The sequence below is a fragment of the Sabethes cyaneus genome, chromosome 2 (genome assembly GCF_943734655.1).
Source record: "Sabethes cyaneus chromosome 2, idSabCyanKW18_F2, whole genome shotgun sequence".
Classification (NCBI taxonomy): Eukaryota; Metazoa; Arthropoda; class Insecta; order Diptera; family Culicidae; genus Sabethes; species Sabethes cyaneus.
The window spans coordinates 45984464-46104638 of NC_071354.1; the positions used below are offsets into that span (position 1 = coordinate 45984464).

At 40.8% G+C, this 120175-nt stretch overlaps 3 protein-coding genes and 1 non-coding gene across 4 annotated transcripts; 1 reads left to right on the forward strand and 3 right to left on the reverse strand.

The window, feature by feature from the left end:
• Nucleotides 1-51853: 51853 nt before the first annotated feature.
• Nucleotides 51854-67912, reverse strand: LOC128736935 (GDP-fucose protein O-fucosyltransferase 1). The gene is made up of 2 exons (XM_053831448.1): nt 67807-67912; nt 51854-53633 (listed from the first exon to the last, which is right to left on the reverse strand). The coding sequence occupies exons 1-2, from the start codon at nt 67910-67912 to the stop codon at nt 52534-52536; spliced, it is 1206 nt and encodes a 401-aa protein (XP_053687423.1). The 3' UTR covers nt 51854-52533.
• On the reverse strand, nt 53685-53756 carry Trnae-uuc (transfer RNA glutamic acid (anticodon UUC)). The gene has a single exon. It is a non-coding gene; the product is annotated as a tRNA-Glu (tRNA).
• Nucleotides 67913-68120: 208 nt separating the features above from the next.
• On the forward strand, nt 68121-68865 carry LOC128737578 (UPF0587 protein GA18326). The gene is made up of 2 exons (XM_053832250.1): nt 68121-68480; nt 68545-68865. Exons 1-2 carry the CDS (start codon nt 68228-68230, stop codon nt 68781-68783), a joined length of 492 nt encoding a protein of 163 aa, XP_053688225.1. The 5' UTR covers nt 68121-68227; the 3' UTR covers nt 68784-68865.
• A 229-nt stretch (nt 68866-69094) lies between these two features.
• LOC128738725 (sterol regulatory element-binding protein cleavage-activating protein) lies at nt 69095-105300 on the reverse strand. Its single transcript, XM_053834051.1, has 8 exons — nt 104180-105300; nt 89319-89669; nt 89079-89253; nt 78397-80895; nt 78160-78328; nt 70342-70704; nt 70067-70273; nt 69095-70007 (listed from the first exon to the last, which is right to left on the reverse strand). Exons 1-8 carry the CDS (start codon nt 104623-104625, stop codon nt 69826-69828), a joined length of 4392 nt encoding a protein of 1463 aa, XP_053690026.1. The 5' UTR covers nt 104626-105300; the 3' UTR covers nt 69095-69825.
• Between the last annotated feature and the right edge of the window lie 14875 nt (nt 105301-120175).

Sequence of the window (120175 nt, forward strand, 5' to 3'; positions counted from 1 at the left end):
CGATTACGGCGCTGAGAGGCGGACGGAACGCGCGCGCGAGAATCCGATCGTTCGTCTTTGCACGAGACGAAGAAATCGCAATCGTGTTTTCCGAATGCACTTTTTTACGTTCTCACTCCTCGAAAACAGCTCTGCCGCGCTCATTCACAATTGTGTGTATGTGTGTAAACAAAGCGATAAAACGGCGATGATTAACCCTATACACTTCGAGCGTCTGGTGCGGTCTGTTGCTGTCACAGAAAAATTCCGCTTTGGGTTCTTTTGCCACCGCAGGTCGGTAGTCTCCGGAGTCAAGTCAGGTTTACAAGTTTGGTGCGAGAGCTGGTGGTAAGGACGAAAAAAATTACACTTTTTTGTTTTCGTGGGTCGAGCTAATGCGTAAAACTCTGTATTGAATACTTTTTCTATCTAAAAAAAATTAAGTCTCTTATTGTCCCACAAATAAGGAAACTATCCGATTTGCTCATGCATCGCTAATTTTAAATTTCATAGCTCGTGAACCATGCATCGTAGAACAAACACTTGTTTATGAAAATGCAAAAAAATCTCAACAATCGAGAAAAACTATTTTTCAAAGCTTTTCCCCAATTTTCCATGGTAATGGAAAACTCCAAAAAAGCCAAAAAATATGTTCTTAGGCGACGATTCAAAATATATTTATTTTATTCGCCTTATTTGAATACGTTCAGTTTAGTCAAATTTGTTACAAAACTTTACTGAAATATTCGTACATATTTCCCAACAAACAACCGGCACCGGCTCTCGGTCTAACGGCACCTCGCTGATCGGATGTCGTGCACTTATTATGAGGCAAGTATCAACAAAGTGAGTGTTTTTTTCCTTCATCTGTTCAGCTTCGTCGACCGCTACTATAGGCATGAGATGCTCTTTTACATTGCACACACGCTTGTGTTGGTGGACTCGAGAGAATATTGCTACGTTCCACTTTTCTATGAATGAATAGTCGAATATTTGAGCAAATTATATCGGATTATAACATGCGTTTTGCGTGTACAGTTGTCGTGATTGATGTTTTATAATTGAAGACAAGTGAGTCATAATTGACAGCTTGGTTGCAGAACATGTCATCATTACATTTTCGCTTGGGAGTTACCCTCCTTATTTACGCTCTCATGTAGCTTCCAATGTCATTTATCTGGTGCAATCTGCATACATTCTTACATATTAGCACTGCACTCCTCCTGTAGTCAAGCGCGCGCGTGGCATTGTATGCTGCATTCGGATTTCCCGAACACACTATTAAACGTTTTCTTTCGTGTTCTTCTATGTAGCATTGCACCCTATAAGTTGATTTTTTGCCAACCGTCACGTATGACGAACGCTTGTTTGTGGGAATGAGCATCAAAAAACAGGCGATCGATACTCATGGCGAGCGTGTGAGAAATTGTCGTAAATTGTCCCAACCTCATTTAAATATAAGTGAAAATTCTTGGCCGAAACTAAAAATAGAATTATTCAGTCGGAAAATGACGAGTTAACAGCGACGGAAATCAATCTCATGTTAAATGAGTTCAAATTAACGTCGAATGTAATAAATGCAAAACAAAAAATGCTGGCGCTAAATTTGTCACCTCACTAATTGTTTACAAACAATTAGCTTAGAAGATATTTAAACTTGCTTTCTATCAAGAAAAAGAACGATTTTAAAAAAATATTTGTGGCTAACATATTGAAACATAATTTCGCATAAGGTACCCGTTTTGAATGAGATTTTTTCTTCTGATATTTTCCCTCCAAGCTCTTCCTCCTTATTGTTACCATCGCGTAAATCCCATCACAAACACTATCTTATTATTAGGCGACTATCACTCACCACAAATGGAAGCAGCAAGCGAGTCAACAACGCAACGGGGCTGCGGGTGGATACCCATTCGGTGGCGAGCGCCTTTTGTTCGCTGTATTGATGTGAACCAATGCTTACGCTCAGCTCGCCCGCGTTCCTCCTTTCATCGTCATCGTACCTACCGAGCGGGCACAATCAAGCGAAAATAATTTACAAATAAAGAAACAAAAATTAAATCCATACACAACGAGAAGAGAGACATATTTTTACGGAGAGCTGCTGACGATAGCAAAATAAACAAAAACGTAAAGCGGAAAATACCCACGAAACAAGGCTGTGGCGCACATGACTTGCTCATCGCGTGTGTGAACGTTTGTAGGGAAAGTATTATAGAATAAAAATTGGAAAATTATGGCATAAGAATTCCAGTATTGAGAAAACATGATTCAAGTTTTGTCGTTCACTACGCGATACTAATTATTTGTCTTGTCCAGAAGGCAGATTGAATTTTCTTTATAAAGAATGTAAAGAAAAGCCATCCCTCAATTTGACGATATCAAGCGTCAATCGTCTATTCAAGTTTGCTTTCAGCACAGAAAAATGATTAACTAAAGTGCATGTGAAGATCTGATCATACTTTTTCGCAGCAGCGTCCGTTTACCCCGGTTAAACGATTTCCAATTTTATATACCATTTCGTTAAGATTTTATTTCACCCACGGGAGTATTCCTTTGAGCATAATTTTCATAAGCTTGTGGGATTAAGGCTAAAACTTGTTTTCAAATTATCTGCATGTTTTTGAGCCGACGAAGTATGAAAAATCAGAGGGGTTGTGTACAGGACACGACCGCATATATAGGTGACGCAGGACTACGTAAGTCTCTTTGTAGCGATAGTAGCATGTATTCATGCTTGTAATCATTCGATTCTTCATGTATACATGCTATATGCAACATATATACATGCTGCATGCGTTGTATGTAACATTTATCAAAGTAGTAACATTGCATACGTTTAATTCTCAAAAGATTGTGCATTTGAATACAATTTAACAAAATCAAGAACACAAATTATTGATTTCCTGCTACCGTACTGAAATTAAAGATTGTTTTTATTAATCAATCCTATTTTATCAACAGCACATCTTTTCACTACACTTCTAATGGAACGGCAAGCATGCGTATTCATACGGAGTCGTATTATAACCGAACACTACAGCTGTAGTACATTTTTCCAACACAGATATCAAATTCGCCGATGTTTAATCGTCTCGCAGTAAAGAATTTGCGATCTGTTGGGATAATGAACTTGTCATTTTTTCTGGCACACTTCCCTAACACAGACATCAAATTGGACTAGGTTTAATCGCGTTCGTAAGAAATTTGTTGGTACGTGGGGGCTTTGTCACTCTTTCTGGCATACTTCCCAAGCAAGGACATCAAAATGGTCTAGGTTTAACCGCGGTGTTAAGAAACCTTGTTGAAATGAGGAAACTTTGTCACTTGTTTTGGCTTAGTTCCCAAGCACAGATATCAAATTGGTATAGGTTTAGATCATCGTAAAGAATCTTCCAACCAATCACAAAGCGAGAATTCTGGTACAACATAGGTTCATTATTTTCAATTTTTCAATAGTTCAACATCATGAATCCATAGTTTTCTTCATTTGGGTCAATTCTTAGAAGATTTTCCGATCGATTGGTGTAAGAATATTGAAAATCGATCGGAAAACCGCTGAGCTATTGGCACTCAAAACCTTTCATTTTTCGTGACGCTCTCATTTTTCGATTTTTTGGAATGACACCCTATCTCAAAACTTACCGTAAGACGTAGTCCTACGTCAAAACGTTGCTCTTTCGAAGCTAGAAAACCTAGTCCGGCTGACTACAATGGACAGCAACATTATGAATTACTACAAACGGCACCACTACGAGATGTATCAAGAAAACTCAGCGACTAAAGTTATGCGTGGCAGAGAGAATGGGTCTGAGATTCATTGAAAAGACTAAACAGGCCGAATCCGTGAGACCGATGGTTCCGAAGCTGTATAACGAACTGCTGACGAAAAAATCGAGATGCGTCATTATGGATGACAAAATCTACATAAAACTCGACTATAAAATTCTGCCGGGACTGCACTTTTACGCCTTATCGAAGGAGGAAGATCCTGAATAAGTAAACGCGAACGCGAACAATATTACATTGATACTAAAAGATATGAATTCATCGATTCGTCCTATCGAGTCCTTTTGGGCTTTGACGAAAATGAAGCTGAGGAAACACATGAAACCAGTGAAGCAGCCGACAATGCCGAAAAATTTAAAAAAAATTAGCCCAGTGATAAATAAGGTTGGAGAAATCACTGCAGCTGTTCCTGTGTGCATAGTATAGATTCAGAATTTTCGTGAATACTCAAAGCTATTTTTTTGGGCATTTTAAGCGAATATATCTATGCTGTACTTACCTTCGTTGGTGATTTTCCTGACTGGTGCGAGATGTTGAAGTTTCTTTTTAAATTTTATTTCTATTACTTTGTTAAAATAAGATACTTACCATTTATATTGTCTAATTGCAGATTCCATATTTGTATAATTTCCAAAATGTTGTCCAATGCACGTCTTCTCTGTGAAAACAAATCAGAAAAAACAAACAGTTATTGAATAATAATAAAAACCAAATTTTGTTTTTGTTAAATTTAACTTAAGTTCGTATATAATATTTAGTACAATTCTTTGGATGAAAAACTATAAACTAACAAAAAATGAGACTACAATACTTTTTCGCGGCCGGACCCGTTCACCCATACCCACTTATGTTTCCCTCTAACATGAAGATCTGATATGACACGAAGTCGCATGGGACTTTGTAATGGATTGAAATTGGATGAAGTGCAAAGCGACGACAACGGTGCCGCTCGCTGACGAGATGCACGTAATTTCGGACGATCAGCCACAGCGTCGGAGAGCGAAAACAGGCAAAAAAGAGAATAGTCGCACGCGAGAGAAAGGGAGTGAACGCACGAGGTGTTTACGGTTCTCCTCCGTGTATCGACGTGTGATGGCCTGCTTAGCGGATATCGCGCGGGCATGCCTTTAAACGGTGTGCACGAGTAATAATCAAGCGCCGATCACAAGTTGTATCTTGCCGCTCTGCGGTTGTAAAGGTGAAGCGCAACTGTATTGTATTTAGCTCATTTCGATTGGATATACCGCTTGATTTTCCCTTCCGTTCCATTCCATCGGCCGACGGCAGCGGCAAGTAGTACGATTGTTTGGCCGTGGTGTTGTATGTGTAGAGTTTCATGTTTTCCACCTATTCTTCTTTAATTAGTGAGGGTTCAAGTTATAAATGCCATTTGAGGCGCAAAAAATTTAGTGCCTACGTGCTTTACGACATTTGAACTAATGTTACGACAGACGGCTACGCTCTCGTACGGCGTGGTCAGTCAGCACTTTTTCGATTCAATGACTTTGTGAATTCGAAATCGCTGCCGTCGCGTGACACATTTGCTAATGGCAGGTTTCTGACCTTCTACAATCGAGACGAATGTGACCAAATTAGACATGATATTCAAAATCCATTAAAAGTACAGAGAACATAAAAATTACATGCTCATTTCTTTTCCGATTATATCGTCAGAAAATAGGACGAACATTCCCGCCCTAAGCTGAAAGCAACGACAGCATGTGCTCGATGAACCATTATTCCATTACTATACAAACAAAGCTGATTTCAAAACCTTGATTGTGTGCTGACGACAATGAGAACGGAGAATTACGTCAGCCATACGACGTGTATCACCAAGCGATAACAAGGACGTTCGATCTGCCACTACCGCCCGTTGCCAGCTAGTGTGAGCTGATGACTTATTTATATGATTTAATCGATTTGTCCAAAGTATAGGCGATACCTGGTAGAGTTGAAATTGACAGTTTTCGCATAGCACTGATCAATCAATGGCTGCTATTCATTCATTTGGAAAAAAATAATCATAGATAAGACAATATATTCTAGTTTTTAGTGAACTATATACACAGCTTAATGTATGTTTATAAAAAAAAAGCTTTATCTCAATGCAACTGAGAGTCAATTATCAGGAAATTTCATTTGAATGAAAAACAATCATTTGACATAGCGCAATTCTAATTTCAAATTGATTTCGACGACTGTACGACGAGTCAAAAGCGTGTACAACGCTTCGTATCTGCACTCACACACGTGCGCGACTATAATTACCCCCGTTTTGCTGGTTATTGCCAAGAGTTATACTTGACTACCAATCTCCCACATTTAACAAAACGCATCACCCGAAGAGCGCCGAAGTGATTGTACAAATCGAATGGAGTACACAAAAGAATGCAAAAGAAAACCAGGCAAGGACGGTGCTCTCCGCAAGATACATTGCTTTTACCGGCCACCGTGCCAAGCCAAAGAGCGAGAGAATGAGGAGGAAATTACGAGAAGTCATCAATACACCCTCGGAAGCGTGTTATATTTATGCATATAAAAACCATCAAACAAAAGTATGCTAGTGTGTAAAATATCGAGTGTAAGTTTGTTCAATAAAACTACCCGCTGTTCGATCACCCTATCGAGAAAAGACATCATGGCTAAGTAACACCGTAGAAGTTCCCGTGAGCTAAATGACTAGGGGTGAGGAACGATGTGAGAAAAGAGAGGAGCTCTACAACGCGACCACTACTGATGATAAAGATTTTCATAATTTCAATTCCGAATTTAAATTAAAAATGTTCACCCGAACGTAACTGTCCGTGTTTACAACAAAAAAAAAACTTCCAACTCATCTCGGTACATGAGTAGAAGCATTTACGCGCACGCTTAAAGGTACCGCGTGAAAGAAAAAATAACCATCATTTACAGAAGGCAAATCATCTAGCGAATTACGACAATCGTAACAACTGTGGCATTGGCTTCCAGTGGGCCACAGCACTTTGCAAAGCAATGTTTGTAATTATATGTGTTGTTCACAAGACGAGAGCGCGGAGAACGAGTATGTTAATAAAGTATGCAAGCAGGAGACAAACACAATGATACCGTCACAATTTGCTTTGATGCTGTTCTGAAAAACGGCAGACATTTTGCCCTAAGCGTCTTCTCGTATGATGAATCAGTAAGATAATATAATTGTGATTATTTTCACCCCAATAAAGTTAATTTCTAAATCGGAAAGTAGCCAGCATAACACGTTACTTACACATAAGCCTAGAAAATCATCTCATGAAATGACCTTTCAGTTAGCTTGCCAAGCGGTAATCACTCGACGATAACCGAAGCGAAGTACAGTAATCGAAACTGAAGCAACAGCTTTGAAATAGCACAGCAACTAGCCAGGCAAAAGTGCGGTGTGTGTACACACTACTACCATACCAAAAACAATAAAATAAACTAATATCACAGCCCCGATATAATATGTCATTGAGTAGAACTAAGTGGCGCGTTAACCATTGGAAAACAAGATCATTTATCGCCACGGTTTGCTAATGTCGATGAATATACATACGCACGGTCCCACGCCGTTGTTGTACGTCACTCGACAAACTTCAATAGGGGGAAGTACTTTTACCAAATCGTAAATATTACTCGCAACACAGCAAGCAAAACACGTGGGGTGAGCAAGTTGGTTGAGTTTTAATAAATACATACCATAAAGCGAGGGGCGAGTGCGATTTTAACAAAGTTTTGATGCCCTTATACCGCCATGAGTCACACAAAAACCGACGGCGACAGATGATAATTGTGGAAATCGTATTTCGTCACAGGGGGAAATGCCACATTATATTGATTCATTTGGGTTGACGTGATGAAGCGATGCTACTCTAGACTGAACAAGCTAGGACAAGTTATGACGGCGACTTCTTCCGGTATACGACGCATACGACGTTCGGGAAGTTTTCTAATTGATTATATTTATATGTTCATGTATGTATGTCACTTTGATGAATAACAAGTTATGACAAGATTATTTTAACACACAAGTTGAAGGTTGAAAGGCACAGAAGTAAACCCAAACATCTATACGGTTGATTAACCGTTTTCATTTGAAATCACGTATTAATTTTCATACGCCAGAGCATAATGGCTTAGCTTTTCATAGTTGCACCTAAAATATCCCAGATCTGGCAATATCTAGTATTCGCCATAGGTTGCTTGTTTCCGAGTTTTCAAGCGTTCAACCTGATGGAACGCACTTCTATGCTCAAAAAGATCCTTTCTGAGAACATAACTTCCGCACTGTCGTCCGGAATCTTCATGATGCGTTCAATCAACGTTAACCTTCCCAGTCTCACAGCGTTCAGTGGAAATTTCTCTAACCTCTAATGCCTATGTATAGCTTGTGATTTAAACGTCTACGCCGTCCAATACTTCTTCTGGATACTTCGCGCAAGATAGATCCAAATGTATTCCATTCAATAGCGACTAGTGCATCCTCCGTAAACAGTTTCAAGTTCACAGCATTCAGATAAATTGAGAATTGTTGACAGCGCCAGTTTCACTCCTCACTCGTGTTATTATCAGCAGTTTCAAGTATTCGATTTAAGCTAAGTACACTGGAACACTTATGATTCAAAATAATGCATGTTGCTGTATACTTTTGGCCTTTCTGACAGCTATGAGATACCATTCCGGAAAAACAATGCTTCTTTCGAAGCAATCGGCGATTATGAATCAGTCCACTTTTTAAAAATAGCCGAACCGCTCGCCAGGTACCTCTTGTGCCATTAATTTAAGCAAATATCAGTCGGAAGGCGCGATAGTGGCTAAGAGCTCCGTAATCAGCATTTTCAAGTTGTGTGCTTTTATCGGTTTTGCGACACGTGGCCGAGCTTTGTCATGCTGGAGGATAACTAACTTCGTTGGTAACCGATTCTTCTTCAGCGCTCTGCTCAAACGCATCAATTACGTTCGATAACTGGGTCTTATTGGCGATGTTTTTTGATTAACTCATAAAATAACACACCAAATGGAAAGCGTAATCCTGGCACTGCGAATATTTGGTCTGACCGTCAACGTGGAAACATGTACTGCTAGAATTTCTGCGTCTGTCTGGGGTTTCCGTAGAGGATCCCTTTTTCATCACCGGCCACAGTACTATTAAAAGCCCCCTTTATTTTAAATGCTGTTCAACACATCCCGGTTCTCAGTTCGTTCGTGTTCCATGTTTCTTGCTTCTTGTGGCTGAAAGTGTAAAGCAACAGTTTATCAGAGATTCCGCGTACTACTTTGACAGCTTGAATTCTTGCGTAAGCATTAGTTGTTTACAAAGTATAGTTACTGAGTTAACCCTCTAACGGGCAACATCGTAAAACCGATGCGATCGAGCAAATAATTACTTTATCATCGCCGATATTACCTTATCGTCACTTTACGCTGGCTCGAAATTATTTGAGATCCTCATTGGTGGCTCGCTGCACAGAAGTTTTGCACAATACATCTCAACTGATCAGCATGGCTTTTTTCCTGGTCGCTCGATCAGCACAAATCTGGTGGAGTTCAGCTCATTTTGTCTACAACATATGGAAGGTGGAGCACAAGTCGACACGGTGTATATTGACATCAAAGCTGAATTCGATCGAGTTGATCACACCATACTGCTTGCTAAAATAAAGCATCTCGGTGCCTCTGCTGCTTTTGTCCGGTAGTTGAAAACCCGCTGCCTTTCTGTGAAATTGGGAAGTACTGAGTCTTGCGGCTTCCGGAGTACCTCAGGTGTGCCTCAGGACAGCAACGTCGGACTCTTGCTATTTTCTCCGTATTACAATGATGTCTGCATGATACTCCCTCCAGGATGCAGACTCATGTATGCTGATGACCTCAAAATCTACCTTGCAGTTCGCTTAGTCGCTGATTGCATCGAATGACAGAAGCTAATCGATTTGTTTTATGGTTGGTGTGTATGCAACCGGCTCAGTATCAGAGTCTCCAAGTGCTCTGCAATCAGTTACAGCCGAAAGAAGGCTCCAATCCAATACAGTTATTCCATAAACGGCCAGAATATTGAACGCGTAACTGTCGTCAAGGATCTTGGTGTTCTGTTGGATACCGAGCTTACGTTTCAGGACCACTACAGTAGCATCATTTCCAAGGCAAACAAGAACCTGGGGTTTATAATGAAAATTGCAAAAGAGTTTCGTGATCCATACTGCCTGAGAACCTTGTATTACGCACCTGTACGCTCATCATTGGAGACGGCAGCTGTTGTTTGGAGCCCTTACACCGGCCTTTGGACTGCACGGATCGAATCTGCACAAAAAAGGTTTATCAGATACGCGCTTCGGGATCTGTGCCCTGGACGGATCCAGTCGAACTTCCTCCATATGCGCACAGGTGTAAGCTGCTGGACATGGACACATTGACAAAGAGAAGGGATGATATGCGTGCTGTATTTGTTGGAAAGATTTTATGTGGAAGAATTGATGCCCCTTGGATTCTGGCAAGGGTCAATACGAACGCGCCCTCGAGAGTTCTTCGTGCTATTGACTTCCTCAGAATTCCATTTCATCGGACATTATATGGACAAAATAAACCTTGGTCCGCTATGTGTGCAGTTTTTAACTCTGTGTTCTACTTGTTTGATGTTAATATTAGCAGTGAAACGTTCAAGTGTCGTTTACGTAATCGTAGTTCATTTTAATTTGTTAGTTATTAGTTTTTTTTATTTCATGTAGACCTTGTCAGATGATCCGAAGAATAAATAATAATAATAATAATCATGAAAGTACACTCAAAAGAAGCTCGTGTGTCGATTTTCATGGGAAAATATTTATCTGGAGGACCGCAACGTATGAAATGGTCCAATTTCTCTTTTTAGTTTTTCATGCCTAACGCTCTACCCAAATATTTTTTCAGTTCAAATATATCACAAAATTGAAAAAAAGCATGTAAGCTACTCATAGGAAAAAATTGAGATCGAACATTTTGTTCTAGATGTCCTTTTTCTTCAAACGTAAAAAATGAAATATTCGCACTATAATTTTTTTCGGAATTCTTGTTTTTGAAAGATGATAACTTTTGAACGCATGGTCAGAATGTTGTAATATTAGTATCAACATGTCAGGAAATCTGATTTTTCCATTATTCTGGCCACGAAATGAGCATTTTGAAAAATTTTCAAGCAAATCAAAAATTTGGGCACTAGAGGGTTAAGTGGAAATGTTTAGTTAGTACGGTTACACTCAAACCGTATTTCGAAATACTGCAAGTACGACATCAACAGGAGGATATTACTTGACGAAACTTTTTAGTAGCGTTTCACATTATTCAAGATGATTCTTTTGAAAACATGGTACCGTTCTGATTCAAACTTCGAACACTTAAGCTATGCTGAAACTTTCTTCAACGAAAAATGTTCAAAAACAACTTTATTCTACCCCCAAAAATGATTTAATAGCATAACAATTTAATTATTTTCGTGTGAAAATTTAAAAAATGCGGATAAAATGTTAATTTACACCGAAAAACACTATAAAACTGCAGTTCGGGTTTGATTCAAACTTCGAACACTTTCATGGTCGGCATTCAAAGCTCGAATATTTTAGTCTCAGACATCGAATAGGCGGAACGGAATCAGAAATATTTCAAGAAGAAACTGGGGTACCGCAAGGGTCAGTATTAGCCGTCACACTTTTTCTTATAGCCATGAACGACGTATTCAAGAGTCTGCCCTCAGACATACTGGTGTACGCAGATGATATTGTACTCGTGGCCACCAGGAACAACGCTAAGCGAGTCCGCAGAAAAATTCAAACTGCAATTCGGCGAATAGCTAAATGGGCTGGCGACTCAGGTTTTGGAATGGCAACAGAGAAATGTGCAGTAACACATGTATGTCATCACCGACACCACCCCTGGAACATACCAGTAACTGTCGATGGAACCAAGGTTCCATACCATAAAACAATCAAAATTATCGGAGTTACCATCGACCGCCAACTAACCTTCCTGCCACATTTCGCTTCGGTCAAGTCAGATATGAAATCTAGGAGTCGACTCATTAAGACCATAGCTCGCAGGCACAATAATGGAAACCGGAGATCGTTACTGCAAGTCGGAGATAGTATTATAACTAGCATACTATTATACGCGTCAGAGCTAACAACAAGACGCTATGATACTTTAATCAAAACATTAGCAACAGTTTACAACAAAATGGTACGATGCTGTTCTGGGCTGCTTCCCAGCAGCCCAGCCATTAGTAGCTGTATAGGAGGAATACTCCCTTCCGACATGGCCGTCGCCAACACAGTCATTCGTCGCGCTGTAAGCTACTTGGAAAAAACAATAGGATCCAATGACCCAACTGAAGCTGCTCTTCAACCTATTTTAAGCAAATTCTCGTCCATAAAAATACCACAAATATACGAACTACACAGTGTTTTAGATCGCCGCTGGGACATCGAACCACCTCAAATTGACTGGTCCATAAAAAAACTCATCAAAGCTGGCGATCCGTCCAATAAAGTATTAGCCGTATTCAACGAAACCATTACCGAAAATATAGGCACCACACTATTATCTACACTGATGGTTCAAAAAATAACGTAGATGTAGGCATAGGCATTGCTAGTCGTAGTGAAGGCATGTTTTACAGACTACCAAGTGAATGTTTCGTATTCACTGTGGAAGCAGCAGCCATACATACAGCAATCACACAACAAGCGATGAACTCCGACACTCCCGTTCTCATCTGCACTGACTCGGCAAGCGCATTAGCGGCCTTAGAAAAAGGATCTAGAAAACATCCATGGGTTCAAGCGATAGACAGCACACGAAATCGAAGCATCACCTTTTGTTGGATTCCCGGACATTGTGGAATATTAGGGAACGAGGAAGCAGATCGCCTAGCGGCCACCGGTCGAAGAGGTAAAATGTTGGTGGAAAAAGTTCCGGGAACAGATATTAAAAACTCCATAAGGCATCAGTTTCAAATTGAACTCGTAAACGCTTGGGGAAAAGAAAGAACCCTATTCCTGAGGAAAATTAAGAACTTCCCTGACAGATGGAACGACCGTACATCCAGAAGAGAGCAGCAAGTACTCTCCAAAATCCGCACTGGTCATACACTCTTAACACACCAAGAACTATACACTAACGGCAGCAGGCCAAACTGTCATGTTTGTACCGTACCCTCACAATGGAACACATCCTAACAAGCTGCCCTATATATCAACATCTACGAGACCAACACGAAATGTCCTACTCCATTCGGGATACTCTATCCAACGACTCGGCACGCGAAGAACAACTTCTTTGCTTCCTTCGCAAACCTATTTGATAAAATTTAACACAAATTGTAATTATAATTCAGAGTGGCGAATGAACTTCCAGGTTTAAAACCACTCTCTAATAAAAATCAATACCAATACCAATACCCCCACAAATGGTTTAATAGCATAACAATTTAATTATTTTCGTGTGAAAATTTAAAAAATGCGGATAAAATGTTAATTTACACCGAAAACACTAAAAAACTGTAGTTCGGGTTTGATTCAAACTTCGAACACTTTCATGGTCGGCATTCAAAGCTCGAATATTTCAGTCTCAGACATCGAACACTTGTATTACATTGACAAGTAGTAATATTTTTAGTGCCATTTAACCTAAAAAAGTGAAATTTTACCCTTTTCCTAAACACTGTGTTTTTAAATCCACCTAAAAGTATAGTATAGATTTTTCACACTTAACTAGTTTCAATCCATACCTCTGTAGTCAATTGCTAATATTTTCGGATTCACACCTCAAAACGAGATTCAAACTTCGAACACTTTAATTTATCTCATATCTTTGATATAATGCATGAAATATTGTATTTTAACTATGCTTTAGTACATACATATCTTGCACTTACCTAATAATCGCGAAGTGGGAAGGTAAACGTTCTAAAATTGGTAAAATAATGCAAACGAAAAAACAGCTACTTTTGCACGAAACCCTAAAAGTATGCGGACCAAGTTAAAATCTGAGTTCTCACTTTTTTCCAGCGCCTGCTGATTTCTTACAAGAAATCCTACAACTCAATGTCATACCTCACCGGATAAAGGACATTCTAACGAACATGGTGGTGTACAATAAGCATGACATTTAATCATATTAGTGATACTAACGAACATTTTATTCTGAAGTGTTCTAAGTTTGAATCAGAACGGTAGGAAAAATATTTCTATTTCCCACGATTTGATCAACCGCCAAGCGCCAAGCGAAGCGAAAGTGCGATTCATGGGCCAGGTAAAAGTTCGTAGATAATCATACGCAGTTTTATGCGCTATTTTACCGGAACTAGAAATGCAGAGCTGCAGAAGACTGTGTACTGTACAGATACTAAAACAAGCGAAACAGTCCCTAACCGTTGGCGAAAGGAAAAATTGGTCGTAACAAGGCTGCAGTACAGCAGAGATAAATAGGAATTCATGAATTCAAGCTTCGCACTTCAGCTAACTATTGGGACAGAAGCGCGTTTTGGAAATTGTTCAGAAAAATGATCAATTTATATTTTGGGACTTGTTCAGAAAAATTATCAATTTATATTTTGAAACTTGTTCAGAAAAATGATCAATTTATATTGATCATTGAATAAATTTTGTTTTGTTTCTTTAACCTCAGGAAAATTAAAGAAAACTTTAAACGTCGCCTCTCCTCACTCTACTGTGAACAGTTCTCTTAAGGATATTTGATGAACACTAGCGAAAGTTTTTGCAAATAAAAAATAAACAAAACTTCCTGCAAATTACGAAAATTAATCCTAGGCAAACTAGCATCTTGAATCGATAATGAATTATTGACGTGACATTTCTGAAATAGCCCTACTTAGTTATATTTGTGGTTTTCAGATATTCTTTTCCAAAGTCGCGTTGTCTAACACACATAGGAATGTAGGTATTCGGCCATTTTTTCTCATTTTTCGTGCTCCTCAGCACCCAATAAAAAATGAATGTTATTTGCATGCTTTATGTTCTCTTTGAGCTTTCTGAGTTTCTACTTAATCATGGGCCTCCACTAAGGAGCAATTTGAGTTTTATTGCATTCTAACTCTGGTTTTTATGGGCGATTTCGGACACTAGAATTGTCATAAGACACATTCCACGCACTTGTACACCAAGAAATCGGCATTTAAAACTGCAAATTTCAACTCATATTATACTGGACATGAACCAGTGATTATTGAACTACAAAGAAAACGTAGTTTTTAACACAATCGACATACAGAACGTTTAATGATAATAGCACATTGAAGTGTACACATATTACAACATGGTGGAAAAAGCGAATTTATGCGATGGTGTCCCGTTACGAAATGTAACTTGTTATACCTACCTAAATAACAATCTAAATCAAAAAGTAAATACTACGTTAGAAAGTACATTTAACAGACATAGTATAAAACTTGTTTTATAACTTAGTCACAAACGTATTTTGTGCTAGTGGTAGCAAAAGGTCAATGAAAGTCGGGTCCCCGTCGTAACGGGACACGCTGCAATGTATCATGAGTGTGTATTAAAACTAGCACTGTTACTTGGGCCGTTTCGATTGGAGACAAATTGTCTCATATTGGAGACAACCAGCCTCGTAACATTGCGACACGCTTTTAAAATGATAGCATAGCAACGTAGTCAGGTCAAATTGTGGTTGGCAAAAGGCGTTCTTGGAAGCGTTGTGCCTTATGGATTTCGCTAATAATTGTGTGCTTTATTGATTAGAGAATATAATCCACTTTTCCAGCATGAAATTTGTCCTTATATTTGTTAGAAGTTAGCTTCGATGATTTTATCGTTATCCATCACACAGCAACTGTATCGGGTCAACACATCCGTGTAGAGCTTCCTGGTGGCGGATCTTGTATTCCTATGACTTTATCACCAGGACCCCGATTCAACGTCAGCCGGTCTTTGAATGAATTGAGTACTTTCAAAAGTCCTGGTACTATATTCCGTTATTATTTATTATACAGACTTTGCAGCCAACTGTTAATATATAAGACACCAGCTGTAACGCCCGCGCGTCGCCTCGCGTCTGATTGAGAGCTTAGAGGTACGCTATGTAACGCTAACGCTATGTGACTCTATAAGGTGCAACTACGTTACTTTTGCTCGTCTTGAATGTAATCTGGTGTGATTGGTTTGAGTTTTGCTTAATGTGGGCGATTATTACCACGAAAATACATATCGCGCCCCTCGTTTTGGCGACAGACATAAGCCTCTTATATTTATGATTAATAAGACTTAGCTGGCGCTACGATCTTATTGACTCTAACAATCTCCCCCAGGCGAAATCAGAACAGACGTCTGTTAGATCCCGTGGTCTACTTGTGTTTCATTAGTTTCGTGTTCGTCCTTATTCGAACAGTTTAGAATAAAAGTGTCTGAGATCTTATACATATTGCAGATTACTAGTAGTGATTACTAGCTGAAGTGAATCAGTTGAATTACGTGTGTTACTCAGAAAATTTTCAACCCGCAACAATCCTCAACCCGAAAGAGCCGGCCGAAATCATAGAGCTATGGGAATTACTTATCAGGAAGTCGGTAAAAATTGACAAGATATTTCTTGAAGAAGTCCTACTTCACTTTTCTGGAATTCCTGCACTATTTTCTTTTAAGAGCATTACTGTCGCTACGCTATTCACAGTCCACATTTTCTAAGCAGTTTCTTATACAAATGGGACTGTTATGCGAGTAGCGGTGGATTAGCTCCGATATAAAAAATAATAGCCGTTAGACCTGATACACTCGATTCATCATACATAATACTTATTGATTTTGTCGGTTAACGAAGAGCTACAGAGAGTGAAATCTAGAACAGTTTTTGGATCCGTTTCGACGTCCGTCATTAGAAGTGAGACATTCAAGTAGATACTCACCCCTGTAGTTGAGGTCCATTCTAAAACTTGTGGTTGGCGTTGGTTGGAGTCATAGTCGATTACGAATGGCTTGTTGTCGGTTGCCTTGAAGACTTGCAGTTGCGCCCGAGTACAGCAAAGTCGATCAGCCGTTGGATGAACTCTGAAATTGAAGAAAAAATTTCAATAGAAATGCAGTTCTTGATTTGGATGGTATATAATATTTGATCAACCTTCCATTGTTTTTGGTACGGTCATGTTTCTGTTGTTGAGCTTTTGGATTAGAATAACAGTAAGCTTTCTTGTTAATCTTCTGTAGACCACTGCAACGTGGCTATTGTGGATTCTAGTCGAACCAGCAGTTCGCAGACGTAAAACGAACGACCAGTTATGTGCAGCCGTTAATCGGTTCATTTTCACCACTAAAAGAATAAAAAGAGCCATACCAGAAATTTTTTTTATATGATTTAAAATATATATTTTCCGGCTTTTGTTTGGAGTTTACCATCACCCATCAAGTTTTCGTAAAAAAACTGATTTAATCCCCACCAGGTGCGAGGAACCTTTGTTATACCATCTTACTTATTGTTTAAGAAAAAAATCGACACATCTTTGGAACACATTTCAACTGTTGGTTAACTCTGTGTTAGTATCATAGGTTCATGTCACTTCTATTAACAGATTACATCCATTATCAGAATTATAAAACTTTTTATTTGATATCAACAAAATGAAAATCGGTTCAGCCGTAAAAATAAAAATCGATGAAACTTCCCAAAAATTTTTATGACAGAACGAGCTATCATTTGAAAGTAAAATCGTTGGAATCGGTAATGTGGTTCCAGAGAAAATCTTGTCACTTAGTTTTCACATATTTGTTCATAACTTTTAACCGAAACAATTCAATAGTGATATACTTGGCAATAATACCTTTCAAACAAAAGTAATAGCGGACCAATCGATTCCGCCATCTCCGAGAAACAAACGATAGAGAATAAACTGCACACACAGGCACATGTACACAATACACACATACATACATACATTCACACACAGACATTGCTCATTTCGTCGAGTTCTGTCGATTGGTATATGTGACTCGGCCCTCCGGGCTTTGTATCAATTTCGTGTTCTTCGATTCGACCAATTTCTAATTCTTTGTTATAGTAAACCAAAGGTAAAAACTTGTGTATTGCAACCGTCAAGGCACAAAAATTAATTCGCAGCAGCCAGTCCGTATACGTATGTGATGTGCATGTTTTTTTGCAAAGTTGAATAAAATAACTTCGAACCCTTTAGAAAAAAATTAAAATAAAACTTCAAAAAAAAATAGAACTCAATATTTAGCGTTTGATTGTCCGTACTGACAGTTATTAAAAAGCAATATCGGCATTTTGATGTTATCGAATTTTATTCCGTTCCGTTTGAACGTGCTATGTTTGTTTTGTTGAGACAAAGCGGTAACCGTGACCGAGAAGGAAAGATGTTGTGGACTATTTTTGACGGAACACCAACGGAAAGCAGAGAGTTGCGCAGGTGTTAGAACCACGAATTGCAGGTACTACTCGGAGAGATTCCCATTGTACATCTGGCGGATGTTGGAAGGCTACGGTGAACTGGACACACCGCAAGGGTGCCAGACGACTGTGTAGTGAAATTTATTTTATTCAACAGGAACTGGCCCTAGGAATAGAGGACTCCAACGTGCTAGATGGCTCGACCAGGTTGATGCCGACTTGCGGGTGTCGAGACGCTAAACCAATTGGCAACGAATAGCCTACACTCTTAAATGAGTTTACCCGTAAATTGGTTGAATTTAGCTAAAACTTGGTTAAAACTACTCAAAATGCCCTTAAAGTGTACAAACTCAGGTTTAGACTAGTTTTTCAACCAAAAAACTGGTAGTAGGAATTTGAAAGTGCGTTATTTGTCACAGAGAATAATTCAATTATCGGTAGCAAGTAGCCAAAATTGGTTGAATTTTTTACTCAAAATTTGAGTTTGTACACTTTAGGGGCATTTTGAGTAGTTTCAACCTAGCTTTAGGTAAATCCGACATATTTACGGGTAGAATCATTTAAGAGTGTAGGACCAACTACACAAGTTCTTAATACAGCAAATGCCATACCGAGACCAAGCTGCTAGACGAGAGGCAGGAGGAACAACTATTGGGCATCCATTAAAAGAAACTATTAAAAGAATGATGGCTGCTAACCTGTAGGCATAAAATAGACCCTACAGTGGTTCATAGACTCTTATTCAGCAACTCCTATTCCTACCTCCTCGTGGTACCAGCCGGGGTACGTGCAACTTTGGTGGAGATCGGGTAACCAACCCAGGTGGAAGCCAAGGTCGTATGCTGACAGGAAAGCAGGGCTCTTTCGAGGTTCGCTGGCCCTCCGGCGAAACAGGCTTTGCAAGCCGTCACCACGAAAAATACTAAAGCACGGAACGAAGAACAAATAAATACTTACTGGAACAATCGGAATAGACCCACGCGACGAAAAAGGACTATGAATTGGAAACTCGGGACGTGGAACTGCCGATCTCTCAACTTCCACTCGAGTGCTCTCCGATGTATTGAAGATTGGGTGGTGGCCAATCAATCCTCGAATGTGCAGGTTGAGAATCAAGGGCCAATTCTTCAATATAAGAATCATCAACGTGCACAGCCCTCACCTCAGAAGTACCGATGACGACAAGGATGAATTCTACGCGCAGTTGGAAAGTGAATACGACCGCTGCCCAAAACATGATATCAAGAACGTCCTCGGGGATTTCAATGCTCAGGTCGGCCAGGAGGAGGAATACAAACCGGTGATTGGAAGGTTCAGTGCACACCAGCGGACCAATGAAATGGGCCTAAGACTTATCGACTTTGCCGCCTCCAAGAATATGGCCGTATGTAGTACCTTTTTCCAGCACATAATCCATCACAAGTACACCTGGAGGTCACCAAATCAGACAGAATCACAGATCGGCCACGTTTTGATCGACAGTCGGCACTTCTCAGACATTATCGACGTCAGATCCTATCGAAGCGCTAACGTTGACTCGGATCACTACCTAGTGATGGTTAAAATGCGCCCAAGACTCTCCGTTGTGAACAACATTCGGTACCGACACCAGCCTCGGTTAGATCTCGCGCGGCTGAAGCAGCCAGACGTCGCCGCAAATTACGCGCATTCACTCGAAGCTGCGCTGCCGGAAGAGGACGAGCTGGACGAAGCTCCTCTCGAGGACTATTTGAACACTATCAAAACAGCCATTAGCAGTGTATCGGAGAGCTCCATCGGGCATGTCGCCCGGAATCAGCGGAACAATTGGTTTGACGATGAATGTAGGAGGGTGATGAATGAGGAGAACGCTGCGTGGGCGGCCAAGTGCCACTCGTCAGAACGTGGAAAGACACAAACAGAAGAAGATGCAGCGGAACCCAATCTTTCGGGAGATAAAGCGCTACCTGAAAGAGCAGGAATATGCAGAGTTGGAGCGGCTGCATCGTTCTCAGGAAACGCGAAAGTTATACCAGAAACTGAACGGATCCCGAAAGGCTTTGGACCGCGAGCCGAAATGTGTCAGGATAAGACTAGCAGTATTCTGACGGACGATCATGAGGTGACCGATAGGTGGAAGCAGCACTTCGACGAACACCTGAATGGCGCCCAGGCGGAAAACCATGGCGGCGGGGAAAGCGATTTCGACGGTGCAGCAAACGGGGAAGAGGTGGCAACCCCAACGATAGGCGAAGTTAAGGAGGCCATCATGCAGCTAAAGAACAACAAGTCAGCTGGAAAAGATGGCATCGGAGCGGAACTTATTGAAATGGGACCAGAAAAGCTGGCCGTTTGTATACACCGACTAATTGTTAGAATTTGGGATACGGAACAGCTACCGGAGGGGTGGAAAGATGGGGTTATCTGCCCGATCTATAAAAAGGGCGACAAGTTGGACTGTGAGAACTATTGAGCGGTCACCGTTCTCAATGCCGCCTATAAAGTGCTGTTGCAAATCATTTTCCGCCGATTATCACCAATTACGAACAGATTTATGGGAACTTATCAAGCCGGCTTCTTCGAAGGTCGGTCTATAACGGATCAAATATTTACACTGCGGCAAATCCTCTAAAAGGGCCGTGAATACAGAGTTCCCATGCATCATTTGTTCGTTGACTTCAAAGCCGCATATGATACCATCGACCGGAAAGAGCTATGGAAAATCATGGACGAGAACAGCTCCCCCGGGAATCTCATCAAACTGATAAAATCTACGATGGATGGTACACAGTGCTGTGTTCGGATTTCGGGTGGATTGTCAAGTTCATACGAATCACGTCAAGGTGATGGTCTTTCATGTCTGCTGTTCAACACAGCGCTACAAGGTGTTATGAACCGAGCGGATATCAATACGCGGGATACGATATTCAACAAATCTAGTCAATTCGTCTGTTTTGCCGATGACATGGATATTATCGGCAGAACATCTGAGGTGGTGGCTGAACAGTACACCAGACTAAAGCGCGAAGCAGAAACGATTGCTTTAAAGATAAATACGTCTAAAAAAAAGTCTAAACGTCTAAACATACGTCTAAAGATAAATACGTCTACATGCTGGCCAGCGGAACCGAGGCCGAACGACACCGCTTGGGCAGTAGTATATTGATCGACGGCGATGAGTTTGAGGTAGTCGATGAATTTGTCTACCTTGGCTCACTGGTAACGGCGGACAATGATACCAGCCGTGAGATTCGGAGTCGTATCATCAGCGGAAGTCGTGCTTACAATGGGCTTCACAAGCAAGTACGGTCGAGCAGACTAAGTCCCCGTACAAAGTGCACCCTGTACAAGACGCTTATTAGATCGGTTGTTCTCTACGGGCATGAAACATGCACAATGCTCGAGGAGGACCTGCGAGTGCTCGGAGTTTTCGAACGACGATCTTCGGCGAACGAAGAACGATCTTCGGCGGCGTACAGGAGAACGCAGTATAGAGGCGGAGGATGAACCATGAACTCCCACAGCTCTATGGCGAACCCAGTATCCAGAAGGTGGCTAAAGCTGGACGGATACGATGGGCAGGGCATGTTGCAAGAATGCCGGACAACTACCCTGCAAAGATGGTGTTCGCCTCAAATCCGGTAGAAACAAGACGATCAGGAGCGCAGCGAGCAAGATGGTTAAACCAGGTAGAGCGAGATCTGGCGGAGAGTACTCGGTCTCCGAGGAATTGAAGAGCGATAGCCCTCAACCGAGTTACATGGAGAAACTCTGTTCAACAGGCTTTGTCTTAGGATGGCAAGCCACCTAAGTAAGTAGTATTAAAAGAATGTTGAAGGTTGGCCAGTAGCAGCGTATGCAATAGACGTTGGCACAAATTGCCAGGTAAATACGCAATTTTATTCGGAGTCTGCTGGGACTATTTATAATTTATTTTCCAAAATGAGGGAAGAAACCCAGAAATTCATAAAACTTAGCATTAATAAACTTATGAACGTAAACAATATTTAAAACATTCAAGGTCTCCAATTTTCCCAAAAACCTAAGAGGAAATTTTCCGATTTTCGTGGACAACGCGTATTTAAAATATTTAAGAATCTTGAACCACGCATCGTAGAACAAAAATCTTGGTAAGAAAAATTGCTTACATTTTCTTAGCCATCCAAGAAAAATGTTTGTAAATATTTTTTTGAATAATTTTTTTGTGTCATTTTCATTAAAAAAAAAGGTTTATGATGCTGGATTAGAGTTATAAATTGTTGAAATGAGCGATGTCTTATCGGAATTAAATCCGAAAATTTTCCGTAACATTTTCTAGCAAAATACAAGACCACAGAAGTTTTGAAAATTGCTTTTCATTAGCAATGCACGCAAACCAAACTTCATGCAATTCTGGGACCCTTTGGCCTATTTTGAACGATAATTCTGAAATATGCCCCGGAATGGCACTGTAATCTTGAAATGGAATGACATTATCGCTGCAACATGATGTATCTATTCAGCGGTTAAACGTACCTTTTGATATCGTCTCTTATCAAATTTGTGATCGAAGAAAAAGGACACGAACTGGTATCAGTAACTGGTACAAAAAATAGATCATTAGCAATACTTTGAAGACAATGGCATATCTAGGAATATTTGGTAAAAATTTCATTTACAATTTGGAGAAACAATACTAAGGTAAAGAGTATATTAACTTAAGCTATTGTGACTGTTTTGTTTTTGCTATACAAAAAAGTAAAAAACTATATAACAGTACATAGTTAACTTCCGTTCATAGAGGATTGAATGTTACACCCACACTTTGATTAATATCGTCGCCCAAAAACATACTAAAATTACATGAACACGGTTTCGCAAATTGTACGAGGGGTATGCTCCTGGATTAACTAATAGATATCAACGCTACCTGGCAGAGAAACAAGCATGATCATGCGACTACACGATACTCAAACGTGTTTTACGAAAAAAGAGCTGCTTGTGCGGTCACAAAGCAGAAAAAAACCGGATGGCCTTCAGCTCGTCGTGTGGATATTTTTCTTTCTTTTTCCTTTTTTTTTTGAAAAGAAATTAATATGTATAACTAGCTATGCCCAATAACCTGTTCTGCTTCTGTATATCGATATAGAAAAAGTGTGCGTCAACAGCAACGCTGAGCTGAAGACACACTTCACCCCAGCTAGCAACTACACAGCGAAGTTCAGGTGTTTTGGTGCGTGCGCACGAAACAAGCTTCGAATTCCACCTGAGCTGGAAGGAAGCAAAAGAAGGACCGACAGAATGCTAATTAAGGTGAGAATCAGATCAATTTCTGGTCCGACGATTAGGGGACGATGAATAATAATCTACTGACGAAGTTGTTCTGCTTAATTGCCGTTTGCTCGGAGTCGTTTTTAGAACACGGATATGGTTTGATTTCGCACAATCTAGCCAAAAGTCTGAGTCATACGTTCATCTATATCAACGTAGCGTGTCACTCAACAGACTCATTCTTTGAGCATGAGCCAGCGTCTGAGCATGTGTAAATATAAATACATAAGGTAACGCTCAGCTTTTGATGCATTCACGGATTCTGTTAATGCTATTTACAATGTCGAATAAAAGAATCGTGAGTCATAACTTATGCAAGCGTTAAAGTCATATCATGATGTATCATTAGCGACGGCAGTAGTTTTCGTAAGGATTTGTATACGTAAGGTTTCCAATGACGCTGATAAGATAAAGAGTACGCAGTGTACTGTGATCTTGAACTCATTCTATAATTACAACATACTACTGTAGGTAGTACAGTAGTTCGTCATAAAATCGTCGTTTTATTCGGCATTGTTAGGTTGCGATCATAATATATTGTAAATATGTTGCATTGTGATACTTCAAGTGACTTTCCAAATCTAAATGGACACAACAACAGCCAGTAGAACCAGCGCAGCGGTGGGGATTGTTTAGTTCACTATGTACGTATCTCCATGACACGAAAGCAAGCCGAACGCTGAAACATTGCCAACAATCAATATAACCGGCGCAGAAATTCCACATCTAAACGATCAGTTAAACTGCTTTCTGCCGGAGGGTTGTTTCGCGCAAAATATCCTTCACCTTTTCGTGCAGCAAAACCAGCCGAGGCAGTTAATTGTGTGCACAACTGCACACATTCGTCATACTCCGTCGCGTCGTCTGCCTAAGGTTTGCTCGCCATCATCAACTCAAGTCACCACATCGATCGTTCGCCATCAACGGCAGCAAAGCCGTCGACAGTCGACCGAAGCGTTTATGATATTATACTAATCCGCAATAACTGGTTCTTGGTTTCCCCGCGCATTCCACAGGCGAACGTTTTTCGTCTGACCCATTGTAGCAAGTCGCACCATTTTAGCCGCACGAGGTGTCTGTTCGCGTCATTATGTTTCTATGAAATTCCATCGACCTACGATGGCTTTGAGCGCTTTTCACACCCCTCCTTCACAAATTTCAAACCCCTCGTCGAAAAACCAAACAGCAAATATTGATAGTGTTTGTAGCCACCGCCGAAGAGCGGATAATTCGACGTGATCGGAAGCTCTTCTATGAAGTCAACAAAGAAACGTAAAGTGACCCCTTTTGAGCCAGCCATAACTTCGCGCGCTTCTCCCTTTCAGAAACTCTGAAACTCCTCAGTTGTAGCCTCATAAACATATCGAATGAGTTCACGCTAGCAGGCTCGGTTTGCGAAGTCAGAATAACCGACCGACGATGCAACAGGCTAACCACCAACACCAACGGCAAAGCCCCAGCCGGTTGTGGTCGTCACACAGCAGAAGCCACCACATCTAAAAATTGGCGCGCCCGTGATCTTTTGTTTGGACTAATCCCATACAAGTGTAAGCACACCGGTGAAACTCCACAGCCGTGGAGTTCGATCCACAACATTGGAGTTTTAAGTGTTCATATAGCAACGAGGACAAACGGTAAGCTGCGCGCACGGTCCCATAACTTGTTGATCCATTTAGAGCACGACAGCACCAGAGCGCTTGTTGTATACACAGATAGATACGAATGTCCGTATGAAAAAGAAGAAAAAAACAGTACCCGATGTTGGGCCACATTTTCTGCCTCTCCTTTATTCGCTCCCACCGAAGATATTGGGCTTACCGTTCAGCCTCCGAGCCAGAGGCCACCACCCCGCATCGCGTCTGACGAAAAGTCAATAAACTTTTGCCACCGTTTTCTAGCCGAGCTTGGACCAGTTATTAGACGCGGTTTTCTAGCCGCCGTGATGCGATGGTGTTGCGTTCCTTTCGAAACGGTGTGCTTTTACATGTAGTGGACATCACTTCGACAACTTACCAGCATTGGGAGGAAGAAGGAAATGTTGATCTGTGAACTGCACATTGATTTCGATTTGAATAACGTTGAACAATTTCGAAGGGTGCTGTGAAAGGGTAAACATTAATGAGTGGTGATTTTGCTACAGTAATAGGAGATGTGCAATTGTACTTACTCGGATTCGTTTGCTTTTGCTAGTGTACTAATAATTAGATGGAATTTGAACTTGCATGGCATGTAAGAAAAGTCCGAAAAATCTCAAATTTAACTGATTTGGTTGACCTTCTACACTTTAATTAAAATTTTGTACGGTTATTTTCTGTAAATAGACAAAAGAAGATCTTACGTAAAATCTCATTAAAAGTTGTTTTCAAAATAAAAATATATAAAGAAATTTACATTTATTTTACAAACAGTACTTCACTGTTTTTTATAAATTGAATATAAATTAATAAAGTTTTTACAAAAAAAGTGAACGCGTCAGTTTAATCTATAACTATCCCAAAGAAAACATCTAAATTCCAAACGTTTACGAGACAAAAAATTCTGAAAAAACTAGCTTTGTTGAGTTTTAATTTTGTAAGCAAGTTTTTTCCAAAAATAAAACGGGATTCAAAACAACTTGTTTAAAAAATAGCAGAACTGGTCACAGACCATAGACTTTATATGGATCCTTGATGTTGTACATCTCTGCAGAGTGATGTTTTTGATGCCATTCGATGAAAGTTGTAAAACAACCATGCGTCCCCTTTATTTTTGGATTCAATGGAGACGCCTTTTGAAACAACGCCTTGTAACGTTGTAGCAATGTTGGAGCACGTTGGAGCGACCGTATGAATGACTATGCTAATATTTAAATTAAAAATGGAAATCTGTAAGGAGCAAGTTTACGGCTGTCATATTCTTTGTGCTCAGATTTTACATAATCAACAGTAGCGGCTCAGTCAAGCAAACGGTCCTCTAAAGCGGTCCTCTCCTATTGGTGCACAAAACACACCAGTGCAGTGCGTTCATTCAAAAGAGCGTATTGCCAATTTGAAACAACATAGTCGATCACATGTCGCATAGTCGCAATTATGTGCAGAATTTTTCGGAAGCCAGCCAGCGGGTGTAAGTACTACACAACTAAGGGTCCACTTTAATTTCGGATTCAATGGAGGCGCCTCATACAGTAACGATCAGCGATGCTGCAACTCAGCCTATCGACTGGGGTTTTTTGAACCGTTTCGAACTTTCTGTCACAGTTTATTGTTGTTTATTTGTTACCAATCAACAGACCCAGATGGTCCTAATGATGCTTAAGTATACTTAAAATATTCACTTTAATTCTAGAACGTGGAATGTGGTAGTCGAATCCAGAAGAAACTCTATTAAAGGTTCGCTGCAGACCGATGACCGTGGATTCCGTAATTAGTACGTCGAACAGGCAATCTGAAGAAGGCACTATCGCGAAGAGCTCGAGAGCGGACGTTGATATTTAATCCGCCGAGAAGCGAAGGGCAATCGATGTGATTGGTTAGCAGATCGGCAATCAGCATAGCACGTGAAAGCTCACGCCTCACTTGCAGTGAGTCAAGTCCCATAAGCTGTGCACGACTTTCGTAACTTGATAGCTGGTGTGGATTATTCCAGGGTAACCGCCGAAGAGCATATCGAACAAATCTTCGTTGGACAGCTTCGATCCTGTGTACTCCATTGAGGTAATGAGGGTTCCAAATTACCGAGCAATATTCAAGAACTGAACGAACGAGTGAACAGTAGAGAGATTTCAGGCAGTGAATGTCCGTAAAATTCCTAGACACTCTCATTATGAATCCCAAGCAACGAGATGATTTCCCGATTACTTATGAAATATGCTGCTGGAACGATAGTTTGCTATCTATTAGATCTTTGATGCAGTATCCAATGCTAGTATCTAAAAGCTTGTAGTCGAAAGAGATAGGTTCTTTTTTTCTTGAGAATGTAATCGCGGCACATTTACTCGGATTAACTTTCATACGGTTTGTGCAACACCAGTCTGCAAAGTTATCTAACTGTTGCTGAAGCACGTGGGCGTCGGCGATAGAGCTGATACGATAGAAGATTTTCAAATCATCGGCGAAGGACAAACGGGGAACTTCGAGTTTAAAATTCATATCATTGGTGTATAGAAGGAATATCAACGGTCCTAGGTGGCTGCCTTGGGGAATTCCAGATGGAGCAGAAAATTCTTCAGAATAATTATCACCAATTTTCACTGCTAGCCGACAGCCAGTGAGATACGAACGCAACCAACTGATAACTCTGCCGCCGAATCCTAGCTTTTCCAGTTTGGCTATGGCAATCTCGTGGTTAATACTATCGAATGCCGCTGTTAGGTCAAAATAAACTGCATCAGTTTGCTCAGAATGATTATAGCTATCTGTTATATAAGAAGTAAACGATAAAAGATTGGTCACAGTTGAGCGCTTTGGCATAAATCCGTGTTGGTCCTCAACAATGTATTGTTGGCAAAATCCAAAAATGCAATCCAATACAACTAGCTCAAAAAGTTTACCAACCGAGCTCAGGGCAGATATACCACGAAAATTTTCAATATGCATTTTCTCCCCTTTTTTATAGACAGGAAACAAAAATGAAGATTTCCAAAAAGTCGGGAATTTGCCTTTAGCCAGAGACATGTTAAAAATACGATGCAGTGGAGTCAGCAAGCTGGCAGTGCACTTTTTCAGCAAAGCAGATGGAATGCCATCAGGGCCAACGGAGTAAGACACTTTGAGTCTAATTATTACTGACTTTATCATCGATTCATCTAACTCGATTTGGGTGAACGAATGACCAAGACAGGGTACAGATTCAGCAGCAGATTCAATTTGTTCCAGGTTCAAAACCTCCTCCGAAAAAACACATCTGAATTTATCGGCAAAAAGATCACTCATGAAGTTGGAGAATGTTTGCACTGCAGTATCAATTTCGTTCGAAATTTTAAATAGTAGCAACTACGTTTCGTTTAAACCTTATGACTTCTATCACTAAATATATTCGATGCTTTTTTCAACATTTATTTCACTCCAAAACTTGTTTTAACTATTTTGCTTATTGCGTCAGGGGCCAAAAAGGGTGGGTATGGAATGGGGAAGGCGAACGAAAAAGCGACCAACATAGCTTTTGCCAGCCCAAGCTCCTACCTAGCGTTTCCACGCGGCCATACCGGTAATACTCGATTGAGTGGCTAAGCTAGGAGATGCGATGCCACGTGGTTCCCGGATGCCTGATCTCAAAGCTGATATTTTGGACAGACGGCTGAACCACAAGGACTTGGTAGTAAGTGAACCTAATATGTTATTTTAATTATTTGTTTCGTTTTGGCTCATCAAGTACCTCCTGCTATACAATGAGGACTTTGTGCGTGACAAGTTTGAATGGTGCACATGGCTATCAGAACGAAGAATTAAATTATTGGATGTTGAATGCACTGCTGGAAACTCAAATGATGCAATTGTATTTCACTCGATTGTTTCTGCTGCGGATTGCTGGTGAGATTGTTCTATTTTTGCCCATATATACTACATATACATACTTTATTATTGAATCCTCATGATCCTTATTGTTTACCTTGCCCTACTAACACGATATCTATGAAAGTAGTACGGGTTCCTTGCACTTTCAAAAGTAGCTGCTATCACTAGCATTCCTACCCACTTCTCCTGCGGTTGTTCAGACGTAGCCAGGTATACAATTATATAGCCATCTACGATGTGTGCAACCTCATATGCTAATGCTAATTGCGTCGGGGGCCAAAAAGGGTTGGGCAGACTCACAAGCAAAAACACTTGTGCGCATTCCGTGGCTAACCTTTGCGAAATCTAGAAGTCGTCGCCACATCACTCGGGAGTATGCTGCCAATTTGTGACTGTCCTGAACACTCGCTGGATGGCTTCATTTGCCCAGTTTTTTAAAAAAGCGGCATCGACTCGAGTGTAAAAACTATCGAGGAATTACATTGCTCAATTCTGCCTACAAGGTGCTTTCGCGTATCCTGTTCTGCAGACTGAAACCGTTAGCGGAGTCCTTCGTCGGCGAGTACCAAGCTGATGGTTCTCGTGAGGGTCGCTCCACCGCGGATCAGATGTTTCCCCTGCGTCAGTTACTAGACAGGTTGCGGGAGTACAACTTGCAGACACATCATCTGTTTGTGGACTTTAAGGTGGCGTTCGATTCAGTCGAACGAAATGAGCTGTGGCAGAAAATGCTAGACCAGGGTTTTTCGACGAAACTAGTTACGCTGATTCGTGCGATGCTGGATGGGTCCAAATCATGCGTTAGGATAGCGGGTGAAACCTCGGCCACTTTCGTGACGTTGGATGGACTGAAGCAAGGGGATGCATTCTCTAACTTACTATTCAACATCGCCTTGGAAGGTGCAATACGAAGAGGAAACGTGGAAAGGAACGGAACTATCATCACGAAATCTCACATTCTTCTTGGCTTTGCGGATGATAACGTCGATATCATCGAAAATAACCGTAGAGCAGTGGAAGAGACCTTCAGGCCTTTTAAAAGGGAAGGGGCGAAATTGGGGCTTTCCATTAACACCGCCAAAACGAAGTACATGATTGCTGGCAGGGATCGTGGGAGACCAAGTGGTGTTGGTGCCGAGGTGGAGTTTGATTGGGAACGATATGTAGTAGTGGAGGAATTTATATACCTTGGTACATTCGTGACATGTGACAACGATGTAAGCCGCGAAGTGAAACGACGAATTGCAGCCGCGAATCGGGCCTTCTACGGATTACGTAGCCAGCTGATGTCCCGTGGTTTGCAAATTCTCACAAAACTGGCGCTCTACAGAACACTAATCTTCCCGGTGGCCCTTTACGGACATGAACCATGGACGTTATAGGAAGCTGATGAACGAGTGCTTGGGGTTTTTCAACGTAAAATTCTGCGATCCATACTAGTGTTGAAAAATTCAAAGCAGCGGAAAACTCAATGAGATTTCAAGCACAAGAAATTTCAACCTTGATCACAATCGCGAAACGCACATATGAATTTCTCTCGCTTTTATACGCGATGTCTCTGTTGCTATGCGATGTGAACCAAATTCGGCTGTGAACATTTTGCTTCATTCTTCCACAGCTGGCGTTCCATACAACGAACCAGAGAGCAAAAGAGAATCCACCGTCAGAGAAAACATCAGCAGCGAAAAACGTAGCTCACAATCATGAATTAAGATGGCATATTGGCGGAATTTACATTTTCCTTCGCGGGAATCGACATTTTCTTAATTAGAAAGTAACAAGCCTAATAAGAATTAGATAAACATGTAATTTAAATGTGCGTTTTAGTTTAACCTTGCGATTTATTTAGAGATTCATTCCCTCACGTTCACTCACAGCTACGTGTCGCACGAGAGAATGCCTATGCGGTTCAACAGGGAATTTGTATGTATAAGTGCATAGCTCCGGGTAGCAGTTGAAGCAAAGCAGAATGTGATCAAGCGGGAAGCAATATGTGTGAGGTTTGTGCTTCTTGCTATGAAAACAGAAAAACTCACGCGTGGTTTTTTCTGTATCAAGCTGACATGATTTTGATTTTTAATGAGTTTTGAGATTTTCAGTTTTTACCATCACTGATCCATACTTGGTGGTAAAATGGAAAATGGAGTATGGCGCAGACGTATGAATCACGAGCTGTACCAAGAATACAAATATACTGATATAGCGAAGGTAGTACAATGTGGCAGGCTGCGGTGGGTTGGGTAATGTGGCCAGAATGCCCGACGAAAGAGTAGCCAAAACTATTTTAAGCAGAGAACCAGGAAGAAGCCGTAGACTTCGAGGCAGAGGCGGCATCCGATGGGTGTGCGCTGTCGAAGACGATGCAAGTTCAGCTGGCGTTCGTGGAGATTGGGGAATGGCAGCCCAGGACCGACAGTACTGAAGGACCATAATTCGCTCGGTACAGGATCGGTAACGGACCGTTGCTACTAAAGTAAAGTAAGTAAGAACACTCACTACTATGGGGTCAGCCCATTCCAACCCGCTGTTTTACTCGTTATCTTCCTCTTTACTTTGCCACTAAAATTATTGTATTTTATCACTAGCGCACCAAGGGAATCAAATTCGTCGACCACTTTGAAAGTATCTCCATCTATCACTAAGTCAATATCATCAGCATTACCTGAGGAACCATCATGCTCCTTGCCAACTACCTCGAATAATACCTTTTCAGTACCTGGGAGAATTATAAATACCTAAAATAGTCTGCCGTTTTATTTTAAAACATCTAACCTCGCAAACGAAACCACCGATATCTCAATCACAATCCTGACGCTTGTTATAAAACATTCAATGGCGGCACGATTGGCCTAACTAGTTTGATTGAAAATTCATGTTCAGTTCAGTCACAGTCCTCCAAAACTAATTTCGTTTCGCTGTTTCGCATGCTACCTCGAATCTATTAACAGAAGTAGGATCTGCAAGGATTTGTTACAAGATAAACAATTGATTAATTGTGGAACGTCTACAGAAACGCTCTATGAAACAAGATGCGAGAGAGAATCTTATATGCCGGGTCGAGAAAAGTTATATCTCGGCCATTGCATAGCAACTTTTGTCTTCAAACCACTTGTAAATTGTCGGAAAAGCTTTTTTTTATTTGGAAAACGAAGAGGTAAACAAAGCCTTTTTCCTGATTCGGATCCATCAGCCTCCCTTGAAAGGGAATACCCCAACTTCAACAACCTGGTAGAGATAAGTAGGTAGGTTTATTGTTAATACAAGAGACCGTTAATGTTATTTGACCACCCAGCTGAAAATATAGATCAGCTGAAATTGCACAAAGAACCATCAGAATGAATGATGCTTGGGTGTAGCAGATCATTCTGGGTGTACATTTTTCGGTGATCTAATTCTTTGTGATGATGTGCATGGCCACGCCCATGCAGGTCAATTTGGGAGGGAAAGGAATGTTAGTCCGACACTTGCTGCTTCTAGAGACCGAGGAATCCTCTGCATCATCCACAAGTGTCACAGGAAGGAGCTGTTGTTAGTGAAAAGGATATGATCTGGATCCACCGAGGCAGATGGTGCGATCACTGTCATTCAAGCTCATGTATGATTTGGGGATGTGTTTGGTTACGTGGCCATTGCGAAACAGGTAGTGAAAATCCGAAATACCAATATAAGAAAAAACCATGAGAAATTAGTTTAGCGCATCTAGAGAAGTAAACATTTTGAATGCTATCTATGTGGTATGATTGGGCTGATGAACTTGCAAGATCTGTAGCTAACTTTTCAGTGGTTTTTGATGTAGAACCTCCTACACGAATTGCGATTTCTAACGATTCCTTGAGGGTCCCCGAGCCTCCACTTGGCAAACGCTGTTACACACAACTGTGACAAACGTGCTTTTTTATGCCAGAAGGGCATTGGGTTAAAAGGTCACTGCGACAGTCTTAATGATCGTCATACCCATTGATGGAGTTGACAAACGTGCTACGCGAGGCACAACGCACAAATGCACCATGCCTTTTTTAAATTTTAACCCGGAGCCTAATTTCCTATACTTTTCGACTAGTTTATTATTAGATTAGCAAGTTCAATGCAAGTTCAATGCATATTGTTAGCCCATTCCCTAAGGTAATTTTGAAAACAAAAAGTCAGGATAGCAAACGGAAAAGACAATTGAACCGAAGCACCCAACATAACTCTTACCATCCTAAGTCGATTGATATCCCAAGGATTGGCTCGGTCTAGCACGACCGGAAGTTGTGATAAACACGGTAGACGAAATGGAACGGTTCAACAGGAAGAAAAATTGTTGAAATAATAAATTACAGACGAAAAGTTAACGCTATAAGGCCTGAAAAGGTGAGATGGTTTATAATAAAATTATAAAGTGAAAACCTTTTACCATATTAAATTCACTGAATACTTTGTGTAAAAGAAGAAAGGGTTGCTTCGGGTATATGTCAGTGAAGCACTGGATGATGGAGTGGATTACCAATAGGATTCCTAAAGACTTGATGCAAATGTGACGCGCTCTTCTGGCAAAAAAGTTATCACGTTGGTTAAACTAATGCAGCAAACTAAGTTTTAAGTGAATTTTCATTACTACAAAATGCGCACAAGTGCGTCTCCTTGCGGGTCCGTTCGATATTAGGGAGAATATTAGTGTGAAACTTGTTAAATAATCAAATTTGGATCTACTGTATATCTACCAACATACATTGACAAGTACTTGAACACTTTTTCGGCCACATTTATTCGCTTGGGTCATTCGTGACTTCTGCAGGGTTGAGATTTGAACCCGAGTCCTCGGCATGAGGGGCGTTAATGCTGATCACTACACCAGGATTGGCTTAAGTTCTGTAAATATGTGTTTCGGGATAGCTAGGTTAGCTCCAAATGGCATTCCATTGTCGTTGGTAGAGAAGCAATGAATCATATCATCCAACACAATAAACCATTAACAAAGGGAACAAACACGTGGCTGGTTCGTAGAGTAATCTTTCAAATAATTGATGCGACGGGAACTAAATTAGTAAGAGGAATAAACCCTTTTGTTTTATAATTTCATCATAATGATATGAAAAATCAGAGGGGTTGTGTACAAGACACGACCGCATATATAGGTGACGCAGGACTACGTAAGTCTCTTTGTAGTGATAGTGGCATGTATTCATGCTTGTAATCATTCGATTCTTCATGTATAGATGCTATATGCAACATATATACATGCTACATGCGTTGTATGTAACATTTATCAAAGTAGTAACATTGCATACGTTCAATTCTCGAAAGATTGTGCATTTGAAAACAATTTAACAAAATCAAGAACACAAACTATTGCTTACCTGCTACCTTACTGAAATTAAAGATTGTTTTTATTATCCATGGTTTCCCACGTTGAAGGGATTTTACCAATTCAATCCTATTTCATCAACAGCACATCTTTTCACTACACTTCTGATGAAACGGCAAGCATGTGTATTCATACAGAGTCGTATTATAACCGAACAGTATAGCTGTAGCACATTTTTCCAACACAGATATCAAGTTCGCCGAGGTTTAATCGTCTCGCAGTAAAGAATTTGCGATCTGTTGGGACGACGAACTTGTGTCATTTTTTCTGGCACACTTCTCTAACACAGACATCAAATTGGACTTGGTTTAATCGCGTTCGTAAGAAATCTGTTGGCACGAGGGGGCTTTGTTACTCTCTCTGGCGTACTTCCCAAGCAAGGACATCAAAATGGTCTAGGTTGAACCGCGGTGTTAAGAAACCTTGTTGAAATGAGGGAACTTTGTCACTTGTTTTGACTGACTTCCCAAGCACAGATATCAAATTGGTATAGGTTTAGATCATCGTAAAGAATCTTCCAACCAATCACGAAGCGAGAATTCTGGTAAAACATAGGTTCATTATTTTCAATTTTTCAATAGTACAACATCAAAAATCCATACTTTTCTTCGTTTGGGTCAATTCTTAGAAGATTTTCCGATCGATTGGTGTAAGAATATTGAAAATCGATCGGAAAACCGCTGAGCTATTAGTGCTCAAAACCTTTCATTTTTCGTGACGCTCGCATTTTTCGATTTTTTGGAATGACACCCTATCTCAAAACTTGCCGTAAGACGTAGTCCTACGTCAAAAAACTTAACTTTGAAAATTATTTTATTTGTATTAGGTGACACTACGGTACTTCGAAACCCAAATAATAATCCTACCAATTGCACGATAAATGATTAAGTGACTACCATGAATTCTTCGCAAAAATAATAATTTTGTCTTATCGTTAAGCAGTAAAACACCCAAAAATAAACCCATGTTCCATGGTTTTAAGTGATTCATCAAACCGATAACTTAATCTGCGATTCTTGAAGCGCTAAAAACCGTACCAGAGCAATTTTGCAGTCTCTGGCAAGGGACTTTCCCTCGAACACACATACAGCAGCATGCGTCAAAAACGTAACCACCGTTTTTCATACCGCATCGCATCTTCTCCGGCCAACCCTTGCACAGCGAGGAATCGGTATCGGGTGAACTGAACCGGACATGTAAGCGTTAAAACAGCAAATAAAACACAAAAAAATCGCTTTGTGTTGAAAGAAAATGATCCGAAATGAGGCAAACGTGACGGAAAGGTAGGTGCGACTGGCTAGCGCAGCGCGGGCGCAAGGGCGGGTGGCATCGCCATCCCGCGTCCCATTCCAATCTCAGCTCGGTTCGGTTCATAGGCAAGTGCGATGGGTAAGTGGATTTAATTTCTCTTCACTTTTCGTACACACCGCTCTACGGAACGGAAACCCAACTAAACACACAAATACACCGGCGAAATCCACTGAACATGTAAAACATCCAGATAAAGATTAATAAAATTCGTGCGCGAAGGAATGGCTCGCTGATACATCGAGCGTTGATTTTACGGGGCTTATTAAAACGGATTCCAAAGCGATGATGATATGGGGTCACCAATTAAGACCAGGTTTGATAGAATTTCAATCATTGGACTGCTCGAGTCTAAATATATCATTAAATCATTAAATTTTTTACAACCTACGAGTTGTATTCATAATTTGTTTAGGTTTCTTCTGAATCTTTCAAATACATGGTATTATTTAGGATCTGTGAATAGTTGCCTAACATCTTTATTAATTTCAAAGCACCATACGATTTAGTCGATCGAAACCAGTTGTAACTGGTTTAAAACATTATAACATAATGCGTTCCAATTTTAGTACATAGTACAAAGCTACATTGAATCGAGTGAGGTGTTTCGTGCGCATCTCGGGACATTCGTAAGTTCTTTCGAGATGCGGCGAGGATTGAGACAATGTAATGGCTTATCTTGCGTGCTGTGCAACGTCATTCTTGAGCGGGCGATTCGACTAGGGGGCATCGAAAGGAGAGGCACGATTTTCACCAAGGGTAGCCAACTCCTAGGCTTTGCAGATTACTTTGTTATCGTAGCCAGGAGCTTTGCGACGGCGGGGGCAATCTACGCAAGATTACCTACGAATTGCCGAAACAGAAATGGCCGAAATAAAAAATGGCATAATACCTAGAAGGACCTGGAAGGAGCATCTAAAACTAAATGCGTCGAAGACAAAATAAATTAAACAAAGATGGTCGAAAGAAACAAACGCGTACCTCGTGCGACGAACTAGAAGTGGTAGATGACTTCATGTATTTGGCATCGCTGGTGACCGCGGACAACAAGACTAGTAACTAGATCTAGCGGCGCATTGAAGCGGGAAATCGGGCCTGCTTTGCCGTTCGCAAAACCCTGCGATGCAATTACTTCGGTAAAAATGGGGATTCGTAGGGCAGTAACAGGCGGGTTTTATGGGGGCCCATGAATCAAATCAAATTTAAACTCTCCGGCAAATCCTCCAAAAATGTCGGGAATACAACGTGCCCACGCATCCTATTTTCGAGGATTTCAGGGCGGCATACGATACAGTCGAGCGCGAACAGCTATAGCAGATAACGCACGAGTACGGATTTCCGAACCAACTGACGCGGCTGATCAAAGTTACCCTAGAGCGAGTGATGTGTTACGTGCGTGTTTCGGGGGCACTCTCGAGTCGTTTCGAATCGCGCAGAGTGGTGAGCTGTCCTGTATGTTATTCAACATCGCTATTGAGAGTGTAATCCAATGAGCGGGCATCGAAACGAACGATCCTCAGCTAGAGTAGCCAACTCCTAGTCTTTGAATCATTATTAGAAACCTTGGGACGGCAGAGGCAATCTACGCCAGACTAAAAACGGAGGCTTCGATTAAAGAGCATTCGCCGCCGCACAAAGCTGACGATGTACGAAACGCCAATCAAACCGGTGGTCCTCTTCGCAATTGAGACAGTAACTTTGTTTACGGAAGAGATACTTACATTTACCGTATATGAACGAAAGGTGTTGTAGACTATTGTTGCGGAGTGGAGTACAAACGGGTAGTGGAGATTGGCGAAGGTGTATGAACCACGAGTTACAGACACTATTTGGAAACACCTGGCGAATGTTGGGAGACCATGGTGGGCCGGTCACGTCACAAGGTTGCCAGACGACTGTGCAGTGAAATCCGTTCTCTTCAAGAACCCCTCCGGCACCATGAATAGAGGAGCACGTGCTAGACGGCTCGATCGGGTTGAAGCCGACTTGCGTGTGTCGAGACGCTCAACGAATTGGCGAAGAGTAGCCCAAAACCGAGTACAGCGGAGAGGAATTCTTGATACGGCAAGAGTCACCTTGGTAGAAGTAAGAAGTTGCTGAAATAGTCTCTCCTCCGAAAACGCATTAAACATAGGTTTTCATTACTGATCGATATCAGAACAAAATTCAAAGTCTGATTTTAGCTCAGTATGATTCCTCTTCGTGACAGTCCGATTTCGACCCGGAAGACCAGAATTACCTATATGAAGTGCAGTGTTAATATAATATAAAGTGCACAATTATACGATTTAAATGAGCAGTTCCGAATTATAGTGGTCTATTTACATTATAATTCTATACAATTATTTTCACCAAACCAAGTGTTCTCATGTGCAGTGTATAAAGTGATTTAACATGAGAATACATAAAAATTCCAACTTTTGTTAAAATATGTGATTTATTCACACCAATATACATAGACCACTATGATTTCATATATAATGTACCTGAAATCCCCAAAACGTTCCGTAATATAGTGGTCTACATCCATTAGATTTGTAAATGATCAAAATCTCCTATAAAACGGGTATTGATGAAAGAGTATGACGACTGGGTATGGAATATTGTGTTCTGGGTCCATTTTGGAATCAAAGATGGCAACTTCCGGTTTTCTGAAAATGACCGTATATGCGGATTCGAACAAGAACGTATCCAATAAGGATGGTCGCGAGTGATTCCATTAGGGCGGTCGAACGTCTTTATTGGAGTCTATGTAGCAAATGGAAATTAACTTAATTAGTTCCAACATGGAATAAGACGTAATCCTGACCGGACTTGAAGGTGGTATGGTAAATAGCGCAGAATTGTCTTACTACGTGGCGCTAGTGTATATGTAATATTTTTATACAGGCTGTATCTTGCACTACTGATTGTCTAGAAAGTTGTGGTCTTCAAGGTTATTCAAATGACTGCCAACTGTGAGTTAATATGAAAATAGTACAGAATTGTCTCACTACTACAAGTTGAGAAATAGTTAACTTCAACGCTCATTTTTTTCTCTAGCAACGTTCACTGCCTGTAAAAAATCCATCTACCATCTATTAATGCTACGTCTTAAAATGCCAGAAAAATCCAACCAACTCACTTAATCTATTGGTCTCAGTCACGTGAGTACCAGTGCTACCAAGTATTTTTTATTTCGATTTAAAAACTAAATTTCTAATTTTTTCTCCATCAATACTATTTGATCTCAAGAATTCCAACTCCATCATATTTCCTAGATTTTTTTAATATAAAAATCACTTAAACTTTTTTAACAGTATTGCCAAATTCCAAAATTAAAACTGAAAATCTGGCAACACTGTTAAGGAAAATTTTATTATTTACTGCATACACGCTTTCACAATAGGGCAAAATATTTTACATTGCATAGAGACTCACTGCTTCATGGAAAAATAATTTTGCACTTGGTTTTACATGAGAAATTGGAGGCTGCTTGCTTCAAAATGTAGTCTGAATAAACAAGGAATACGTCGTGACGATAAGTGTTATGTAAAAAAAATCTGTGGAATACGATGGAGTCGCAATTTTTGAGACCAAATTACGTCCATTGAGATATAAATCTTAAGTTTTCTAATCGAATTAAAAAATATTTGGCAGCACTGGTGCTAAATATACCTATTTATATGAATTCCTTGGACAATTTTCTTTGAAAATGTGAAAATAGTATTTAGTATCTTTCTAGACTTGATATTTCCGGATATATAAGCAAAAGAAAATTAGCGGATTTGACGAAAACAAAGCTTTTGCTGATAAAAGGGGAGACTCCCATAGAGGGAGAGGAAGTCCAATCGGCACCAAACTTAGGATTTTTGCTTTTTGATCCAGAACGAACATTCTGACCGAATTTGGTAAAATCCGAGAAGGTCGATTACACGGGTTTCGGACACTTGGCGTGGAATGACTCAAATCTATACCTATAAAAATGGATTTCTGTCTGTCTGCCCGTATGTTCCTTATAGAATCAAAAACTACTAAACCGATCGGCGTGAAAATTTGCATTTTGGGGGTTTTGGGGCCATGGAAGATTCTTATGACGGTTAGAGACCCCTCCCCCACTAAGAAGGGGGCTCCCATACAAATGAAACCCAAATTTCTGCATAACTCGAGAACTAATCAAGCAAATGCAACAAAATTTGACATGTGGGAACCCCAAGAATCCCCTTTAAGAGGGAGGGCTTCCATACAAATGAAATACAAATTCCCTCAAAACTCGAGAATTAATCAAGCAAATGGAACCAAATTTGGCATGTGGGTGTTTTGGAGCCATGAATTTTTTCTATGATGAATTAGGACCCCTTACCTGTTTAGGAGAGGGGCTCCCATACAAATGAAATGCAAATTTCCTCATAACTTCAAAATTAATCAAGCAAATGGAACCAAATTTACTATGTGGGTGTTTTCATAAGCAATTTTTTTTCTATGGTGAATTGAGACCCCTCCCCTCTTTACCCTCTTTACCCTAACCCTCAAAATGGTTTGTAATGATGGCGAATATTTAAATGCTACCCGCTTTATTTTATCAGGCTAAGCAATGGGGGGAGTTATTTTCTACTTTACTGTGAGGAAAATTTGTATATTAAAACACCCATGAACTCCCCAGAAACTTGCAAAACTCGAGATTGTAACAAAGGTCATCCGAGATTCACGATTTATGTACAACACAGTTTAATTTGTGGCAATACGAAGTTTGTCGGGTCAGCTAGTATAATATAAAAATTAACTATGCCTGACCTCGTTAAAGGTCAAGACAAAACACAAGGTTGGTCATGTAAAATTGTGCGGTGGTCACTTTAAGAATTTTAACAAAAACTGTGCTGGCAAAAAATTAAATAAAAACATTTTAACATGAAAAAGCTTTACTTTTTGAGCATATTAGAAAAATGGACAAGCATCACTGCGAGGGGGACTGATTACTTTGGACAAAACTTTGGAAAATTGGATCTGAGGACGAAAGGAGTAATTATATTAAATTTAATTGAAATCGGAGATGATGTGATTACTTGAGATTTATTAGACTTTCGCTTCTCAATCCCTTTCACACAGTACAAATACTGTCAATTTTTACATCGTTTTTGGTTACTTTTGGAAATTTTCAGTATTTTGGATTTGAATATGGCTTTAAAAAACAATAGTCAACTTACGCTTATTAACTACTTTCTCATAATGTCTAAATTATGGGAGTTTTATATCAATCTCTGTCACAAGTAAGTCCCATGCACATAGACCACTATAATGCGGAACAGAATGGTCATTCCAAAAAAGATGTATTTTGCGTGTTAGGAGCCACCAGTCTAGTACAGACTTTTTAAGTCATTTTCCATACAAACTACAGAACTACAACCATACACAACTTTGAAACTAAATATCCGATCAATATCGAAGAATCCAATAAATATTGATAATGACCAATTAGGCTGTACTGTAAGCTTTTCCTATTCATTTCAGAATTGATCATATCGGTTCAGTCGTTGTTGAGAAACGTTATCTGGTTTAAAACGAGTCATACGCACATTAATTAAATTCTAAATTTCGAAACGCAATAATATGTACACAGTAGATCATGTATCATGTTCTATTTCATTTGACCACAGGTGAAATCATTGAACGAAAAGATGCCCGATAATTAAGGGGGGACCCTTCTCTGGAAGACCGAAAAATAATAGATTTCCGAAAAAAAATTTCACATGCTAGAATTATAGCTAAGTGTTGGGATATTTTGGTTATTGGTTAAGGTATATTTGAAGATATATTTTGTATTTTCTGGATGCCAGAATAGTGACTATTCCGCTGGTGGCAGGTGGGCGCCAGTCGGCCTCGAGGCAAGACGCTGATTTAATAAGCCAGTCCTCGTATGTTCGAATCTTTGGCAGGTGGGCTCGGAAATGCCCTCTAGAAAAGAGTTCCTTACAGGCGGTACGTGCCGGGACCCAACGGAGTATCGTATAACGGATTTAAAGGAAGATTTTGAAGCTTTAGGTCAATACCTAAATTGTTACGCAGCGGTTTTTGAAAATTCGAAAAATTACTAAAATGGCAGCAATTTTTCCAAAAGAAAGGTGTTTTTTCATAAAAAATCGCCAATTAAGAGCTCATAAAAAATTGAAAAATTGAGATATCAAAAAACGGCTGCGTAACAATTTAGATAATTCATTTTTACATGCTGAAAAAAATTTAGAATACGTACCACCAGGTAAAGAAACGTGGTTTCGGGGAAAACGCGTTCAAAGTTTCGTACAGCTATGGACTTCCCTTGAGGTGACTCCACAATATTTGCCGTACGTTTTCAATGAGATCAGATATCAAAAAATCCTTTTGGCATGGCATTTCTAAAGGCATAAGTGTCTCGAAAATGCAAAATAAATAAAATCCGATTTTTCCGACTTTCCAGAGTTGGGTCCCTCCTTAAAATAAATGTTATCCTTGCGAAACCATAGCTTTTCCGGAATATTTTCTTCTAATGCCAAAAATCCCTGACTTTAAATGTTACTTCCTAGCATACGCTGACTTTTCCAGATTAAAAAGAATTTCCCTTACATTTTCTGGTTTTCCTTGATCTTACAGGTAATCGACAACCTGGACGTCTTACGAGAAGGTAGGGTATCATTCCAAAAAACTTTCATAATTCTAAAACTGTTCGTTTTTTTTCGATTCATTGATTTGAAACCCTACGTTTTCCCATACACCGTGTAAATTGACGACAGAGTGTAATATTGCGATTCTCTTGATGGCAGTGGAGACGAGGTGCTTACTCAAATCGAATGAATGAGCGGTGAAGGAGTAAAAATATTATACGGTGATCACAATGTCGGAACGTGTTCGTATGCTCGACAAATATGTGTGTAACATATTTGTCGATTTCAGATTTTTTAGTGAAGTAAGTAGCTAATTTTACACTTGTATTCAATTCCGCATACGTTACAGATGAAGCATTTTGTTAAATTTTTACACTTCAAAATCGTCACATTTCCGCCCAGTGCCGTGACCGTTCGACAATGGAACTCGGAAAAAGAGCGCGCGCGGGAGCATGTTTGCTTCTGGGCAGGGTCCCATCACAGTCTGAGGTTACTGGCTACAAACAGCGTTGCAAAGTGGCCGCATTGCAGAAACTGATGGCACAGCAAGTATGTGTGGCCAAAGACGCTACCGTACCGTCGTCGCTCGCTGCAACGAAAAAGGCGGAAATGGAGCCAGTTCAACGCGCTGCACACTGTTGATAAGTGTGATCCAGCGTAGTTGGCACAAGCGGCCACGGCGGCGGCGTCGGCAAATGAGAGCGTCAGTGGCGTAAGCAAATACCGGTTAAAATTAACGGTTAATCTGCACACCCACCGCGCTTACCCCAGAATAAGACACCATCATCCCTGCTGTAGCAACGGGAATGATGCGGATGTATATAAGCAAACCGAGATGTAGCCGCTGCGTGTCCAACGTGTGATCTGTGCCGTGACGCCTGACCGTATCGACAAGCAGGCATATTTTTAATATTAGTCAACAGTAGTAGTACACCAACCACGCACCCCAATCATCATGAAATGTACATATTTCTTGATGTTCTCGAAATAGAGTGCATACTGAGGAAAATTTATCTTCATACCGTACGATATGAGTACAAAGGTTAAAAATAGCAATGCTCAGGTACTGCTAACGAGTGGATGACTATATGATATGATCATCCTGGTTAAGCTGTCTCTTCATCCGTTTCGAAATAAAGTTGACTCGCTTTTAATTATCGAAATCGGAGCGTCCAGAGTATTACGAAATTAGAGATTTTTAATGATATTGTAATAGCGCAAGGGAGTAGGTCACCGTAGTTAAAATCACGGAATTCACTTTAGGTTACTAATTTCTCACGATCTGAGCTTTCCGATTGGAACATTTTACCATTATGTGGTACAATACGAATAGTATTAACATTTTATTTTACGTCAAGCAATTACATCTTGCCCACGTAAAATCTCTTTGTCGGCGATCCGCAATCGCTTTATTATTTGCTGCATCTTGGCAATACGACTTTGTAATTTGTAATTGTAATAGACTTCTTTACGTGATTGCAGCATCGTACGAATCTAAAAAGTGCACATCGTTTTACGACGACAACGTACACAGTGGCAGTCCTTCAGGTGCAATGATGCGGGGTGCAGAGAAGCGGTACAATTATCCGAGGCAACAACGGAGAAGTCTCTTGGTTATTTAGGTACTGCCGAACGTCTCTAATGCCCTCTGTCCTGCTCGAAGTGGCATAATGGCGCTGGCGCCCATAAAACGCCAAAATGGAAAGAAACAGACGAACACTGTGGTGATGATGTTTTTACATAATCATTTCCATTCGCTCTCAATACACCCCCCTACCGCCAGGGGCAGGCAGGCAGATAGTGTCACTGTGTGTCTTACACGGCAACCCAACCAGCCAGCAGTTTATTTCATTAGGGTTTTCCATTGCGCGCGCGACACTGGTATACGTATAGATTTTACCAGTAAGCGCAGAAGAGAAAGGAAATCATTGCATCCGAAAAACCGTGCCGCAAAACATACATACAGGTAAATATATCTCTGGTAAAGCATCCGAAACAGCACAGCACCGAGAAAATGCGCTCAGGTGGGAGATGGCTCTTATGCGTCGCCGCCGTTTGCGAGAGTTCATTGATTTTTTAGCCTTCTGGCCCAAAAGGTTTTCCCACATCAAGCATTGCCGCCACCCACCCAACCCACGCAACCCAACCGCCCTTGCGAATAATTGTGACGTACGTTTAATGTGCATCGCTTTCTTAAAGCACAGTGCAGAAAGTGCAGTGACCATTTGCACTAAATTTATTGTGGCTTCTGATCCTGATACGGAATTATCTCCAAATTTCAGTAAAATATGAAATGATTTAGTGTAGAACAAGCCGTTGTTTTGCTGCTACACATCATTGGGTTTCACTTCAACAGGAGAAATATCTGGAGGCTTTGTTTTCGCTACTATTGGAGTTACCTTCTGACATGCTACTATTAGGGTGACAGAAAACTGCAAAGAACCGATTTTCCATTAGAATTTTTGAAAGACATTAACCATCGGAAAAAAGTAACTTAATCTGTAATCGCGTCGGGCATCTGCTTAATTGTGTCCGATTGAGCTATAATTTTATTTTAAAAGAATATTTTATTTTTGAAATTTAAAACTTTTTTCGCTACCCACGTAAACTTTGACGCCCTAAAGTGTCTACATGTATGACCAGACCATGCAGACGCGGTGAACGACCGTCCTAGTGGCGCAAAAAAAGAATGTAATTTTGGTGGGGACTACCCGTGCCGCCGTCAGTGATGCATGACGTAAGGCTTTTGGAGATTATAACTATATTTGCATAACATTGGTCGGTACTATGGAACGTAGGTACCACTCGTTTATTTCTTTTCCCGTAAGCTTGCTTTTAGTATGAACCAGTTGTCGGTCAAAATGTAATCGCCGAAGTAATTATTGCTACATATGCATTGCAATCTTACTGTTACGAGAACGATTTTAAGTTAAAGGGCATCAAAAGTTAAGAAACTTTAAAAAGAATTTGCAGTTTATTTCAATAGTTTGACAGATTGTTTTATCTTCAACTGATCGCATAACTGGAAATCATATTTAATTTAAGTATTCATATTTAATTAGAATGTATCCAGAATTTGGTTATGCACTATTGTTCCGATTATAACAGCCCCGTTGTAAAAGTTTTTACATATTTCAAAGGTATTAACAAAATGTATTTTATCGTTTTTTCTCCATTAGGATGACCATGCTAACAAAAAATATTGTAGATCAACCTCATGTTTTTGCGTTGACTTTTGATGATTTTTCATTACGATAGTCATTTATATGAAAGTAATGAAACATAGGTGTTTCATAGTATCCCCAGGGTGGGACAAGACGTAAAGGAAAAAGAGCATAAAATTAGATAAGGGAAGGGTCGTTGAAGGAGTACTTAGCAGATTCGTAGTTCGTTCCTTTTTACCAAACGGGGAGATCAGGGCGTTGAGCCGAACTATAATGGGAGCCACTTTTAACTGGATTTGAAACCAACTTTTCTCCCAGGCCCCCGTGATTCGCCGATGTTGCGTAATCCTTGAAACACTATAACCTATACATAAGCATTAATTTCTTCTACCTTCGTCTATTTGAAAGACCTAAAGGGTGAGTAGTAATAGTTTTCAGTGCTCGAAAGATGTAGGCAGCGGCTCAAGCAGCACGGAGATTATCAAATTCTGTTTTCGGACGAAAATATGTGTGGATCACCACACCCAACAAAATGATCGGATATATGCAGCACATCTTTTTGGTATTCAACAAAAAGGACAAACTGGCTGTTCAAAGGTTCCAGAATGTTTACAAGATGAAGGTATGGATATGTCTCTCCAGAAATTTAAAGGTTCCATTGCTGTTCATTGAACCTGGTGCTAAAATCAACAATTCCTATCGACAAAAAACACTATAAGAATGTACCATATTGCTTCCAGCAGGATTCTGCAGTCTCACCAGGCGAAAGCTACACAGGCTTGATGTGAGGACATTTTTTCCGGATTTTAATGGGGTTACATACACTCAAAATTAAAATTTATGCAAGCGTCTTATTTTTACGATTATTTACTTTACTGACAGTTATTACTACTCACCCTGAACTTACTCTACTTCACTTTACTTTACTTTAGTGGCTACGGCCCATTGTCTATCCTGCGCAGGACAAATTATTGTCTTCCAGTACTGTCGGTCCTTGGCTGCCGTCTTCAGTCCCCTCGAACGCCAGCTTACCTCGAAGTCTACGACTTCTTCCTAGTTTTCTACTAAAAATAGTTTTGGCTATTTCATCGGGCAGTCTGGTCACGTGCCCAGCCCACCGCAGCCTGCCGCATTGTACTACTTTTTATTATATCAGTATATTTGTATACTCGATACAGCTCGTGGTACACACACAAGATGTCGATTATCCAGCGAAAAAAAATTCCCTGACTTTTCCAGGTTTTTTCCAGGTAGGCATATTTCGAAAAAATCCAGACGCAAAATATTTCGTTAATTTCTCATTTTGTAGGTGTTCTCAGGTGTACATTTGACTTTATTGGTTACTCTTGAATTATTAATTTCTAAACGTTTTTCCTTTTCAATTCAAATTAATTTTTTTGTGCGAAATTTCTATATGCAAAATTAAAACTAACTTAAACTTAATTTGCTTTTGTTCGACCTACTTGCAGCCAACTTTTAATATTCAAGTAAATTTCGGGTTTGCGACTCTATCGACTCTGCTCGCAGTCGAGATTTAAAAATATGACTGATTTGTTAGACTAAATAAGAGATTTGAGGCTGAGATGGTCTTTCATTCGAATACGCATTAAGCGTAGGTTTTCACTAATAATCGACAGGAGAATAAAAATTAAAGTCCGGGTTCTGACTCGTTCAGGTTGAATAACGTAGCAAATTTTTAAAGGCTGATCTTGGTTCAGTTTGATTAGTCCTAGTTCCAGTTACAGACCGATCTAAATCCAGAAGTCTGGAATTATCTAGATGCAAAATATGCTTATTTTGAATACTGTTTTTTGTTTTCTAAATATCAATGAATATTTGTTCTGTGTTTTGCGTTTGTGAAGAGTGTTTTAACAATCTTGCTGAATTGGCCGCAGTGAAAACTGAAAAAGTATTGTCCCAACAAAGTTTGCGCTTTGCGCGTCAAAATCCATGAGCCTGGTATGGACTTTTTACGTCACTTTCAGTACAAAATAAGCAAATTTCTATACACAACTTTTGATCAAAATATCCGATTAATCTCGGCTGGGAGAGGCTGTTGGAATCAATAGGATCGTAGTAACTGGCCCTGCAATTGTCCTGCACTCCTGGCTGCGAAGTCTGTCGTATAGAAAGCATTTCCGGTATATATTCTCCCCATGCCAAAAATCCCTGACTTCAAATGAAATTCCCTGACATTTCAGGTTGAAACGAATTTCCCTGACATTTCCAGGTTTTCCCTGATTTTACAGGTAATCGACACCCTGATATACATCTGCGCCACATTTCATTTTCCATTTTGCCATCAAGAATTGATCGCAGAACTTTACGCTCACAAATCCCAAGCATTCGCCGATCAACTTCCTTTAGGGCCACCGGCAGGATCATTGTTCTGTTTCAGCGTCAGTTTTGTGTGTAGTTTGCAAACTACGAAACTTCAGCTGGCCACGTAATCCGCAGCAAATCCGATTCGCGGCTGCAATTCGTTGTTTTACCTTGCTGCTTACATCGTTTTCACATATCACGAGCGTACCATGGTATATGAATTCCTCAGCTTCTTCATATCGTTCCTCATCCAGCTTCACCTCGGCATGAACACCATTTGGATTCGCACGTTTCTTGCCAGCAACCATGACTTCATTTTGGCGGTGTTAATAGTAAATCACAACCTCGCTGCTTCCCGTTTAAAAGTCGTAAAAACCTCTTCCACTCATCTACGTTTGATTGCGATGGAATCGACGTGATCCGCAAAACCAAAAAGCAAGTGAGATTTCGTGATGGTAGTCCCATTCCTTTCCACGTTTGCTGTACGTATTACACCTTCTAAGGAACGCAATGTTGAAAATCAGGTTAGAAAGAGAATCCCGTTGCTTTAGTTCATCGAAGTCACGAAAGCGGTTGAGGTCTCACCCGCTATTCTGACGCGTAATTTTGACCCATCCAGCGTCGCACGAATCAGCGTAATTAGTTTCGTCGGAAAACCATGTTCTAGCATTATCTGCCATAGCTTATTTCGTTTGACTGAATCGTACCTCGCCTTAAATTCCACAAACAAATGATGAGTCTGAAAGTTGTGCTCACGTAACATGGAAGTTGGAAGGATACGGGAAAGCACGTTATAGGCAGAATTGAGCAATTTAATGCCTCGATAGTTTTTACACTTGATTCGATGTCCTTTTTTTAAAATTGGAAATGATACCATCCAACAACGCCCCCGGCGTTTGTTCTTCCTCCCAGATCCTGATAATGATCCAATGGATTGCTTCGTACAGCCGCTCGCTCCCCGCTTTTAGAAGTACAGCCGGAATACCGTCCTTCCCAACAGCCTTACCGTTTTTGAGTTCACCGATTGCCTTTTCAACCTCCTCCTGTGCTGATGGCTCCACAGCTTGGCCATCGCTCACAATTCTTATCCTGGTCCTGCTGATTTCCGTGTTAACCTTTCCATTCAACAAAGTCTGGAAGTGCGCCTTCCTGGTTGCTACCACCATTTTGTTAGTAAGCAAAATTCCTGTACCTCGCCATTATATAAGGCTTGTTCGTGACAAAATCTGGACACCTCAATTTTGCAGTAAAACAAATTTGCTAGAAGTTTAATCCACAAAACAATGCAGACTTGTTGGCAACCAATTTAGCTGCGTTTGTCGTAGATTTTCGAAATTTATCTATAGTTGTTGCTTGTTGTTTGTTCTGGGACAGCTCTCTCTTCACGAAAGCCCAATGCCGCTCGATAGGGCGTAACTCTGGACAGTTAGGTGGATTCGCCTCCTTCGGTACAATATGGACCTCATTAGCATCATACCATTCCAAAAAATCTTTGGTGTAGTGACAGGAAGCCAAATCAGGCCAAAACAGCGAGGATACATCATGGCTGTGTAGGAACGGTAACAATCGTTTCTGCAGACATTCTTCACGGTATATTTCCTTGTTAACCGTTCCCGTAGTGATGTAACTTTTGCTTGCTCGACCACAGCTGCATATGGCCTGCCTTACTAAATATTTTTCGGGGAACTTGGCATTCTTTTTTGTCCTAAAATGCTCTGCAACGCCATTCCGTTTCATGGCAGTGTAAAAAGACATACCAGGACACTTCGTTAAATATTCGCGATAAAGCTTACGAGCGCGTGTTTTGGCCGTCGTATTTTGCTTATCATTACGGTTTGCCACAGTCCTCACCTTGAAAGACTTCATGCTTTGTCGTTGCTTAGAAGTGTGCACGAATGTTGGCGACATTTTTATTTTACGAGCAATGGTACGTACAGAAAAATCTTAAAGAATATTTTCAGAAAGAACAGACATACGTCTACCACTCTGCAAAATATTTCACTCATCGTTAATGTATTTCCGAAGCCGTGTGTGTTTAGGGGTGTCCAAATTTTGTCACGAACAAGCCTTAAAAACTCCATGTCGAATCTCTCCTTTGCCCCGGCAAGCACGTGCTCCTCGTATTCGCGTTTTTTTAGATGGTAGAATCTCTTTTCCGCTGCTTTTGTTTTCCCAACACTACGAACCCGGTTACATGTTTGCCTTTCTATCGTCACTGTAATAGATGTGGTACTTAAAAGAATTACGTGCAATAAGGTTTACTGCACGGAGCTTATTTTCTCCGAAAGTTGACCACCGAACTTCCTAAATAGCAACGATCTCCACTCCGAATCGATGTAGCTCTCGAGCAAGCATTTGAAAGACTTATCGTTATAAAAAATAAAAGATGTTTTCAAAAAATTGCTCGATCCTCTAATATTGACCCATATTCTGTATTTCGAACGAGTTGAAATATTTCGATCGACTCAGCAAATATTTCGTTCGAGTTGTTTTTTCATATGAAGATCTTTCTTTCGAACCGCTGTTTTTTCGAACGAAATGTCAATTTCGAGCGAAACATAAGCCCGTTCGAAATACAGAATAGGGGTGATTAGCTATAAATGAGTCGAAAAATACCGTAAACGCAGGTAACTCCGATCAGTTCCTAATTCCGATCACTCAACTAAAGTAGTCGATTTTTAGAAGATTGCCCTTGAACTGTGAATTTTGATTAAATCTTTTAAAAATCAGCTACTTCAGTTGAGTAAGTAATCGGAATTAGGAACTAGTCGGAATTACTTGCGTTAACGGTATTTGTTGGGATGTTCCCATCATTGGGGTGATTTAAAATCTATTGCACGCTTTCTGCGTTCGGAAAAATATGAATTTTTTACAAAAATTGTAGAACTTACTAAAATAAATAAATTGCTTATACACAGTAACTCTATATCTCTCATGGTTGGTGAGATATGATTTGTTTTTAAAAAAGCACTTAAGCACTTAGCACTTACTCTATTAAAATAGATATTTGCTCTGTAGACCGTTTATCGAAAAGATGCATATTTTACGAGTTAAAAAATATTTTCATATTTTACTTACTTTAGTGTGTTCAACAACTTTTGTGAAGGGTTGGGAAAAATTTCAAGACAACTCGAGTACCACTTGCACGTTGTTAACGGCATACTACTCAATGACCTTTGATCCGTAATGGCAGGATGCTAACTACAGATACTATAGATTACAAAGGCGACGAGGCACTCAAAATCCGCTAAATTTTGAATCAAAAAGTATCCTTTATTTGGGATGGTACTCTCTGTTTTGATTCATAATTTAGCGGATTTTGAGTGCCTCGTCGCCCCTGTACTCTATAGTCTCTGTAATGCTAACCGGCCAAAAATTATGTTGTATCCGGAAAACATCGCATATTGTTTCAGACGCTCGTTCCCTGGTTGACGGTCCTGATTGCGATGGGAATGTCGCTTTTCAAGTCACAAGTCTGCCTCGACGTAGGTAATGTTCGTTGCAGATCTTGTATATCTGAACAGCTTTTCCGTGGAAAAGAACGATAAGTAGAATTTATAAATTTAACACAAAAAGTTTTGGTTATTCCCGCCTAATAATCCTGTAAAAAGTGAGTGAATCCGGCAAAAATACCGCAGGCATGTTATTTTGAAGATCTCGCAGTCACAAAGATTTTTGTAAAAGGAAGCACTTTTCTGAGGTGGGAAGAATCTCGTGATATAAAAGTCAGAAATTTGAAAATAATCCCATTTTTATCAGTTTTTACAACAATCCCTATCTTTAACAACTATCATCGGTCGACACACCTAGTCGCGAAAGAAGTAAATTAAGTCGTTGAAAATATGAAAAAGCTTTAGCTTCTTAAAGTGACCTAATGTCAAATTAACCCTAAAAAATAGACAAAGGGTCAAATTCATTTACTTCCACTAAGTAAACTAAGTTTAAAATTGGATAATAACAGTTCTTTTGATAATTTATCGGAAATACGGATATCAACTGTTCGCTAAAATACTACAGTATTGACATCACAGCGACACGATTTGGATATTCGGATTGTTTAGGAAGTGAATACAGAACATTCGATATTTGACAAATTTTGTTATTTAGCTACAATACCTAATGATAGTAAAAAAATTAAATCCCTATTCAAGTTCCATACCTTTATTTAGCTGACTTGACAAATATTACAAAGTAATGTTAAACTTTGGAAACATATGCTAGAATGACAGATATAATCGTCATTACTTAAATGACCATTTCTTACAGAGTTCCTGTTCGAAATTCGCAATAATTATTCTGCCATAGCGTCTTAATAAAATTATATACACTGACTAAAAATTAAATTAAAAGAAAATACTACATTGTTTCCAAAAACAGCGGTAATTATAAGTTAAAGCAGTAAAAAATACCACGTTATTAAAATTTAATAAACCGGCTGCGGCTGCCACAACTTACTTTCAATTAAATATATGAGAATCATTCAAGAGGAACACGCTTATCGCACTGTAGTATAATGTACTGACTGTGTGGCCTCCCTATATCTGTTCGTAATAGTTTTGTCAAAACAGACACATTATCGCATTTAAAACTGCCGGAGCTGGCGAAACGTACCGCGAAGGGCACCCATGAACGGTGATACAAGTGTATGTATTTTGTACCGCAGCGGAGGCAGCGGTTAACGTTAGCACGCGGTTACCTACGTAAGCCACACTTTTTGTTTTATTATTTCGACCACCTCAACAGAGCAAGAAAACAAACAAAAAACCTAGGCCAACGCGTTTTTCCCGCCGGGTTTGTCAATTTCTTTCAATGATTCCGCCGTCCCATCACAGTTCTTCGTGAGCCGCCGCCGAACTGGCTTTTGTCGTCTTCGGTAAGTGCTTCTCCGCGGGGAAAGCCCAAAATGAGGACGGAAATCCCTTAGCGTCGCGTTCCCGTTTCACGAAGGCCGAATAGGATGACACACAGTTGCCGATGAAATGATTAGACATCCCGAGGATTGCTAAATCCAGATGTGGGTTATTCTCGGGCAGCCTGACCGCCACGACGTCCATTCGTTTTAAAGCTTCGTTCAAATCATGAATCATGTGATTTCCGTCCGAAGCAACGAAGACAGACTTGATCTCGTTGCTTTTGTGCGATTCCTTGTGATTCTTTATTTGGCGTTTGATTTGACGTATGATTACGTCCTTAGAGGGTAGGCACATGTCTAGTGTGAGTAATCCTTTTTCATTGCGATAACCAAGGCACTGAGGTGAGGAGAATAGGTTCGGACTATCTTTGATATGATCGCAAGCTCGCACCCAATCGATTCCATTTCGTAAATGGATTCCCATGAAAGCTCCTTTAGGCAGCGAATTTTTAATGAAATCACGAGCCGCATCGCTAACTGTTGTTGACCATTTCAAATATTTATGTAACTCGCGATTTTCCAGCTGAATCGGGAAACTGGCTGGTGCTCCTGTAAAAGCGATAACAGGCCACTCTTCCGCCGGATACCTCTCATTCCATTTGCTAGCCATGTCGTGGTGGTATACGTCATAATTCAGCTTTGGTCCAAAAAATTCCGACTTAACAAAATCTACATCAAATGTGTCCCAAAACGGACCGAACGGATTTCCACTTTTCGCATTACAGCCGCCGTCTGTTTTCCCATCAAGCCCCATTCGTTCCATATAGCAAAACGAAGTCCTTTCCTCGGTGGGCCACACCGATGGGGCTATGTTTTCCATAAATGTTTCCATCGTTATCACTTTGTGATATTCCAACAGGGGCTCGACTTGAAAGTACGCATCGAACGGAACCTGAATAGATTTGGCTTCCCCCTTCCGATACTCCACCCAGGGTGGCAGTACAAGTGTTCGATTTAACCCGTGAGCAAATCCAAACGCACCCAAAAAATGATCAGCCTGATTCCCAAATCGACCTGTAAGTAGTGGAAATACGAAGCCATTTGTAAAAGTACAAAAAAAACTGCTTCCCATACCGGGAATCGAACCCGGGCCTTCTGGGTGAAAGCCAGATATCCTAGCCACTAGACCATATGGGATGTACGTTGATGAAGTGATGCAAGCGAAGCCGGGTGAAATTTTCTTTTACATGCTACCTACCTAAATTTTTCGATCTACATGTGGTGCAATAAGGAAAATGATATGTGCTCTCATGCCGTGTTAGATTATTCTTAGTGCTAGGATTAAGATTTTTATTACACAGATGATTACAAAAGCTACTACTAGGCTGTTAAGCTTTTGGAACTAGTTTACAAATAATTACAGCCAGCGTATAGCTGATTCTATGTGTTACATACGTTTTCCATGCATACCATTACCAGGAGGAAATTGTACTTGAGTATATTTATTATGGTTCGAATAATATTCACATACCACCCGTTGACTACAAGTTTTTAAAATTTGACAACTTTCTGTTATTATGCATATTCGCTTTCGTCTGTCTAGCAACCGAATTGGTCTCATGCGTTTTTGTTTGATTCCATTTCATTTTTGATCGATACAAATCAACCTTATTTGATTCAACTAAATGTTCATAATAAATCCAGTCAATTTATCTGCTTTGCTGACGACGTGGATGCTGTCGGCAGAACATTTGAGGCGGTGGAAGATCAGTACATCAGACTAAAACGTGAAGCAGGAAAGATTGGGTTGAAGATAAATACGTCTAAAACGAAGTTTATGCTGGCCGGCGGGACCGAGCGCGACAGGGCCCGCTTGGGCAGTACCGTGGTAATCGACGGGGATGAATTTGAGGTAATCGACGAGTTCGTATACCATGGCTCACTGGCAATAGAGGACAACAATACCAGCCGTGAGATTAAAAGGCGTATTATCAGCACTTGCGGTCGAACAATCTGAGCCCTCGTACAAAGTCACATTGTACAAAACGCTAATTAGACTGATTGTCCTCTACGGGTACGAAACGTAGACACTGCTAGAAGAGAACCTACGAGCACTCGGAGTTTTCGAACAGCGGGTGCTAAGAACCATCCTTGGCGGAGTGCAAGAGAACCACGAGCTCGCTTGCCTCTACGGCGAACTCAGTATTCAAAAAGTGGTTAAAGCTGGACGGATACGTTGGGCAGGACATGTTGCTAGAATGCCAGACAACTATCCTGCAAAAATGATTTTCGCATCGAATCCGGTAGGAATAAGATGAAGTGAGACACAGCGAGCGAGGTGGCAAGACCAGGTGGAGCGAGATCTGACGAGCACTGGGTGCCCGCGAAACTGGAGACCAGTTACCATGGACCTAAATAGATGGAGAAATTATACTGCGTAGGGCTTGTCTTTAAGACGTTAGGCCAATCAAGTAAGTAAGTAAATGTTCACATGAATATAACCAAAATCATCAAACCAGTTTTTGTTCATGATTCATCTTCCAAGTCTATATTTTTATAGATTGAACGCAAATTATGTTTAAATAATTCGTCATCACATAATTATTATCGCTGCGCTAATGCCATCGCCAAAATACTTCAATTTTTCATGTAAAAATATTATAATTATAGCATTTCTTGAAAAAACATTTCCTGTTAATTTAAAAAAATGTCAGTTACTGCCGTCATCGTGAATTGCATTCATGCTTTATTCATCACCAGTATTAAGCAATATATTTATTCGTTTAAGCTGCTTTATTGCCTCTAAGCCATCTTCGTTTTTGCCTCCTCTAACCGTTTTAAGCTCTTTTAATCCGTTTTAATCTGTTTAATCTCTATTAGCTGTTTATTCCACTATTCCATTCTTCGGCTTATTGATGCTGCGTTTTGACGCCGCATTGAACTGTTTGCGATTATTTGCCAAGTAACCGTTTGTCGCCTATGTTAGAGCCTAATTCATTCGTTACAAAAGCAAGTTAATTTCTACCTAACAAAATAAAATCGCAAAATACTTATTATTCGATAACTGCAAAAATCAGTAATCGGGCGCCACTGCCAATCTTCAGCTCCCCAATTCCAATTGTTTACAATCAATTTTCCAATGCGAGGACTGTTCGATTGGAGATTTTAATTCAGACCCAAATCTTCTGGTATGCCTATGGCCAGGTTTTACCAGGATGCCGATGCCCCACTGTTTTTCAAAATGTTGAACTCTAAATAAATCGAAAACTTCTGAACCAATCGGCGTGAAAATTTGCATGTAGGGGTTTTTGGGGACGGGGAAGGTTCTAATGATCATTAGAGTCCCCTGCCCCCACCAAGAGGGAGGGTCCCATACAAACGAATAACAAATTTCTGCACAACTCGAGAAGTAATCAAACAACTGAAACCAAATTTGGCATGAGGGGGTTTTTGGATGCAAGAATTTATTCTAAGGTGAATTAAGACCCCTGCCCTTCAAATGAAATACAAATTTCCTCATAACTTGAGAACTAATCAAGCAATTGGAACCAAATTTGGCATGAACCCCCACATTAGGAGGCAGCAATTTTTTTCTATGGTGAGTTATGACCCCACCCCTCTTTAAGAGGGGAGGGGGGGCTCCCTTATAAATGAAATACAAATTTCCTTATATCTCAAGAACTAATCAAGCAAGTGGAACCAAATTTGGCATGTGAGGGACTTTGGAGTCTTGAATTTATTTTATAGTGGTGGGGGGATAAAGACTCTCATACAAATAAAACAGAAATTTTTGAGTAACTCAAAAACTAATCGAACTCGAGAAACTCCACTCTTCCATAAAACATTTGTCAATAATAAGACCACAAAAACATTCTATAGTAACGCTAGATCAGTCAGGGCGAGACGGCCGCGAGTGTTGCCGGCGACCCGCCGGCCACTGTGGAAGGGAGGGGGACAACCCCTCGCAGAAATCACCACTGTCTAGGTTTATTTGTTTTCCTACTCCTACTCCTCTATTACTTTCCTTCAGTTGGGTCAGCGACAGCGAGTAAGGAGAGGATCACCCCTGCGAAATGGTACTTTCCACGAAAAAGTTTTCCGTGAAATGGTACATTTCAGGTTTAGGTTTTTCGCGAAATGAAGTGATGCTTATTGGTTACCTGGAATGCTTTCATAGTTACGTAACTGCCAAAATTAATCATCTAAGGTTGAACTCTTCAGAAACTTGCAAAACTCTAGATTGTGACAAAGATCATCCGTGATTTATGATTTATGTACAACACAGTTTAATTTGTGGCAATACGAAGTTTGTCAGGTCAGCTAGTTTTATACACTGAAGTCGCTTTTTACGCGATTTGTTTTTCACGCGACTATTCTACGCAAATTTCGAAATATACGCGGTTTTTACGCGAATTTCCGAATTTACGCGGTTTTTTACGCGAATTTCGGAATGTACGCGGTTTTTTTTCACACGGTTCTGATTTACGAGGGACGTATCCTTCGCGTAAAAAGCGACTTGAGTGTATAGTCACGGCGAATATTTAAATACTATCAGCTTTATTTTATCTGGCGTAGTAATGCTGGGAGCTATTTTCTACATTATTGTGAGAAAAAATTGAAAACTTGTATATCAAACAACCCATGGTTTCATAGTTACGTAACTGCCAAAATGAATCGTCTTAAGGTTGAACTCCTCAGAAATATGCAAAACTCGAGATCTTGACAAAAGTCATCCAAGATTTACGATTCACAGCTGTATACAGCTCAGTTTAATTTGTGACAATACAAAGTTCGCCGGATCACTTACTTAATCAGCTTACTTAATCATCTTTCCTCTGCTGTACGAAGAAGTCGTCTCCATTCCACTCGGTCCATGGCCGCTATTCGCCAGCCACGAAGTGTGCGTAGGGTCCGCAGGTCGCCTTCTACTTGCTCGCTGCGCACCCCGCCGTCTCGTTCCAGGCGGATCATTATTGAGAACTTTTTTAACCGGGCTGTCGTCCGACATCCTCACGACGTGCCCAGCCCATCGCAGGCGACCGATTTTTGCGGTGTGAGCGATGGGTCGTTCCCTAAGCAGCTGATGCAATTCATGGTTCGTTCGCCTCCTCTACGTTCCGTCTTCCATCTGCACTCCGCCGTAGATGGTGCGCAACACCTTCCGTTCGAAAACACTAAAGGCGTTGGGCCTCCACGAGCATAGTCCATGTCTCATGGCCGTAAAGGACTACCGGTCTTGTTACTGTGGGGGTTGGCGTTTCGGAGTCCCAGAAGCAAATTCCATCAGTTTCCGATGAAATCAGCTCAAAGAAATAGTCTTTTTCTCCGCTCTACTACATACTTCGCCTAAATATCTCCAACACAATAATCTAGCTTTTATGCAAATTAAGTTTCGCAAATCTGTTTAACTACCACTCGATCCAAGAACAATCAAAAAACCATGTCATTGACACTGTCCTGACTACAGACGGTAGATAATCTACAGACGCGCAAAGAGCGTGGCATAAAACACCAATCGAACCGTCAAATCGAGACACCAAATGAGCAAAGTAAACAAACTTGTGTTTCGTATAGGCAGGGAAGACTAATTTTTGTAATCTACCTGAAATATTAAAACTTTAACTATTGATTTACTAACAACATATGGATTAGTTACACTCGATATATCATATAATGCTTTGAAAAATTCAATTGGCTTGTTCAATTTGCAAAATATGCGTCGTAATTCGCGAAGTTCCATGGAACATACCTCGCGATTCACGCAACTTACTGCTGATTATAGGGAGATTGATCCAATTCTGACTGGTTGCCAAAACTGTTTAAATAAAATAAACAAAAAAAAGTGTTGCCGAATTGGTAATTTTTCTCTTTGCGCGTCTGTAGATTATCTACCGTCTGTAGTCCTGACAGTGCTTCGCAATATAGTCATATCAGCTCAAACGTCAACTGCGCCGGGGGATACCCCGATTTGCTTTTCGTCATCACCCGCTGTAATATCCTCCCCCTCGTGCCGAACGGCACCAAATTCGCCTCTGTTTTGTCCTCCGTGACTCGCTCCATCAGGATCGCTCACATCCAGAACCGCTAGGTTACAAACTGCCCTATTTTTCAACATGCCGGTCGCTGTTTCCACATCCGCCCGACGCACAATAGAGGTTTTCCGTCAAAATTTTTTTTTCCACTAAATGTTCGGTTTTGACTCTTAGAGATTATACCCATATAAAACTTTCTTTATTAAAACCTCTAACTACTGTAAAAATGAAAAACTAAAATACGTATATTTCAACCCGTCACTTCTCGGATGTATTACATGCCTTTTTGTACCAGTGTCCTCTATTTTCACCACTTCGAAACCATTTATGCCACTCTTTACTCTTGTGGCAAGCAACGCACGAAACGAAAAAGAAGGTAATCATTAGCTTCATTCGTTTTGTCCTTTTCACTCAACCGCTGATACACATATGTCAATATCTGTTGTGCAATGCTGCCAGAAAATCTGAAAATTTTAATAAACAGTGCAGCCGAAACGAATTTTTTAAAACTCAACATTCGTGATTTGGTGAAAAGAAACTCACCATTCTTGCAATTTACATTGTTTGAAAAATCGTAGTAAATTCTAGAGTCAACGAAAAAAATATATTTTTGCACCATTATCACTCGTATTGAGAGTACTTTCGAGAAAAAATAAGAAAAGAAGGGGTATGATCTGACGGAAAACCTCTATTCCGTCTTTCCCAGGGTAGATTCGGTTTACTCGACCTCGAATCCACAGGTTTCGAATTTTCCCATCGGCCACCATCACTAACGCTCCTTCCTTGATCGGTGGCACATCGCAGAACCACTTGGACCGCCGAGCTAGGATCGGCAAGTACTCGGTAATCCAACGATTCCAGAACGAATCCAGGCTCTGCTGCATCAGTCCCCAACTATCCTTCATCGCTTTTCGACATTAGCCGGCGCTTTTACTGACTGGCGTACAACACTAGGGCTGAGCATCAGGAAATCGTTGGGAGTTAACGACTGCTGCTGCGCGCTGTCCAGCGGTAGATACGTCAACGGTCTGGAATTTATCATGTGCTCAGCTTCGGCTAGATATGTCACGAGCGATTCGTCGTCTAACTTCTGCGTCATCATCCGACTCTATCACTGGTGTACTGTCACGGGATGGTCGAGAGCCGCTGCCCGCTAGATCTTGTCGGGTCGCTCGAGTTTTCGACCGGGTCTGGCGAACAAATGATCCTTGTGCATTCATATGGATATTTCTTTGAAATTGTTACTGTGGGGGTTGGCGTTTCGGAGTCCCAGAAGCAAATTGCATCAGTTTCCGATGAAATCAGCTTAAAGAAATAGTCTCTTTCTCCGCTCTACTACATACTTCGCCTAAATATCTCCAACGCAATAATCTAGCATTTATGCAAATTAAGTTTTGCAAATCTGTTTAGCTACCACTCCATCCAAGCACAATCAAAAAACCTTGTCATTGACACTGTCCTGACAGCGCTTCGCAATATAGTCATATCAGCTCAAACGTCAACTGCGCCGGGGGATGCGCCGATTTGCTTTTCGTCATCACCCGCTGTAACAGGTCTAATCAGCGTCTTGTAGATTGTTAACTTCGTGCGGTGGCGAATTTTGTCCGATCGCAGCGTCCTGCGGAGTCCAAAGTAGGCACGATTTCCTGCCATAATGCGTCTTTGTATTTTTCTACTGGTGTCGTTGTCTGCGGTAACCAGTGAGCCCAGATACACGAACTCTTCTACCACCTCGATTTCATCACCGTCTTAATTAATCCGGGGTGGGAGGTCAGCATTCACTTCTCTAGAACCTCTTCCTTTCATGTATTTTTTTTTCGATACATTAATGACAAGTCCAATCCATTTGGCTTCAGCTTTCAGTCCGATGTACGTTTCCTCCATCCTCTCAAAGGTACGTGTAACGATATCAACGTCGTCAGCGAAACCAAGAAGCTAGACGGACTTCGTGAATATTGTGCCACTCGCGTCTATCCCCGCTCTTCTTATCACACCCTCCAAAGCGATGTTAAACAGCAAACATGAAAGCCCATCACCATGCCGTAACCCTCTTCGAGATTCAAAGGGACTCGACACTGTCCCTAATACTCGCACAACACACATTACTTGATCCATCGTTGCCTTGACCAATCGCGTTAGTTTATCCGGAAATCCGTAGTAGTGCATAATCTGCCATAGCTGATCTCGATCGACCGTGTCGTACGCCGATTTGAAGTCGATGAATAAATGATGCGTGGGCACGTTGTATTCGCGACATTTCTGCAACACTTGCCGAAGCGCGAAAATCTGATCCGTGGTGGCACGGGCACCCATGAATCCCGCTTGATATTGCCCCATGAACTCCTTTGCAAATGGTGATAAACGAGGACACAAAAGTTGGGAGAGTACATTGTAGGCGTCGTTCAACAGTTTGATTGTGCGGTAAATACAACAACCCAACTTTTTGTAGATCGGACACACGATGCCTTCCGTCCACTCCTCCGGTAGTAGGTCCTCCTCCCGAATCTTGACAATGACCCAGTGCAGCGCTCTAGCCAGTGCGTCACAACGGTATTTCTGCAGCTCGCCGGGTAGCTGATCAGCCCCAGCCTCTTTATTGTTTTTCAGCCGACCGATCTCTTCTGCTACCTCCTGGAGGTCGGGGGCTGGTACTCTGTCGTCTTCTGAACGTGCTCCAAGACCTATTGCCATATCGTCACCGTTATGTTCAGCTACATCACTGTTAAGGTGCTCGTCATAATACTGCTTCCACTTCTCGATCACCTCACGTTCGTTCGTGAGAAGATTACCGTCTGAGTCCCGACACAAATCGGCCTGCGGCACATAGCCTTTGCACGAACTTCCGTTTATCATTAGCACGGTACAGTTCTTCCATCGCCTCGCGATCTCGTTCTTCCTGTTGGAGCTTTTTTCTCCGGAAGACCGAGTTTTGCCTGTTCCGTGCTTGCTCATATCGCTTCACATTCGCCTTCGTACGGTTTTGCAGCGTTCTCGCCAGATCAGCTAGTTCCCATTATACAAGAAGGGTTGGAATGTGACAACTACCGAGCGGTTTAAAATTGTTTTCTCTCCGAAAATCCCTGATGGGAAAAAAGCCTTTTTTCCCTTATTTGGCAAGGGTGGCTTTAAGACACCACCTGTCATTCAAATGCAAGAAGCACACCCTCTTTAGTTATTTGAACACCCTTGCTACAGACCATCCCCCTATTATCAACTCACTGCGCTAAGTCACTCATGTCAAAAAACATGTGTGCCGTACCAAGGTTGATGAAAAACCGTGTAGGCGTCCCGGAGTTATAACGGAACGTTCTTCGTCCCTCCATTGGCTCCCCCGTCAGCTTCATCCTTATCATGCAGCCACTTATGCATCCTTTTTCTCTTATTATAAAAAAATCTTTATAACGGAAGAGGAACACAGCCCTATTTGAAAATCTTCTAGGCATCAACCCCAATAAAGAAACCTATTGATTTCAAAGTACGCACTATTGAAAATTTGAAAATAATGAAGCATTATCCAATTGGAAATCCTCGGTACGCGATTGGTTGCAAAAGATGCCATCATAGTTTTAACGTATTTTTAGAAAACAAGGGACGAAATCTCCCCGTTCCAACAGGTCGAAGTTTCTTTGCGACGATTGAACCTAGACCAATTTGATATCTGTGTTTGGGAACTACGCCAGAAAGAGTGACAAAGTCTCCTCGTCCGAACAAAATTCTTTACGAACGCGATCAAACCTAGTCCAATTTGATATCTGTGCTTGGGAAGTACGCCAGAGTACAAAACCACCCCTCTTCTTTAACCGACGTTATCGTTTGAACATTTAACCTTATCGAATTCGATATCCTGACAGTAAACGATGTTGTCAAAGCATAAAACCACCCCTATCGTTTAATCGAGTTTATCTTTAAATATTGAATGTGAATCTAGTCCAAATTGATGTCTTGAAAGTGAAACGTCATAGAAAAGTGAGCGGTAATCCTTTCCTTTTGCCAGATTGTATCCATATAGGTACTGCAAGAATTTGTTCGGAACTGCTGTCTTACACAGAAACAGGGCTGACGGAATATTTGTGCAGGTGATGTAACGCAGCAATTCTCAAATCGAGGAAAATCAGCAACTCTTTTTATCCGGGAATAGTTTTGAACGTTTCATTTGCTGCTTTGCGTCAGTAAAAGCAAAGCCTGGATGCTAATTCCGTTATCGAAATTTGAACTTCTGTTTTTACACGACAGATTTCGCAACCAACTGTTAGAATACAGGATAGTGCGGGGTCAGTGCTACGATCCTATTGATTCTAACAGCCTCTCTCAGCCGAAATTCGAACATACGACGACTGGCTTATTAGACCAGCGTCTTACCTCGAGGCCCACTGGGAGGCATGCTTTGCGTCAGTTAGTTGCCTGCAATTCTTTACATAGCTTTAATAGTCAAGCATTACATTTAGATTAATTTCTTTCGAAAATGATGGACAAGACAAGACAGGAGGGATCCGTAGTGATGGTAATGTGCAACCAACTTTAACTTACTTACATAGTAACTTTCAATCATGGCAATAAATAAAATTTGGATCTTTCAACCTGCAGCACAGTCAACCTATTTTAACCTAACAATTTTTTGATGTCATCAAATATAAATAGTGGTTGATGTTGAAGTAAGATTTGAAGCGCTATTAACATTCATTTAAAAAACAATCGAATTTTCTCAACCTGCAGTTAATCTCAACGAATGCTGCATGTGGCATGTATACATAAAGAATCGTAATATTAAATGCATGGATACATGCTACTATCGCTACAACGAGACTTACGTAGTCCTGGGCCCCATATGCGGTCGTGTCTTGTACATAACCCTTCTGATTTTTAGACACCCCTCTTGTCTCCCATCCGCTTGCAGAACTACTATCGGTCCAAATGCAATAGAAATGCAACTCCATATTTTACTTATTATGACCTTCCACTACTTTGCTGGAGACTACCCATCCTTTTGTCAAACTGTAAGTATGACAAGTTTGGTGGAGAACAGTCTAGGAGTTCCGGAGTTATAGCGGAGCATACAAACACGTTCTTTTATATATTTAGAAAAAGACTTACGTGTTTGGTGTTTTACACCGAAATCGAAAAACTGTTCATAATTTCATAGAGTTGTTTCCGTCGTTCAGTCGTAGTATCTCATGCATATTGTAGATCTGATTGCTTTCCGATTTAAATCGTGTGGTGATTGCCAAAAACCGGCTTTTGCTACCGCCTATTTTACATTTTGGTATGCGCAAGAATGGCCAGAGGTCATTGCGGCCCGCGGACTCATGGGGCGATCTGATTTGACCCACCCCACGCCTATGCATGGGCACCACGGCCCTAAGCAAAACTAAAACGTATTTAAAACGAAATAAGTCGCCATTTGCTCGATGTTAAATCCACTAAGACGCAAATCTATACCTATAAAGAAGGATTTCTGTCTGTCTGTCTGTATGTTCCTTATAGAATCGAAAACTACTGAACCTATCGGCATGAAAATATGCATGTAGAGGTTTTTTGGGGCCAGGAAAGGTTTTAGTGATGGTTAGAAACCCCTCCCCCCACTAAGAGGGGGGGCTCCCATACAAATGAAACACAAATTTCTGCATAACTCGACAACTAATCAAGCAAATAGAACAAAATTTGGCATGTGGGTGTTTTCAGTGACAAGAATTTATTCTACGGTAAATTGAGACCCCTCCCCTCTTTATATGGGGAATTATAACTCCGCTCCTCTTTAAAAGGGGGGGCTTCCATACAAATTTCCTCATAACTCGAGAACTAATCGAGCAAATGGAACCAAATTTGGCATGTGAAGGTTTTCGAAGGCAAGAATATTTTCTATGGTGAATTAGGACCCATCCCCACTTTAAGAGGGGGGGGGCTCCTGTACAAATGAAATACAAATTTCCTCATAACTCGAGAAGTAATTAAGCAAATGGAACCAAATTTGGCATGTGGGTGTTTTTGGAGACAAAAATTTTTTCTATGATGAATTGGGACCCCTCCCCGTTTTAGGAGGGGGGGGATCCTATACACATGAAATATAAATTTCCTCATAATTGAAGAACTAATCAAGCAAATGGAACAAAATTTGGCATGTGAAAGTTTTCAAGGGCAAGAATATTTTCTATGGTAAATAAGGACCCCTCCCCACTTTAAGAGGGGGAGCTCCTATACAAACGAAATACAAATTTCCTCATAACTCGAGAACTAATCAAGCAAATGGAACCAAATTTGGCACGTGGGTGTTTTTGGAGACACAAATTTTTTCTATGATAAATTGGGACCCCTACCCACTTTAGGAGGGGGGGCTCCTATACAAATGAAATTCAAATTTCCTCATAACTCGAGAACTAATCAAGCAAATAGAACCAAATTTGGCATGTGGAGGTTTCTGGAGGCAAAAATATTTTCTATGGTGAATTAGGACCCCTCCCAACTTTAAGAGGGGGTGCTTCTACACAAATGAAATACAAATTTCCTCATAATTCGAGAACTAATCAAGCAAATGGAACCATATTTGGCATGTGGGTGTTTTTGGAGGCAACCATTTTTTCTATGATGAATTAGGACCGCTTACCTTTTTAAGAGGGGGGGCTCTCATACAAACGAAATACAAATTTCCTCATAACTCTAGAACTAATCAAGCAAATGGAACTAAATTTAGCATGTGGGTGTTTTTGTAGGCAAGAATATTTTCTATGGATTTCCCCACTTTAAGAGGGGGGGGGGGCTCCTATACAAATGAAAAACAAATTTCCTCATAACTCGAGAACTAATCAAGCAAATGGAACCAAATTTGACATGTAAGTGGTTTTGGACGCAAGATTTTTTTCTATAGTGAATTGAGACCCCTCTCTTCTTTAGAAAGCGAGTTATGGCCCATCTCCTCTTTAAGAGGGTGGGCTTCCATACAAATGAAATGCAAATTTCCTTATAACTTGAGAACTAATCAACCAAATGGAACCAAATTTGGCATGTGGGAGATTTTGGAGTCTTGAATTTATTCTACGATAGTTAGAGACCTCTCACCCCTGTGGTAGGGGGATATTGAGTCATACAAATAAAACAGAAATTTTTACGAAACTCAAAAACTAATCGAACTCGAGAACTTCAAGACTCTTGCATAAAACATTAGTCAATACAAGACCACAAAAACTATCTATAGTAACACTAGGTCATTCAGGACGAGACGGTCGCGAGTGTTGCCGGTGACCCGCCGTCGGAAGCGCCGCCCACTGGGGGGCTTGCAAAACTCGATATTGTGACAAAGATCATCCGAGATTCATGATTTATATACAACACAGGTTAATTTGTGGCAATACGAAGTTTGTCGGGTCATCTAGTCTATACCTATAAAAATGGATTTCTGTCTGTCTGTCTGTCCCTATGTTCCTTATAGAATCGAAAACTACTGAACCGATCGGCGTGAAAATTTGCATGTAGGGGGTTTTTGGGGTCAGGGAAGGTTTTTATGGTGGTTAGAGACCCCTCCCCCCACTAAGAGGGGGGCTCCCATACAAATGAAATACAAATTTCCTCATAACTCGAGAACTAATCAAGCAAATGGAACCAAATTTAGCATGTGGGTGTTTTTGGAGACAAGAATTTTTTCTATGGTGAATTGAAACCCCTCCCCTCTTTAGGAGGGGAATAATGACCCCTCTCCTTTTTAAGAGGGGGGGCTTCCAGACAAATGAAATACAAATTTTCTCATAACTCGAGACTTAATTAATCAAATGGAACCATATTTGGCATGTGGGTTTTTGGTGGCAGCAATTTCTTTAATGATGGTTTGAGACCTCTCACCCCTGTGGTAGGGAGATAAGGACTCTCATATAAATAAAACAGAATTTTTTACGTTACTCAAAAACTAGTCGAACTCGAGAAATTTGAGACTCTTTCATAAAACATTAATTAATAACAAGACCACCAAAAACTATCAATAGTAACATTAGATAATTCAGCGCGAGACGGCCACAGGCCGCGAGTGTTGCCGGCGACCTGCCGTCGGAAGTGCAGGCCACTGCGGGAGGCAGCCCCCCGTAGAGATCACCTCTATCTAGGTTTATTTATTTTCCTAGATCTACTGACCTCTATTACTTTCCTTCGGTTGGGTCACCCCTGCGAAATGGTACTTTCTACGAAAAGATTTTCCGTGAAATGGTACATCCCGCGGAAGCTATATTCCGCGTTATGGTCAACCGAGACGCGGTGTTCCTCAAAATGGTATTCGGCGCAATGGTTTGTCATTATGGCGAATATTTAAATGCTATCCGCTTTATTTTATCAGGCTAAGCAATGGGGGGAGTTGTTTTCTACTGTTACTTGTTACTGCGAGGAAAATTTGTATATTAAAACACCCATGAACTCCTCAGAAACTTGCAAAACTCAAGATTGTGACAAAGGTCATCCGAGATTCACGATTTATGCACAACACAGTTTAATTTTTGGCAATACGAGGTTTGTCGGGTCAGCTAATTGTAAATAAATGAGTCAATGACAGCAAACGATCAAGAATTTCCTAAGCTACATTTTACTCTTTTCAGATTACATAGATGTTACAAACAGCCAGAGATATGAAATGATTTCGAGAGATCGATGGCTGTAAATAATACAGAGTAGCAAACTTTGACTTCGTTTTTCTCGAAATCACTTTTTTGTGACTTGGTTCGGTCTGACTTAACACCGACCATTTATTCTGTAAATTTTAAAAGCAGTTTCCGAAACTAAAATTCTGTTTATGAAAATTTATTCTCTGGGTTTAGATTGGTAAGAATCCAGTGAATACAATAAAACACAGAACGCCTGTTTTGGTCCCAAAAGCTGCTTCCGAAGATGGGCTTTCCGACAAAAAGTTAATTACTGCTTATTCTACCCTTAGGTAATACGTTATTTTGATAAGATTTTTGTCGCAGAATCAAAAATTTAGTGATATGAATTGAGAACTCTATGCTGATCCAGTCAATTTTTTAAATTTTCAGGCTTGACAAGCCTAGGCTAATCGGCTTAATTAACCTTGTAATGATTTAGAAACAAAAGTAATAATAATTAATACTACGAAATCATGGTGTGTCTACTATTATGAATCCTACTGTAAACTTGTTATGCCGCTACCATGCCAACAAAACATGAATGCAAAACAGTAAACCATCGCAAATCAAGCTTAAAAGAAAATGCATTACTTTTGCACTTACCCATGCAAGGACAATAGAGAATATATCCATGTTCATCTACATCAAAAGCTTGCACTTTCTGTAACACTACTGCACTTAGAATTACTAGTATTATTGAGTTTTTCATTATTATTTCACTAGAAATTAACTCCCACTTTAAGCCGGCCGTCACTTGTTCGTTGTGTTTGTGTTTATTTTTTGTTAGCGGCTTCTTTCAGCCAGCCCAGCTGAGAAACAAAACGAGGGACAACACAGAGCAAAACCGCTTTACCGCAGTGTAGTTTACAATGATCAAATCTGTCATACTCGTGCATTTGATGAAATATTTCCCACATCCCACACAACAAATTTATTATCCCAAATTTACTCCTGGACTCTGGAACATCCTTCGTCTAAATACAGTCAATAATTCACCGGAAAAAGCATTTATTCGACCATAAATATGGTTAAAATCGGTCTCCAGATCAAGGCGACACTCGAGAACATTGCTGAGCTGAAAACCTGCTATCCTAATTATGCATTTTTCTTGCGCATAAAGTGCACCAACTGCGGTGAAATCTCGGAGAAGTGGCACGACATCACCGAAGGCGAACACGTCAACGAGGATACACGTAATCCGAAGGGATTCAATTTCTACATGAAGTGCCGAATGTGCAGCCGGGAAAATAGCGTCGACATCGTTGAGGGAAGCAATGGTAGGTGGATGCGAGTTTGGGAGTTTCGTCCTAATTCGACTAATCGGAAAGGTTTCATTTGCAGCAAGCTATACGGCTGAAGATTCCGGTAAACTGAAGTGCATCGTTGCATTCGATTGCCGGGGTGTGGAACCGATCGAGTTCAGTCCCCGTGCCGGTTGGATTGCCAAGGCTAGCGACAATGGACCCCTGTTCGAGGACGTTGATCTATCGGAAGACGATTGGGTGGAATACGATCAGAAGAACAAGAATTCCGTTGGAATTTATGAGTTCGAGTCTGAATTTATCAAAATGAAGAAGTAAAACAAGTACTGCGGTTTGATAACGATGCGTTCCTTACTTACATATGCCGATGTTTCTTACTTGAATAAGCAATAAAATACTCTGAACGATTTTTGATAACGGTTTCTACTTTTTATTTTTTTAACTGCAAACAAATTGGCGTATAGAAAAAGATTACAAAGTTATCTCTTATTTCGAGATTTACTCTGTCGAAAGTTGAAAGCTGTAAGAAAAACTTGCTGGAATAGGTACAATTTGCCAGGATTTATTGGCGATAGAACTTTTCGGACGGCATAGAATACACAGAGCTGAAGTTATAATAAATTGAACGGTTTGTCTTTAGTGCATGATATTTTCTTCTGGTCGAATAATTGCTTGTATACATATATGTTATGCACATGCGTGAGTGTAGGTTTGTTGTTTGTAAGTGATATTGTAGCATTAAAATTCTAGTTTCCTATCTTATTGAGAGTGAGTACTCTCTTTTCTGTCAATAACAACAATTTGATTCTTTTGTTACAAGGCCCTCACCGTTCTGAGACAGGCTTAAACTGGTACAATGGTTTTCATTAATAAGGACACCTTCGTTACCGACTTTTGTAAAGATTTTCAATGGCATTTTTTACAGTCTAAAATTAGAATAAGTCAAATAACACAATAAATTATTAAAACGAAATCAACTTTCACTAGAGAGCTGCACTGTTGCTTATTTCTCAATGCACTTATATGTATAAGAGTTGTTTTAATCGCAACATGAACAGTTAACTGGGTAAATATTGAGCAAAACTAACACTAAGCTACAGTTTGAAACGACAGAGACCTCCGAGAAGAAAATAAATAAAATAGCCAACACACAGCGACTTTCCCGACTTATTTCAAGGCTCTATCCACTAGTTCTAGTACAAAAAAAACTATAATTAAGCTACTTTTAGTATCTTTAGATGACGTAACTGGTTTGCTTTGCATTACTATGAGTAATAACTTTGTCTTGTAATGTTTTTGTGTAAAAGTCTTTTGTCGCATCGCAGTTTTCCTTTTTTGTTTTTTTTTTGTTCGTTTCGTTTTAATCACATTTATCCGCAGCGACCAGCGGAAAGCGAACAATTCTCATCTGATTGCCGTAGTCGCAGATCACCGATCCGCAAGCCGGCAGCATTATCTTCGGACTGAGCTGTGAATTGGAGCAATCTAGTTTGACCTCTCGTGCAACCTCTCCGGTTCGGACGTCCCACACTATCAGAGCACCTGTAATTAACGACGATCATTAATAAAATTGTTGGGAGACCCATCTGGTGGGTATCAACCTGGCTTTCCGGTTACGAGCAACGACGGTGTAAGCATCACCAATGAAGAGTAGGCATGACTAACGGTCATAGTTGTAAGCGGCTGGCCCTGAAAACGGTCCCAGACCCGTATTCGTTCGTCCAGTCCTAGCGAGATCACATAGCTGGGCGAACAGGCAAGAGCAACGATGCAGTCGTCATGTGCCTCAATTTTGTACATGCAGGCCCCTGCATAATCAGAGAAAAAAACTTGCGTTATTAAGCTTCAAGGAAAACAGAACATTTAGCAGTCGTACCGCGTATCAGATCCCACACGCACAGTACACCATCCTGGCAACCGGAAGCGCCCATTCCAACCTGCCAGTGGTCAATGAAGAGACACGTCACAGGGCCACAGTGGCCGTGCAGCGTGAATTGCAGCAGATGGCTATCGAGACGGAACACCTTCACCGTATGATCTTGACTGCCCGTCATGACGGTAACGCCGGCCGCTTCCAAACAGGTAACCGGCATCTGGTGACCCTGCTGGTGAAATTCCAGCACACAACGGAGCTCCTCCTCGGACGTGTGGTGCTGACTTGTTGCGCCCGCTGGCGTATTTGCGCCGGCCGATTGCTGGAAAAGACCGATGCTGCCCGCCGAACCGGTGCGCACGTGAGCTGAAAAGAAGGATTTCAATTTAGAAGATTTACTAACATTTATTACATTAACTATATTGGTGAACCGCTGGTTAATGCGTAACATCGGTGCGTAACATTGATGTTTTGACGATTCCTCAACCAAGTGAGCGACTGTATTCCAAGTTAGGAGCGGTTCACCACAGCGTCTGATCCGAAGCTCGGCACTAAAGCTAAGATGGTAACCTGCTTACGAGACTCAGTAGCGTGGCTCTAATAAGGCATCAACCTACCTAAATCAAGCTACTTCGGAAATTCGAGCAAATACCGATTGGAATATTCGGCATCAATCTAGACAACGAAACAAGGACGACGAATAGACCCTCGATACTTGAAACTGCAGATCACTGAATTTCGCAGGTGGCGACCGGGTATTGCTTGAACAGTTGGTACCGCGCAAACTCGGCACCGTAGACCTGCGGGAAATCGGTCGCAAAGGAACGATGATGTAGAAGATCCGAGGCGGAAAGGCCCAGTTTTACCACAGCTGCGACACTGCCAACGAACTGGGAATGGACTTTGCTACAGCATCATCGACGTGCACTGCCCGCACGAAGGTAGAGTAGACCCGACGATGAAAAGGAAACGCTCTACATGCGGCTGGAGACAACGTACAACAGCTGTTCGTCACGGAACATCAAAATCGTCATCGGGGATATGAAAAGGTAGAAGATCTATAGAGTCTACAAACGGCCTTACTCGTAAGAGGGTGTAGTCCAACTTTAAGTTAACGTGAAGGTCGTCAGCGACCAGCTGCTTTTTTACTGATTTCAGTACTTGTTGCCACTATCGTTTTGTTTATGCTAGTTTTATGCTGAGTTGCTAGTAGTAGGTAATAATCTGTTATGAACAATTATGAAACGTAGAATCGCGTGTCTATGTCCGTTTCCTTGGAAACGTATCAATAATGACGGTCGTGGATTCGGAATTGCAATCGAAACGAAGTGAAGTTTTTCCTATCAATTCAAGTGAACAGTTTGGGCAAAATCATTATAATATCTTACTAAATAACTATTCGCGTGGTAAATTAAAGTTTCGCGAGTGATGTGACAAATGGAACTGCCGAAAAAAAATAAAGAAAAATCGTCGGCGAAAAAGTGAAAATATAGTGATGAATTTTATTTGGGCAAAAATTTCAGTATTTAGTGTAAATTATGCCCCAAAAAGTAATCGAACCTATAGAATATAATGATTAGGCACTAACTGAATAAAACAACAAGATATTTCCAAATATTGTGCTATGAAACAAACTACAAACGACACGGTTTTGTAAAGAGGAGAGATAGGGTTTATAAGCGAAGTGAAAAAAATCGGCGTTCATCTTGGATTTGGCCACCATGTTGGATTTTGTCAAAAAATCGCCGTCTTCGCCATGATCCCCCCGATCATCCGATTATCCGGTTGTAGTTCCCTTCCTGAATTTCTCCTAGCGAAAGTTGTTTAAGCATACTACCTTACTGGGGCTGCGATGCTTAGTCTCGCGGACAGGGCTGCTGTCTTGGGTACAGCTGGCGAGATACAGCGTTTCATAAGTCAGCCGTCCGCTCTGGGATACAGCCGAATATCTGGTACGGAAACGGCGATTCAGCGTGCAGTGGAATCGCCGTCGCGAGCCGCCCCTAACCTGGAGTCAAACGCTCATGGCTGGCAAGGCTGTTTCTTTTGCCAACACACTCAGCAGATCCATGAGTGCCTCCTTCCCTGTCGGTATACGACCTTAGCTTCCACCGGGGTTGGTTACCCGATCTCCACCAAGGTTGCTCATATTCCGGCTGGTACCACGAGGAGGTAGGGAAAGGAGTTACTGGATAAGAGGCTAATGACCACTGTGGGGTCTATTTTATAACTGCAGGTACGCGAGGTACCGATGTAACGCATTACCCAGCCATTTACCGCCATGATCCCACCAACCGATTTTAATTTTAGGACCACCATTGGAAAGATCATGGCGAAAACGGCAATTTTTTGATAAAATCCAACATGGCGGCCAAATCCAAGATGGCCGCCAATTTGTTTTTTACTTCGTTTATAAGCCGTATCTCTCCTCTTTACAAAATCGTGTCGTTCGTAGTTTGTTTCATAGCAAATTTTGGAAATATCAGAAAAATTATATGAAAATTGTGAACCTTGCTACAAATAACTGGTTGTTTTATTCAGTTAGTGCCATTGCACACCTAATTTTCTGAGTTTCTTGTAGCATTTTTTCCCAGCTTTCCAATGGTGGGTTCTTTTCTTTTTCTTCTGTTGGGTACTCTCACCACTGCGTCCATTATTTTGAACTATTGTGGTAAATGGTGGGTTAAAATGAAAATCGGTTGGGGGGCTCATGGTGAAAACGGCGATAAAATCCAATATGGCGACCAAATCCAAGATGGCCGCCAAAAAAAATTTGCTCCATTTGAAAGCCCTGCTCGTCTTCTTTACAGAGCCGGGCCGTTTGTTAGTTGTTTCATGGCAAATTTATGAAACATCAAATGATATAGATTTCAAGTTTTGCTTAAAATTCATTTTTTTTAAACTGTTAGGCCCCTTGGCGAACGAGAGGTCGACTATTTCGCGATATCAAAACTGTAAGTCTTATTTTTTTAACCATTTTCAACCAATTAAGCGCAAAAGTTCTAATATTTGAAGACCTCGTGGCAGTAGTGGCCCCGTTTTAGCGAGAATACTCAGTATCTCATGAACCAAAGAACGCAAACAATTTCATACCAAAATAAAAGGTTAGTAAATGTTCACAACTGGATTACCGAAGGATCTAGAGGTAGTCCGTGTCCTGCTGCTCTATATATAGTCACTCTACTAAATAGGTATAGAAAAAGAATTAAAAGAGGAAAAACACAAAAACTGGGACCGAAAAAAACAATAAAGACAGAATTAAGACGGTACAGAAAATGAGACAGGAAAAGAGGAAAATCGGGTCTGAAAACGAGGAAAAGCGGTAGAAAAAATACGAAAAACTGAGGACGGAATGGAACATGGAACAACGAAACAGAGAAGAGGAAACAGTGTACAGAAAAAGATGAAAAGGGAGCAAAAGTAGGCAAATAGGGAGAAGACGGAATAGAAAAAGGCAAAAACGTGACGGAAAAGTTATGGTTGAGAATAAGAGGGAAACGAGACAAGACGGGGAAGACGAAACAGAAGGTAAGAGATACTGAAAGGGAAAACAACAGCGAACGAGTTAAAAAACCACCTGAGGTAATGAGGAAAACGGTAAAAACTGTTCAAATGAGATATACAAGAAGAAAGATGTGACACGATGCGGAAAATGAGATAGAAAAAGAAGGAAAAGAAAACAGAAAAAAATACCACAAAAGGTAAACGAGAGATAAAAAGAAATACCGAAGAGCTAAAAATAGAACAAAAAGACAGAAAAGACGGACAAACAGGTTATCGAAAAGAGGGAAATAGTACACTGAAGTCGCTTTTTACGCGGTTTCTTTTACGCGACTATTTTTACGCGAATTTCGGAATTTACGCGGTTTTTTTTAACGCGTATTTCGGAATTTACGCGGTTTTTTTACGCGCTTTTTGGGAATTTACGCGGTTTTCGGAATTTAAGCAGTTTTCGGAATTTACGCGGATTTTTTACGCGATTTTCGGAATTCACGCGGTTTTTTACGCGATTTTCGGAATTTACGCGGATGCTCAAAACGTCTATTTTTTCGCGTAGTGTTGAAATCCACAGTTTTTTTTTACGCGAAATTCTGGTTTTTTTACACGAATTTTGGAATTTACGCGGTTTTTTTACGCGTTTTTCGGAATTTACGCGGTTTTTTTACGTGATTTTAGGAATTTACGCGGTTTTTAAGCGATTTTCGGAATGTACGCGGTTTTTTTTACGCAAATTTCGGCATTTACGCGGTTTTTTTACCCGATTTTCGGAATTTACGCGGTTTTGATTTACGCGGGACGTATCCTTCGCGTAAAAAGCGACTTGAGTGTATAGACGACCATGAAAAACCAAAAGAAAACGAGAAAAGGCGGAAAATAGAGTAAAGAACTAGTTTTAAGCAGTCTAAGCGGGTCACTGATTGTTTTACCTTATTACAAGCGATGGGTTGACTAAGTGGGGGATATCAGCATACCAATCTTCTTGCTATCTTTAGTTCTTCAAGCTGTTACCATTGGAAGACACTATTGTTGAGCTAAACTTTTGATTTTTCGCTTTAAAAGTTGGAGTGGCGGAACTAATTTGGAACAGACCGAACCCATTTTCACCCGCAAGGTGCTTTTTTAAGCAATCCTGAAATCTGTTTTTTTACGTCCCCTTAAAAACTCCCTCGAACTTTTCCCCCTATTCAGTAAGTTCGCGTTCCTATCCGCGACCTACTAATCGGCATCTGATGCGTAATCGGCATAGCGTATCGGCATAGATGCGTAAAATGCCATCTGTCTAAATTGTTTATCGGGGCATACACTCACCTCACCGTTCGGCAAACGGTATTCGTCGTCTCTTTTATTCTCTGGTGTTCTTATGGGAAACTTCGAGTTTGACGTCTCACTCGCTGTTCATAAGGATGGTGGGAGAACAAAAGAGGTAAACATATAGCAGTACAAACGATCCTACTCAGAACAGTGTTGTCAAAGCAAATAACATTGAAACACATCGTTGCTTTATTAAATCACTGAGAAAATCTTCGAAAATTATTGAAAAAGCTGTCTTTTGTGTTGTTTTTAATTAAGAAAAATTAATTATGAACATACATTTCTCTTGAAAGTATTGATTCACGTTTTCACCATAGGAGGTTTCAGTTAATTTCAAACTTAAAATTCTTATTTACAGAACCGAAACAGTGTCTTGGCAACACGATAGTTCATCAGTTGTGCTGCAGCTGCTGCTACTGGTGAGCAGGTTCCGTCAATTCAGAATTTGTTTTCAGTTTTGTTAGAAAATAATAAAACTTTCGGCTAGTGACAAAGCCTTAGATAATAGAAAAAAGAGCGTGAATAATATGGTATGTGACAACTGAGTGCTTGACTTTTAGAGTGGTTGTAATCAGTGCTGAAAAATGTGATGCATTCGTTAGTAGCGAGGTGGCGATTGCCTGCAGCAGCTGAAAAATGTACGTTTTTGGACAACAATTTTTAATTCATCATATTTCTTGTCGTAAACCCAATAAATTGTGTTTGTGTGAATCAAATATATGGTTAAGTGATTTGTGAAGATGATTCTATCAAAAGATTTTGAAAATATGAAAAAGTGCATTTTCGGCTCATTTATGTTCAACTGATTAAAATAGGTGACACTGCTTAACTCGTTCCTTACCCTACGAAAACTGGAAATGGAAAAGAGAAAAGCCTGAAGAAAAGAGGAAAAACGGATGGCAAGTGAGAGGAACAACCGGGAAAACAGTACAGAAAAGTAGTAAAACGGAACAAAAAGTAGAAAAATAGGACTCGAAAAGATAAAAGGCGGAACAGAAAAGAGGTAAAACGTGTGAGAGAATAAGACGGAAAATGTCAATTTTAAGTAAAACTTCGTGTCTAATTTCATCTCTCTTTGGTCGTAAATTGTTGCAGGAGACAAGTTTGCTCTTGCTCCTAGCGATGTAACGCTCATGCGTACTGTTCCATATAAGACTTTGTCAAGTAACTTTCCTCTTAAAGCGGAGTGGTCATCAGGCTATCATGGAAAGAAAAATTTCCGACAGTGTGGTCTGCTACACCGACGTTATAACCGGAAATGAATGGTCTGATGACCTGGAGCAGAAAAGTCAGTCGGTCCAGAACCTGCATTACCAGTTGTGGCATGCTGAATAAAACAAAAGATTCGATTTTTTACATCCGAACATGAACGTTATTGGAAAAATCTTCCAACATGTCGTCAAACGAAAGGTTTCATTGTCAAAACTTGTGACGAGATAAAAAAATTCTTTTGCGACACTAAGGCAAAGTTGTAAGGTTGGAGCAGTATACGTTCGGCCATCGGAGAGGCCGCGGTACTAGATGAGGAGCCCCGGTGTATACGAAATGATTGGTTTAATGGGGAATGCCAATAAGCAGATTGCAAAAATTAACGAGTGCGAGGTCGGGGTGGCCGACAGATGGAAGCAGTTCTTCGATGGGCATCTCTATGGCGATATAAGAAAAGGTAAAGGAACGGAAGTAAACCTAGGAATGCCCCAGGAATGCAATGGCACAACACGTGGAATTTCCAAGATTTAAGAGGAGGTTAAACTACCAAAGGAATAGATGGACAAAATGGTTCGTCCCATCTACAAAAAGGGTGATCGGTTTACGGGCTGCAACTATCGCAGCATATCGATGGTAAACGCCGCCAAGGTACTCTCCCAGATCCGGTTACGCCGATTGTCACCGATTGTACAAGGGTTCGTAAGCAATTATGAGACAGGATTCATAGGGTCTCGCGCCGGTTCAAATTAAAAGTGGATCAAACTATCCAACAGATTTTGCAGGAATATTGGGAATATCAACGTGTCAAATGTTGATTTCAAAGCAGCATACGATACAGTCGACCGAGACCAGCTGATAATGTACTAACACGATTTTGCGGACGAACTGATGCGACTGATCAGAGCTATGTATTTCATGCGGATCACGGAAATACTCTGGAATCCCTTCGAGACGCGACGAAGGTTGAGGCAAGGTGACGGTTTAGCCTGCATGATGTTCAATATCGATCCTGAGGGGTAATCTGACGAGCGGGGATTGCAAAGAGAGGCATCATTTTCACCAAAGATAATCAACTCCCAGGTTTAGCAGATGACTTTGATAGCATTGATAGCATTGTCTCACTGAAAGCGGGGTCTAGCAGAACTGGCAAAAAAAATCTGTCGAAGAAAAAATACCTGAAATGAAGAGGCTCAAAGAAGATGAATGCGCGCCTCCCACGGACGGTAACCGTTGACGGCGATGAACTAGAAAGGGTAGATGAATTCATGTATTTGGGTCGCCTGTGACCGTGGACAATAACACTAAAAAGAAGGTCAAGTGGGAAATAAGGCCTTATTTGCCCTTCGCAAAACGCTACGATCAAGAAGCACATGCCATCGTACGAAGCTGACAATGTACAAACCCCTTATTAGTATGAATCATGAATTACAGGTAATGCTTGGAGAGATTGCCATCCTACATCTTGTGAAAGTCGGTAGTCTACGGTGGGTCGGCTACGTCGTAAGAATGCCGGACGATGAAAACGGTTTTCTTCAGCAATCCCATCGGCATTAGGAACAGAGGGGCGCAACGTGCAAGATGGCTCGACCAGGTCGAAAGTGAGTTGCGACTTCTGAGACGCCTGGAAAGTTGTTAACGAGGGGCTCAAGATCGAGTTGAATGGAGACAACTGCTTGCAAGTTGCAACAGCTCTATGCTGATAACGACGTACGATAATATAAAAACCTAAAAGGCGCTCAAACTATACACTTCTACGATTTGAAGAAAAATTATAACATTACCAATTTACGGGATACTTACTTCGCCTGTAGGCCGACGTGAAGCCCCAGTCAATCTGCCGACCCTGTGTGTAGGTTTCCAGCCGGAGAAAATCGATGCGTCCACTTAGCCTCGCCACTACCACTTTATCGCCGGCCAGTTTGATGTTAGTCACCCCATTATTACGGGTAGTCTCGGCCTCGTAAATGCCCTACAAATAGATGAGCAGACGCGAATAAATCTACCCCTTTGCTTAAACAGAAAAGAATGGAAACTCACCTTAAAATTACCAGTCGTCCCTTCCCAAAACTCTAACCGCCCGTCGGCGCAGCCGATCACGATGAGATTATCCAAGAAATCCAAACACCAGATCGGCGAGGTTTGGTAGGCTTTCTTTCGTCCAGGTGGTTGAGAGCATTCACCAGGTCCAATCTGGTGCTGCGAATGCTCATCTTCTCCGCTGCGCGATCGCCGTAACTGCACGGAACCGGGGGAGTTTTTATCATTTGCGGTTGTGCTATTGGGCAGAAATCGATTTCGCAGGTGATCCGTGGCGATACCTCCATTGCAGAATGCATGCTTTTGAGCCAATTCCCGGTCTCGGGTAAAGTGTTTCTCAAACTGGGCAGCAAAATTGAATTTCACTGGATTCACAGAGTCAGTGGCGAGCTGATGATCGTGATCGTTAAAGTTAAAGTGAAGCTTTTTCTTCAGTTTGTAACTGGTTGGAGAGCTCTCGGGGAATAATTCCTGCATTCCGGTAACATTGGCGCTGGAGGGTTCGCTTTTTATTATCACCGAATCCCGAGGCGAACGACGTGGTTCTGTTCGCTGCATATCGATGTGGTTTGAACGGTGGATTTCCGCTACCAATTCACCATTCGTGACGTCCCAAATTTTAACCTGGCCTTGCAAACATGAACTGGCAATCATGTTACCGTCCGTTACCAAACACTCGATGCGATGCTTGTGTCCGTTAACTTGAACGGCTACACCTTCCAGAATGCGTTGCTCCTGGTTGGGTTCCGTTTCGCTTTCGCTATCGTGCCAACTGGCACGCCATTCTGCATAGTTTCTTGTACACATGCAGCGATATATGACGATCAACCCGTACGTAACTCCGAATATGCTGACCGCAATTAGCATGCAACTGAGAATAATTTCCATCGGTGTTTTAGGATAGAAGGGAGCGTTTCCATTGTTTATGTTCGGATTGTCCCCGGTGTCAATGTCATTTAGATCCAACGGATCTAAAGCCGCTGCCAGGGCCTTCCATTGAAAGTGATGTGGGGCTTGCTCATCTGGGTTTCGTAATTTGATAGCGACCTGTGGACTGACTGCATGCGAAAGCTTAATTGACGGCAGTACTGTTACGTACCGCCCGGAGAGGGATATATTGTATTGCTTCAAAATTGAAGACCAATGAAAATTCGACAGCTGATACACGGTTTCGTAGTCAGGATGCTTCAGGCGCTTCAACTGTTCCGTAATATTGAAAATCTGCTCGCTATTGCCGTTCCGCTCCGCTTCCGAAGCGTAGTTATTGTAGTTCAAGTGCCCACCGGCTTCGGCGGATTTGAGATCATGCCATTCATTCACTGGAATGTCCAATTTACTGGCTTCACTGGCAGCCCGGTGGGCTGAAAGATTCTTATCAATCATGTATTCAATCAGCCCTGAGTTGTAGATAATATTTGAAATCCACAGAATCATCCAAATCATAAAACCTCGTTGGAAAAATCTGGTCTTAGCCCAAAAGTTGACTATTTTCAGTCGTTTTGGAATTTTCTTGTCTTTGCCATTACCGGAGGTGGTCAAACTATTCTTCTTTATATGATTCCCACTGTGATCCATTGCAGACAACTTTGGATGGGACATAGATCGACTGATACCACCATTGCGGGTAGCTTCGCTTGTATTCCTTCGCGAATCACTATTGTAGTACAACATTTTCGGAATCTGTCTAACTTCAGCGCTGTACTCCACCCGTTTGATATCCAAAGCCAACACCGTCGAAAAGAACATCAATTGTAGAAAGAAATCCGACGCCAGTCCAACGATGGCAAAGATACAAAACTCCTGAATCACCGGTACAAACGTACACAACCCGATCGTTAAAATGGTAATTTCCCCCAACAGATTCTTAGTTATAGACCAACCCTCCCGGGACAAACCTTGCGCGATTCGTATTTTAACATCCAAATTGTTATCCGTCGTCAGAACACTTTTCGTAATCACCAGCACATTTTCCAGCCCGACCAAAATCACCAAATACGGATAGACTCCTTTCGATTGTAGGCTGATTGTCAGTCCGAAGAAGAAACACATCCCCAGCGACATCAGCAGCGAACCCAGCACCGTAAACACGGCACTGGTGGCGAGCACCAGCCGTGAGCGTATGACTTCGATCTTCCGAACGGAGAAGTACACGTACGAAAACAGCATCACGATGGCAATACACTGGGGCAGAAATTCCTTCCAATCGAACTCGCCCGGATAGAAGATGTACATGATCGACGACTGCTCATCGCTTGCCTTCGATTGGGGTTGTTTGGCCGTCGCTCTGTCGCGGTTGATCGGTGCATGCAGTGGGTAGTTTTTCGATAGCTTCTCCTTCAGCGATTCGATAAATGATGGATTGTTTTCGCGCAGGATCAACGTTACCGCGTACTGAACGATCCGTGGCCGTACTCGGGTCGGGTATCGTTTGACTCCGGTGTCACGCAGCGATATGCCGAATAGCATTTCCGACGTTGACACTTTCGATTTTTGCAGGTTCTGCCGAAAAGAAAAACGAACTATTATTGAAATATAGGTATGTAAATGTAAAGTAAAATATATTTACGTTTCTGCTAACAAAATTAGGACCACTTCGCACGAATAACTTCCCATACCATCGTGCAGGATTACTTTAGACAATTTAAATTTTTAATTATTTTCAGCAGAAAATCTTATTGATGTCATATCAAATCTATGATATGTAATAGAAAAATATTTACTCTACTTTTTGGCATCAGTTTATAAAAATTTACCATTATTGCTTGTCAAAACAAAAAAACACTGAAAGTTTCACGGAGACAATTACCTGCTAGCGAAACTTCTTCTCTCTAAACATTGTCAACGTTATTACAAGTAACGGTAATATTGAAATGATTAAAAAATACGTTCAAAAACTATTCTTTCATGATATTTAAGCAGTGATTGTGTAAATTTCAAGTCGAAAGCATTAATAAATTTAAAAAAAAAACCAATGTACCCATTGGATTTACCTTGAATTCGGCGATCTTTTTCGGGTTCTCTGTTGAATTTTGAATATTATCACAACATGGTTCATGCGACCACTTATATACCAAGAAGCTAATTCTTCGATCACTTTAAAAGTAACTCCATGTTGCCACATGCACAAATTATTCTGTGTTTAACAGATATTTGAAAGAAATCTCCTGTACAGAATCTGTATGCATAGAATACAGATTTTCTCCAATTACCGTGCCAGTACCATATTGTGAACGGCTCCATATTCTGAACGGTTCGAATTAAAAATAGTCATTCCAATTTGAAGACGCGTAATTGTGTATAGAAAGCTGCAAAACATTATTTTATGACATCTTTTACGAAGTAATCGTCATGAAAAAGTCCGTTTTCCACTACATTATGCGCTAAAAAAAATATAAACAATGAGCTGAAATCGATAAACGTAAAAAAAACATGGCCGCTTAGCCGCTGCGCTAAGATGTGAGTGAAAATATTTTACGCTATTTATGCCGTGTTATTCAAGTTTTTTTCACAGAATCTACTGAAAATTCATCAGTAAGTACCGTGCATCGTACGTGAACAAAAATATTAGTTATTTTTCATGAATTTGTTTCTCAAATTAAGTGTCTTGTTTTTGGCACCGATTTTCACTAATGGTTCCTAATTCTGAACAGGTATGTCGCGACAAAACAAAATCACCGTACACACCGGATGAAAAATGGAGAAGGCCTTTATGATGGTTGGAAGAGGTATGTCAATAAGGGATGCTGCTGCTTTGTACGATGTTGCAGTCAGCACCCTCCACTCGAAACTAAAAACGCCGTTTGTTCACAGTCATCCAGGCAAACCAACCATACTTTCGAAGGAGGATGAAAATCGTATAATTGATTTTATCGATCGGTCTTGCAAAGTTAGTTTGCCCATTGATACGAATCGTCTGAGGATATCCGTAAGACAATATATGAAGCTTTATGGAAGCACAAATGTTTTTCCGAACGGCTTCCCAGGTAGAAAATGGACGTCCTTATTTCTAAAAAGGGCATCCGCAATTTTAACTGAAGCTCAAAATGACTTTTTCCAAAAAGCATTCAGTATTCCAACGAAGACGAACATCACGCGCCGTCGTAAATTAAAAACCATCCGTAATCGTCCTCCGGTAGTGGCCAGCAGCCAGGAGTACCAGAAGTACTACGAACAACTTGAGGCAGAGAGGCTAGCTAAGGAGAAAAACATAGAAGCGAGGAAAGCTATATAAGAGCAATTAAAAAGGCCGATAAAACCGCAAAAGTGTTACTTAGATAAATTTTGTAACAAATCTTATATAAATATATAATTTTTGTTTCAAATATACAATCTTTTTACTGTCCATAATTAGGAACATTTTTGTCTATCATTAGGAACCATCTTGCTAAAAGTGTCCATAATAAGGAACCCAAACCCGATGTTCAAAAATAATTTTTTGATATGTTTTCCATTTATTTTAAAATCAGTCTAACTTCAGACATCTAGTCAGATGTTCGGTAAATGAAATGGTAATAAAGACTATCAGTTAGAAACGATTGAAACCCTTATTTTTAATTTAGTAAAGATAACCTTGCTTAAGTGTTCAGAATATGGTACTAACACGGTACACAGATTAAACAGATTTTTGAGTTTTTACATGAGAGTGAAAGAGATGGAAATAGTCAGTAAAATGACTCTCCGTCTCTTTCATTCTCATTGTTTTGCATCGGACAGATTTTTGCATAGATATTTTGCCTCGCTGTAGTACAGGTAGCCAGATTTTTTCAACAAAAAACACAGAATTATACGTGGCATCCCTGGCCTCCATTCACCACCTAAACAATGCAATTCTGCACCGTTAAAGATGAAATGTCCAAGTGACCAAGAGAGCACCGCGAAAACTTTGCAAACGGCGTACACAGCAACCAACCATCAATAGCAGCCAATCTCAGGGGCTCAATCCGCCGTTAAGTGCGTGACGGACATCTGTAGCCTGTCGTCGGTTGCAGTCGAAGGTTTATTTGTTTATTTGTATAAAAATATCAGAACTTTAAACTCCACACAGGAGCGCAGTACTCAAGGTTGGACCGGACAAGAGCACAGTAGAGAGCTTTGAGGCAGTAGATGTCGTTGAAGTTCTTGGCGATCCGCATGATAAATCCCAGATTCCTGCAGGCCTTATCGACAATATATGCGATGTGCTGTTTGAAGTCGAGCTTAGAGTCAAGCAGTATTCCCAAGTCCTTAACACAATTTTCGCGGCGTAGAGGCACTTCTGATAGAATGTAGTAAAAAACGAGAGGGTTCAATTTCCTTGAGAATGTAATTATTTCGCATTTGTCGGAATTTAAAAGGTTGCTGCCCAAGCAACAATGTGAGTTTTATTGTACTCTTATGGCGGTTTTCAAGATCAATTTTGGTCTGAAATGCCACCATAAGAGTGTAATTGTTGCTTGGGTGGTGAGGCGACCCGGCCGCTCAACTGTTGGCAAAACCTGGGGAATGAAACCTCAACTAAGCTTTTATTTATTTATTTACTTTTATTTATTTAGTCATACACTACTATCGCACGGCCTAGAATAACCTACACTGCTGTCGTGTCATCGTGTGGTGACCATGAGAAACGAGGCTCAGCCCAGGTCAAACTAGACACTCACGCGAGCGTGAAACAAATAGTCATCTTCGCCCTCGACTCTACTCACGGGCCCTCCCCAAGCAGCACTTGGAACATCTTCCATGTTGCTATTAAATATTATTTAAATTGCAAAGAATCGCCGTTTATAGTATTGAAACACACAACAAATAAGCAACTTTATGTTATTAATATGTTGGATTCAGGTTGGATCCAATACTTATACTGGCTGTCACCAATATATTAGTGTATATCTAGTAACATGAAACTTCATCGCAACATCGTGTTATTATAATGTCATTGGTAAACAATAATGTCACATGATGTTGCATCATGCTGATTCAGGCATATTTTAAAACTAAATGTAACCAAACAAATACAATAAATATAACATCACATTCCGCTATATTGTATATGAAAAAATGTTACTCAACGAAGAAACATTTTTATTTTAACAATAAGTACATTAAAATTCATGAAAATCGCATTGCATTTACTAATATGTCAAATAATTACAGCATCTAGTTGGATTTTACTACGCATTTTTCAATCGTAAACGAAATCTTAATTTGGCTGATTTAATTCTAATTGTAAATTTGAAAATAATAAATAAACAAATTTCACATAACGCATGAAATAATACGAAGCAAAATTATGTTTCGCACGATAAATTTTGAATGGTATGAAGATTAGTATAATATAATAGGCCCAAAAACTAAAGTTTTATTTCGCATTACGGATATCAATGTAAATGATTTTTGTCTTGGAGATCAGAGAGCAAATTTGTTTCCCGCTAAACATAATTCGCTATTACGAAGTTTCTCATAATTATTTGGTTTTTGTGCGAGAAAAAAATAGAAGGAAGTATTTTTGTTTTTGATTTTGATTTTGAGTTTGATTTTACGCAATACGACTATGGTCGTATAATACGACGTATTTTACGACTATGGTTGTTAGCTCACACAGTCGTAAAAACTCGTCGCAGTGCATGAATAAATAAGAGCGAGAATCCGAAAGCGATGCTTTTGCCGGCGTGTTCATTAGAACAAGTACGCGTGCGTGAAATAATTAGACCACACGAGTGTGGGCTTCGCACCACTGCAAGTAACGAAATGTTAACACTTTGAATACATCGATGCATTTTTCACTAGTGGATGATGGATATGACAATGTAATGTAATGAAGGTAAAAGTTGCTCTTTGTGCACAATGAGCGAAAAATAACAAGCCTGGTTACGTCAGTCGGAGCCCAAGATCATAAGGATTGTAGCAGCGGCTCTTTTAACCCAATACCCTTCTAGCATTACAAGAAGGGCGGCAAGTTGGAATGCCCCAACGCCATCTATAAATGCTTTCTCAGATCTTCTTTCGCCGTTTACGGCCACTAGCAATTAGATTCGTTGGAAGTTATCAAGCCACGAATACCAAATCCCTATCCCGCATCACCTATTTACAGATTTCAAGGCGATCTACGATTCCATCGACCGTGAAGTGAAAAGCCATGGAAAATTATAGACGAAAGCGGCTTTTGCGGGTAGTTGACAAGACTGATTAAGAATAAGGCCACGATGGATGGAGTACAGTACTGTGTGAGGATATCGGGATATCGTTTGATGAGCAGTATAACAAACTGAAACGTGAATTAGTTAGGATTAGTGGTGAATATGTCCAAAACCAAGTATCTGTTAGCAGGAGGAACCGCGCGCAATCGAGCTCGCATAGACAATAGTGTGGTAGCTGATGGGGACGAGTTCGAGGTGGTGGATGAATTTGTATACCTCGAGTCTTTCATGACGTCGAATAACAACTGCAGCAGAGAAATACGCAGACGCATTCTTACCGGAAGTCATGCTTACTACGCACTCCACAGGACCCTAAGGTCTGGTAAGCTTCACCCCCGTACCAAATGTACCATATACAAAACGCTAGTAAGACCGGTACTGCTCTACGGGCACGAAACATGTACAATGTTCGATGGGGACTTGAAAGCACTGGCAGTTTTTGAACGTCGTGCCTAACCACACGTTCAAAAACCATCTTTGGCGATGTATGTGAGAACGGTATATGGAGGAGAAGGATGAACCATAAGTTAGCGTAGCTCGTCGGCGAACCCAGTATCCAGAAATTTGCTAAAGCTGGAAAGGTATAATGGGCGGGATATGTTGTGGGAATGCCAGATAACCCCGCAAAAATGGTATTCGCCTCGACTCCGAACACCCGGCGTTGCCTACGGCCGGCTCGTCCTGAATCATCTAGGAAAGCGATCATTAGGTCATAAAATAATGTTTGAGGAATTATGCCAAATGGCGTCATGCGAAATGGCCCCATATGATTATGCCAATTGGCGTTATACCAAATGACTTTTTATGCCAAATGGGCGACCCCCTATTGAACCATCCCGAATTTCGGGACCACCTTATTCCCAAGTCTCGCGTTTGGTATCTATTATTCTATATGTAATTTCGAAGTTAGTTCTTTTATCCATACGATCTTCGTTCTTTATTATTAGTTCGTTAATACTTTAATAGTTTTCCAGTATTTTTGTATGGCCCGTAATATTGCCCCGTTGCATATTTCTAGAGCGAATTGGCCTTAGGGCACTTTTTCCACTTCCAATTGCACCACCTGGTAAAGTGGAAGAAGATGTAAAATTGCTTCTAAGGCTTTGGTTGGGGTACTTCTCATAGCTCCACAAATCATTGCACATGCCTGTCTTTGTAGCCTGTCGAGCTTAGTTTGCGTTGACTTTTCTGATGTTTTGGGCCACCATACTAGCGAGGCATAGGTTACCCTTGGTCTAATTATCGTTAGATACATCCAGTGTATCATACTAAGTCTAAGACCCCAGTTCTTACCAATGGTTCAGCTACATATCAGCTACACATCTACCCATAGAGCACTAGTAGCCTTATTTATAACCTGTTCGATATGTGCATTCCAGTTCAGTTTTCGGTCCAATGTTATTCCCAAATGCTTTACTACTTTGGACATTTGTATCTCTGTACCACCGAGTTGTAATTTGGTGTATTTGCGTGTTGCGTGTAAAAGGAATGATTGTTGTTTTGGAAGCATTTATATTTAGGCCTTCCTGTCTGCACCATTTAACTGTGAAATTTAATGCAAACTGCATTCTATTAGACCTATTCTATTAGTCTGTCGTACAAAAACAGAAGGTCAAATTTCGATAACGGAATTAGCACCAGGCTTTGCTTTATTCTATTAGATATTACATTATCCATTTTTCCTCTAGTGAGAATTACTACATCGCCCGAGAAACCAATCAACCCAAAGCCTTTGTCAGTCAGGTTATTGAGCAGATCGTCAACGACTAGCGACCACAGTAGGGGCGAAAGTATCTCACCTTAAGGACAACCTTGTTTGGGACATACCTCCAAGTTGGGCAGTCATTTCTCGACTAGCAAGCATGGCTTGAATCCAACTGCTTATATTGTGATTAACTCCGTGCTTTGTAACATGTGACCATGTCCCAGAGTAAATATAAATAAATAATTTCGAAAATTGTATTTGTGTTGCATGTCAGGTAGTAGGAAAAGTAATTGCTTTTAAGAAAAAAATCCCGATCGAGACGCCGCGGTTACCAATGGCTCCAACGCACGGAGCCATGTAATACTTGGGAGTTTGGCCTAAGCCTACTAAAAGGCAGAGCTAGTGGATCGAAAGAAGTCGGGGTTTTTTGTTCGGATCGGTCGATGCGATCGGACGTGTCTGATATACTTCGAAATGCAACGCGGTTACCTTTTCGGTCGTAAAATAAGGTTGAGAAGCCTATGATAGTTATATCACGGAGTGCCGTGCTTGGCCAGAAGATAAACTCGGTAAAGCACCCGTAGGTCGTGTGGCCGTGTAGTGCGCGAAGACAAAACTCCGCCATCCCAGTGTCCAAAGCAAACTATTCGGTAACATACTACCGGTGTACTAATCCGCAAGTGTAACTTACAGCTTTTACTTACAGCTTTCATATTGCCTTTTCAATTGAATAATGTGAAGTGTTGTCAAATGCTCCTTCAATATTAAGAAAGGCTGCTAGTGCGATTTCTTTAGTTGCAATAGAGCTTTCAATTTTCGCCACCAACAAGTATGGTTCGTCTATTGTAGATTTGTTATTTTGATGAGCAAATTGAAATTTACTTAGAGGATTAGTAATTAGATCCTTTGTTTTGGTTTGGTGATCAATTAATTTTTCCATTACTTTCAGAAATATGGAAGTTAAACTAATTGGCCTGAATGACCTTAGAAGTGGCTTATCACGCCTTCCATTTTTTTTGTATGAAAATTACTCTCATTTTCCTCCAACTGTTAGGAATACGGTTTAGTAATAAGCTAGCGCGACAAACCTCGGATATGAGGGGAACGACAAGCTGCTTACTCTTTTGAAGCATGATTGGCACAATTTCATCCATTCCTGGCGATTTAAACGGCTGGAAGGAGTCAATCGCCCAATCGCTAAATATGGAGCTAGCTAGTAACTGAGCTTCTGTCCTAGACTCGACAGAACATTTCAGTGTCAATCGAAAAAGACCCTGGGAAGTGTTCTTCCATCATGATGCGAAACGTTTCCTGAGAGTTTATGGCAAAAGTACCATTTTCCTTTCTTCTGCCTAGTGCATTATAGTGAGCCTTAGCAAGCGCTTTTTGCAACCTAGCTAAGGTAGATGTGTTTTCAACTCGTTCACACATTTGTCTCCAGCTGTTCCTACGTGATTTCCTAATATCCCTGTTAGGGACTTCCTGTATTGTTCCCAATATCCCGATAACTTTGCCCTATTGAACATTGAACAACATTGTGATTAGTTTGTATGAATCAAAAATAGAACTAGTTACTAGTTACCGGCAACAGCCTCTTCTAATTATTGAATGCACAAAATACATATCGAAATATGTATTTCGAACATCTTTGTTGGGACAAATAAAACTAAATCATCTTGGTTTCGTAAGAAGTTGAGAAGTAAGCAGTGTAACGATGTTCTACTAGCATATTACGAATATGTCAAACTCTTTCTGATTCTATTTCGACTGGAAAATCGAACATGCTATCTAAAGCAAACACTTACATGATTGACAAAAACTGTATTCAACAGGTTGTTGTCCTTGTTGAATGTTTGAATATTCTGCTGCCAAAGATTGGCAGGCGACAGCAGCAAACAATTGTACTCCGGAAATAGCGTCTGTTGGGATGTTCGTTTCACATTTTCGACATGCAGGCAGAGATGACTAAGCGTAGTTTTACTGCAACAAAAAAAGATCAACACAAATTAGTATGTCAGTGCTAAAATCGATGCTCAGCTGCTCACCTGTCATCCTCGTGGTTGCTGATGATCTCAATCAGCTTGAACACCTCGTACAGCGGGCCCCGAAAGGCATCGGTCAGCTGCAGGTCATCCTCCCACGGCACAACACTGGAACGCATAATGATTTGCTGCACGTACAGAAGCGGATCGATTCGGGCCCACGGAAACGGCGGCTCCAAGCTGATGTTGTAAATGTTGAAGAAATTGTTTCCATTGAAACTGAACGGATTGTACAGCTCGGAAGTGCCACTGGAATTGCCGGTGAATCGGAGGTTTTGTCCGATCTGGTCCGTGTACGGGAATATCACTTTGGTTGGAAATGTACCGGGTAGAGGTATGTTCAGCAGAGGGTAGCTAGAATGGAAATACGCAATATTAGACAAATACTGTAAGCTTAACGTTGCCGGTGATAAGGACGTTGCCGCAATAAAAGTTGGCTATGTTGATTCATGAATTACTCATCCTCTATATGTTATCACATATGCTAATTATTAGAAGCCGAAACACATGTCATAGTTTGTATAGCAACACGAGTTTTGTTGGTCATCGTTTTTTTGTACCGTTTAGGTGATAAGAACAAAAATAACCGTCACAGTGCAACACGTTTTTTATCATTTGAATGGTACGAATAAAAATACCCGCTCAAAACCACCTTTGGCACCACCGGTGTACGCAGGTGGTTTTTCCTTTCCTCGTAAAGAATGGCTCTTTAATGTTGCTTTCATAAATGCGCTTTTCGATTAAGGTTGGCGCAAAAAAGGAATCACATATGGCTTGAGTTTCGAAATCTGACGAAATGTTTGTGAGAGTGTTCAAGATACTGATTTTCTTTATTTTCTCAGCAATGATTTGAACCGATTCCAGTTCATTTAGAAAGACTTGTTCATGCTATATGAGAGAGACGGACATTCACTGATAGATGAGTTAAGATTGTTTTTGGTTGTCGGCTGAAATTGGTTTTAGACACAATAAATCAATTCACAAAACCGATAAGCAAACTTAAAAGGTGTTTCCGGGCGGTGGTAAGTCGTGCAAATTTGCGAATAACAAGATTTGAGAGCGAAAAATTTATACCATCTTACAAAAAAACTGAATTCATTCGGTCCGTGCTGGTTATCTGCCACTGTACAGAGGCATAGATCGATGGCCTATTGTTAGTCGCAACTTTGACAAGTTCCGTTTACAAAAACAGCTGACGGAAATATGGAAAGCCACCGTTTTACTTGCGTTCGTTGAAAAAAAAAAAATGATTTCTTCTTTCCCAATTTATAATTGTACTGAGATGATCAACAAAGGAACATTGCTTAACTGTGTAGTACTTTGAAGATTAAAGGACATTACCTTATCTTCAGAGGTAGATTAAATTATGTCACTTATCATAACGAAAGTCACATACACCTGCTCTGATCGAATGTATGCGCAAAGAAACTAGTACCTAACTCACATTGCATAAACGACGACGATGATTGACAGCAGTTAACAACGCTAAAGGAAAAGGTAAATTAATGCACCCTACTGCCGACCTTTCCGTTTTGCACTTTCGCTGCTGTGATTATCGGTACACTCAAATGTTGCGAAGTTGATTGCAACAGTGCCTTTTACCAAGCAGGGAAGAAGAATGTTCCACCGGCTATATTTAAATCGCCGATAGCTGATAATGGAACGGCCGTCATTCAAAGCAAACTTTTTACGATTTTCTTCCCGGTGGATTCGCGAATGCAGTCGAATGCATTGCATTATTTTGTGATGTGGCATTTGAATAGGAAGCTACTATGTACATTCGATGCTCAATTGCTTTTGCGATTTTTTGTTTGCTTACTCTAGTAAAGCGTATTGATTGGGAGTTTTCTCATAGCAAACTCTCTTTAGCATCTTCAATAGTTTTACATAAAGAATTGTTACAATCAATATATTTAGTTTGTAACCTTATATTATGGTTAATAAATGCAACATGAGATTTATATCTATCTCAATTAGCAACTAGAAATCAGACTGGCTCTCATCAATGTCAGTGAAACGGGTTTCATAAATTCAATGTAACATCTAACTATTTAAAAAAGCAAATGGCTCTGATATTGTTGAAATCTTTTTGAAAAGTGAGGAACTTAGGAGTGCATGAGTAAGCAAAGCTAATCTTTGGGCTTAAATATCTTTCTAGACTTGATCTCTTAACTTATTGGGCGATACATTCATGAGTCATGGGCCTACTCCAAACTATCACTTTTGACGTCAATATTTTTTAACGCAGAACTACGCCTCGGTTTTTTATATTTGGGTGCATTTTGGAAGTACGAGAAATGAACATGTGATGAAAAGTAGTTACGTTTTGCTATAAACGCCAGCCATTTCTCAATGGATTATAGAGATGTTTGTATCAATCGATCAGAATTTTTTCTAAGTATTGATTGATATAGAGAATACAATAGAAATTTGTCAAGTCATTATTGAAATAAACAAAAACCCAGACTAACGATGGCGAGTTTTTACATTTCACATTCGACTACGCACCTCCTAGGCGTACTTGGGCGCCTGTTCCCCTGGGGAAGGGCGGCTTAAACAGCGTCTGTCTTGGAACGAACGGCTCAATATGAGTTGCAGTATCCAGCAAGCAATACAAGATGGTATAGACCCATCAGCGAGATATAGGTATGGAGACCCCGGTAAGACAGTACACCATATACCGAAACTCTCAGTTAGCAAGAAAAACGAAAATGGAAATACGGAACTGGTCAATCGGCAAAGAACAAGGAAATGATGAATCGATAACGATTGGAATACTGGTTTCTGGAATGCTCGAACTCTTCAAGAATCGGCACGAGCTTCCTTGCTTACCCGAGAGCTACATCCACTCGGAGTAAAGATCGTTCCTATTCAGCAAGTTCGATGGTAAAATTCCAGAGAAAGGGAGTTCCGTGCAGTAGAGCATATTGCAAGCACTTTTTGCAAGTACCGCATCTACCGTGAAAGCATCTAACTCCGATCACCTAAGGCGTGATTCATCTTTGAATCCTTACTAAAAAATAAAGCTTCGACATTTATTTACATGGTATGCGTCTTTAGCAAGTATTTTCAATTATGTTTCATGGAAAAATATTAAAATACCTAAATAAATAATAGAAAGTTACCAAAAACCATTTATATTTTCTGAAGACAATCCCCCTACCAGTCATCTTCTGCTTGCGTTAATGAACATTATTATCATTAGATTAATATTCATAAAATTTGTGTACCCGAGAGCTCGACAAAGCGGATTAAGAAACCTTACCCTTCTTTTACCTTCGTTCAACTGTTACAATTGCAATAAAATTAGATCACAGTCGACGTTTTCATAAAGTTTTGATCAAAAATAATAGTAAAAATCAAATCAGAAAGATTATGTTAGAGACATGACCGCATCGTTGGCGTAGAACTACGTTAGGCTGGTTTTCGCGAAGAAACCTCGAATAATAAAGAAAACTTTTTACACCATATTGGTATATATGTAGCATAAAATAGCGTAAATTGAGAAAAACAAACGGCATAGTAATAATATTATCTTACTTAATAAATTGTTTCGTATTTTTGCTAGGTATGCTATTTTATGATATCAAAAATGAATATTTTTACCAGTGCCAAAATTGGAGTATTTCAGTATACAAATCTACCTCACGCATCCAGCTATTAAAAAAGTTCTAGGAGAAAACTTAGGTCCTCAAAATAATATATTGTTACAATAAGAGAACAGGCATCAATAAGATATTCCATAACTGCACTGTCGCTGTCGCTGGTTTGTAGTGTTAGAAAAGCAAAAAGTCTGAGCCTCTCGGTTGGCCTCGTGATACGGCACTGGTCTAATTAGCCAGACGTCACGTGTTTGAGTCTCGACTGAAAGAGGCTGTAAGAGTCAAAGGATTTGTAGCACTAGTCCTACAATTGTCCCGTATTCTTACAGCTGGCTGCGAAGACTGTGCTGTGCTTTGATAGTAAGCAAAAAAAACACGCAAGTTTATATTGCTCCTTTGTCTTCAAACAGGTGCAGCCACAAGCTTGGTGTGTGTAATGGTCGTCCGTGCCTGGGAAGAAAGTCTATCATACGAAAAATGTATGGAAAAAATTTAGCTTAAAAGTTTTCGATAATTTTCACTATTTAGCGATTGGCAAACAATCTTTTCAAGAAAATCAGACAATTGGTGCATCATTTATGATCAAAATCCGTTTTAAATGGAAGAGCTATTAGCGTTCAAAATCTTTCATTCTTTCGTGACGCTGGCTTGACTCCGAATTTTGGATTGACACCCTTCCGTAAGGCGTAGTTCTACATCAAAAGATTTCAAAAATCCTGCCATGTTATCATGTTGCGAATAATCCTAAAATCCAAATATCAACTTAGTTAGCATGCATTTTGCGAGTTTATAAATTTGTTATAGTGATCGGAAAAGCAGAAAAAATGTTATGTTCATAATTCCGATCAATCACTTTAATGGAATTAATTCTGCAAATTCAACATATTTTCAGCAAAATTAGATATAGAACGGTTATATATGCTTGTATCTATAAGGTAAGGTATCTGTAAGGTAATATGTTTCCACGCTGCTATGATCTTAGCAAATTTGATCGTGCGCTAAGCGCTTCGACTAAGAAAATACATTTTGATGGCGTTTTTTGCTACTTCCCAACGAATTTAATTTATTTTGAAGTGCATGGTGCCCCAAAGGCAGACATTTTTCAAGAATTGACACATAAATACATAGCACAATAACTGAGCATGTTCCTTTACTACAGATTTTGACTCAATTTTCTAAAAATTGACTATTTAGGTTGAGTGATCGAAATTAGAAGCTGATCGCAATTATGTGCGGTCACGGTACTACAGTGGCGATAGAAAGGTAGAAGCAATCGGTTTCGTAATGGTGGGAAAACAAAAACAACGGTGGAGACCCGTAGATGACCGTATATGTGTTATTCAGAATTGAAGATAAATTCTTCAAGTACTACAATCCAATCAACGTTTACAGACCGATAAATGATAAATCCGATGACGTTAAGGATGAGTTCTACGACGGGGTCGCAAGGACCTATGGAGAGTGCCGAAAACACGATGTGAAAACCATCATCGGAGATGCAAATGCGCAGATCGGAAGGGAGGCATACTTTCATCCTGTTAGCCTTGATGGTCGACCAATGATAACGGTCTAAAGCTCATAAATTTCGCCGCGGCTAAATATATGACCAGTTGTTGCACCTACTTTCCACGTCAGAATATTTGGAAACCACCTGGAGGTATCCAAAAAAAGACTGTAGCACCCAGATTGATCATGTTCGGCTTGACGGTCGACCGTTTCGGATGTCATCCATGTACGCTCTTTTCGGGGACCAAATATTGACTCTGGCCACTATCTCTCGTTAGCTCAACTTGTAGTTGTGTTCTTTCTGGGCAATACAAGTGGTTGTAAGAGGCAGAGCAAACAGTTAAACTGAAAACAAAAGCACTGGCTCCTTGTGAAAAGCAGAAGTCTCTGTATCTTTATGGTTAAGATGAGCCAAAACAAGCCTGATGCTACGTCGTTTCAACGCCATAAATCTTGGTCAACGAATCACAGAACAACAGTACGAACGGGAAAAAGATACAAATTGGCTGTGGAGGAACATCTATGGGGCCATCGAAACAGCTGTAAGAGAGGAAAACAGCGTAAAAGCTGGTTTGATACTCAATGCTACAGAGTGACAGATAAGAAGAACCACGCCAGGAGTCACATACTCACTGCGGCTGCACGAAAGGATTGAGAAAAGTATAGATATACTAGAGCTGCGGAAAAAAGAGCTCACGGTCTAAAAACCGTCGCGAGTACGACAAGCAGGTGCTCGCCGGTGCAGAGCAGCGATTCACCAACAACGACATACGGAGTTTCTACAAACGGGAGCAGGAATTTTTCCATGCCTGTGAAGTACAATGTTAGTGCTCCAAATGCCAGGTCCAAATGCCGGACCAGACTTTTGTCCTATTTAAAAAAAAGGACATTCACTCGAGTGTAAAAACTATCGAGGCACAGAATTATCGTTAGCGGAGTCCTTTTTCGGCGAGTAGCAAACTGGTTTTCACGAGGGTCACTCCACGACGGATCAAATGTCTACCCTGCGTCAGTTACAGTACAAGCTGCGGAAGTACAACTTGCTGACTCATCATCTGCTTATGAATTTTAATGCGGTGTACGATTCAGTCACACGAAATGAGCTGTGAACATGGTTTTCCATCGAAACTGGTTAAGCTGACTCGTGCAATGCTGCATGGCCCTCAAACATGCATCCAAAACAGAATAGCGAACGAGACCTCCGCCGCCTATGTGATGTTGGATAGACTATAGCAAGAAGATCAACTGTAGGAAGAAAGAGGATCAACCGTAGAGCAGGTCTTTGGGATTTTTAAATTGGAAGCAGTGAGATTGGGACTTACCAAAAACACCGCCAAGACGTAGTACATGATTGCTGGCAGGGAACGTGTGAGTCCCAATGGTGTTGGTGCTGCAGCGGAGCTGGATACGGAGGGACATGAAACAGCGGCAGAATTCATATACTCGTGACATGTGACAACTATGTAAGTCACGAACTAACGTGACGAATTGAATCGGGCTTTCTACGGATTACGTAGGCAACTGAAGTCCCATATTTTGCAAATTCGCACAAAAGAACACTAATACGCTCGGTGATCCTTTACGGACATGAATTCATGGACGCTAAAGGAAGCTGATGGACGAGTGCTTAAGGGTTTTGAGTATAAAATTCTGGGATCACATGAAGTAGACGTGTAAATCCACATTATCATATTTGGCTTTAAGTCCCATTTTCTTCCGATGGTTTTGGAACATAGCCACAATGACTTTTGACTGTTCACTAAATCTTTTTTTTTCTTCAAGCTTAAGACGCTTTAAGCCCTCCTTTGGTGAAAGAGAGAATTACGATCTTTGTCGGATTAATGCTGCCCTCCTTTTTTCACCAAATTTGGGTGAGCCTTAGAGCCAGCTGCATTCAGCCCGAAACTATATTATCGAATTTATTTTTTACCATAATGACAAGGTGCTCTGCAAAGCTAGCAAACTCGAAACCTTCAGCTTCTAGGCTCCTAAGTAGATCGTCTACAACTAAAGACCACAAAAGTAGTGTTTTTCCAATCGAATAGAGACTGATAGGTCTAAAGGATTTGGGATTCGTACTGCCAGCTTTTGGAATGAAGATAACCGTTACTGGTCTCCATTACGATTGAATGTATTTCAATCTTAAACTTGCCTTAAAAATCTGCATAAGCGGCAGCACCAGGACTGCTTCTGTCAGACGTATTTTGGAGTGAGAGAATCTTCGTAGAATAACTTTCAGTGTAATTCTTACTAACAATTAATGCCCTCAGAGACACACGCAATTGAACCTAAAAAATGCGTATTCATCATCATGTTTGGAGTGTAATCTGAATTTTTAGTAAAAGTTCCTCATGATTAACATTACCTAGTGCAGTCATGTAATTTTTATGCAAGGGTTTTATGTAGTCTTGCAACTATTGCTGTATTACTTATAGTTTGGCATGTTAGTATCCAAGGTGTCTTACATTTCCTTATTACTTTATCGTCCTCTGTGAGAGCTATCCTATATTGAGTCCAATTTGACGTACGTTTCACTAAATTAAACATTTTTCGAGAACTTTTCCTAACACGCTCCAACTTCAGGTTTCACCACGGAACATCCCTGTTAGAGGAAGAGTGTTTGGTAGGACAGCTATTGTTGTAAGCATTAAGAATTAATGATTTAATTTTTGAAAAAATGATTCTAATTGTAGGCACGAATTAATATTATAAGTTGTAAGTACCAATGGATCAGTTGTAAGTGAGTTTAACCCTCTAACGGGTAAGACCGTCTGTAGACGGCCTTCGCTTTTAGAGCTCCAGAGTCACATACGAAATTTGTCTTGAATTGACAATACGAGAAATATGTTCAGAACAGATTTCCTGACATGTTGATACTAATATCACAACATTCTGACCATGCGTTCAAAAGTTATCATCTTTCAAAAACAAGAATTCCAAAAAATTCGGAAAAAATATGGTACGAATATTCTCTTTTTTACGTTTGAAGAAAAAGGACATCTAGAACAGAATGTTCAATCTCAATTTTTTCTTGTGGGCAATTTACATGCTTTTTTAAATTTTGTGATATACTTATTTACTTAGGTGGCTTGCCGTTCTAAGACAAAGCCTATTGAACAAAGTTTCTCCATGTAACTCGGTTGAGGGCTACCGCTCTCCAATTCCTCGGACATCGAGTACTCTCCGCCAGATCTCGCTCCACCTGGTCTAACCATCTTGCTCGCTGCGCTCCTGGTCGTCTTGTCCCTACCGGATTTGAGGCGAACATACTCCGTTCTCCTGTGCGCCGCCAAAGATCGTTCTTAGCACTCGTCGTTCGAAAACTCCGAGCACTCGCAGGTCCTCCTCGAGCATTGTCCATGTTTCATGCCCGTAGAGAACAACCGGCCTAATAAGCGTCTTGTACAGGGTGCACTTTGTACGGGGACTTAGTCTGCTCGACCGCAATTGCTTGTGGAGCCCATAGTAAGCACGACTTCCGCTGATAATACGCCTCCGAATCTCACGGCTGGTATCATTGTCCGCCGTTACCAGTGAGCCAAGGTAGACAAATTCGTCGACTACCTCAAACTCGATCAGTATACTACCGCCCAAGCGGCTTCGTTCAGCCTCGGTTCCACTGGCCAGCATGTACTTTGTTTTAGACGTATTTACCTTTAACCCAATCTTTTCTGCTTCGCGCTTTAGTCTGGTGTACTGTTCAGCCACCGCCTCAGATGTTCTGCCGATAATATCCATTCCATCGGCAAAGCAGACGAATCGACTAGATTTGTTGAATGTCGTGCCCCGCGTGTTGATATCCGCTCGATTCATAACACCTTGTAGCGCTATGTTAAACAGCAGGTATGAAAGACCATCACCTTGACGAAGCCTTCTGTGTGATTCGAATGAACTTGACAATTCACCCGAAATCCGAACACAGCACTGTGTACCATCCATCGTGGATTTAATCAGTTTGATGAGCTTCCTGGGGAAGCCGTTCTCGTCCATGATTTTCCATAGCTCTTTCCGGTCGATGGTATCATATGCGGCTTTGAAGTCAACGAACAAATGATGCGTGGGAACTCTGTATTCATGGCCCTTTTGGAGGATTTGCCGCAGTGTAAATATTTGATCCGCTGTAGACCGACCTTCGACGAAGTCGGCTTGATAAGTTCCCACAAATCTGTTCGCAATTGATGATAGTCAGCGGAAAATGATTTGGGACAGCACTTTATAGACGGCATTGAGAACGGTGATCGCTCGATAGTTCCCACAGTCCAACTTGTCGCCCTTTTTGTACTCCTCCGGTAGCTGTTCCGTATTCCAAATTCTAACTATTAGTCGGTGTATACAAACGGCCAGCTTTTCTGGTCATATTTTAATGGAGCGGAGCTTATGCGGATGCCATCTTTTCCAGCTGACTTGTTCTTTAGTCGAAATCGCTTTCCCCGCCGCCATGGTTCTCCGCCTGGGCGCCATTCAGGTGTTCGCCGAAGTGCTACTTCCACCTATCGGTCAGCTCACGATCGTCCGTCAGAATACTGCCAGTCTTATCCCGACACATTTCGGCTCGCGGCACAAAGCCTTTGCGGGATCCGTTCAGTTTCTGGTAGAACTTTCGCGTTTCCTGAGAACGATGCAGCATTCCGGCTCTTCCAGGTAGCGCTTTTTCTCCCGAAAGATTTGGTTCCGCTGCATCTTCTTCTGTTTGTGTCTTTCCACGTTCTGACGTGTGGCACTGCGCATGTTGGCCGCCCGCGCAGCGTTCTCCTCATCCATCACCCTCCTACTTTCATCGTCAAACCAATCGTTCCGCTGATTCCGGGGCACATGCCCGATGGGGCTCTCTGCTACACAGCGGATGGCTTTTTTGATAGTGTTCCAACAGTCCTCGAGAGGGGCTTCGTCCAGCTCGTCCTCTTCCGGCAGCGCAGCTTCGAGTGAATGTGCGTAATTTGCGGCGACGTCGGGCTGCTTCAGCCGCGCGAGATCTAACCGAGGCTGGCGTCGGTACCGAATGTTGTTAACAACAGAGACTCTAGGGCGCATCTTAACCATCACTAGGTCCGAGTCCGAGTCAACGTTAGCGCTTCGATACGATCTGACGTCTGTCTGATTTGGTGACCTCCAGGTGTACTTGTGATGGATTCTGTTCTGGAAAAAAGTACTACGTACGGCCATGTTCTTGAAGGCGGTAAGTCTTAGGTCCATTTCATTGGTCCACAGGTGTGCACTGAACCTTCCAATCACCGGTTTGTATTCCTCCTGGCCGACCTGAGCATTGAAATCCCCGATGACGATCTTGATACCATGTTTTGGGCAGCGGTCGTATTCACTCTCCAACTGCGCGTGGAATTCATCCTTGTCGTCATCGGTACTTCTGAGGTGAGGGTTGTGCACGTTGATGATGCTCATATTGAAGAATCGGCCCTTGATTCTCAACCTGCACATTCGAGGATTGATTGGCCACCACCCAATCACCCGTTTCCGCAACACGCCCATCAATATGAAAGCTGTACCCGGCTCGTGTATGTTGCCGCAGCTCTGGTAGATGGTATGTCCATCTCTGAACGTACGTACCGTTGAGCTCTTCCAGCACACCTCCTGCAGCGTTACGACATCGAACTTGCGGCTCTTCAATACATCGAAGAGCACTCGAGTTCCCCTAGGAAGTTGAGAGATCGGCAGTGCTAGGTCTCGAGTTTCCAATCCATAGTCCATTTTCGTCGCGTGGGTCTATTCCGATTGTTCCAGTAAGAATTTCCTTGTTCTTGGTTCCGTGCTTTATTATTTTTCGTGGTGACGGCTTGCACCTGTTTCGCCAGAGGGCCAACAAAGCTCGAAAGAGCCTTCCTTTCCAATCAGCATACGACCTTGGCTTCCACCGGGGCTGGTTACCCGATCTCCACCAAAGTTGCTCGTATCCCGGCTGGTACCACGAGTAGGCAGGAATAGGAGTTGCTGAATAAGAGGCTATGAACCACTGTAGGGTCTATTTTATGCCTACAAGTGCACAAGGCACCGACGGTACGCAATATTCAGCCATTTACCAGCCATCGCTGCAAGCTACTCGGAATACAAGCATTAGAGCGAAGAAGATTCGAAGCACAAGCCGTATTTGTCGGGAAAATTTTGTCCGGTAAAACAGATGCCCCGAACATTTTGCAGCAGCTTAACTTATATGCACCAGAAAGATCATTACGGCCCAGGAATCTATTATTCTTACCGCTGCGTAATGTGTCATATAGTCACAACATGACCTCATCCGCTTCGTGTCGGCAAGCTTCAACGTGGTGGCGACATTATTTGATTTCCACATAACAGCAACGGCATTTAGACAGCGACTGCGTGGATAATCTAATGTATCCTTATGTGTTTTATGTTATACGTAGGGTATTGTCGTTATCGTCGGGCCACTGTTATGGTCGGGCCATCACGATTTTACAGTTTTAGTAACTCATGATATCTATGATAGTCTAATAAGCCAGTCGTCGTATGTTCGAATCTCGGCTGGGAGAGGCTGTTAGAATCAATAGGATCGTAGCACTGACCCCGCACTGTCCTGTATTCTAACAGCTGGTTGCGAAGTCTGTCGTATAAAAACAGAAGGTCAAATTTCGATAACGGAATAAGCACCCAGGCTTTGCTTGATATCTATAATACAATCATTGTAAAACTTCTTACTGTGATAGCTAACTTTTCACAATATTGTGAGTTTCAATCGTGTATTCAAAACACCTGTACTGAATTCAGTGACTAACTCTTACAAAAGTTTTTTAGGCGCAATGAACTTTTTTTCAAGAAATGATTCATGAAATGCAATTATCGAGATAAATTTTGAAAATGTATGAAGTATGTTGCGCTGCATACGAAGACTATAGAAAAATCCCCTCCAGTAAGGTGTTTGGGAAGGCTAAGGTGAAATACTAGAAAAGCGCTATTTGTAAAAGTCGGGCCACTTGAGTAGTCATGGTTGGGCCACCATAATTTTAAGTGTAGAAGCGCAATAATCGCTAGAGAATGTCAGTCTCGTGAAATGTGATGAAATAAAGTAAAATTAATACGATAAAAACCTAGATTTTTGTTGTTTTTTTTTTCATTCTAATTGTACACTTCGGAAAAGGCGATTGTAGCGATATTGATTTTACAAGTTCGTCAAAATTTCGAAAAAATGCAATTGAAAATAGGGTATTTGTACCTATATGAGCCGTTGTTCACGGAATTCATTCTTTCCATGTCTCTATAGAGAATTTCAATACGTATGTTTTAGATTTTCTGCGGTGGCCCAACCTGTACAACATGGCCCGACTATGACAACATTTTTTGTCTTCACGTATAACTTCTTTACTTTTCAAGCAATCAGTTCAAAACTTTCCGGAAATATACCTTATTTTTAGACCTTTGCAACGATGTATTTGGATTTCCTAAATTCCTTTTGAAACAAAAGTTATGGGCGAATTCCAAAACGTGGTCCAGCCACAACGACACTCCCCTAGTATCTTTTATCATTAAGACCATAAGATGTCCGATGATCTTTACACCAACAAATAAACAAATAAACAAAAGCTTGTAAAGATTTCATGGTTAGTCTTTAAATTAAGGTGCGTTCTATTCTTCAACTGTTTACTTTCAGGACATCAAATTTGTCTATGTTCAAATCATAAGATCGATCGAAGGGTAGGGATGGTTGAAAGCATAGTTTAATACTCTTACAAACTTGTTTACTTTCAGGACGTCTAATTCGTCGTAGTTTCGAATGTGTTCGAAATTGTTTACCTTCAGGACTTCAATTTGGTCCAGGCTTACTGGTAATGAATAATTCTAATCCTGTTGGAAACCAATAAAACTGCAGGTGTATAAGATTATCGTACTGGGCCTGGGAAGCAAAAGAGTGCTTCCATGTGATTGACTGATTGGTTCTTGACAATGCCTAATATTTATGCTTTTTTCAATAGTGATTTGACAAATAATTTTTATAATTGCTATATTAATCAATGTTTAGAAAAATTTCTGATCGATTGATGCCAATAGGCCGTATGAATAAAAGAGTTAGAGCAAATGCTCCCATACGATTTCTACGGGAAAAGCAAAGCAAACTGTTTATTCATACGGCCTAATATCTCTAAAATCCATTGAAAAATTGCTGAGTTATAAGCGTGCAAATCATAACCACTTTTCGTTACATGCTCATTTCTCGTACTTCTAAAGTGCACCCTAATATAGAAAACAAAAACGTAGTTCTACGTTGAAAGATTATTTAAGTAGGTTTTGTTTCGTGAATAGCGCACAGCTATGCAGATCATGACAAAAGTGCCACCACTTACAAACAGTGACTTTGAATCTCATCGTGATTTTCTTTTTTTATTTCTGCTCAATTTATATTACAATCTCTTAGTGCATCGCAACTGTTGCGGTTTTATCAAATGGTTGGCTTGAAAAATACACTTCAAAAATGTTTCGTTTATTTAGCTTATTTCGCTTATTTAGAAAAGTAACTCTAGATGTCAATAAAACATAAAATTCGCAGATCCATACTTCCAACGCTTGTGAGCAAGTTTGATATTTATAGCTAAAAGAATCTCCCTCAGGGTGGCGAATAAGATTACGACAAAGAATATATTCCAAAACAAAAAAATCGAAAACGAATCCGCCGATGAAGTCAGAGTGCCGACCACGCAAAAAATTATTGGCTTTAGGTCTGGCGTCTTTAGACTGTGAACGTTAATAATCATTATAAACTTAGGAATAGCATTTATAGCAGATTGAAACTTGGATCATTGGTACCGAACTTTTCTATACGCAGTATAAATGCAATCTATGTCAAAGAGCAAAGTCCTATAATAATCAAGTTTCCAATATTCTGTACCTACATCAGCGAAAGTGTAAACAATAACGCTTACTATCAACTCCGCATTAAACTGTGTGTGCAAGCGGTTCGCAATTACAATTTCAAGCAAAACAAGATGCGCTGCTCGGGGGTTTATCTCGAAAAGAATGACTAAATTCTGGCTATCATTGAGTGCTTATCGCTAGCGACGTCATTTCCGTCGAGCGCAAAAAAAAAAAAGATTACTTGCATAATCAAAAATTTTGTTGCATATTTCACCTGCACCTGCTGCAACGCTGTACCTAGGTACTGGTACAGCAGGAGGGGCTCAGTAGAACACAAAGTGGTGTGGCTCTATATTCCGAAGCAAAACAAGTTTGTTGACTAACCTAAAGTTGCCGACACACGCTCCAGTGAGCTTTCGATTTTTTTTTGTTTACACACTTTCCGAGACTACCGCAGAGCCGTTGATAGCGTTAAGAATTAGTTTTTTTTTGACCCGGTTCCAGTTTAAAACGGAATGGTAATGAGATGGCTTAAATTGGTTTTTATTCTGGTTTTTCCAGTTTCCATTATTCGCCGCCGAAACATCCAGGTTTGCGGTAATCTCTGGCAAATTTATAATTCGTCTCCAAACGAAGGAATATTTGAAAACCAAAAATTTGTATGACTTTTTTAATAATTTTCTGAAATTTTTACTGTATTAAATGACCATCGACTGCGGACAACCTCAAAAACGTGGAAATGTGTTAACTCACAAAAATAAAACGACAGTAATGACTACGTGTGCCGCCTAGAACCATTTCAAAACACACCTGAGCAGATTTAGGTTGGTACAAACGTTACGAGCCTACCTAATCAGTTGATAAAATGTTTACTTTTTTGTATAGATTAAGAAAGTGACTAGCTCAAGGTTCATTCAATTTTGCATTCAATGCGAAACTTACCAGCAGAAGATGATGACGGCGACGGCTATGCTGGTGGCACAGGTCGGATAGCTGGACAGAAAAAGACCGTGCCGGTAGTAGATCTGTGCCACCCGTGAAGGTAGTGTTTTGCTCTTGGCATCTTCCCCTTTACTGACGGTCGTTTTTTGGCGGGAAATCATTCTTACTGCTGGAGCCGGAGGTGACATATGTAGCTTTCCGTTGACGACTGGCGTAACCATGGCAGCAGCAGTGCCTACGTGGTTGCCGGTCATCGCCACCGGGGAACGATGGTTGATCGATGCTGATTGCTGCTGATTATGCTGCGTAGTGAGGTTTGGAGGGAAGTGCTGCTGATAATGTGACTGCAGTGGAGCACTTTGCCGGTGGTCACCTGGCGGCCCATTTCCCACGCTCCCTGCAGGCTTCGAGGCGTAGTGTGCGTCAATATTTGACGAGTTTGTCATCACGCGCTATGCTGACTGTATAAGTTTGTTGTTTTTTTTTCTCTTCCACACTTATCGGGCTCAAAATTTAAACAAGTTCAAGGTCAAACGTTATACCTATTAGATGAAGCGTCTTTTCTCTGAAGTGATTTCCAATTCCACTGATCATCACAATTGAACATAAGCATAACCATTATGGCAAATTTCAGTGTTTCTTTTGCGATTATGTGAACTTTTTGCCTTTGCTGATAGAACTCACAAGGCAATTTCGTGTTTTCACACCTTATAATACCATTATAAACTACATACATAAAATATCTTCAATTGAATTTTATTAACACACAAAGCAAGAGATGCCCAGCAGACACCAAACTGGTTGTAATATAACGAGAGTAAAGCTGCTTGCCGTTATCAATTTGTCAAAGCTTCTCGCTTTTTATTTCTAGATTTTACCGGTTCAATCCTAGTGAAAAATATTTAGCTGGGTTATTAACATATCCTTTGGGCAAACAACGCAATCTTTCTTTACACAGCACGTTCTAATTCTTGTATTCACAGAGCACAAAAGCGAATGCAATGGCTGATTGCGAATTGACTGACCATCTTGGTCTGATTTCTGGCACTTCCACTCTTTAGCTGTTGCGTGCTCGGTAGATTGCGCTACACCGTGTTCCAAAGCCAGAACCAATTCACCCGAAGCGAAATTACATAATTTCGAAATCACACGCACTGCAGGTTTATTTTGCAAACGCAATATGTATCATTAGAAGCAGCAGCAACTGCACACAGCACACGAACTATAAGGCCCGGGACTTCTAATGCGTCAACTCAATACTATTATTTCTCATTCTATCCTTTCTGGTTGTCTTCTGGCTGATGAAATAATGAAACCGAATCGAGGAAAATCTTTCCACTGTTTGCCGTGAACAAATTTATGTGCAAGTAAAGGTCAATCTCCCGCATCGCCTTTACTGACTTTATCAGTTAGCTGTTGATCACAGTTGTGTCGCAGCGAATTAACACTATTTACTCACTGCATATTTACCAGAAGGCATTACAATTTTTGCACATTGCGAGAATCGCGGATTTGGAGCGTGTCCTAACTAACGCGGAATATTATTTTGCACTGCTGGCTCCTAGCTGACGTTCGGTTCGGTGTGCGGGCAGAGCTGCCAAGCAAGCACATAGAAACCAAAGTGACGTTTAAATGAAAACGACGAAAAGGATGAAAATTATCTCGCTTTGATAATAATTTGCTGAAATTGGCACAAAATTTGAAAAACTATACATCATATTAAAAAAATAATACACGTATATCAGGCACGAAAAATCAATATTGAAACTAATAAAATAATGTACGACTCCAAATCGGCAATTTTCCACCCGAATTTGCAAATCTGGCATGTCTGGTAAATATGATTCTTTCCTTTTTTTCTTTTCTTTTCATTTCTTTCGTTTCTTTCCCAACATAGCTGCGTCACTCCTTTTTTATCATTCTCCGACATTCGTCAGCCAATGCAGCAAAAATGTTTGCCTTGTGATACTTTGATGGATCCTTTGTTTAATTCAATTTGAATGCCATTTTTGTTTCTAAACGGTACATGCTACAACATAAATTATAGCAGTGTACCGTTATTCTGGAGATTTAAATTTTTCTGTGAATGAAGACGAACGGTACTTTTGGTAAAAACCGTGAATCAAATTCTTCGCGCGCTCAATGTGTTGGCTAAATTAATCAGTGGAAAAAAAGTCAAACCAAATTTTTGTTAGTTTAAATCAGTATGCAGAGAACGTACAATTTTATTCGTGAATTTTTGATAAAACATTTTAGAAGGTGAGCGAATTCATCATACGGCATAAAATTTGCATCGCCTCGACTCACACACCTTACTTTGCATTTAGCAAAAATCGCCGAACCTTCGGTTCGTTCTGGGTAAAACTCACCAAAGAGGAAGAAATTCTGCTTTTCGAAAAACGGTACCTAAAGAAATTTTTACGTTTTCACAATTTATACATCACGGGAATGACGCTGGAGGAGATGCGGGTGGCGAAGCGATTCCACGAAGCGTCCATGGAGCTGGACGATATTGACGGCGAGGACAGATTTGGCTCGGTAAGATAAAAGATCAGAACGTGTTTTTGTGTTCTACGAAATAACCGGCTTGTTTTTCTCTATGTAACAGCTTTGCAAAAAGTATCATTGTTCTTGCTACAGTGAACATTCTAAATCCGTTCCGAAATCGGATATCAAAGAAGGTTCATATTTCTCTCAGAAGTCTCCGGAACAGAGCTATCCTAGTGGTTCCCCGGGCAATACTAAGGTATTGGAAAAAGAAGTTAATTCGGTAAGTTATGTTTCTCATAGTCTCATAAAATGCTTTCGCGAAATTTATTTGCATTCGAATTTAATTGAAAACTAAATTTTAATAAACCAGCCGTAGTACGGAAAATGTTACAAGCAAGTCTTGATAATAATTGCTATGCACTGCCTTTACTTAATCACTTTGTACTTTCGTTATTATACTGATCATATTTGCAGCTAGTCACTTGCACTGCTGCCAAAGAGACAACGGTTTGTAGTCCCCCGAAGAAGAACGTTGAGCTACCGATTAGAGCTGATAATACAACGCTGTGGGATCTTCCTCCACTAGATCTGGAAATCGATTTAGGACCTTTCATTCTCGACAACTGCAATGGTCCGACCTACATATCATTCGAGCAGCCAGAACCGTGATAAAAATAAACCGAGTCCAGTTTATTTTTCATATCATATTTTTAAAATTTGACTATAAAATGTTATCATGTAATTTCTTAACCTAATTAGTTTGTATTTATTTTAGAATACATTTATTTATTTTTTTTAATTTGTTTTATTTTGCTTATCATTATTTATATTTTCACTGAAGCACATCTCTAGCACTTGCGGCATGACACTAGCAATGCTTCTGGAAAATATAAAAATTAATTGAAGCAGGTTTAAAAAATTTAATTTAAAAAAGTAGTAGGTATCATATTGATCAATAGCTGATCCTAGCAGAACTAAACTAACTCGTTCTTCGTATACGTGGAGTTCGAAAAGGCGTTCGACCTGATGGCAGACTAGATATATCACAGGGAAATCCAGCGTTCGGATACGGGTGGAAGGAATAACTCGCGCGTAACTTTAACGATTTATATTTACATTAAACAGGTAAAAAGTATTCTGATTGCGCAAAGTGCTCGATTGGTAATGATAAAAATTGAACCAGTAAGTGGCATATAAAATGTTGTTAATAGCATAAATGCGGGGGGTGCGCAGATGCGCTTCGATAGCTGTAATTGTCGACTCTTCTACACTCCTCCTCGACGAGCAGCAGCTATTTCGTCAGACCGAGCATTTCACAAAACTGTCCAAGTTTCGATGGCCCCAACGGTTTCGTAAGTATGTCCGCCACCATCTCGTGTGTAGGACAAAACTCCAGCGAAATCTGCTTCTTCATACAAAGCTCCTGAACGAATCGCTCTCTTGTGTCTATGTGCTTAGAGCGCCTAGTAGATCTTTCCGTTTTGACGAAAGCTAAACATCCCTGGTTGTCCTCCTTTATCACAGTGGGCTGCATTTGTTTTTCGCCGAAATCACTCAGAAGTTTCCACAGCCAGATAGCTTCTTGGCAAGCTTCACTGACCGCAAAATACTCAGCTTCCATTGATGATAGCGTTACACTGGATTGTCGTCGGCTAGCCCACGAGATTACTCCTCCTCCAAAACTAAACACAAAGCCGGAAGTAGAACGTCTGGTTTCGATATCTCCTGCCCAATCCGCGTCGGAATAACCAAGAAGTGCTTGACTTGGATCACCGCCTAGTCGCAAGTAGTAGTCCCTTGTGGCTTTTAAGTACCGGAGCACTCGCTTTGCTGCAGTCCAGTCTGATTCGTTGGGCGCGCTGAACTTGCGCCCAAGGATAGCCGTACTAACTGCAATGTCAGGCCTAGCAACACAAGCTATGTAGAGGAGTCCACCAACTAGGCTCCGATACATCGTCGGATCATTATAAAGCTTACTTGCAACTTCCGTTTTTAGGTACCCGGGTTCCATCGGGGACCTTGCAATTTTAGCCTGCTCCATGCCAAATTTAGAGAGCAGCTTGTCGATGTGATACGCCAAACGTACCTTAAAATAACGCTCTTCTCGCTTTACTTCCAACCCGAGAAAGTATTTCACTTCACCTAGGTTAGTCAGTTCAAACTCTTCCTGAAGACAACGAAAAATTTTCTTACACTCTGCATCATCTGCTGACGCGATAAGCAGGTCGTCTACATAAACGATCAGAAACACCTTGATCTGACCTCGCTCTTTTCGGTACAAGCAGGAATCCGCTTCTGTCGCTTTGAAGCCCAGCTTCGTTACTACCTCGTTCAACCTTTTGTTCCAGCAGCGTGCTGATTGGCGTAACCCATAAATACTACGCCTAAGTCTGCAAACCAAGTTCTTGTCAGGTACCTCGTAGCCCGGAGGCTGCCGCATAAATATTTCCTCATCAAGGGATCCATACAGGTAAGCCGTCTTAACATCCCAGTGTTGGACGACCATCTTCAATTTAGCAGCCACAACGAGAAATGTTCTAAGCGTAGCTTATCGCGTAACGGGTGCAAACACTTCGCAAAAGTCCACACCGTAGTGCTGTGTGTAACCTTGTGCGACCAACCTCGCCTTATACTTCACGATTTGGTCATGTTCGTTGCGTTTCACTTTATATACCCATTTGGAACCAACCACCTTTCGTCCGGCTGGCAGTGGTACTAGTTCCCACATTGTATTACGGTGATGGGACGCTAGCTCCTCCTCCATCGCGTCTCTCCATTCTGGTTTCTGCATGGCTTCACGGTAACTATCCGGCTCCTCAACAGCACACGCTGCCATACCAACAGCATACTCCAACATATACTCATCCAAATACTGCGGCGGTACGCCACGGTTAACACGAGTTGAACGGCGCACATTCTGTATCGGCAGCTCATTTTCATCACTAGCAGCTTCATAAAAATTATCATAATCACTCAGTTCTTCTTCCTCATCTCGATGATTTGCATTTTCTTCTACTGGGACTAACGTATCATCTCCTTCTTTCATCGAATCACCGTCGACTGGCATGTTGTCTGGCTCAGCATTTGACAACTCAATTTGCGAGATTGCATTGCCGAGTTCAATAAATTTTGCATCTCGGCTAATCGTAATCGCATCCGTTTCTGGATTTACAAAACGATAACTCTTGTGTTCCATGGAATAGCCGACAAAAACCAATCTCGTTGCCTTGCTGTCCATTTTAGCGCGCTTCGTATCCGGAACGTGAACGTAAGCAGTACTACCAAAAACCCGAAGATGTTTCAAGTCTGGCATTCTACCCCACCAGAGTTCATACGGAGTTTTTGAAATTGATCTTGATGGAAGCCGATTCTGGAGGTAGGTGGCGGTAAGTACAGCTTCTCCTCAGTAGCGTCGATCTAAACCTGCATCGAGCAGCATACAGGTCGCCATTTCAGTTAGTGAACGGTTTTTACGTTCCGCCACCCCGTTCTGCTGAGGCGAGTATGGAGCTGTAAACTGAGCTTTAATGCCCTCATCACGATAAAACTCACGTAGCTCGTTATTATCAAACTCTCCGCCTCCGTCAGTCCTTATGACACGTAGCTTACGTCCAAAAATATTCTCGGTCCACCTCACAAATTCTTTTATACGCTGTGCAGCTTCCCACTTATGCTTAAGAAGATAGGTCAACGTAAAACGACTATAATCGTCAACTATGTTCATTATGTAGCGGTTTCCACTTGGCGTTATATTTTTCATTGGACCGCATAAGTCGCTGTGTACGATATCTAACGGTTGACGAGATTTACGTTCACTTACTGGTGGAAAAGGAGCTCTCGCTGACTTCCCTTCCAAACAGCATTCACACACAGATCGTACGCCACACTCGTTGATCTTTATTCCAGTTGCTAGTTGGTCCTTTACGATACGTTTCACTGCATCCCAGTCTCGGTGGCCCAAACGCCGATGCCATTGATGCTGGCAGTGATCATTGTGGTATCCAACAAACGCGTTTGTTGATGCATCAGCAAGTCGCAAATAATAGAGCCCATTATGGCGCACACCGGTAGCAATACATTTGTCAGCATTTAAGATTTTACAGCCGTGCTTGCCAAACACCACATCGTAATTGTTCTGCACCAACTTGCTCACTGAAATCAAATTTGTCGACAGTCCCGGTACGAATTTTACTTCTTTAACTTCGATTTTGATAACTTCTCCTTCGCCGTCAACGCCGTTTAAAAGAACACTTCCCTGGCCACATATTTGGGTTTTCTCTCCGTCAGCCAACGTAATCCATCCGCCGGAAAATTTGTCAAGTGATGTGAATGAAGTTTCGTCGTTAGTCATGTGCGCGCTTGCACCACTGTCTATCACCCAACCGTTCTTCTCGCCACCGACATGAAATGCAACATCCTCGCTTCGCGCCGCTTTTGCCTTCGCGTTCTCGTCTCTCTTCACCGAGACGGAATGATCACTTTTAGAGTCACTTTTCTTCGTCGCTAGCAGCTTGCGACAGTTTCGCTGGAGATGTCCTGCCTTTTGACAGAAATGGCAAATACGAGTTTCTTTATATCGCTTATACACCGCTGACTTCATTGCTATTTCTGTTTTAACTTTTGAGACACCATCACGCTCTTGCCGCCGTTGAGATTCATCCACTAACTTTGATTTTACAACGTCCATTGTTAAGTCTTCATCGGGGCGACTATCAAGAGCGGACACCAACGTGTCGAAGGAAGGTGGCAGACTTCGCATGAGCATACAAATTTTGATATCACAAGGCAGATCCATACCAGCGCCCGCAAGACGCTCAAAGAGTTCATCTACTTCAAACAAATGTTGTTCGATATCGCCACGTTCGCTTAAATTGATAGCGCATAACTTTTTCAGGAGCGAAACTCGAACCGATCGCGAAGTCTTCTGATGGTAGCGTTTTAATGCTTCCCACACATCATGAGCATGACTCGCACTTTTAACCAATGACAATTGGCTATCATCCAACAATAGCACAATAGTTGCTTTAGCTTTTCGATCGAGCGTCTTCCACTGCTCGGTACGTAAATCATCTGCAGGAATTGCATCTGAGACAATTGTCCACATGTCTTCACGAGCAAGCAACATTTCTAACCTGATTTTCCAGGTTTGCCAATTTGATCCATTTAGCTTTGCAATCTGGAACCGCGTGGTCTCCATTGTATCACGGTCTATTGTTCGCGCCAACAATCGATCTTTTCACAACGATTGTCTTCACTCTCGTGTGAGTGGAAATATCACGGAACACGTCTCGGAATATATCTTCTTCTCAACCCGACCTAGCTGGGCCCATAACCCTGATGGCAGACTAGATATATCACAGGGAAATCCAGCGTTCGGATACGGGTGGAAGGAATAACTCGCGCGTAACTTTAACGATTTATATTTACATTAAACAGGTAAAAAGTATTCTGATTGCGCAAAGCGCTCGATTGGTAATGATAAAAATTGAACCAGTAAGTGGCATATAAAATGTTGTTAATAGCATAAATGCGGGGGGTGCGCAGATGCGCTTCGATAGCTGTAATTGTCGACTCTTCTACACGACCGACTTAACCACGAACACATCTGGGTCGCATTTAAACGTAGAGGTGTTCCCGATAAGCTAGTCCATCTCATCCAGGATCAGTACAAGGCGTTCTCGTACAAGGTTTTGCACAACGGCGTCTTGTCCGACCCTATAAGGGTTACTGCTGTCGTGAGACAGGGTTGCATGTTATCACTGCTTCTGTTTCTCATCCTTATGGATGAGATATTAGTTAGAGCAATTGCCAGTAGACCAAATCTGACTGATGTAGCCACACGAATCAAGAAGGCCAGGGGTGCTTATGCAGGTCTGCGAAACATTTGGCTCTCAAACCAGATCACTCTACATACGAAAACCCGAATTATCAATTCATTCGTTAAATCCGTACTGCTGCATGCCTGCGAAACGTGGTGCAGCTCAGCGGAGACAACGCAAAAACTGCAGGTATTTATTAACCGGTGCCTGCGATATATCATTCGTGTCTGGTGGCCTGATAACTGGATATCCTAATGAGGAACTCCATCGTCGATGTCATCAACGGCCCATAGCAACAGAGTCCAATAAACACCGAAGCTGAATTAAAATGCTACTGATTTGGTTACAGCTGATTTAACTCTGAATGCAGGTGGTGGACGCTGAATAAATTTAAGCAAAGGCCTCTCTGTATTCTATAAGTGTTTAAGCAGTCAACGAATGCGCTGTAAATCAACTGCTTCACATAACAGTGTCATAAGCAGATTAGGCGCATCTTCTTACCTATAAGGACATGGAATGGAGACTTGGTACCTGGAACTGCAGATCGCTAAATTTCGTTGGTGGCGACTGGGTGCTGCTCAATCAGTTAGGACCCCGAAAGTTTGGCATCGTGGCAATCCAGGAGATCTGTCGCAAAGGCGAAGAAGGTGTGGAGGATCCGTGGCGATAAAGTCCACTTCTTCCAGAGCGATGAAGAGACCAACGAGCTGGGAACGGGCTTCGTAGTGTTGGGCAAAAGGCAGGATCGCGTAATGGACTGGAAAGCGATCAACGAGAGAATGTGCGTGTTGAGGATAAAACGCCGTTTCTTCAACTACAGCATCATAAACGTACATTGTCCACTCGATGGTAGACCCGATGACGAGAAGGAAGGCAAAATACGACAGCTGCTCACGACGGGACATCAAGATCGTCATCGGGGATATGAACGCCCAGGTCGGCCGGGAAGCAATTTCGTTTTACTGTTACTGACTTTTTCGCTGTCAAACGTAAACTCTATTTTGGGTTGGAGTCCCACTGCCACAAACTAACCTAATATTTTTAGCCGATGATCGAAATTTTCCCAGTATTCGGTCTAACATTTTTCGCACCAAACGCTCCTCTGCTTTGATCGGGAAGCAATGTATAGACCGGTGATCGGGCCCCATAGCCTGCACACCGATACGAACGATAACGGCCAGCGATGCATCAACTTTGCGGCTTCCCGAGGTTTGGTGATCAAAAGCACCTTCTTTCCCCACAAAGATATCCAAAAGGCCTCTCATCGAGGGCCGGTTTTTTTCGAACATCACCACTGTACGCTCCCTACGGAGTGCGGATATTGACTCGGACCACTACCTAGTAGCAGTACATGTCCGCTCAAAACTATCGACGGTGTATACCTCGCGACAAAGTCGCCCTCCTCGGCTAAATATTCGGCAACTAGACAACCCGCGAACTGCCGAAAACTACGCGCGTACTGGATGAAGCTCTGCCTTCCTCTAGATGCTTCGAACCTCGAAAACGGATGGAGTAGGATACGATCGGCCGTCAACGAGGCCGCAAGAAGAACAGATCGTGAGGAGCTAGAACAACTATTCCGGGCAAATGACACCGGCAAGTTTTACGAGAAGGTGAGCCAAACTCGCAAGGCCCACACACCAAAACCTGACATTTGTAGGGACGAGGGAGGGGATCTAATTACAAACGAGCGCGAGGTGGTCGACAGGCAGGGATGCCACATATAATTCTGTGTTTTTTGTTGAAAAAATCTGATAATCTGTACGGCGAAGAAAAATATCTGTGCAAAAATCTGTCCAATGCAAAACAATGAGAATGAAAGAGATAGAGAGTCATTTTGCTGACTATTTCCGTCTCTTTCACTCTCATGTAAAAGCTCAAAAATCTGTTTAATCTGTGTAATTTGGCGAAAAACTGTATTCTATGCATACAGATTCTGTACAGGCGATTTGTTTCAAATATCTGTTAAACACAGAATAATCTGTGCATGTGGCAACCCTGTCGACAGGTGGAAGCAGTTTTTCGATGAGCACCTCAACAGCGATATAGCAGCAGGAGACGCAATAGGGCTTTTGCTATTACACATACATACATGCAAGACATCTGTTGGGCATACATTGCATTAGAGTGACTATATACAGAGTGGCGACAATGTCAAAATTGGAATAATAATTATCTGTCAGTGTCATTCCAATCGAGCAGACGACCTATCCAACGCGTATGCAGGAAAGAGAAAGAAAAACCTTGGAAAAACAGCATTGCATACATTTGGGATGACTTGGCGCCACTCTGTATATAGTCACTCTACATTGCATGTTTACACTTGAAGTTTATAGTTACTATTAGAGTGACTATATACAGAGTGGCGACAAGTCATCCCAAATGTATGCAATGCGGTTTTTCCAAGGTTTTTCTTTCTCTTTCCTGCATACGCGTTGGATAGGTCGTCTGCTCGATTGGAATGACACTGACAGATAATTATCATTCCAATTTTGACATTGTCGCCACTCTGTATATAGTCACTCTAGTTACTATATATATAGTTCGGCGGATAGAAAACCAGGCGAATTGGCATCCCTAATTTATGAAATTAAATTTGAAATTATGGTGAAATGTGCAGGTTTTTACGAAAAATAATCACTGGCGGGTGTTGAAAATGACTAGTTCTATGAAAATAAAGTGTGTTTTTTTAACATTACTCCTGCATTTTGGATTTTGAAAAGCTTTTGGCTCCGCTTTTGACGTTTATTTGGCTCCCGATTTTCTATCCGCCGAACTATATATATAGTAACTATATTGAAGTTTCGTTGCAGCATAAGTGGAAAACAGAACAAATATCGGTTTTGACGTAGGACTACGTCTTTGTTTACTATCTGGGACAGGGTAGCACTTTGTGAAAACAAAAATAGAAGTGTAACGTTGGAATGAAAGATTTCAAATGCTAATAACTACTAAACTACTGAACAAAACTGAACAATTTATGTGTCGTTGGAAAGATAAAATGATCAGCAATTTTATGGAGAGACGAGAGAGCAATTTTATGGACGGCGTAAGAGGGGGGGCTCCTATACAAATGAAATACAAATTTCCTCAAAACTCGAGAACTAATCAAGCAAATGGACCCAAATTTGGCATGTGGGGGTTTTAGAAGGTAGGATTTTTTTCAATGGTGTACTGAGACCCCTCCCTCTTCTAAAAGGGGGGGCTCCCATACAAATGAAATACAAATTTCTTTATAAATCTCGAACTAATTAAGCAAATGGAACCAAATTTGGCATGTGGGGGTTTCAAAAATCAAGAATTCTTTCTATGGTGAATTGAGACCCCTTCTCTTTAGGAGGGGGGGGGGGCTCCCATTCAAATATTTTACAAAATTCCTCATAACTTGAGAACTAATCTATCAAAAGGAACCAAATTTGGCACGTGGGGGTTTTAAAAGATAGGATTTTTTTCTATGGTGTACTGAGACCCCTTCCACATCCAAGAGGGGGGGGGGCTCCCATACAAATGAAATACAAATTTCCTCATAAATCTAGAACTTAATCAAATAAATGGAACCAAATTTGGCATGTGGGGGTTTTTGGAGGTAAGAATTTTTTCTATGGTGTACTGAGACCTCTTCCTCTTCTAAGAGGGGGGGATCCCATACAAATGAAATACAAATTTCCTCATAATTCGAGAGCTAATCAAGCAAATGGATCCGAATTTGGCATGTGGGGGTTTATGGAGGCATGAATTTATTTTATGATGGTTTGAGACCCCTGGTAGGAGGAAAAAGGACTCTCATATAAATAAAACAGAAATTTTTGCGGTTGTGCCATATTTTCATGCTATGTAACAAGTGGTAAGATGCGAAAGTAAACTAGTAAAACCTTCTCGAAGCAAAAGACAGTGAATCGACGCCGTTAACTTACGTGCCTGTTGCTATTTATGCCAAAAGAGGACATTCGAATGGCACGTCATATTTGCGATGAACGTGCTTTGGCTTTAATGTTATTTGTAACCAATGGCCCTTTTAAAGGTCACAAGCGAGTAAAAGTAAGATTATTGAAACATGTTAAGCTACGCATAATCATATTTTATACAATAATCTGGAGGTTGGTCATTCATTACTATTTCAACCTTTATGATGCACACAAATGATTTTTTATAGAAATCTGCAATGCCTCAATGGTTAAAGGTGTTGTACCTATGAACCCACGTCTACGTATTTTCGAAGCCATCATTGCATTCAATGAAAAGTTGAATCTGAATATTACGCTCTCTTTTAAAAATTCACTCAAACAATGGGACTCACAGATTCTTATAAACATACATATGCCAGAAATGCAGTCTTTTATCTAATGACTGATATAGTCCTACGTCACCCATTCGTACAACCCTTAGGGTTGTATACCTTGTAGTTTTTTCAGTATAATCAATATATATAGAATGCCAGTGTCGCTGAAGTGCGCGTGGTAAACATCACACATGTTCAGATAATGTATTTACATTATATATGCAAATGTGTGTGTGCCTGAGATTCATCAAAAGGGGAATCTCATTGTCAAACTTTGACAACCAGTTTAAAATTTCAATTATGGTTGCCAAGTAATGTGCTCGAAAACTTCGCTTGCTTCAAATTTCTGAAAAAATCGGTGCAAAAGGGCGCAGTTGTGGGATTCTATTCATCCGGACGAAAAGAAAAAGAACGTTTAAAACCATTTCACTGGCATAAAAACACAGCGGAGAACCGAGAACGCACTGATGACAGCACCAACCAGCGCACAGATAAAGAACAGATAAATAACAATGAGCAACTTTGACAACGAAGTTCCCGATTCACAGACTTGATACAGATTGTTAGCATCATGTTTACCACAATGACTCCTACAGAAAAACAGCGACACTGGCATTCTATATATATTGATTCTACTGTTTTTTCTTGGATAAAACAGCTTATTTAATAAAACGTTATCAGTAAGTATATTTTGAAATATGTGCGGATAGATGTTGATTGCTAATTTGAATATTTTTGTGTTGAAAAGTGCCTTGAACGTGTGCAGTGTTCGGATGCAGCAAGCGCGGAGATAGCGATGGCGAAAAATGGTTTCGTTTCGCGCAGTTATATAAGCGCACTACAAAAAGAGAAGAATTATCTAAAAAACGGCAAATCGCATGGATGAATGCACTGAAACGCGCCGATTTAGAACCAAAAAAATGGGCATCAACGGTTGTTTGTTCACAGCAATTCGTTTCAGGTAAAATGCAGTATTTGTTTTTTGTAATTAGGCATAATGTTTCTTTTCACTCCTAACTAGGACATAGTGCTAATCTTCTAGACGACATGAATCCTGATTGGGTGCCGAACCAGAAATTGGGGTATGAAAAACGAACTTCGTCAACTGCTATCGACCGCTCCAAACGAGTCACAAACCGGAATTGTGTAAAGGAGGAAAAGCGTAAACCATTCGAATTGGCTCAGGCGACTCAGGCGGAGGATGAGATGCCCTCTCCTGATGTAGATCCTGATTGTAGAGTCATCGAGCTGGAAGGTCAAATAAAAAAGCTACGACGCGAGATGCAGTTTATGAAAGACAAACACCACCCTTTTCTATGCACTAGTTTTGACGATTCTGGGCATAATAACGACAAGTGTAAATACTTTACTGGCCTTAACATCAACGTTTTTAAATCATTGTATGACTTTTTGGAACCTTATTTGCCTGAACCTGCCGCCTCGTTCGGAAGTAGCAAGTTTCAAGTTCTCATCACATTATCGAAACTGAGGCTAGATATAGATCTAACTTTACTTGCTTACATGAGTGGCATGCACGTCAGCACTATATCGAGATATCACCACAAATGTATATATGCAATGTTTCAGAGGCTCAAAGGATTAGTTACTTGGCCATCTCGTGAAGCAGTGCAGAACTCGATGCCAGAATGCTTTCGGCAACATTTCGGCAATAAAGTTTCAGTAGTCATCGATTGCTTTGAAATACTAACGGAAAAGCCCGGCGATGTACTACAAGCAGCTCAGATGTGGTCGAACTATAAGCACTCCCATACGGCGAAGTACTTGATTGGAATTGCTCCAAATGGAACAATCATATTCATTTCGAATGCTTTCGGTGGTCGTGCAAGTGATAAATTTATCACCGAAAAATCCGGTCTTTTGAATAAGCTGCAAGAGGGAGATTTCATAATGGTAGATAGGGGCTTTTTGATCAAAAACTTCATTGAAAACGCTGGAGCAGAGCTACTTTTGCCTGCATTTACTGTTGGACAGGATCAACTCCATCCTCTAGATATAGAGAGAACGCGGAAATTAGCAAACGTACGAATTCACGTAGAGCGAGTCATTGCGCAATTAAGGAACAAATATAGAATACTGTACAAGAATAAATTTCCAATAAGCACCCTGAAACAAACTACTCCTAACTACTGTGCAACGTCGTTGATGGACCAGATTGTCACTGTTTGTTGCAGTCTAGTCAATTTATGTCGGTCAGTTGTTCCAGAAGATTAATGAAAAATTAAATTATTGAAATATAAAAGTTTATTGTTCCATCACCTCTTCAAGTTATTATTTCATTACTTTTTTCCTGTATAGTACTGGCCAACAAGCTCGGGCATGACAACCAACTTAAAAAATCTTTCGGTTTCCAGCAGTTCTCTCTTCAAAAACATGTCGTCTCGGTCGACTCGTAACACCAGCACATCCTTACATGTCCAGACAACGAAATAGCAAAAATTTGTATCAAGTACATGCATCTGCATCTGTACTTGAAAGAAGTATTGATGATTGGGGTCCATTTTATATCCACGGTCCGTTATTTGAATAGGGCTACCTTTCTTGGTCGCATATTGTACTCCCATCTCGTAAGCAACAAGGACACTTAACTTCAACAACATCTCTGCCGCAACAATCACACTCTGTGATAGCATCTGGTGATGCTCCGAAGAATGGTTTTTCACTATCTATATGCAAACCAATTTCTTCCTTCCGAAAATTTGAATGACTAGCCATAACCTTTGAAGCATATGCTTCTAATGCATCTTTTTCATGTCTACATCCATATTTCGTTGCAATTGTTGCGAACTTATAATCTTCTGGATAGCAGATTCTTCTAATCATTGAGACATTGAAGGATTTTCAATCAGAGTTCTTGTAGCTGCTTTAAATATAGATGCTGTGATTTTTCCAGCTCGGAACTTTTCCCAATACCAACTTGATGTCTGAGAAATCGTTAAATTAACTATTTGATTAACTAAATATTTTGTGTAGCGTAGGCCACATAATTTTGATTCGCTTATTTTGCGAAGTACATTTAGTGGCTTTCCCACCATATTAGGGTCGAAAAACTGACAAAAAAGGTGTTTTAGCATATTCGGATCTGGACAAAATTCGTTTGATGTTGAATTGCATTTGTGTTTTTTGGTGCGTACGAAAAACTGACCAACAGATGGATTTTCTCCATCTGCAGTCAATTTTTTAATGAAGTCATTCAACTCCCCCGAAACAGACTCAGGTCCCTGGAAGTTATTCCTGATCGTTGGTTGCTCTTTTAAGCTGAATATGTTTTTAATTTCAGCATAGTCAACCACCTTCTTTCGTGGAAGTAACCATTGATTGTGAATGTCTTTGCACGATATTTCTTTATCATCTACCACTTCGCGAGACCACCATTCTAGGGCAAACACT

Excerpts from the sequence above, each read along its gene's own strand:
- LOC128738725 (XM_053834051.1), bottom strand. The coding sequence starts at position 104,625 with ATGACAAACTCGTCAAATATTGACGCACACTACGCCTCGAAGCCTGCA. Across the intron at positions 78,329-78,396 it reads GGACGACTGGTAATTTTAAG|GGCATTTACGAGGCCGAGAC; the intron begins GTGAGTTTCCAT and ends ATCTATTTGTAG. Across the intron at positions 70,274-70,341 it reads CGTGTGGGATCTGATACGCG|GGGCCTGCATGTACAAAATT; the intron begins GTACGACTGCTA and ends CTGATTATGCAG.
- LOC128736935 (XM_053831448.1), bottom strand. The coding sequence starts at position 67,912 with ATGAAAAACTCAATAATACTAGTAATTCTAAGTGCAGTAGTGTTACAG. Across the intron at positions 53,634-67,806 it reads TCTCTATTGTCCTTGCATGG|GTCGATTTGGGAATCAGGCT; the intron begins GTAAGTGCAAAA and ends CACTACTTACAG.
- LOC128737578 (XM_053832250.1), top strand. The coding sequence starts at position 68,228 with ATGGTTAAAATCGGTCTCCAGATCAAGGCGACACTCGAGAACATTGCT. Across the intron at positions 68,481-68,544 it reads CATCGTTGAGGGAAGCAATG|CAAGCTATACGGCTGAAGAT; the intron begins GTAGGTGGATGC and ends TTTCATTTGCAG.